The 144,179-nt window shown below is 42.2% G+C and overlaps 1 protein-coding gene and 2 pseudogenes across 1 annotated transcript; 1 reads left to right on the top strand and 2 right to left on the bottom strand.

Annotated features, from left to right (window-relative positions):
• Positions 1 to 10,349: 10,349 nt before the first annotated feature.
• LOC132538549 (small nucleolar RNA U109) lies at positions 10,350 to 10,456 on the bottom strand (annotated as a pseudogene).
• Positions 10,457 to 77,112: 66,656 nt separating this feature from the next.
• Positions 77,113 to 99,256, top strand: LOC103113867 (small ribosomal subunit protein eS10-like; annotated as a pseudogene).
• A 15,416-nt stretch (positions 99,257 to 114,672) lies between these two features.
• On the bottom strand, positions 114,673 to 137,081 carry RBX1 (ring-box 1). Its single transcript, XM_007523411.3, has 5 exons — positions 136,895 to 137,081; positions 134,685 to 134,763; positions 119,026 to 119,096; positions 117,107 to 117,192; positions 114,673 to 114,865 (listed from the first exon to the last, which is right to left on the bottom strand). Exons 1-5 carry the CDS (start codon positions 136,970 to 136,972, stop codon positions 114,853 to 114,855), a joined length of 327 nt encoding a protein of 108 aa, XP_007523473.1. The 5' UTR covers positions 136,973 to 137,081; the 3' UTR covers positions 114,673 to 114,852.
• Between the last annotated feature and the right edge of the window lie 7,098 nt (positions 137,082 to 144,179).

The following is a 144,179-nucleotide window of genomic DNA, read 5'->3' as shown; positions in this document are numbered from 1 at the left end:
TTTGATGATGTTAATTCTTCCAACCCATGAACATGGAATATCTTTCCACTTCTTTGTGTCTTTTTCAATTTCTTTGAGTAGTGACTCATAATTTTCAGTATACAAGTCTTTCACTTCCTTGGTTAGGTTTACTCCTAGATATTTTATTGTTTTTGTTGCTATAGTAAAAGGAATTGATTTCTGGATTTCAATTTCTTCTAACTTAGTGTTTGCATAGAGGAATGCCACTGACTTTTGAATGTTAATTTTATAGCCTGACACCTTACTATTGCCTGATGACTTCCAAAAGCTTCTTGCTGGAATCGTTAGGTTTTTCTATGTATACTATCATGTCATCTGCAAATAGGGAGAGTTTGACTTCTTCTCTTCCAATCTGTATCCCTTTAATTCCTTGATCTTGCCTGATTGCTATGGCAAGAACTTCCAACACTGTGTTGAATAGTAATGGTGATAGTGGGCATCCCTGTCTAGTACCTGATCTGAGTGGAAATGCTTCCAGTTTTTCACCATTGAGTATGATGTTGGCTGTAGGTTTGCTATATATAGACTCCACTATCTTCAGGAATTTTCCATCTATTCCCATTTTTTGTAGTGTTTTGATCATAAAGGGATGTTGTATTTTGTCAAAGGCTTTCTCTGCATCTATTGATATGACCATGTGGTTTTTGGTCTTGCTTTTGTTGATGTGGTGGATCACATTGATTGATTTACGTATATCAAACCAACCTTGCATGCCTGGGATAAACCCCACTTGGTCATGATGAACAATCTTTTTGATAGACTGCTGTATCCGGTTGGCTAGAATTTTGTTCAATATTTTCGCATCTATGTTCATCAGAGATATTGGTCTGTAGTTTTCTTTTTTGGTTGTGTCCCTGTCTGCTTTTGGTATCAGGGTGATGTTGGCTTCATAGAAGCTGGCAGGGAGTATTCCAGTTTCTTCAATCTTCTGGAAGACTTTTAAAAGAAGAGGTATTAGTTCTTCTTTGAAGGTTTTGTAGAATTCATTTGTAAAACCATCTGGTCCAGGACTTTTATTTTTGGGGAGATTTTTGATAACTGTTTCAATTTCATTAGCTGTGATGGGCCTGTTCATGTTATCCACTTCCTCTTTACTTAGTTTTGGAAGTTGGTAGGTATCTAGGAAATGGTGCATTTCTTCCAGGTTCTCTAGTTTGGTGACATATAGTTGTTCATAGAAGCCTTGCATGATATGTTGAATTTCTGCAGTGTCTGTTGTGATATCTCCTCTTTCATTTACTATCCGATTTATTTGGGTCTTCTCCCTTTTTTGTTTTGTGAGTCTGGCTAAAGCTTTGTCGATTTTGTTTACTCTTTCGAAGAACCAACATTTACTTTCGTTGATCTTTTGTATGGTTTTCCTATTCTCAATGTTATTTATTTCTGCCCTAACTTTAGTGATTTCTGACCTTCTCGTTGCTTTAGGGTTCCTTTGTTGTTCACAATAAGTGATTTCACTGCTCCTAGGTCAACTTTCTCTCTCTCTTTCTTTGTTCCTTCCTTCCTTCCTTCCTTCCTTTCTTTCTCTCTCTCTTTATTTCTTTTAAAAACATTTTTTAAATTTTATTTATAAAATGGAAATATTGACAAGATCATAGGGTAAGAGGAGTACATTTCTACACAATTCCCACCACCAGAACTCCATATCCCATCTCCTCCCTTGGAAGCTCTCCTATTCTTTATACCTCTGAGAGTATGGACCCAGGATCATTATGGGGTGCAGAATTTGGGAGGTCTGGCTTCTGTAATTGCTTCTCTGCTAAACGTGAGCATTGACAGGTCGATCCATACTCCTAGCCTGTCTCTCTCTTTCCCTAGTGGGGCGGGGCTCTGGGGAAGCGGGGCTGCAGGACACATTGGTGTGGTTGTCGGTCCAGGGAAGTCTGGTTGGCATCATGGTAGCATCTGGAACCTGGTGGTTGAAAAAGAGTTAAGATATAAAGCCAAACAAATTGTTGACTAATCATGAACCTAAAGACAAGAATATTGCAGATGAAGATTTGGGGTCTCCGTTTTGGGAAAAAGCTAGTAGGTCTATTTTAGGTATATTCCAGGAGGCCCATGACCCTACTAATTTTTGCCTGAGCCTGAAATTAATATGCAGGTGACCTAAGTTATTATCTGGGGAGATGGTGTCATAGTTGGAAAAAGGACTAGAAAACTGGATCAGGGAAGAGAATAGCTCCCAAATGTGGGAAAAGTATATAAATATTGTTAACTGTAAACCACATTGGTTTGGTCTGTAGCTCATAGTCAGCACAGGAGCCTATGTAACCTCTGCATCCTCTGCATGTAGGTCTGAGCTTGCTTTCTGTGGTCACAGGTAGGAACATTCCAGGCTGCACTAATTTCAGGACCCATCATCCTTGGGTGATAGATAGAGTATGTTGTCCAACCTCCCTTGGGAGAATGGAACATTCCCTACCATTGTTGATCCATATTGAGAGCAAGATCCTATAGGGTCCCACAAAGGGGTCCATTATGACCAGTAACAGTGGAGAGAGGGGTCTTTTAGAGGTCTAGGCCCATGATGTCTGTGTGGGAATCTCAGGACTTCCTGACCAGGGCCCCAGGTGATGGGGTGGCCTGGTATTGACTAAAGAGTCATCATTAAAATATGCCAGTCTTTTGCCCTTGTTTAGCTTTGTAGTCCTTACTTTATCTGACAAGGTTAGCTTTGGAGTGATTTAGGGACATACAATAGGAGGCAGGTGAGGAGGGTATCTAGGTCTAGGTAGAAACTATTTGATTAGATACTTTATGGTGTCTTTTTAGGTCTTTCTGCTTGCTTGCTACAATTATTGACTCACTGTAAACTACTGTGAACTTTTGCTTTAAGGTATATGTTTTTCCCTAACTTCTGGATACATGTACATATGCCCTATCTCATGGGCCTTGGTCTATATCTAGGTTTTGCTGTTTGTTAAGAAATGTACCACCTTGAATGGACTTAAGGAGTCCTATGAGAAAGGAAAGGTCTCACCAGAGTAATGAAGCTGAATAGTTGACATTCCACACCTGACATCTCTGGACACAGTCCAAAGTGAAACCTGCTGAGGTGGTACTGTTTGCATTGATTGGGTAATAATGTTTTTTAAAAAAAATATTTATTTATTTACTCTTTTTTTGTTGCCCTTTTTGTTTTATTATTGTAGTTACTATAGTTATTGATGATGTTGTCATTGTTGGATAGAACATAGAGAAATGGAGAGAGGAGGGGAAGAGAGGGGGAGAGAAAGATAGACACCTGCAGACCTGCTTCACCGCTTGTGAAGTGACTCACCTGCAGGTGGGGAGATGGGGCTCGAACCAGGATCCTTATGCCGGTTCTTGCGCTTTGCGTCACATGAGCTTAACCCGCTGCGCTACCACCCAACTCCCAATAATGCTTTTTTTTTTTTTTTAAAGAAATAAAGGCATTCTAGTCTGGATGGTAAATCAAAACTATTGCACACACACACACACACACACACACAGAGACGATTTTTTAGGGTTTCATACATGTAGACTCCACCACTCCTGGTGGACTCCTTTTTCCTTTCTTTCTTTCTCTCTTTCTTTCTTTCTTTCTTTCTTTCTTTCTTTCTTTCTTTCTTTCTTTCGTTCTTTCTCTCTTTCCCTCTTTCTTTCTTTCTTTCTTTTTTCAGTCATAGAAACAGATGAAGGAAAGAAGGACAGGGAGAAAGAGAGAAGAGACCCCACATCACTGGTTGTGAAACTTCTCCATGGGCTCAAACCTGGGCTTCTCATGCATGGCAGAGTGTGTGTTCTAGTGGGTGTGCTATCTCCTGAACACTGGTTAAAATTATTTTTGGGGGGTGTGGAGGGTAGATAGCATAATAGTTATGCAAAGAGACTCTCATGCCTAAAGCTCCAAAGTCCCAGGTTCAATCCCCCACACCACCATAAGCCAGAGCTGAACAGTGCTCTGGTTAAAAAATAAGTAAATAGGGAGTCGGGCTTTAGCGCAGCGGGTTAAGCGCAGGTGGCGCAAAGCACAAGGACCGGCATAAGGATCCTGGTTTGAACCCCGGCTCCCCACCTGCAGGGGAGTCGCTTCATAGGCGGTGAAGCAGGTCTGCAGGTGTCTATCTTTCTCTCCTCCTCTCTGTCTTCCCCTCCTCTCTCCATTTCTCTCTGTCCTATCCAAAAGCAACAACAACAATAATAACTACAACAATAAAACAACAAGGGCAACAAAAGGGAATAAATAAATAAAATAAATATTTCAAAAAAAAGTAAATAAATAAAAAATAAAATAAAATATCTTTTTATTACTGACTTTTCAGATAGAAAGACATAGACTCTATATTCCCAGAGAAGAATAAAGAATTAGGGAAGCTTCCAGTGGAGGAAAGGGACACAGAACTCTGGTGGTGGGGACTGTGTGGAAACGTACCCCTGTTACGTTACAACCTTGTTAGCCATTATTAAGTTACTAATAAAGAGAAAAGAAAAAGGAAGAGGCAGACACAGAGGGAGACAGGAGAAAACACCACAGCACTAAAGCTTCTGGTGCTGGTGGTGGCCAGGTTGGAACCTGGGTTGGCCATGGCATAGGGGGCACTCTCTCAGACTGCTATCTTGCCACCCCAAATTCTTTTTTTGTTATTGTTATTTTTCTTTACGACTTATTTATTTATTTTGGGTAGAGGCAAAGATCACTTGAGAGGGAAGGGGAAGATAAAGGAGGAGAGAAAGGGAGACACCTGCAGACATGCTTTACCTCTTGTGGTGAGTGGAGGTTCAAACCTGGATCCTCTCACACGACAGTCTATGTATTTAACTGAGTGCACCACTGCCCGTCCTACCCTCCCCCTATTCTTTTAAACAGTAAGTATTTTTCCAGATTATCGTCTTCATGTGCAAATGACCACAGCCAAAGAACTTATATGGATAACAATTTCTAGACCTGGGTACTTTGGTCTTCCACAACAGAGTCTGTGCTGAGCCTAATGATATCCCACCTTCAGAACCTCTGAAATGAGAGGAGGAAAGCAATATTCTTTTCTTTCTTTTTTTTTTCTTTTTGTAATTTCTTTATTGGGGGATTAATGTTTTACATTCAACAGTAAATACAATAGTTCATACATGCATAACATTTCCCAGTTTTCCACATAACAATACAATCCCCACTAGGTCCTCTGTCATCCTTTTTGGACCTGTACTCTCCCCCCCAAAGCAATATTCTTTTTCTCCCCCTTCCAGGCTCATCATCTCTGGGGGAATATTAGTCTTATCTCTTTTTAGTGCTCTAAAGTCAACCCTTATAATTGCTTAAGTTTGAAATACCTAAGCAGATGGCTTCTTTTGGCATGAAAGTATCCATGTTATGAAACTGTGGACAACTAGCAGAATGTATTCTTTTCTCCTCCTCCCCCAGATCCCTCCTTTGCTTGTGGCTGCTCATCCTCCACCATCACCTCTCCCTCCTCCTTTTGCTCCTTCTTCTTTTAATTGAGAGGTGCACAGGAGCACTGTTCTGCCAGTTTACTGGTCCTAGAGACAGAACTCAATGCCTCATTGGCTGGATATTTGTCTTTCTGTGTATGCAACCTAGGTTTAAACTCTACACCACATAAGATAGGCTGTGGCACCAGAGCAAACTTTGACTGCTGTGGTGCCTCTCTCTCCTTCACTCTCTCTCTTTCTATCTGAATGAGAGTAAGTGGCTTGAAATGGTGAGATTGGTATAAAAAAAAACTCAGTTTGTTTAATAATTTATTTCAATGAGAGCAATCTAAACTATCATTCTGACTTATGCAGTGAAAGAGATCAAACTTACAATCCCAGACTTGCAAGTCCTGTGCTCTACCACTGTGTCACCAAACCCTGAACCACCTTCTGGGCTCTGTGACTTTTAAAAAGTTAAAATAAAATTTATACTATGGTTCCAGAAATCAAATTTATGGTCTCCTGTGTGTGCTTTACTGCTGAAAGACCTTACCAGCCCAATTTCTTAGATGAGAGAGTGCTGCGATTGAGAGAAACAGGAAGTAAAGCACTACACCCCCATCAATGGAGTTCTAACTTGTTTTGTGTTTATTGCTCTCCTGCTTGAGATGGAACCCAGGGCCTCAGACATGCAAGGTAAGTCTTTTGTCACTGAGCAGCATCCTTGGTTTTATACTGTGTGATTTTGACTAACAACTTATTTTTATTAATTTAATATTTATTTTTGCCACCAGGTTTATCATTGGGTCTTGGTGCCTGCACTATGAGTCCACTGTTCCTAGTGACCACTTACCACTTAAATTTTTTTTATATTATTTATTTATTTATTCCCTTTTGTTGCCCTTGTTTTACTGTTGTAGTTATTATTGTTGTTGTCACTGATATTGTCGTTGCTGGATAGGACAGAGAGAAATGGAGAGAGGAAGGGAAGATAGAGAGAGGGAGAGAAAGACAGACACTTGCAGACCTACTTCACCGCCTGTGAAGCAATTCCCCTCAGGTGGGGAGCCCGGGGCTCAAACTGGGATCCTTGGGATCCTTATGCCGGTCCTTGTGCTTTGCACCACGTGCGCTATAGCCTGACTACCAATGAATCTTTTTTTTCTCTCTCTTTTTTTTTTTTTTTTGCCTCCAGGGTTATTGCTGGGGCTCAGTGCCTGCACCATGAATCCACTGCTCCTGGAGGCCATTTTTTCTTCCCCTTTTGTTGCCCTTGTTAGTAGCTTTGTTGTGATTATTATTGTTGTTGTTGATGGTGATATCGTTAGTTGTTGGATAGGACAGAGAGAAATGGAGAGAGGAGGGGAAGACAGAGAGGGGGAGACAAAGATAGACACCTGCGGACCTGCTTTACCGCCTGTTTAGTGACTCCCCTGCAGGTAGGGAGCCGGGGCTCGAACCGGGATCCTTACGCCGGTCCTTGCACTTTGCACCACGTGCACTTAACCCGCTGTGCTACTACCCGACTCCCTCCACTTTTTTTTCTTTTCTTTTCTTTCCTCTTCTATTCTTTCCTTCTCTTTTCTTTTTTCTTTTCATCCTACTTGACAGGACAAAGAGAACTTGAGAGAGATGGGGGGATAGGAAGGGAGAGGAAGAGACACCTATAGTCCTGCTTCACTGCTTGTGAAACTTCCCCTCTGCGGGTGGGAGTGGCAACTTAATTTAATTTCTTTAACTATAAAATGGATACCAAAAGTGCCTACAGAATAATATTTTTTATAAGAATGAAAAAAATATACTTACATGTAAGGAAGTAGAGTATGACACATAGGAAAAGCTCTTTATGGGGAGGTAGAGAGTCCTTTACTTAGGTATAATACACCAAAGTTAATTTATATTTTAAGATTTATTTCCTTTTACCCCCAAAACACAGAGGGATGGAGAGAAAGAGTATCATTTTGACATACATGATGCTGGGGCTTGAACTTGGGACTTCATGCTTGAGAATACAACACTTAGGCTGCTTTTTCTTTTTTAAGTTTTTTAAAAAATATTTATTCCATTTTGTTGCCCTTGTTTTATTGTTGTAGTTATTATTGTTGTTATTGATGTTGTAGTTGTTGAATAGGGTAGAGAGAAATGGAGAGAGGAGGGTAAGACAGAGAGGGGGAGAGAAAGACATCTGCATACCTGCTTCACCGCCTGTGAAGCGAATCCCCTGCAGGTGGGAAGCTGGGGGCTCGAAGTGGGATCCTTACCCTGGACCTTGCGCTTTGCACCACCTGTGCTTAACCCACTGTGCTACCGCCCGACTCCCTAGGCTGCTTATTTTTTTAATAACACTGTTTTCTAATCAAATAACAGAGAATTTGGAGGTGGCACAGTAGTGGAGTATAGGACTTGCATGCCTGAGGTCCCAAGTCTGATCTCTGTCAATGTGAGAGTGATACTCTGACTCTCTTCCTCTTTCCTTAAATAGGTAAAATTTAAAAAATAAAAAATAATTGAGGTTGGGGAGATAATATAGTAGTTATGCAAAAGACTCACATGCTTGGGACTGGGCAGTGGTGCACCTGTTTGAGTACACATATACCATGTACAAGGACCAGGGTTCAAGCCATAGGTCCCCACCTGCTGGGAAGAAGCCTCACGGGTAGAAGAGTAGTGCTGTAGGTGTGTCTTTTACTCTCTTCCCTCCTCTCTCAATTTCTGTTTGTTCTATTAAATTAAAAATAAATAAATAGGGGGCTGGGTGGTAGTGCATGAGGCTAAGGGCACATAGTCTAAATCACAAGGACGGCACAAGGATCCAGGTTCGAGCCACTGGCTCCCTACTTGTGGGGATGGGTCGCTTCACAGCCCATGAAGCAGGTCTGCAGATGTCTGTCTTTCTCTCCCCCTCTCTGTCTTCCCCTCCTCTCTCAATTTCTCTTTGTCCTATCCAACAACAATAACAGCAGTAACAATAACAATAATGGAAAAAAGATAGCCACCAGGAGTAGTGGATTTATAGTGCAGGCACTGAGCCCCAGTGATAACCCTGGAGGTAAAATAAATAAATAAATGAGTAAATAAATAAAGCAGGGGAGACGACATAATGGTTATGCAAAAGACTTTAATGCCTGAGGTTCTGAGGTCCCAGGTTCAATGCCCTGCATCACCATAAACCACAGATGAACAGTGTTCTGTTTTCTCTCTGTCTCTCTCCCTCTATCATTAAAATAAATAAATATTTAAAAATAAATTTTAAAAAGTTTAAAGTAATTGGTGGCTGGGGAGACTGCACAATGGTAGTGCACCAGATTATCATGCATGAGTTCCTTGGGACAATCCTTGCTGCCAGAGCTGAGCAATGCTCTGGTCTCTCTCTCTTTCTAGCATAAAAGTAAATAAACTTTTAAAAGAAAAAGCAATATAGGTCAAAAAGATAGCTTACCCAGTAGAGCACATAATTTACCATTAAATAGGAACTAGTTTCAACATCTTGTTTATAGCATGGGATGACCATGCAATAGGGAAACTTCTTGAGTTGTGGAGCAGTGCGATGGACCGGCGTAAGGATTCCAGTTTGAGCCCCTGGCTCCCCACCTGCAGGAGAGTCGATTCACAAGCAGTGAAGCAGGTCTGCAGGTGTCTATCCCCCCGCCCCGTCTTCCCCTCCTCTCTCCATTTCTCTCTATCCTATCCAACAACAACAACATCAATAACTATAACAATAAAAAAACAACAAGGGCAACAAAAGGGAATACATAAAATAAATATTTAAAAAACTTAAAAAACAAATCAACCCCCCCATGAACACACAAAAATGATTCTGGTACAATGGCATTGTTTATGCTAATAACAAATTGGAAAATAATCATCAATAAGGGACATTTCAAATTTATGGGAATAAATAAGACAAATCTGGAAAAAAAAAAGAAAATCCAAAGTGAGTACAAGGGGTGGGGGTATGGGGTGGCGCACCTGGCTGAGAACACATGTTACAATGTGCAAGGACCAGGTTCAAGCCCTTGTCTCCACTTGCAGGGAGGGGGAAAGCTTTGCAAGTGATTAAGCAGTGCTGCAGGTATCGCTCTGTTTCTGTCCCTCTCTATCTCCCCTTCCCTCTCAATTTCTGGCTGTCTCTATCCAATAAATAAATAAATATGAGAAAATTAAAAAATGAGTACAAGGGGCTAAAATCAGGGTGTAACTTAGGGATGTAGTTGAGTGGTAAAGCACATGCTTTGCATTACACGAGGCTCTGGGTTTGATTCCTGGAACATAGAAAAGGTATCAAAGTGTGGCAGGCTGGTTCCTTTTGGAGATTCAAGAGAATATATTATTTACTTCTTCCAACTCCTAGTGGCTATTTTTGGCTCTTTCCTTCATTCTCAAAGTGAAGTAACTTCTGACTCTTCTTCTTTCATTATTTATTTATTTGTTTATTATTTTTTTTACCAGAGCACTGCTCAGCTCTGGCTTATGGTAGTGTAGGGATTGAACCTGGGACTTGACGGAGCCTCAGGCATGAGAGTCTGTTTGCATAACCATTGTGCTATGTACCTCCACCCTGACTTTTCCTCTTTCAAATGGCATTCTAACTCTAACTTGTCCCTCATTCCTCTTATAAGGACCTTAGTAATTATCAATACATCAGGTTCACTCAGATAATCCAGGATGATCTCTCCATCTGGAGATTCTTAACTTAATCAGATCTGAAAAATCCCCTTTGCCATATAAATTAACATTCATAAACTGTATGGATTATGACTTGGATATCTTTGTAGAACCATTATAGAGCTTACTATAATTGATATTAACTCTTCACTGCATATTTGGGAGAATTCACTAGTGAATCTATCTGGGATTGAACTTTTCTTTGTGGAGAGCTTTCTGTTATTAATTTGATATCTCTATATGCTACATACCTATTCATTTGTTTTCTCTTATGTAGGAGAAATACATTACTATTCAAACTCACTGTAAGCTTGATAGCCCTGGAAACTCATTTGTTGCTATGGATATACACACTTATTCATATTTTCAGTATCTGCTTGAGTCTGTTTTAGCATTTGTGTTTTTCTAGAATTTGTCTATATCATCTAACATATCTAGCTTGTTTAAGTGTAACTATTCATAGTAGCCTCACTCTCCTTATCACCTTTATTGAGGTATTAATGACAAAACTGTTAATATTTAAAGTGTGTAATGTGAAGATTTGACATACTTACACTTTGCTAAGTGACCATAATCAAGCTAATTAACACATTCATCACCTCACATAATTACTGTGAGTATGTGGAGTGAGAAAGTCCTTATTTTAAATAAACCTTTTAAAAATCAGATTACCAAAGTTCAAGTATATAGCACAGCTTTATCAGCTGTAATCATGATGTTGTGTACTAGATCCCCAGAACTCATTCTTCTGATATGTGACAGAAAGCTTGTATTCTGACCAGCATCTACCCATAATATCCCTTTATAAACTTTTTCATTTCCTTAAGATTGGTAATTATTACCAGCCCACCCCATCATTTGGGGCCTTAGACAGGGAATCCTGGGATTCCCACATAGACATGATGGGCCTAGACCTTTAACAGATCCCTCTCTCCACTGTCACTGGCCGTCTCCATCAGGATCAACATAGTGGACCCTCTTGTAGGCCTCTACAGGACCTTGCCCTCAATGTGAAACAACAATTGTAGGGACTGCCCCATTCTTTGAAGGAAGGTTGGTTCAACACACTCTGACACTCGAGGAAGACGGGTCTGCAATGAATTCAGCCTAGAATGTTCCTAGCTAAAACCATAGATTGTGAGCTCAGACCTATAGAGATGCAGAGGTTACACAGGCTCCTGTGCTGAATATAGGCACCAAATCAAATCAGTGAGATTTACAGTTAACAATATTTATAAGCTTTTCCCATATTTGGGAGCTATTCTCTGTCATGATCCAGCTTTCTAGACCTGTTCCCAATTCTAACACCATCTCTCCAGACAATACTTTTAGTCCATCTGCATGTTAGTGGTTGGGCTCAGGCAAAAATTAATAAAATCACAGGCCCCTGGTTTATACCTAAAATAGACCCTACTAGTTTTTTCCAAAATAGAGACCCCCAAATTTTATTTGCCATATTCTTACCTTTAGGTTCCTGATTTTTAAACAGTTTGTTCTGCATTATACATACATATATTATTATTATTATTTTGTCTCCAGGGTTATTGCTGGGGCTTGGCACCTGCACTATGAATCCACTGCTCCTGGATGCCATTTTTTCCATTTTGTTGCCATTGTGGTGGTTGGTATTGTTGCTGTTCTTGGATGGGACAGATAGAAATTGAGAGAGGAGGGAGTTGGGTGGTAGCGCAGTGTGTTAAGCACAGGTGGTGCAAAGCACAAGGACCCGCGTAAGGATCCCAATTTGAGCCCCCGGCTCCCCACCTGCAGGGGAGTCACTTCACAGGCGGTGAAGCAGGTCTGCAGGTGTCTATCTTTCTCTCCCCCTCTCTGTCTTCCCCTCCTCTCTCCATTTTTCTCTGTCTTATCTAACAACAACAACATCAATTACAACAACAACAATAACTACAACAATAAAATAACTAGGGCAACAAAAGGGAATAAATAAATAATTTTTAAAAATTAAAAAAAATAAATTGAGAGAGGAGGGGAAGACAGAAAGGAGGAGAGAAAGATAGACACCTGAAGACCTGCTTCACCACTTGTGTAGCAATACCCCTGCAGCTGGGGAATCAGGGGCTTGAACCAGTATTGTTATGCTGGTCCTTGCACTTTGTGCCATGTACACTTAACCTGCTGGGCTACCACCTGGCCTCCTCTGCTTTAAATCTTAATGCTTTTTCAGCCACCAAGTTGCACCAAGATGCTACCATGATGACAACCTGACTTCCTTGGACAGAAAACCTCACCAATGTACCCTGGAACCCAACCTCTCCAGAGCCCTGCCCAACTAGGGAAAGATAGAAACAGGCAGGGAGTATGGATCGACCTGTCAATGCCCATGACCAGTGGAGAAGCAGTTACAGAAGCTAGATCTTCCACTTTCTGTACCCAATAATGATCGTGGGACTGTGCTCCCAGAGGGACAAAGAATAGGAAAGCTTCCAATGAAGGGGATGGGATGCGGAACTCTGGTGGTGGGAATTGTGTGGAATTATACTCCTCTTGTCCTATATCTTGTTGATCATTATTAAGTCAATTAAAAAAAGATTGGTAGTTATGTCCATTGTCCTATATTTTATTTATTTATTTATTTATTTATTTATTTAATCAAAAGGAAACACTGACAAAACCATAGGATAAGAGGAGTACAACTCCACACAATTCCCACCATCAGAAATCTGCATCTCATCCCCTCCCCTGATAGCTTTCTTATTCTTTATCCCTCTGGGAGTATGGACCATTAGGGGGTGCAGAAGGTGGAAGGTCTGGCTTCTGTAATTGCTACCCCACTAAACATGGGTATTGACAGGTCGATCCATACTCCCAGCCTGTCTCTCTCTTTCCCTAGTGGGGCAGGACTCGGGAAGCAGGGCTGCAGGACACATTTATGTGGTTGTCTGTCCAGGGAAGTCTGGTTGGCATCATGGTAGCATCTGGAACCTGGTGGCTGAAAAGAGAGTTAACATATAAAGCCAAACAAATTGTTGACTAATCATGAACCTAAAGGCTGGAATAGTTCATAAGAAGAGTTGGGGGGGGGGGTGGGTCTCTGTTTTGTAGATAGTCAGTAGTCCTATTTTAGTTATATTCCAAAAAGCCCATGACTATACTGGTTTTTTTTTTTTTTCTTTTTTCCCCTGAACCTGAAATCTGATATGCAGGTGGATCCAAGTTATTGTCTGGGAAGGTGGTGTCATGGCTGGGAAAAGGACCAGAAAGCTGGATCAGGGAAAAGAATAGCTCCCAAATATGGGGAAGGTGTATAAATATTGTTGACTGTAAACCTCATTGATTTGATCTGATATTCAGCATGCTTCACTTCAGGCTGTGTCCAGAGACGTCAGGCAAGGAATGTCAACCCTTCACCCTCATTACTCAGGTGAGACCTTTCCTTTCAGAAGATTCTCTAATTCCATTTCAGGTGGTTCACTTCCTAACAAAGTCCCAAAACCTAGATATAGACCAGGTCCCATGAGATAGAGCATATGCTCACATGTATCCATAAATTAGTGCAAAATATATACCTGAAAGAAAAAGTGCACAATAGTCTGCAGTTAGTCAGTATAAAGTTCATAATGAAATAGGGTCTACTTAGACTTAAATACTCTCCTCACCTACTTCCTATCACACTTCCCTTACTCACTCCAAAGCTAACCTTATCAAAGCAAGGACTGCAAAAGCTGAATAAGGGCAAGAGACTGGCATACTTTAATGATGACTCTTTAGTCACTATCAGGCCACTCCATCAGCTTGGGCCTGAGTGGGGGAGTCCTGAGATTCCCAAACAGACATGATGGGACTAGACCTTGAATAGATCCCTCTCCCTAATATTACCAGTCATCTCTATCAGGAACAACAGAATAGACCCCTTTGTGGGACCCCATAGGACCTTGCCCTCAACTTGCATCCACAATGGTAGAGAATGTTCCGTCCTCTGAAGGGAGGCTGGACAACATACTCTATGCTCCACCTGAGAAAGATGGGTCCTGAAATTGGGGTAGCTGGGAATGTTCCTACTCATGACCACAGAATGTGAGCAGAGGTCACATAGGCTCTTAAGCTGCATATGGGCCTATATTTTATTTTAATAATTCATGTGTTCTTGCCTTTCACTGTTCAGTCAACTAAAAAGTTACCATTTTTAAAAATCTGTATTGGGGGATTAGTGGTTTTACAGTAAAGAGTAAATACAGTTGTTGGTACACGTGTAAAATTTCTCAGTTTTCTGCAAAACACTGTGATCCCTGCCTAGGTCCATCATCGGCACCAGGACCTAAAAGCCCCCACCCCCAGAGTCCATTACTTTGGTGAAAGCCCCCACCCCCAGAGTCCATTACTTTGGTGAAAGCCCCCACCCCCAGAGTCCATTACTTTGGTGAAAGCCCCTACCCCCAGAGTCCATTACTTTGGTGAAAGCCCCTACCCCCAGAGTCCATTACTTTGGTGCAACACACCAAGTCCATGTTCTGCTTTGTGTTTTCCTTTCTTTTTTTTTTAATTTATTTTTTATTTAAGAAAGGAAAAATTAACAAAACCATAGGGTAGAAGGGGTACAACTCCACACAATTCCCACCACCCAATCTCCATATCCCATCCCCTCCCCTGATAAGCTTTCCCACTCTCTATCCCTCTAGGAGCATGGACCCAGGGTCATTGTGGGTTGCAGAAGGTGGAAGGTCTGGCTTCTGTAATTGCTTCCCCGCTGAACATGGGCGTTGACTGGTCGGTCCATACTCCCAGTCTGCCTCTCTCTTTCCCTAGTAGGGTGGGTCTCTGGGGAAGTGGAGCTCCAGGACACATTGGTGGGGTCTTCAGTCCAGGGAAGCCTAGCTGGCATCCTGGTGGCATCTGGAACCTGGTGGCTGAAAAGAGAGTTAACATACAAAGTCAAACAAATTGTTGAGCAATCATGGACCCAAAGGTTGGAATAGTGGAGAGGAAAAGTTGGGGGGTACTCACTGCAAACTCTAGTGTACTGCTTTCAGGTATATATTTTGCACTAGTTTATGGATACGTGTGAACATATGTTCTCTCTCACAGAACCTGGTCTATATCTAGCTTTTGGGACTTTGTTAGAAAGTGATCCACCTGAAATGGAATTAGAGAATGCTATGAAAGGAAAGGTCTCACCCGAGTAATGAAGCTGAAGGATTGTCACTCCACACCTGAAGTCTCTGGACACAGTCTGAGCTAAAGCATGTTGAGGAGGCAATCATTGCGTTGATTAGGTTGTGATCGGCAGATGCAATATTATTTGATATGGATTGGGAGAGGCATGCGGGAAAGTGGGCCCCACCCTAAGGTTCCAGGACTGGGGGAAATGTAGGCTCTATAGCGGAGATGTGAGGTTACTGTCTTAGGGTTCATGTGTTTTCCTTTCTGTTCTTATTTTTCAACTTCTGTCTGTGAGTGAGATCATCCTATATTCATCCTTCTCTTTCTGACTTCTCTCACTTAACATGATTCCTTTAAGCTCCATCCAAGATGAGGTGAAGAAGGTGAATTCATCATCAACTTTCTCAGCCACTCATCTGTTTTTGGAAACTTAGGTTGCTTCCAGGTTTTGGCTATTACAAATTGTGCTGCTAAGGCCAGGCAGTGGCATAACCAGTTAAGTGCATGTACTACTAAACCCAAGGACCTGTGCAAGGATATGGGTTTGAGCCCTGCTTCTCACCTGGAGGGGGAAACTTCACAAACAGTGAAGCAGATTTACAGGAGTCTACCTTTCTCTCTCCCTCTCTATTTCTCCCTCCTCTCTCAGAGAATTTTCTCTTTCTTTGTCCTGTCCAAAAAAAAAAAGGTCTACAGGAGCAGTAGATTCATAGTGCAGACCCAGTGTGAACCCCAGTGATAACTCTGGAGGTAAAAAAAAAAAAAAGTTGGGCTGCTATGAACATAAGTATACACAAATATTTTTGGTTGGATGTGTTTGGTTCCTTACAGAAGAGGAATTGCATAGTCATAAGGTAGGTCCATTTCTAGCCTTCTGAGATTTCTTCAGACTGCTCTCCATAGGGATTGGACAATTTATATCTCACCAGTAGTGTAGGAGGGTTCCTTTGCCCCCTACAACTGTTCCAGCATTTGTTGTTGCTATCCTTTCTGATGTATGACATTCTCAAAAGAGTGAAGTGGTATCTCATTGTTGTCTTTATTTACATTTCTCTGACAATCTATGACTGGGAGCATCTTTTCATATGTGTGTTGGCCTTTTGGCTATCTTTTTCGGTGAATATCCTGTTCATATCCTCTCCCCACTTTTGGATGGGTCTTTTTTTTTTTGTATATTTTTATTAATAGTCTTTTGTCTGATGTATGGCATGTAAAGCTCTCTTATTCTAAAAGTTACTATTTTAGTTGATCTTTTCAAATAACAAATAGTTGCTTTTGTTGATTTTCTGTATTGTTTCTGTATTCTTTGGTTAACTTATTTCTATTTTAGTCTTTGTTATTTCCTTCTTTTTCTGGGTATAGTTTTTCTTTTTCTGATTTCTCTTTTTTTTGCTTCCAGGGTTATTACTGGAGCTTCGTGCCTGCACTATGAATCCACTGCTCCTGGAAGCTATTTTTTTTTCCTTTTGTTGCCATTGTTGTTTATCTTTTTTTTTTTTAGTATTTTAGCATATTTTAATTAATTTTTTAAATTTCCTTTATTGGGGGATTAATGCTTTACGTTCCACAGTGAATACAATAGTTTGTACATAACATCTATCAGTTTTTCACATAACAATACAACTCCCACTAGGTCCTCTGTCATCCTTTTCCAGGAACTGTACTCTCCCCCTACCCACCCCATAGTCTTTTACTTTGGTGCAATACACCAACTACAGTTTGTTGTTTATCATTGTTGTTATTGTTGTTGTTATTGCTATCATTGTTGTTGGATAGGAGAGAGAGAAATGGAAAGAGGAGGGGAAGACAGAGAGGGGGAGAGAAAGATAGACACCTGCTGACCTGCTTCACTGCTTGTGAAGCTACCCCCTTGCAGGTAGGGGCCAGGCAGCTCGAATCAGGATCCCTGCGCCGGTCCTTGTGCTTCGGGCCATGTGCACTTAACTCACTGAGCTACCACTCGACCCCCTTTTTCTAGTTTCTTAAGTTTAAGTTATTGATTTGAGAGCTTTATTCTACTTTTTAAAAACAATATTTGCAGCTATAAAATTTGCACCATCTTACTTTTATAGATGTTTTGATCCTTATCATTTAAGAGGCAATGTTGTGTAGAGTGTAAAATTATAGGCTTTGGAACTCACACTCCTTAGACTGAAATTCATCTCTATTATTTAGCTTTGATCTTCAGCAAATACCTGTATCCCATATATACAATTGTATGATAATAATCATAAAAACCTCATGTAATTATTATACAGGTTATATATATGTATATAAATAAGTATAAAGGATGTAGCATCTTTGGAGGTGGTTCAGCAGATAAAGCACAGAACTTGAACGTGTGACACCCTGGGTGCATCACTGGTACCACATATGCTAGAGTATTGCTCTGTTCTCTTTCTTTCTCTCATGAAATAAACAAATCATTACGCATAAAGGATATAGAACAACAACCAGCAAATAGAAAGCACTCAATCAGTTTAGCTAATTATTATTCATTTAACGATATTTATGTAACTCCCACAATGCATCAGGCTTAGGTTTTAACAGTGGGGACAAACTCACAATTACTTTTTTTTTTCTTCAGAGCACTGCTCAGGTCTGGTGTATGGTGGTGCAGGGGACTGAACCTAGGATTTTAGAGCCTCAGGCATGAGAATCTCTTTGCATAACCGTTATGCTCTCTACCCCCACTATTGGTGGGGACAAAATAATAACGACTACAATCCTGGGACTGGGCAGTAGCATCAGGTTGAGCGCATATGTTGAGAAGCAAGGACCTGACCAAGTATCCTGGTTAGAGCCTCTGGCTCCCCACTTGCAGGGAGGTCACTTTGCAAGCGGTAAAGCAGGTCTGTAGATATCTTTCTTTCCCCCTCTCTGTCTTCCCTTTCTCTCTCAATTTCTCTCTGTCCTATCTAACAGCAACAGTAGCAGCAACAACAGCAACTATAGGGAAAAGATGGCCTCCGGGAGCAGTGGATTCATAGTGCAGGCACTGAGCCCCAGCGATAACCCTGGAGGCAATAAACAAACAAACAAACAAACAAACAAACAAACACTATAGTCCTATTCTGCTGGCACCTATGCTACAGTTGGGAGACAGAGACTGATAAAAACATACTACACGGGAGTCGGGAGGTAGCACAACTGGTTAAGCGCACACGGCGCCAAGCGCAAGCACCGGCTTAAGGATCCTGGTTCAAGCCCCGGATTCCCACCTGCAAGGGAGTCGCTTCACAAGCGGTGAAGCAGGTCAGCAGGTGTCTATCTTTCTCTCCCTCTCTCTGTCTTCCCTGCCTCTCTCCATTTCTCTCTGTCCTATCCAACAACAATGACATCAACAACAACATTAACTACAACAATAAAACAACAAGGGCAACAAAAGGAAATAAATAAATATTTAAAAAAATACTACACTTGGGGGCCAAGCAAAGGCACACTGAGTTAAGTGCATATAGTACAAAGTGCAAGGAGCAGCACAAGGATCCTGGTTCAAGCCCCTGGCTTCCCACCTGCAGGGGGTTGCTTCACAAGCAGTCTGTAGGTATCACTCTGTCTCTGCCTTTTTTTTTTAAATAAAATTTTTATAAAATTTTATTTATTTATTTTCCCTTTTGTTGCTCTTGTTGTCTTTTTATTGTTGTTGTAGTTATTATTAATGTCATAATTGTTAGATAGGACAGAGAGAAATGGAGAGAGGAGGGGAAGAGAAAGAGGGGGAGAGAAAGACACCTGCAGACCTGCTTCACTGCCTGTGAAGCGACTCCCCTGCAGGTGGGGAGCCCGGAGCTTGAACCTGAATCCTTAGGCTGGTCTTTGCGCTTTGCGCCACCTGCACTTAACCCACTGCGCTACCGCCTGCCTCCCTATCTCTCCTTTTCTATCTCCTCCTCTCTCAATTTCTCTCTGTCCTATCCAATAAAGAGAAAAAGGAAAAAAAAAAAAAAAGGTCTCCAAGAGCAGTGGAATCATAGTGCAGGCACTGAGCAATAACCCTGGAGGCAAAAGCCAAAACAACAACAACAACAAAAATCATACTACACTTGATCTTACCCAAAAGGTTGAGGATGATCATTTTTTATTTTCAATCTTCAGAACTACAAAAGTAGAAATTGGAGCTTTTTTTCATGGTTTTGATTTGTTTTGAGTGTCAGGGGTTGAAACCAAGTGTGTGCATATGTGTGCACATATGTGGGGGGAGTGTTGGGTGAGATACCAGAGTCACCTTCCCAGTTCAATTTTTATTTATGATTTATCACTTTATTGGAGGATTGATGGTTTATGGTACGGTGGCTGACACATAGGTACAATTTGTCATCTCCCTATGATCAGTGTCTGCAGAAAAGTTCTACTCCCAACATAAGTCCATTTCCATCATGCACCCAATGCCCTAATCTACTCACTATCTGTTTTATATTATTAAGAATGAAAAGAGAGGGAGTCGGGCGGTAGCGCAGCGGGTTAAGCGCAGGTGGCACAAAGCACAAGGACCGGCGTAAGGATCCCGGTTCGAGCCCCGGCTCCCCACCTGCAGGGGAGTCGCTTCACAGGCGGTGAAGCAGGTCTGCAGGTGTCTATCTTTCTCTCCTCCTCTCTGTCTTCCCCTCCTCTCTCCATTTCTCTCTGTCCTATCCAACAACGACAACAACAATGATAACTATAACAATAAAACAACAAGGGCAACAAGAGGGAATAAATAAATTAAATAAATATTAAAAAAAAAAGAATGAAAAGAGTGAAAGGGGATGAAGAGACATCAAAGCACATGCTACCATGCCAAGCTTTTTCTTGGTACTCCCATTTGATGCCAGAAATCAGTCCCAGGGTCTCAAGAATGGAAGATATGTGTATTGCTCTGTCACCTTTCAGTTCCATACTAGTATTATGGTAAGTCACTAATTCTTTAGTAAATTGTTTCAGCAGCAGTAGTAAACTAATATATCAATCTTGCACAAACCCAAAAACAGAAGAGGAGAGGACACTTGGACAGAACATGGAGATAAGGCAGATGTAGAAAGATGAATACTATATAACCTCACTAACAGGTGGAAATTGAGAAAGAAAGGAAAAACACTGAGTGAAACTTAGACTATTTGTGGTGGACTACAGAAAAGCCAAGGACTCTAAAGTGGAGAGGCACGGGGAAGGTGAGAAGATGGGGAGACCCAGTGTACAATAGTAGAGGAAACTGCAGTTGGTGGACATCTATCATGGAGAGATAAGCAATTTATATTCATGCGACAGCAACTGCCTTATAAATCAGTATTTCCACCAATAAAATGACTTGTAAAGGAAAGAAAAGAAATGGGGGTCAGGCTGTAGTGCAGCGGGTTAAGTGCACATGGTGCAAAGTACATGGACCGGCGCAAGGAAAGAAAAGAAATAAAATAAATAAAACATTAAGTAAAAAATTAAAATAAGGGAGTCGGGCGGTAACGCAGTGGGTTAGGCACAGGTGGCCAAGGACCGGTGTAAGGATCCGGGTTCAAGCCCCTGGCTCCCCACCTGCAGGGGAGTTGCTTCACAGGCGGTGAAGCAGGTTTATAGGTGTCTCTCTCTGTCTTCCCCTCCTCTCTCCATTTCTCTCTGTCCTATTCAACAACAATGACATCAATAATAACTACAACAATAAACCAACAAGGGCAACAAAAGGGAATAAATAAATAAATATTTTCTTAAAAAAAGAGTAAAATAAATGATAGTTGATAATATCTTGAAAAAAAAGACAAAGAATAGTACAGACCAATTTAGACACAAGAATCCTGAACAAAATATTAGGAAATTGAATTCAACAATATATAAAAAGGATTATACACCATGATCAAATGGGATTTAAACCAGGAATTCAAGGTTGGTTTTACACTTTGTGCACAAAAGAGTTAAGTATTGATCTTCAAGTTGTTATCTTTAGAATCACCTGCTTGAATCACCTGCTAGTTTGCTGGCCTGATAGAATGCACATGTGATCATATACAAGGACTTGGGTTTGAGACCCAGACCACCACATGGGAGCCTCTCTAGAGGACAAGCTTTACAGGAGGTGGAACAGTGCTTGATATGTGTCTCTCTTTTTCTCTCTGATTCTCGATTCCCATTTATCTCTCAGTCTCTCGCCCTCTATCTAGAGGAAAGAGATTTGGAAAAAAAAAAAAAAAAAAGCTTCTAAGAGCAGTGGAGTCATACAGGCACAGGGTCCCAGTGAGAACCTTGGTGGAAAAAAAGGTGGGAGACTGCTTGAGCAGCTGGAAAAGTTGTGCAGCAGTAGTATTTAAAAAAAAAATTTAGGGAGTCAGGCGGTGGCACAGCCGGTTAAGCGATTGAGAAGGGCCCAATCATAACGTGCTAGGTCAAAGCCGGGTTGACGCTTGCAGGGGTCTGTGATGAGGTGTTTGTTCTTTACCTCGGCTGACTGCCAACTCTGTCAATCGCTATCTAACAGGCCATGGCCGGTGCGCTGCTATGTTCCATCGCTGGGGAGCCAGAGACGACCCTGCGGCTACAGACAGACTATGACCCACATAGTCAACGACTGCCACCTCTCCAGATTCAAAGGAGGTCTCGAAACTTTACATCAGGCTCAACCTGACGCTGTTGACTGGCTATGGAAGAAGGGCAAACGCTAGAAGAAGAAGAACAGCCGGTTAAGCACACATGGTGCAAAGTGCAAGGACTGGCTTAAAGATCCCGGTTCCAGCCCCCGGCTCCCCACCTGCAGGGGAGTCTTCACAGGCGGTGGAGCAGGTCTGCAGGTGTCTGTCTTTCTCTCCCACTCTCTGCCTTCCCCTCCTCTTTCCATTTCTCTCTGTCCTATCCAACAACGACATCAATAACCACAACAATGTTAAACAACAAGGGCAACAAAAGGGAAAATAAATAAATAAATAAATAAATATTTAAAAAAAGAAAAAAATTAAAAATGTTAAAGGGGCTGGGGAGATGGCAGAGCAGTTAAACAACAGAATTTTAAGCCTGAGGTCCCAGGTCCAATCCCCAACACCAGTGCAAATCAGAACTGAGCAGTACTCTGGTAAAAATAAATAAGTCTTGGGTCGGGTGGTGGCGCACCTGGTTATGCGCGTGTATTACAATGCGCAAGGACCCGAGTTCGAGCCCCTGGTCCCCACCTGCAGGAGGAAAGCTTTATGAGTGGTGAAGCAGGGCTGCAGGTGTCTCTCTGTCTCTCTCCCTATCACCCCCTTCCCTCTTGATTTCTGGCTGTCTCTATCCAATAAATAAATATAATTTAAAAAAACTAAAAAATAATAATAAATAAATAAGTCTTTTAAAAAAGAAATACCAACTTGCAAGGTTGGCGCTTGACTAGATCTAGGAACATGAATTTCAGGGCCATTAAAGGTGGCTTATTATGCCTACTTTGTAAAGACAATTGATTTATGTTAAATACCTGCTGGAAATCTGGAATTTGAGTACATGTTTGCAACATTAGCCCATACTAAAACCTTGAGCACTGAGTTTCAATAGAAATTCCTTGGTAGAAATTTTACATATGTTGTCATGAATACCTGGAGGAATTAGGTGTGTCCTATGTTTACTCCACTGGGAGAGCACATTGGAAGCTAGTGCTTGTTTTCCTCTGGACTTTGCCCCATAAACTGTTTCCCTTTGCTGATTTTGCACTGTCTCCTTTCACTATAATAAAACATAGCTGCGGATATGATTATTATCTGGGTTCTGTGTCTTTACTGAAAGGAATGAATCATCATTTCTAAAGGTAGTGTTGGGACATCCAACAAACACTGAAAAGAATCAATTAATTAATTTCATATCATATATTATGCAATTAGAATAAAGTACAAAGTCATATGATTATTTATTTTTTTAAATTTATTTTCCCTTTTGTAGCCCTTGTTGTTTTTTATTGTTGTTGTTTATGTCATTGTTCTTAGACAGGACAAAGAGAAATAGAGAGAGGAGGGGAAGACAGAGAGGGGTGAGAAAGACAGACACCTGCAGACCTGCTTCACCGCTTGTGAAGCGACTCCCCTGCAGTTGGGGAGCCGGGGGCTCAAACCGGGATCCTTATGTGGGTCCTTGCGCTTTGCACCACGTGAGCTTAACCCACTGTACTACCGCCAGACTCACCATATGATTATCTTAACAGGTACAGAAAAAACATCTTACAAGAATCATGATCATGACAAACATCCAGAAAATATTACATATTTTTATCATGATAAAAATTCTCAAAAAACTAAGAATTAAAAGGAACTTCTACAATCTGATAAAAGTGATCTATGAAAAATCCAGTTAATATTTAGTGATGAAAGACTGAATGATGGGGGTATGGAATTGCCTTCCAATGTCCGTGTCCAGTAGAGAAGTAATTACAGAAGCCAGACCTTCCACCTTCTGCACCTCACAAAGAATTTTGGCCCATGCTCACAAAAGGATAAAGAACAGGAAAGATTCCAATGGAGTGGATGGGACACACAACGCTGGTAGTGAGAACTGTGTGAAATTGTACCCTTGTTATCTTACGTTTGTTAGTCCTTATTAAATAATGAATAAAAAATTTAAAAAGAATAAAAAGCTGATCCCCCCCAAAGAATAAAATAAAATAAAACAAAAAGATTGAATGATGATGCCCTAAATTATTGAACAACATCAAGTATCTGTTGTTACATTTATGTTTAACATTGTTTTAATGTTTCTACTAAACATAATCAGACAAAAAAAGAGATAAAAGACATCCAAATTGGAATGGAATAAGTGAAACTGTACCTATTTATAAATGACATGTAATTTACCACCTATGGAAAATCCTAAGAAAGCTACTAAAAACCTCTTAGAGCTAGTAAACAAAGTCACAGGATGCAAGGCCAATATACAAAACCAATATGATCAACAGCTATTCCAAAAGTGAAATTAAGAAAACCATCCAAGTTTATAAAGACAAAAAGAATAAAGCATGATTAACAACTTGATGAAAGATGTGTAGGACTTGTACAACAGAAACTATAAAACACTTAAAAGAAATTGAAGGGACTGGGTAGTGGAACACCCAGTTAAGCACACACAGTGCAACTTGCAAAGACTGGCCCAAGGACTCGGGTTCGAGCCCCTGCTCCCCTGTAGCAGGGACACTTCATAAACAATGAAGCAGGTCTGCAGGTGTCCTTCTCTTCCTCTCTATACCCTCCATTCCCTTTCAATTTCTGTCTGTCCTATTGAATAAATTGGGGGGTGGTGGCAGGAGTGGCTACCAGGAGCAGTGGTTTATACATAAGACCAAACATAACACATTGGACTTCATAATAGATAATAAAGTGTTTTTTTTTAAAGAATACTATCAGTGAAAATATACTCCACAGAAAGGAGACATTGCAAATGATGTATCCATAATATGTAGAGAACATGCACAGCTCAATAACATAACTCAGGCTGAGAAAGTTGTAGTCTATATACACACTACTCAGCTAAGAAGCCAGGCAGTGGTACACCTGGTTAAGCACACACATTACAGTACACAAGGATCCAGGTTCAAGCCCCTTCTCCGCCCCCCTACGCCCACGCACTGCAAGTGCCTCACTGTCTCTCCCTATCTTCCCCTCCCCTTACAATTTCCCTCTATTTCTAATAATAAATAAATAAATAAATAAATAAACAAACTTAAAAATAAAAAGAATACTACCCAGCTATTAAAAATGATGAGTTCAGGGGAGTCGGGCTGTAGCACAGAGGGTTAAGCACAGGTGGCCAAAGCGCAAGGACCGGTAAGGACTGGCTCCCACCTGCAGGGGAGTCGCTTCACAAGTGGTGAAGCAGGTCTGCAGGTGTCTTTCTCTCCCTGTCTCTGTCTTCCCCTTCCCTCTCCATTTCTCTCTGTCCTACCCAACAACAACAACAACAATGATAACTATAACAATAAAACAGCAAGGGCAATAAAAGGGAATAAATAAATATTAAAAAAAGAAAAGAAAAAGGAAGCAAATCTTTTGTAAAAACAAGTTATACAAGACAACAAATAACCCCATCCAAAAATGGGGGGAGGACATGGACAGAATATTCACCACAGAAAAGATCCAAAAGGCTGAGAAACACATGAAAAAATGCTCCAAGTCTCTGATTGTCAGAGAAATGCAAATCAAGACAACAATGAGATACCACTTCACTCCTGTGAGAATGTCACACATCAGAAAAGGTAACAGCAGCAAATGCTGGAGAGGGTGTGGGGTCAAAGGAACCCTCCTGCACTGCTGGTGGGAATGTCAATTGGTCCAGCCTCTGTGGAGAACAGTCTGGAGAACTCTCAGAAGGCTAGAAATGGACCTACCCTATGATCCTGCAATTCCTCTCCTGGAGATATATCCTAAGGAACCCAACACACCCACCCAAAAAGATCTGTGTACACATATGTTCTTGGCAGCACAATTTGTAATAGCCAAAACCTGGAAGCAACCCAGGTGTCCAACAACAGATGAGTGGATGAGCAAGTTGTGGTATATATATATGGACCTTGAAACATTCATGCTAAGTTAAATAAGTCAGAAACAGAAGGATGAATATGGGATGATCTCACTCTCAGGCAGAAGTTGAAAAACAAGATCAGAAAAGAAAACACAAGTAGAACCTGAACTAGAATTGGCATATTGCACCAAAGTAAAAGACTCTGGGGTGGGTGGGTGGGGAGAATACAGGTCCAAGAAGGATAACAGAGGACCTAGTGGGGCTTGTATTGTTATATGGAAAACTGGGAAATGTTATGCATGTACAAACTACTGTATTTACTGTCGAATGTAAAACATTAATTCCCCAATAAAGAAATTAAAAAAAAAACAAGTTATAGGCATAATCACATAACTGAGGCATTTACACATGTACTAACAACTGTATTTACCGCTGACTATAAACTATTTACCCTCCCAATAAAATTAAAAATTAAAAAAATATAAAACTCAACTTAGAAATGAGTGAAGTGTTTGTACTCAAGTGCTCTAAATGAGCAAAAGATTTGCTCTAAAAAAATTGACAACAGCACATTAAAACATTTCCAGTATCATTAGCCACTAAGTACATACAAATCAAAACCACAGTAATAGACTACTTTACATGTATTCCAGTGACTACAATAAAAGCTAGGGAACAAAAAGTTGAATTTGGAATTCTCGTTTACTGATGATAGTGATGTAAAATGGCATACTGCTGTGGAAACAGTTTGGCATTCATCAAAAAAGTAAACTTGCTCACCAACTCAGCAAAAAGAAAACAAGTGACCCCATCCAAAAATGGGGAGAGGATAGGAACACAGTATTCACCACAGAAGAGATCCAAAAGGCCAACAAACATATGAAAAAATGCTCCAAGTCACTGTCAGAGAAATGCAAATAAAGACAACAATGAGATGCATGCCACTGCACTCCTATCATACATCAGAAAAGGTAGCAGCAGCAAATGCTAGAGAGGTTGTGGGGACAAAAGAACCCTCCTGCACTGCTGGCAGGAGTATAAATTAGTCCAGCCCCTGTGGAGAGCAGTCTGGAGAACTCTCAGAAGACTAGAACCTGCAGGCTATGACCCTGCAATTCCTCTCCTGGGGATATGTCCTAAGGAACCCAACACACCCGTCCAAAAAGATCTGTGTATACCTATGTTCATAGCAGCACAATTTATGATAGCCAAAACCTGGAAGCAACCTAGGTGTTCAATAATAGATGAATGGCTGAAAAAGTTGTGGTATATATACACTATGGAATACTACTCAGCTATTAAAAACGGTGATTTCACTTTCTTCACCTTATCTTGGATGCAGCTTGTAGGAATCATGTTAAGTAAGATAAACAGAAGGATGAATATGGAATGACCTCATTCATAGACAGAAGTTGAAAAATGCTACCATGACACCCACCTGACTTCCCTGGTCAGACAACCTCACTAGTATGTTCTGGAACCCCACCTCTCCAGAGCCCTATCCCACTAGTGAAAGGCAGAGACAGGCTGGGGATATGAATCGACCTATTAACGCCCATGTCTTGCGAAGAAGCAATTTCAGAAGCTAGACCTTCGGCTTTCTATGCCCTATAGAGCTCTTTGGTCCATACTCACCAGAGGGATAAAGAATAGGGAAGCTTTCAATGGAGGGGATGGGATATGGCATTCTGATGGTGGGAATTGTATGAATTGTGCCCCTCTTATTTCACAATCTTGTTTACCATTAGTAAATCACTAATAATAATAATAGTAGTAATAATAAGTTGAAAAATAAGAAAACACAAAGCAGAATTTGGACTGGGTTTGGTATATTGCACCCTCTGGGATGGGGATGGGTGGGTTCAGGTCCTAGAATATGATGGCAGAAGAGGACCTAGAGGGAATTGAATTGGTTATGTGGAAAACTGAGAAGTGTTATACACATACAAACTACTGTATTTTACTGTTGACTGTAAACCATTAATCCCCCCAATAAAGAAAAAAAAAAGTAAACACATTGGGGCCAGGAAGATGGCTCAGTTATAGAGTGTTGTCTTTCGTTCCTTTGGCCTTGGCTTTAACCTCTGTCATGGCATAAAACAGTGGAGTGGTACTTTGGTCCCTTATACACAATTTTAAAAAGCTAGGGTCTGGAAACATAGTTTACACACATGTGGCCCAGTCTTAATCCCTGGCACCACATGGGAGTGCTATGGAGACCAGGTGCTATGATGTCCCTCCCTCTTTCTGTAGCTTTCAATCTAAATGAAAAAGGTTGGCCCAGCCAGCAGGATAGCTCCTGTAAAAGTGCACTTTCTTCATTATGTGTAAGACCCATGTTAAAGACTGGTCCCCACCATACTGAAAGAAGCTTCATAATATGTTACCTTTCTCTCTATTTCTCTATCTTCATATTTGCCTTTTTTTTTTTTTTTTTTTTGGTGGGGGGAAGTCAACTGGATCAGTGAAGCCTCAGTGACAACCAAAAAAAAAAAAAAAAAAAAGAATGAGAACGTAAGAAAAATAAAGTTGATCCAAGAGTGTGTGATATCACACACTCACATACACACAAAGTTAAACATAGAATTGTTATATAATCTAGCAACTTCACTGTTAGATATATTCAAGAGAAATGAACATATTAGACCACATGAAATTCATAGCAGCATTATTCATAATAACTAAAGCATGGTAACAATGTGAAAATCAGTAAGCTGGTCAGTATTAACATGCGCACATTATGGCTTCACCACCACCCAGTCCCTAAATGAGTATTATTAAAAGCAGTAAAATATCAGTACTTATTACAACATGGATAAACCTTGAAAACCTCACACTAAATGAAAGAAAGTAGTCACATAAGATCACACATCATATGATCCTATTTATATGAAAGATCTAGAATAGGCAAACCCATAGACAGATCAAATCAGTGGTTGTTGTGGGGGGGGTAAGTAGAAGAGGCAACTGACTGCTAATGGGCGTGGGATTTCATTTTGGAGTACTGAGAATGTTCTAAACTTGTGGTGATAGTCGTACAGCTCTGTACATGTACTATAAGTCACGGGACTATACTCTCTAAGTGGATGGATTGTACAGTATAGGAATCACACCTCAATTAAGTTGTTAAAAATATCATGAGGGTCGCTTAAAGTGAAGTGCAAGGCTTTACCACTACACGTATTAAATAATGCTTTGGTCTGTTCTTTTTAAATGAATGAATGAATGAATCTTTAAAAAACAAATTCAAGGGAACAGTTAGATGTGCCCCTTTAGAAGAAAGACTGAAGGGCAGGGGTAGATAGCATAATGGTTATGCAAAGAGACTCTTATGTCTGAGGCTCCAAAGTCCCAAGTTCAGTGTCCTGCATCACCATAAACCATAGCTGATCAGTGCTCTGGTAAACAAAAAACAAAAACAAGAGAGAGAAGTGGGGAGAGGCGAAGAAGAAGGAGGAGGAGAAGAAGAGGAAGAAGATGGAGAAAAAAAAAGAATGAAGACTGGAACAGGAGAAATAAATTGGAAGTCACTTGACCATAGATGGGGATGGGTGAACTCTCATTGGAATCACAGGTAGAGATTTTGAGATCAAGTTCTCTGATCCTTCCTTGGTGAAGTGGGAAAAAGATTCAGGCAAAGAGGTTATATAGGAGGATCCAATGAAGTAGAAGAAACCACGTCATATATACTAAGAGAGGTCAAGAAAGAGTGTTCTAGGAAGAGAGTAGGATCAAGTGTGTCAAAGGCAAACGAATGAGCAGGAAGGTACAGAGAGAAAACAGGACCCAACCTAGACCTTTGGTAAGCAGTCTCCAGTGGGAGCTGGGTGGTGGCACATGTGGCTGAGTACATACATTACATACATTACCATGTGGAAGGACCTGGTTGAAACCACCAGCACCCACCTGCAGAGCTGATGCTTAACAAATGGTGAAGCAGTGTTCCAGGTGTTTGTTTTTCTCCCTCTCTATCTCAGTTTTCTCCTCCCCTCTCAATTCTTCTCTGTCCTGTCATACCAAATAAAACAAAAGGGGTTAAAGAGAGAGAGAGAGAGAGAGGAGGGGAACGGTCAGTGGGTTGTTTTGGGTGTTGGGATGGGCCATCATGCAGGCAGGTACTAAGCCCCAGCAGTAACCCTGGTGGCAATAAAATTAAAAAAAAATTTTTTTTAAAGAGTCTACCATGGGCTTCTTTAAAGCCTTCCTAAAACAGCAGGGAATGTAGTTAAGTTGAGGGGATAGGAATAATAATAAAAAAAAAAGTTGAGTGTCCAATATACTAAGGACAATTTCGGCTTTGTCACTCATTGCCTAGATGACCTTTGGTAAGTCTCTGAGCTTGCTTCCTCTACTCCCAAATGAAGTGATTACTCTTAATCCTTTAGGGTTGCCAAAATTGAAGAGTACTGCGGCCTTGGCATATTGTCTGACAAGTGGTAGATACTTTAGTAGTTAAAAGCTCTGACTCCAGAGATGGAGATAGCTGTGTGATCCTGGTAAATTCCCTTAACCTCTCTGAACTTCATTTTTAGGAGCCTTATTTTTAGGAACATTAATAAAACTCAGCTTATTCTTGTTGCAAGGATTCACTGGGAAAAATAAATGCAAGTAAGGGGTATGTCATAACAACTGTACATAAGAAAGAGCTCCCTTCCACCCTAAGCCTATGCTCCGAGGCATTCTCTTGTTGGGTGACAAATCAGGTGCTCTCCTCCTCATGCTCCCCAGTTTTCCTGTGGGGCTGGGCTCTGTTCCCTCAGAACTCCTCAACTACATCTGCCTGGCATCATAGGGCCATCAAGAGGGTTCAGATTTAGAGTGAGGCTTTGGATCTTACCTAGTATGCGTTAAGTATGTATGCATTATGGGGACACTTGCAGGGCATCCTTAGTTTGCGTTGTCTTGCTGACTGGGGACAGGATTCCCCTTCCTTGTCCCCACTCCCAGAGGGAACCAGCACATTGGGGCCACCGCCTGATCCTGGTGCCTCACATAAGGAGCGCTTAACATTGAGCAGCTGCCAACTCCACACCAACAGCTGGGCCCAGCAGGGCTGTAAACCACTGACAACACCAGAGGCAAAGCATTTGAGGCTGTTCCGGCAGGTGGGGGCGGGGCAGGGCAGGAGAGCAGACAGGAGCTCAGAAACAGCTCCTCCAACCCAACTCCACACTTGTTTTTCTAGCCAAGGAGGTAACTTTGTGCTGGACGAACTCTTTTTAAATAGCCAGAGGTCTTTAGACACAACATAACAGAAGCAATGTGGATTTAAGGGGTGGAGAGACTGGTTTAAGCCAAGTGGGAAACCGGAGAGAAAGTTTGAAATATAAGATCCTAGGTTCACACACAGGGGCTGGGAGCAAGGCAGGCAGCAAGCCCAGGTCTCTAGCTAGTGTCTCCAGTATCTATCTTCTCTGTCTCCAGACTATGAAAACTAAAGCGCGTGGTTGGCAAACTTAATCCGACAGATTCTGCTAATGTGCAAAACACATGCATGCCTATAGGCTAAGACAAAGGACCTGCAGAACCCAGAGACCAGACACAAGCCCAGAGCCACAGGACAGCAGAAGACAGCCTGGATTTTCCACTTATCTGATGAGAGTGAATTCCAGGCAGTTCATCCATGTGTTTACTTTGCTCCCATGTGATTTGTCCAGAAATGCCTGTAATGGCTTTTTTTTTTTTTTTCTTTTTCTCCTCCCCCCCTTTGGTACTGGGAATGAGCTGGGCTTCTAGCATGTGCAACTAATGTCACTGAACAGTCTTCGGGGATAACTTTTATTTTCTTTTTTTTGCCTCCAGGGTTATTGCTGGGGCTTGGTGCCTATACTAGAAGACACTAAGACACTGTTCCTGGAGGCTATTTTTTTAAGTTTATTTTTTAAAGACTTTTTAATATTTATTCTCTTTTGTTGCCCTTGTTTTATTGTTGTAGTTATTATTATTGTCATCATTGTTGGATAGGACAGAGAGAAATGGAGGGGGGAGACAGAGAGGGGGAGAGAAAGACACCTGCAGACTGCTTCACTGCTTGTGAAGCGACTCCCTGCAGGTGGGGAGCCGGGGGCTTGAACCGGGATCCTTAACGCCAGTCCTTGCACTTGCGCCACATGCGCTTAACCCGCTGTGCTAACACCCTACTCACTTTTCCCCCATTTTTTATAGGATAGGACAGAGAGAAACTGAAAGTGAAGGAGAAGATAAGAGAGGAGAAGAGAAAGGTAAATTACAGGGAATTGGCACCACCATATGCTAGAGCTGAGTAGTGTTCTGGCTTCTCTTTCTCTCAAACAAATAAAATCTTAACAACAACAAATGATCTAGGGGGGCAGAAGATAACTCATCTTGTAGAGTATACATCTTGATGTGTGTGTGTGTGTGTGTGTGTGTGTGTGTGTGTGTGTGTGTGTGTGTTTACTTACCACATGGGAGCATAAAGAATGACACCAGGGGAGTTCTATAGATAGTGATGAAGTGATGTTGTGGTGTCTCTTTTTTGATTCTCCTTCTCTCCCTTTTCTCTCTCAAAGGAATAAAAAGGTTGGGTGGGGGTAGTTAGCATAATGATTATGCAAAGTGACTCTCATGCCTGAGGCTCCAAAGTCCCAGGTTCAATCCTTCCCTCCACACCTTGGCCTAAAATGCAAGGACTAGCGCAGGGATCCTGATTCTAGCTGCCTGGTCCCTACCTGCAGGGGAGTGGCTTCACAAGCGGTGAAGCAGGTCTACAGGTGTCTCTCTCTCCCCCTCTCTGTCTTCCACTCCCCTCTACATTTCTCTCTGTCCTATCCAACAATGACGACAACAATAACAACAACAATAATAACTACAACAACAATAAAAAAAACAATAAGGGTAACAAAAGGGAAAAATAAATATATATTTTAAAAATTACTAAAAAAAACAAATAAGTTTGATAATTATAATAAATAAAAGGAATAAAAATATTGAAAAATTAGGACCAGAGAGGCCACTTAGTAATGTTATCCCACATGTGCAAAGTCCTGGGGTTCATTCCCCAGTAATACATAAAAAATTTATAATATGGGTGGGGGAAATAGCATAATGGTTATGCAAACAGACTCTCATGCCTGAGGCTCCAAAGTCCCAGGTTCAATCCCCCATACCACCATAAACCAGAGCTGAGCAGTGCTCTGGTATTTCTCTCTGTGTCTCTCTCTGTCTGTATCTCTCTCAAAAATAAAATAAATAAAATATTAAAAAAAAAAATTTATAATATTTCAACTGCTGTGATGATGAAGAAGCAGGTCCCCACCTGAGAGCATAATGGGCTCTCTCCCTCTAAATCTACCCCTCCTCTCTCAATTTCTCTCTATCTTGTCCAGTAAAATGGGGGGGGAGGCCACCAGGGGCAGTGGATTCATATTGCTAGCACTGAGTTCCAGCAATAATTCTGGTGGCAATCAGAGAGGAAGGAAGGGAGGGAGGGAGGGAGGAAGATAGGAAGAAAGAAAGAAAAAAAAAAACTCTTGTGCCTGAGGCTCTGAGGTCCCAGGTTCATCCCCAGCACCAACATCAACCAAACCAGAGCAGTGCTCTGATGAAAAGAAAAGAAAAGAAAAGAAAAGGAAAGGAAAGGAAAGGAAAGGAAAGAAAAGAAAAGAAAAGAAAAATGAAAGAGTTGGGCGGTAATGCTGTGGGTTAAGCGCACCTGACACAAAGTGCAAGGACCGGCATAAGCATCCCAGTTTGAGCCCCCGGCTCCCCACCTGCAGGGGAGTCGCTTCACAGGCAGTGAAGCAGGTCTGCAGGTGTCTGTCTTTCTCTCCCCCTCTCTGTCTTCCCCTCCCCTCTCCATTTCTCTCTGTCCTATCCAAAAAAATGACATGAATAAAAACAACAATAATAACTACAACAATAAAACAATAAGGGCAACAAAAGGGAAAATAAATAATAAATAAGATATATTGAAAAAAGAAAAATGAAAAAAGATCCTGAACTCCCATGTGTTATCTTCCTCTTTCCTCATTACTTCAACCCCTCCCCTCTCTCTCTCTTCTTTCCTTCCTTTCTCTCTAACTGCCAGTAGGGTTATCACTGGGGCTCAGTGACCGAACAATGAATCTGCAGCTCCTGGTAGCCGGTTTTTTTTTTTCAATTCTTTCTTTTCTTTCCTTGATAGGAGAGAGGGAATTTTGATATTGAGGAAAGATAGAGAAGGAGAGAAACAGTGAGACATTTGCAGTATTTGCTTAACCACTTGTGAAACTTTCCCTCTGAAGGTGGGGAATGGGGCCTTGAACCCAGGTCTTTGCAATATTATTTTTTTTACTGGTAAAAATAGGCTTACATTATAGGAATTAAAAATTATATTTATTAATTACATATGAGAGAGTTTTACATGAGGCAGCGAGGAGAGAGAGGAAGAGAAGTCAGAGCACCACTCTGGTCCCAGGAATTGAACCAGAAACCTCAGACATTAAAGTCTGATGTTCTACTAGTTAAGCCATTTCCCTAGCCACATTACAGGAAGTTTTGTGACACATAACTGTAAACATTGTGTGTATTTACTTTCAGTCTTCTCCCTCTTTATAAGCAGGTTTTATTATTAAAATATGACTGCAATCATACTGTATATGTAATTTTAGATTTTTCTTTTTTCACTTGACATCATATAAATGTTTGCTTAGAAAAGCAAAAAGAAAGGAGTCCGGTGATAGCGCAGCAGGTTAAGCACATGTGGAGTGAAGCATAAGGACCGGCATAAGGATCCCAGTTCAAGCCCCTAGCTCTCCACCAGCAGAGGTGTCACTTCACAGGCAGTGAAGCAGGTCTGCAGGTGTCTATTTTTCTCTCCTCCTCTCTGTCTCCCCTCCTCTTTCCATTTCTCTCTGTCCTATCCAACAACAACGACATTAGTAATAACTACAACAACAACAACAAAAAAAAACAACTAGGGCAACAAAAGGTAATAAATAAATAAATATTAAAAAAGAAAAGAAAAAGGAAGCAAATAGTTTGTAAAAACAAGTTATAGGCATAACCACATAGCAATAATAACTGCTTCAACTGTAGTACTGAAGTTTATTTTTATTTTTTAAGATTTTTGTTTTATTGATTTCATGAGATATGAAAGAGAGAACTTAAGGACATTTCTGAAACATGCAGCATCAGGGATCAAACTGGGAGCCTCAGATATGCTAATCCTGTGCTCTACCTGCTGAGCCACCTCCCTGGATATGAGTGTGTTATGTACAGTATGCCCATTATGCTCTCAGGTGGGGAAAACAGTATAATGGTTATGCAAACAGGCTTGGGGGGGTGGCTGGGTGGTGGTACCACCGGTTAAGCATACATAGTACTAAGCTCAAGGATCCAGGACACTTGACAAGCAGTGAAGCAGGTCTGCAGGTGTCTATCTTTCTCTCTCCCCCTCTGTCTTCCTCTCCTCTCTCCATTTCTCTCTGTCCTATCCAACAACAACATCAATAACAACAATAACTACAACAATAAAACAACAAGAGGAATAAATAAATTCAAAAATTTATAGGTGACTACCTAATTCTATGTCATAGAGCATTTTTTTTATTTATTTAAAATATGGGCAGGTGAGAACTGTGGGAGAGATGAAGAGTCCCGGAATGTGCAACAGAGGGGACAAGAATTCTGAGGAAAAACATAGGAAAACAATAACAACAAAAACAAACAAACAAAAAAAACCCCTCAAACATCAAGAGTGGAGACTGTTCTGGTCACTGTGACACAACAAGCCCTCAAGGGCATATGATGGATTTTGTGTGGGAAGGCCCCAGTTCTCACCTACACACTTGGATGGATTCAGCGTAGAACAGACAAACCCTTTAGGTCCCTAACAATAGCCCAGGTTGAGCTGATCTGCCATTCTGAGCACTCATGTAGTCAGTCACGTGGAATTATTTCTTTGCTGCCCTGGTAAATGGATGCTCAGCATCCCCACATACCCATATCAAAGCAAAGCATCTTGTTCCCTTCCAGAGAGCCTTTTCCCAAGCATGCAGGACTCTACTTAACTAATTAAACCTTTGAACAGGTTCTAAGTTGTAGCTATCCCTCTGTTGTGGTTCTGAGGTTTTATCACTAACAAATTTGGTTGCCAAGGGAACCATGTAGTAGTGTAATGTCCTGATACCCATCTAGCTAGACTGCAGTAGTTTTTTTTTTGTTTTTTTTTGTAAACTCGATATTTTTGAAATCCCTCCTCCTCAAAATGGAACATAGAAATGACTGCTTATGGTTCGTACCTTCCTTTTCTTTCCTTTCCTTTTTTTTTTTTTTTCCTCCAGGGTTATTTCTGGGCTCGGTGCCTGCACCATGAATCCACTGCTCCTGGAGTCCATTTTCCCCCCTTTTGTTGCCCTTGTTGTTGTAGCCTCGTTGTGGTTATTATTATTGCCATTGTTGATATTGTTCGTTGTTGGATATGACAGAGAGAAATGGAGAGAGGAGAGAAAGACAGACACCTGCAGACCTGCTTCACTGCCTGTGAAGCGACTCCCCTGCAGTTGGGGAGCCGGGGGCTGGAACCGGGATCCTTACGCTGGTCCTTGCGCTTTGCGCCATATGCGCTTAACCCACTGCGCCACCGCTGGACCCGCGTGCCTTCCTTTTCTAGGTCCACTTATTTCTTCTTTTTCTCCTTGCCCACTAGATAAAATCAGGGAACCTCTTAGAGAGAAGGTTCAGAGTGGGGAGAAAGAAAGGCATGATGTGCTTGCTCATGGAGAGGTTCTGTAACAAGCCCAAAGGTGATCTTTCACTCTGCTGACAGGCTCTTCACAGCTGGCTGTACAAACTTTTCCTTTGCTGATGCTACCAACCCAAAATCACACAACTGGGGTGGCAGAGCTAAACGCAGGACCCAGAGTACTGATGTCTAATCTGTTGCTTTTTTCATTTTACTGAGATGGGACAGTGGAGAATCATAGAGGAGGTGGGCCTTCAGGGAACATGGGAGCACAATTACCTCATGGCCAAGAGTCACCAGCCACCAGGCTTCAGCAAGAAACAACAGGAGGCCAGGCCCACAGAATTCCATGCTAACTACTTGTTATAGAAATAATCTGTCATTTATCTGTCTCCCTATAGTGGATGCCTGCATTCTGCTTCCATAGACCTCTCTTTCTACTTGGGGAACTGACTGTATTCCTTCTAAAATGGCATGGTTACTCATGAGCATTGGCCACCACTCAACTTGACCTAATTGTTCTCAGTATCATAAGCATCTCCTGGCTCACAGCTGGAGCTTATTAAAGTCAAATGAACAGGTCTGGGATGTGGCACAGTGGAAAAAGCATTGGATTCTCAAGCATGAGGTCCTTAGTTCAGAGATCAGTTTCAATCATCCCATGTGCCAGAATGCTATTCTTGTTCTCTCTGCCATTAATAAATGAGTAAATAAAAAGAATTAAATGGAGAAGAAGCAAGTTCAATTTATTTGGGACTGGGTGGTAGCACACACAGTACAGCATACATGTTACAATGAAAAAGGACACTGGTTCAAGCCCTTCATTCCCCACCTGTAGGGGGGAAGCTTCACGAGTGGTGAAGTGTACTACAAGTGTCTCTCTTTCTCTCTGTCTCTCTCTACCCCCTTTCTCCCGTCCTTTCCTCTCAATTTATTTCTTGTCTCTATTAAAAATAAGTTAACAAGTATATATATATATATATATATGTATATATATAAAACATTAAATGAATGGACAAAGTGGTGATATCAGGAAGACTTGGAGACAGAAGATATCAGGAAGAATGGACAGTATTGGACTGGGAAAGACTAAGTCTGAAAATTCCTGGCTCTGTAAAAGTTTTATTTTATTTCAATATTAGAAAATTTGGGTCCTCCCCAAATTTGAGGCCAGACCCCTTAGACCAATTTGGACCAATTTAGACCAGTACAACAAATGTCAAAACTTTACTAGCTAGGAGAAAATTCAAGCTCATCAGATAAAGTAGGGGCCAAAAAATCTGGGAAAGGGCAAAAAAGACTGATTCACTTAGTGGTGGCCTCTTTGGTCACTACCAGACCACTTCATCACCTTGAGCCCAAGTCAGGGAATCTTAGGATTCCCCCCATAGTTACTATGGGCCTAAACCTCTAACACACCCCTCTCTCTGCCATCACTGGTTAGTTCCATCAGAAATGTTACTGTAGTAGGGGTAGATAGCACAATGGTTATGCAAAGAGATTCTCATTCCTAAGGCTCTGAATCCAACCACTTGATCAGTGCTCTGGTAAAATAAATAAATAAATAAATAAATAAATAAAAGCAATATTATCACAAGCCCTTTCAAGAGCCATTTTACAACTTTGCCCTCACTATAAAGGAGCAATGGAAAGGAGTGCCCCACTCCCAAAGGGAGGCTGGGTTACCCTACTGTGCCACTTGAGGAAAACTGGCCCTAAAATGAGTGCAGCCTAGAATGTTCCCAGCTGGGGGTGGGAGTAGATAGCATAATTGTTATACAAAGAGAATCTCATGTCCAAGGCTCCAAAGTCCCAGATTCAGTCCCCCACACCACCATAAATCAGAGTTGAGCAATGCTTTGGTTTAAAAAAAAAAAAAAAGAATATTCCCAGCTGTGGCTACAGACTGTGAGTTCAGACTGACAGCATTATACAGGCTCCTGTGCTAAATATAAATCTACATAGGCCCTGGGTTAGACTGCTGTGGTAAACAGTTAATTGTATTAATACATTTTCTTCAAGTTTGGTAATCCAGCTTTCTAGTTCTATTCACCCTCAGAAACCTGAGCCTTACCCCTGCCACACTGGCAGCACTGGAGTATGCAACTGCTGCCCACGAAGTTTCCCTGATCCTGCAGAAAGACATGAATTCGCTTACTCTCACCACACAACAGCAATCACACCTCCTCTCTAATCACCACTCACTAGGGTTTGTCACCTAGCAACACAGCAGCCATGGGGGTAACTCACCGATTCATTCATTCTTTCAACTGACTTTGACAGAGCTGCTCCCACGCCTGGGACAGGCAAGGACTCAAAAAAGATGTGTTGCACAAATGAATGAAGATACAGGAATGAATGGATGCCCAAAGGAAGCCATATTCTTGGGCAGGAGAAGAACAGATTTTAAAACTAGGGTTTTAATACATATAGAAACACAGAACTGTACACATGTATGAATTCCAGAGAGGAGAGGGCCAGGCAGTGGCCCACTCAGTTGAACAGGTTTAAGTCCCTATTCCCCGCCTTCAGGGAAGAAGCTTCATGAGTAGTGAAGCAGGTCTGCAGGTGTCTTGCTTTCTCTCTCCCTCTCTCCCTCTCCTTTCTCAATCCCTATCTTTTCTATCTAATGAAAAAAATGGGACAGAACAAAAAAGAAAGAAGGGAGAGAGGGAAGGGAAAGAAGGAAGGGAGGGAAGGAAAGGAAGGAAGGAAAGACAGAAGGAAAAAAGGAAAGAAGGAAGGGAGGGACAAAAGGAGGGAGGAAGGAAGGAGAGAAAAAGAAAATGGCCATCAGGAGCAGTGGATTTGTTGTGCAGGCATTGATTTCCAGTGATAACCCTGGTGGCAATAAAAAGTCAGAGAAGATACAAATATCCGAATCAGGGAGTCAGGGGTCAGGAAAAGAAGAGAGAATACTTCAGTTATGTCTTGAGAGAGGAGCAGGAGTTTACTAGGGCAGGAAGAAGGATCAGGAGATACCACGTTTCATGGCAAAAGAATATCACAAGCAAAGACTCTGAAGTTTGGAACCCATGGCTCATATGAGGCCACAGGGAAGCCCAACGTCAACAGAGCAGAGGATGTAACAAGATTCCTAAAGTCTAAACTTATAAAAGTTCAAGACAAACACAAAGTTCAGACAGAAAGATCAGAGTTCTTTTGAGACAGAAAGCAGGCACATATCCTTGGGTGTCCCATTCTGAGCATAGGATTGGCCTAGACAGTAGAATGAATGTTTGCAAAATATAGTTGAAAACGAGATAGGAAGGAGGCAAAACAGGAACCATCGATATGCCAGGCACTGCCAAGAAACTGCTCTGGTGGTTCCCTAATATGTTCATACTTGTTCCCGTTGAGGTTCTTTAGTTCATTTTGGATTCTGTTTGTTTTACAGTTTTGGTGCTGGAGATCAAACCCAGGGCCTCATATATTTGAAGCATGTTCTCTATCACTGAGCTACCTCCCTGCTCCCCTTCAAGGTTCTTACATCACTCCATTAGCCCTCTATCATCTGGCCCTACATGCTTCACCACCCACATTTTGTGTTTTCTGTTTCACTCATGCTGGTCTGTTTCTCCATTCATTAGTTACTTTATTCATCTCCAGATAGGAAAATGAAACCAAATCTACTGTTTTGACAGGGAGAAACTAATGACGAAACAGTGAGAAGACAAGATTAGAGTAACACAGAATTAATAACTGCATGAAGTACCTACCCCTTAAATCCCTGTCTAAGGATTTGCATTTGATGGAATCTAAAATAAGATGTTACCAAAAGTGGTTCCAGCAAGCAAGCACTCACAAGAGGATCTTAAAATTGGATCATTTGCTAACCAAATGGCAACAAAGACCCTGTTGTTGATGTTAATTGGGATGGAGATAATTGCAAGCATGATTGCTGAGACTTCTACCTTTGGTACATTGGGTTGGGGTTTAAATAGATAATGCAGCAATGTCTACAACAACTCTAGCACTTAAAAATATAAAAGTGATGAGATTGGGTTTGATAACTGGCAAAAGAAAAAAGAAAAGGAAAGAAGGATAGAAAGAAAAAGGAAAGGAAAAAAGAAAGAAAGAAAAAGAAAGAGAGAGAGAAAGGAAGGAAGGAAGAAAGAAAAAGAAAGAAAGAAAGAAAGAAAGAAAGAAAGAAAGAAAGAAAGAGAGGGGGGAAGGTGGTGGCACGCCTGGTTGAGCACACATGTTACAATGTGTAACAACCCAGGTTCAGGGAGTCAGGCGGTAGTGCAGAAAGTTAAGCTCACAGTGGCATAAAGCACAAGGACCGACGTCAGCCCCCGGCTCCCCACCTGCAGGGGAGTCACTTCACAGGCGGTGAAGCAGGGCAGCAAGTGTCTATCTTTCTCTCCCCCTCTCTGTCTTCCCCTCCTTTCTCCATTTCTCTCAGTCCTATCCAACAACAACAACAATAATAACTGTTGGGTAGTATGCCACCTCCCCCTGGCTTCTGCTTAACCATATGTCTATATAGGGATTTACTGATCCCATTCAAAGCTTTGGTCTATTTACATAAATCACTTTTACATTTACATAAAGCACTCCCTCCAGGGCATTGGTGGTTCAGTGATAGGATTCTCGCCTGTTCCGCCCCCTCCTTGTCACACTCTGATTTTCACCAGTCACTTTTCTCTCCACCCTCTCTATATCACATCCTGTTTCCACCCTACTTGGAGAGTATAAAAACAGCTGCTCTTCTGATTAAAGACACTTGGAAATTGCTTTCCTGCTCTGAGAGTTCCAGAGTGTATCTCCTGCAAAGTTGGTGCGGCACGAGTTCCTGATCCCTCTCCCACGCAGCAGCCTAGATCGGCTCCAGTTGAGTTCTCTCCAAGCCAGAGAGCACTAGCTCGGGAAGAAGTACCCTCAGGCTATCCCGGCAAATAACTACAATAATAATAATAAAAAGGAACCCAGGTTCGAACCCTTGGTCCCCACCTGCAAGGGGAAAGCTTTGCAAGATGTGAAGCAGTGTGCAGGTGTCTCTCTGTCTTTCTCCCTCCCTCCCTCCTCCTTATCTTTTGATTTCTGGCTTTCTCTATCCAATAAATATAGTAATTTTTTTTAAATATTAAAAAGAGAGAGAGGAAGAGCAGTGGTTATTAAAATGGTTAGAGTAGTGATCATGTAGTTTCAACTGCCAAAGAAACTAAGTAGAGAGAAAATAATGGCCTCAAGTTAGTCAATCAGGTCATCACAGACCCCTGCAAGCGTCAACCCGGCTTTGACCTAGCACGTTATGATTGGGCCCTCCTCAATCGCTATCGAACAGGCCATGGCCGGTGCGCCGCTATGTTCCATTGCTGGGGAGCCAGAGACGACCCGAACTGCCCCTGCGGCTACAGACAGACTATGACCCACATAGTCAACGACTGCCACCTCTCCAGATCCAAAAGAGGTCTCGAAACTTTACATCAGGCTCAACCTGACGCTGTTGACTGGCTACGGAAGAAGGGCAAAAGCTAGAAGAAGAAGAAGTCAATCAGGTGGAACACAAGAGTATGTTGTCCAGCCTCCCTTCAGAGGATGGAACATTCTCTACCACTGTGGATCCAAGTTGAGGGCAAGGTCCTATGGGGTCCCACAAAGGGGACTCTTCTGTTGTTCCTGGTAGAGATGACTGGTAACAATGGAGAGAGGGATCTATTCGAGGTCTAGGCCCATCATGTCTGTTTGGGAAGCTCAGGAGTCCCCCACTTGGGCCCCAGCTGATAGTAAAGTATGCCAATCTCTTGCCCTTATTCAGCTTTTGCAGTCCTTACTTTGATAAGGTTAGCTGACTGAGTGACTGAGGGAAGTAGGTGAGGAGGGCTTCTAAGTCTAAGCAGACACTATTTCATTAGGAACTTTATGGTGTCTTTTTAGGTCTTTCTACTTGCTTGCTGCATATACTGACTCACTGCAGACTATTGCGCACTTTTGCTTTCAGGTATATATTTTGCCCTAATTTATTGCTAGGATACAGTCAATGTGAAAATCAGATCTAATATTTTATTTACAATTTACAAAGGAAACTGATGGCTAAAAACAAAACAAAACAAATAAACAAAAGACCAGTTGTAAATCTGTGCAAGCTCACAGTTGCAATTCTTTTACCAGGAAATGATTTCCTTGATAAGAAGTACCATTGTATAAAATATCATGAAAGTGCTTAAGGCACTACAAAAACCTATGGACAGTGATGCTGTCTGAAGTTCCTAAGATAGAAAAGACAAATTTGGGAGTCAGGCGGTAGCCCAGTGGGTTAAGCGCAAGTGGTGCAAAGCAAGGACTGGCATAAGGATCCCGGTTTAATCCCCAGGCTCCCCACCTGCAGGGGAGTCGCTTCATTGGCGGTGAAACAGGTCTGCAGGTGTCTTTCTCTCCCCCTCTCTGTCTTCCCCTCCTCTCTCCATTTCTCTCTGTCCTATCCAACAATAACAGTATCAATAATAACTATAACAATAAAACAACAAAGGCAACAAAAGGGAATAAATAAATATTTTTTTTAAAAAGACAGATTTTCCTTTCCCCAACCATGACATCATCTCCTCAGACAATAACTTGGATCCACCTGCATATCAGATTTCAGGCTCAAGCAAAAAACAAATGAGAAAAAAAAACAAACAAAAAAACACTAGTATAGCTATAGGCCCTTTGAAATATAACTAAAATATGCCTACTAGCTATCTACAAAATGGAGGGGTCCCTCCGACTCTTCATCTGCACTATTCCAGCCTCTAGGTCCATGATTGTTCAACAATTTGTTTGGCTTTGTATGTTAACTCTCTTTGCAGCCACCAGGTTCTAGATGCTAGCAGGATACCTACCAGATTTCCCTGGACAGACAACCCCACCAATGTGTCCTGGAGCTCTGCTTCCCCAGAGCCCTTCCCCACTAGGGAAAGAGAGAGACAGGCTTGGAGTATGGATCGACCTGTCAACGCCCATGTTCAGCAGGGAAGCAATTACAGAAGCTAGACCTTCCACCTTCTGCATCCCACAATGACCTTGGGTCCATACTCCCAGAGGGTTAAAGAATAGGAAAACTATCAGGGGAAGGGACGGGATACAGAATTCTGGTGGTGGGGATTGTGTGAAGTTGTATCCCTCTTATCCTATGGTTTTGTCAATGTTTCCTTTTTATAAATAAAAAATTTTTTAAAAATTAAAAAACTAAAAAATAAAAGAAAAGAAAAGACAAATTTTGCTAGCCAGGAAGATGATTTAGCAAGTTCATAAGAATGTTTTGCAAATCTGAGACCTCAGGTTTCATTCCTAGCACCATATATGGCCAGAGTTGTGTTCTAGTTTGTCCCTCCTTTGTTAAATAAATAAGGAGAAAGGAAGCTGGATGGTGGTGCACTGGGTTAAGCACACATAGTATGAAGTGGAAGGACCTGCTCAAGGATCCCAGTTTGAGCCCCTGGCTCTTCACCTGCAGGGGAGTCGGTTCACTAGTGGTAAAACAGGTCTGCGGGTATGTCTCTCTCCCTCTCTATCTTTCCCTTCCCTTTTAATTTCTCTCTGTCTTATCCAATAAAAAAAAGTAAAAATGGCTGCCAGGAGCAGTGGATTCATAGTGCTGGCATTGAGCCCTAGCAATAACCCTGGAGGTAAGAAAAAATAAGTAAATAAGGGGAAGATTCTGATCCTTAAAAATAAATGAATAACTGGAGTTTCAGTACCTCGTGATGGAGGAGAATGATGGTTGGAGGGTGAGGTGTGGTGACTCCATCTTGGGGACATATTTACTCTGTTTTTTTATTTCCTTTGTTTTTGAAAGTGCTGCTCTTTCCGTAGTGAAATCAGTTCAGTGTAATCAGTCTACCAACAGTTGGCTGCCTGGTCTTCCTTTCACTCCATCCTCCCAGCCCACCCCCCCTACCCTGGGAACATTTTGGGGTGGGAGGAGACAGTGTTGATCTCTGCTGTTAGAATGCTTTCACTAAGGTTTAAAACACTCAAAGTTGACAGTAGCCTGGACAGCTTGATAAGATAGATGTCTTTCTTGTCTAGTTGATGCATCTTTTCCATCCCTGCCATATAGTTCCACCAAACAAGAACCAGTAAAGGTGGGGAAAGAGGCTGACTGACACCTATAGAAAAATCAGTTTGAAAACCTCTACTGCAGTAGATGCCCTTGGAAGAACATTCACATGAGACGAAGACCTACCCACACTGTTCCTATTTTGAGAGGTCCATTCACACACCTCTATTCCAGGCTTTCTATAATCCAGTTCCCAGTCCTATCCCTTCAAGTCTCAGTTAACCCTTGTCCCTAAACCTAGTTTCTAGCTATGGCTGCATCTAAGTCATGCCAGCAATTAAATAATCTCCAAGTTTGTCTCCTCAGTGAATGTCTCTTTACCACCATTTCTAGGGTTATCACTGGGGCTCAATGCCTACACTATGAGTCCATGTCTCCTGGCAGCCATTTTTTTTTTTCATTTTATTGGACAGGGCAGAAAGAAATTGAGAAGAGGGGGAGAGAAAGAGGGAGAGAGAAAGATAGACACCTGAAGACCTGCTGCACAACTTGTGAAGCATCCTCACTGCAGGTGGGGAATGGGGCCTCAAACCCAGACCCTTGCATGGGTCCTTGAAGTTGCCAAAAGGCACATTTAATTCCTAACTCCACCATAACCCAGAGTGTTCTAGGGGAGAAAAAAAACATTCTTGACTACTAAAGATTTGATTATCTGTTAGAGATAAATGCTGACATTTGTGATGAACCAGAATGAATTATGAGATTTGGTTTGATATAAGCAAACAGATTAATCAAAATGGGTTGTTTGTTGATAGTCAATGAAGCTAGGTTATGGGAATGGGGGTTGTTATATTATTTTTTCTCCTTTTCTGTAAGTCTTACACTTTCTACTTTAAAGTGAAGTTTTGTTTTTAATATGCCTTGGCCTCATGTCCTCTTCAGTCTTGTTTCTCTATACATCAAATTTTCTTCACAGATTAATTGATCCATCACTCAAATCTTAATTCTCTCCTCTGCTCAACTCTCTCTGATTTGGTTTTCATCTCTGTTACTCCTCTAAAGTTCCTCTTGCCAAGGTCACCAAGAATGTCCATGTTACTAAATGCAGTGGTTACTTTTTGTCTTCCTCTTCCTTGACCTCTTGTGGTATTTCACACTGCTGACAACTCCCCTTCTTCCCTTGGCTTCTGGGAGACACAGTCCTGGTTTCTCACTATTTTCAAAGTTGGTCTGTAGCCATACCAATTCCAGTGCCAGGACTTTGAGTACACTGCATGCTCTCAACTCCTGTCTTTAGATCTGTAGCCCTGTTCTGTTCTCTGAGAATTCTCTTTAAGTACCTATATTTATGACATCTCCACATGAATATCTAATAGCAGCTCAGATGTAATATGGCTAATCCCATTTTTATTTCCCCAGTTCCTCATAGCTATTCCTTTCCACATTTCCCACCCAGCTAGGAGCACTGCCACCCACTCAGTTTCTCATCCTTGGAGCCTGTCTTTCCCTTACCAAATCTAGTCACTTCTATCTTCCACTGGTGACCTGAATGAACCTCTTCTCATCAGTGGTACACTGCCTCACCTAGAATAACTGATGTCCTAGGAATCCATGTCAGGGCTCTCCTCCATCATTTCATATGTTCCACAACTTTAACAAAACAAAACAAAAACCTGAAATTTTATAATTTTGTAAAATACCACTAAATTGGGAGAAAAAAGGAAAGGAAAGGAAAGGAAAGGAGACTAAAGCAGAAATCAGTGAGATTGGGAACTGGTCAGTGTCGAGCAACATATTACCATGCTCAAGGACCAGGGGTTCAAGCCTCAGGTCCCCACCTGCAGTGGCAGGGAAACTTCAGGAGTAGTGAAGCAATTTTGCAGGTGTCTCTCTTTTTCTCCCCTTATCGCCGCCTTCACTCTCAATTTCTCTGTCTCTATCAAAAAGAAAGGAAGACAGAAAGAAAGGGCTGTTAGGAGCAGTGGAATTTTCTTGAAGGCATTGAGCCTCAGTGATAATCCTGGTAGCAAGTAAAAAGAAAAAAAAAAGCAGTGAAGTTGAATACAGAAAATCAATAAAACAACAAAAAATTCCTTCCTCTTTATAACATCTTTTCTAAATATTTATTTATTTTATTCCCTTTTGTTGCCCTTGTTGTTTTATTGTTGTAGTTATTATTGTTGTCATCATTGTTGGATAGGACAGAGAGAAATGGAGAGAGGAGGGGAAGACAGAGAGGGGGAGAGAAAGAGAGACACCTGCAGACCTGCTTCACAGCTTGTGAAGTGATTCCCCTGCAGGTGGAGAGCCGGGCTCGAACTGGCCAGTCCTTGTGCTTTTCGCCACATGCACTTAACCCGCTGCGCTATTGCCCGACTCCCATTTATAACATCTTTATCTCCACTCCCTATTAACATTTTAATCTACTCAACGTTTTACATTAAAAAATAAATTTATTAGCATCACTTTGGCATATGCTCTGGATTTTGAATACAGGCCCACTTGCTTGTGTCCTTTGCTCTACTGTTGTGTCACCTGAAGGACAACTCTACTCAGCTTTAAAAATGGTCTTGTTGGCGAGTCTGGCAGTAGAGCAGTGGGCTAAGCACAGGTGGCGCAAAGGACCAGATAAGGATCCCGGTTCGAGCAGTTGCCCACCTTGCAGGGGAGTCGCTTCACAAACGGTGGGTGAAGCAGGTCTGCAGGTGTCTATCTTTCTCTCCTCTTCTCTGTCTCCCCCTCTCTCTCCATTTCTCTCTGTCCTATTCAACAACAACAATAACTACAACAATAAAACAACAAGGGAAACAAAAGAGAATAAATAAATAAATAAATATTTTTAAAAAATATAAAAAAATGGTTTTGTTGGTGGCCAGGTGGTAGCACAGTGGGTTAAGTGCACATAGCTCAAAGAGCAAGGACCAGTGTAAGGATCCCAGTAGGAGCCCCCAGCTCCCCATCTGCAGGGAGGTCACTTCACAAGTGATGAAGCAGGTCTGTAGGTGTGTCTACCTTTCTCTTCCCCTCTCTGTCTTCCCCATTTCTCTTGATTTCTCTCTGTCCTATCCAACAACAATAACAGCAAGGGCAACAAAAATGGAGAAAATGGCCTCCAGGAGCAGTGGATTCATAATGCAGGTATCAAGCCCCAGCAATAAAATGGAGGCAAAAAAAAAAAAAGTGGTCTTGTTAAACAAAGGAACTTTCATCAAAACTCAATGACTAATGATTGCAGGTATCTTGCAAGTGTGAGGTTCTGAGTTTGATCCTCAGCGCTGAGTGAGAGCAACAAAAGGAATACCATGGATGACACAACACTGCTTTCTTTACCTGAGGTGTTCTCTCTCATGTAATAACAAAAACCAGTGATTTAAGTTTCAGGGGACACAACTAAACATAGACAAAGCCAAAGATTTGCTTCACATAACAGAACAGAGACTGGGGAAGAGAAGTGCAGTTAATTTTATTTCTTTTCTTTTCTTTCTTTCTTTTTTTTTTTGGATTTTTAAAAATATTTATTTATTTATTCCCTTTTTGTTGCCCTCCTTGTTTTATTGTAGTTATTGTTGTTGTTATTGCTGTCGTTGTTGTTGGATAGAACAGAGAGAAATGGAGAGAGGAGGGGAAGACAGAGAGGGGGAGAGAAAGATAGACACCTGCAGACCTGCTTCACCGCCTGTGAAGCGTGGCCCCTGCAGGTGAGGATCCCGGGGCTCGAACTGGTATCCTTACGCTGGTCCTTGCGCTTTGTGCCACTTGCGCTTAACCCGCTGCCCAACTCCTGTTTTTTCTTTTCTTTTCTCTTCACTTTTCTCTTCTCTTCTCTACTTTTTCTCTTTCTTTCTTTCTTTCTTTTTGATGGGAGTGGTTAATGTTGATCCTACTGGGGTACTCTCACTGGGAGGCTTGACCTTCTTTTAATTTCAAGTCACGAATAGTAAAATTAACAGAGAACTAAAAAGATTACTCATGTCTCTGTTAGTGATAGACTTTTACTGGTCCCCTAAAGTCACTATGATCCTCTACACCAGTGAGGCTCACTATTCCTGAGACCCAGGGTTTTTCTAGTTAGGCTCACCACCCAGTGAATTCACAGCTCCCCAGCCCAAACTCCACAGGTAACCCAGAACCTGTCTCCTTTCTGCTTTCTTCTGGCAGACAGAACCTTCACTCTATGACAGTTTCTGGACTGACCTAAAGGTACAGGGGATCAGCCTGAAAAACCTTGTTCACTTTAATAAGTAGATGTGCTCTGAGACATTTTTTTTTGTTTAGTTTTTAAATATTTATTTAGTTTTATGAGGGAAGAGGGAAGGGAGGAGGGAAAGCACTGTCTATCTCTGACTTAAAGTAGTTCTAGGGGTTGAATTCTAGGCCTCTGGAGCTTCAAGTGTACAAATCCTGTGCCTAACACATTGAACTATCTCCTAAACTTGTGTGTGTGTGTCTAGCTATTTATTATTTATCTTGCAAATTGTTTTATGAGCACATCGATGATTTCAGACTTTTTAAAATAACAATGTTCAAGTAGGACTAATGAGAAGAAAGGTCTGTCATGAACCACCCCCACTTCCAGCTTGGCCTCCCCCCCTGCAGTGAGTCTCCTGACTTGGTGTCTTTCCTGCTCTCTTTTTTCTGTCTAAAAAAGTCAGCCCCAAGCGATAAAATGAGAGAGAGGGAGAAGGCCTTTGCTGGTTTACAACTTCAACGAGGGGTCTGGAATGCTTCGGTGGCCTGCGGGTGGAAACCCTCCAAGAAGATTTCTAGACAGTCCACCTTTTTTTTATTTTATTTTATTTTGCATGCTTGGCAGTGCCATTCTAGTCTTTGAACTTGGGAACAGCAGGCTCAGAGTCGCCATCCAGGCTTAACCCCGGGGTCTGGATGAGCTGGCCTCCGGTTCGTAACAAAGATTACAAACAGCGCAGCGGAAAGGCCACGGCTTCCGCAGCACCAGGTCGGCTCCCAGGACGCGAGCGCGGCCAGGCGGGCTGCGGGCGCCTGGGCCAGGTGTCTGGGCGTGTCGGGCGGCACCGCCCGCGGTCTCCTCCCGGGCGGAAGTTCCCTGCGCGCCGGCGCGGGCTGCCGGGCCACCGGGGCTCTGGGCGCTGAGATCCTGAGCGCGCTAACCCGCACTGCTGCGCCCCGGTGCGGCCGCTTCTGCGTCTCCCGGGCGCGAGGAATGAAACCCACTTCGGTTTTGTTTTCCGGTTCGAGTTCCCTTTTCAAGTTCACCCCCTCCCCCTTCTCACTCCAGTGCTAGCAAGACCGAGGCCCTCGGAGTCTAGAAAATATACGATGCCCCCCGCCACCCCGGCTCCACTCCACACTTAAAAATAAGCTGCGGAAGGGGTTCCTTTAGGCATGGCGCCGTGTCCCGAGTCGAGGCAGGTCACAGGTGTGACAGTCGGGTCCATGCAAAGGGAGGTGTGAGCGCCGGCGGCTGGCGGAGACCTGCTGCCCCGTGTGTCCAGCACTTCCGAGCTGAGAGCTGGGGGAGGGCGGCGGGGTCACAGAGGTGGCATTGGCAAGGGAAATCGCCCCCAAAAGACATGTGCTTCATTCCACAAAGGAATAATAGGGGCACACACACTCCAGCAGCCCTATTCATCACCACGTCCTCTTATCTATCTATCATCTATGTATCTATGTATCTATCTCGGCCCTACCCCTCCTCCCCTTATCCTAATGCTGGAGAGAAGCAGGCAGGGTTCCAGGCACAGCAGAATAAACAGAAGGCTGCATTTGGGGGCTGCAGGGCTTGCTTACAGGATTTATGTGTGACATTAGCTTCAGTTTCCTGGTCTGTATAATGGGAATAACAATTTAAAGTAGAGCCTCAGTACTTAGCAGACCTGGCTAAACTTCCCCTAGCCTTTTTTGCCCCCCCCCACCCCCTTCCCTGGGAGAAATGCAGGTACAGGTGTAGCAAACACACCCCAAGATGCTTCAAAAGAGGACTGACCTAGTCACACAGGTTTTCATTCCTGCTTCCTATTAATTAATCTGAGACTTCTGGCAGCAGGCCTCTGCTGGGCGAGGCCGCCCACAGTGATGCAGACAGCAGGCTGGGCTTAAAGAAGCCAATAAAAAACAAGACTCTTTTCTTGGATCAGGAAGAGGACTCTGGAAGATTCCCAAAGAACAACCTACCCAGGGGCCTTTACCTGGTCTTTGTGTGTCAGGGCCCATGATCTCTACGTATTGCCTTGCATTTGTAGTATTTGTCCTCTGGCATTTTGTTTATTTATCTAGCTGTGGTTAACAATCATTTACTATTGTGTGGGAATGGCTATCCAAAAGACTTCCTCTTTTCCCTGTCATAAACAAATATTTCTTTTCTTTTCTTTCTTTCTTTCTTTCTTTCTTTCTTTCTTTCTTTTCTTTCTTTCTTTCTTTCTTTCTTTTTTTGCCTCCAGGGTTATTGCTGGGGCTCAGTGCCTGCACCACGAATCCACAGCTCCTGGAGGCCATCCCCCCCCCCCCCCCCCGCCGCCTTTTGTTGCCCTTGTTGTTGTAGCCTTGTTGTGGTTATTATTGTTGTTGATGTCGTTCGTTGTTGGATAGGACAGAGAGAAATGGAGAGAGGAGGGGAAGACAAGAGAGGGGAAGAGAGATAGATACCTGCAGACCTGCTTCACCGCCTGCGAAGCGACTCCCCTGCAGGTGGAGAGCTGGGGCTCGAATGGGATCTTTAAGCCAGTCCTTGCGCTTTGAGCTACCTGCGCTTAACCCACTGCGCTACCGCCCGACTCCCGGTAATTTGAACATTTTACTTGTTGTACCACTGCCCAACCCCAAATAAATATCTATTAAGAATCATTACTCTGTGGTTATCCAGAGAGGGAAAACTCTCTCTGAGGAGTGGTGGTATAAAAACAGAGAACCAGGGCTTGGGAGACATCATAATAGTTATACAAAAAGAATTTCATGTTTACTGCATCAGAAGTCCCAATATTTCAGAGCTGAACAGTGCCTTTTGGCTAAAAAATGCTTAACGTTTTAATTGTGTAATGAACAATTTGCATATACAGGAAAAATAAGTTCTATGGATATAACAGGATACCAGAGGCAGAGAAGCAGTCAAAAAAGAAAGAGAGAAAGAAAGAAAGAAAGAAAGAAAGAAAGAAAGAAAGAAAGAATTAGGGGGGAGGGAATGGAGCTGCACTCTGACTGAGTCTACATAAACTTAGAAGAAATATACAGAATCATGGGGTGTGGGGGAAATCACATAATGGTTATGCAAACAAACTCTCATGCCTGAGGCTCCCAGGTACCAGTTTCAAAACTTACCCCCCACCCCCCCATAAGCTAGAGCTGAGCAAAGCTCCGGTAAAAAAAAAAAGACTTCAGAATCACAATTAATATAGAAAATAAACTTAGGCCAAACTGTCTTAACAACAGAAACTTCTTATAGTCTAGATTTTGGGCACTAGGGCAAGCCTGTTTCACAAATCACCTGAGACATTTCTTCACAAGGCCGTGAAGCAGGTCTGCAGGTGTCTATCTTTCTCTCCCCCTCTGTTTTCCCCTCCTTTCTCAATTTCTCTCTGTCCTATCCAACAGTAACAACAACAACAAAACAATAACAAGGGCAACAAAATGGTGAAAATGCCCTCCAGGAGCAGTCGATTCGTAGTGTAGATACTGAGCCCCAGCGATAACCCCAGAGGCAGAAAAAAAAAATTTAGAAAGAAAGGGGAAAAAGGGAGTCCGGTGGTGGCTCAGCGGGTTAAGCGCACCTGGCACAAAGCGCAAGGACTGGCCTAAGGATCCCTGTTGGAGCCCCCAGCTCCCCCCCTGCAAGGGAGTCCCTTCACAAGCGGTGAAGCAGGTCTACAGGTGTCTGTCTTTCTCTCCCCCTCTCTGTCTTCCCCTCCTCTCTCTATTTCTCTCTATCCTATCAATAACCCCAACAATGTTAAACAAGGGCAACAAAAGAGTAAATAAATAAATATTTTTTAAAAAATTAGAAAAAAAAGAAAGGGGAAAAAAAGGGAGGGGGAGTGGCCACTGGGACAGGTAAATTCATAATTCTGGCACCAAGCCCCAGAGATAAGCCTGGTGGCAATAACAATAAAAAATAAAAAAGTAGGGAGTTGGGCGGTAGCGCAGAGGGTTTAGAGCAGGTGGCGCAAAGTGCAACCACCACCAACACCCCCCCCTCACCTGCAGGGGAGTCACTTCACAGGTGGTGAAGCAGGTCTGCAGGTGTCTTTCTCTCCCCCTCTCTATCTTCCCCTCCTCTCTCCATTTATCTTTGTCCTATCTAACAACCAGTAACAACAACAACTACAACAATGAAAAGGGCAACAAAAGGGAAAATAAATAAATAAATATAAAAAAATTTTAAATGTATTTTAAAATAAATATATACATATATATGTGTATGTATATATAGATATATATGTATCTATTTATAGAAATAATAGTCAACTCTTATCTCTGATCTTGGGAGAATTACAGCAGTTTCCGGTGGAGGGAATGGGGACACAGAACTCTGGTGATGGAATAGGTGTGGAATTATGCCCCTGTTATCTTATAATTTTGTAAATTAATATTAAATCACTAATAAAAATTAAAAAATAACAATGTACCTGGAATAAGTTGATCACTGACACTGTGCACATGCTGATCTTATTATTTATTTATTTTGCCTCCAGGGTTATCGCTGGGGCTCAGTGCCTGCACGACAAATCCACTGCTCCTGAAGGCCATTTTTTCCACTGTTGTTGCTGTTGTGCCACTACCCAGCCCCCTTGATCTAATTTTTTTAACATTAGGTTCTTTACTAGTCAAGGAATGGAGAGACACAGGGGCTGGAATCTGGGTCCTTGTGTTTGATGGTACGACGCTTAACCGGGTGCACAACCATGCACCCTCCCTCCTACTTTTTTTTTCGCTATCCAATAATAAAAATAAATTAATTAAAATATAAAGAAAATACTGGAAAGTAAGGAGGGACTGTTTCAACTCCGACCCTTTTTTCTTGTTACCTCTGCACTATGAAGAGCTCTGAAAAGGGCCCCTTTTTCTTCCCAGGTTTTCTAAATCTTGCCATGATTATGCCTGATACCTTCATCCTTCATCCTTCATTTTAACCCTATAGTTGGGTAGTCTTGTCCAGGGTTTGTCCCCAAACTGTGAGGAGGGCCAGGTCAAGATTGAGTGAATAGGGAGTCGGGCGATAGTGCAGAGGGTTAAGTGCACATGGCACAAAGCGCAAGGACCAGCATAAGGATCCCGGTTCCAGCCCCCAGCTCCTCACCTGCAGGGGGGTCGCACCACAAGAGGTGAAGCACCTCCCTGTCTTCCCCTCTTCTCTCCATTTCTCTCTTTCCTATCCAACAACAACGACAATAATAACTACAACATAAAACAAGGGCAACAAAAGGGAATAAATAAATAAATAATAATAAAAACTTGAGTGAATAGAGAACATATTCTTTTTTTTTTTTTTTTGCCTCCAGGGTGATTGCTGGGGCTCAGTGCCTGCACTAGGAATCCACTCTCCTGGGGGCCATTTTTTTTTCATTTTATTGTTATTGCTGCTGTTGTTGTTGGATAGGACAGAAAGAAACTGAGAGAGGGGAGGAAGACAGAGAGGGGAGAGAAAGACACCTGCAGACCTGCTTAGCTGCTTGTGAAGTGACCCTCCTGCAGGTGGGGAGCCCTGGGCTGGAACCAGGATCCTTGTGCGGGCCATTGCACTTTGCACCATGTGTGCTACCATCTGGCCCCAGAGAAAATATTCTTTTGACTTCCCTAAATGCTCTCCAAAAAAATACAACATATTAATAATCCCAGCTACCTTTTACTTAGTGTCTACTTTGTGCCAAGTTCTATGTAAAGGGTTATGTTTGTGATCTGATGTAAGAGGGTTGTAGATAGGTCAATCAGATGACTCAGGTGAGTTCAGACTAGACCCTGATGTTTTTGAACTCCAGAGGCAATTGATTTCCCACCCATCCCTGCCAAACTTGCACAGCTGGGTGGCCTGATATCCCAGTCTAGGAACTGGAGTCATGACAGGAGCCTGGGCTGGTGTTCTGGAGCTTTAGGACCATTAGCTCGTTATGATTGGGCCCTCCTCAATCGCTATTGAACAGGCCATGGCCGGTGCGCTGCTATGTTCCATCGCTGGGGAGCCAGAGACGACCCGAACTGCCCCTGCGGCTACAGACAGACTATGACCCACATAGTCAACGACTGCCACCTCTCCAGATTCAAAAGAGGTCTCGAAACTTTACATCAGGCTCAACCTGACGCTGTTGACTGGCTACAGAAGAGGGGCAAACGCTAGAAGAAGAAGGACCATTAGTTCAGCAGAACCCGTATCCTGATTCTGTCTCTAACTTCATTACATTGTCATCATTTGTCCTAGATCATCACACAGCACATATATACCCAATGATACTTATGCCTCATTGACAAAGTCTTACTTATTTGGGTTTACTTATTTATGAACATAACAGAGCCAGGCATCACTATAGCACATGTGATGTTGGGGATAAAACCTCGAAGTTCACTCCAAAGTCCCAGGTTCAATTACCAGCACCACCATAAACCAGAACACTACAACACCAAAGCTTCCGCCAGTGCATTGGTAAACAGACTCAAAAGTAGGTTATGCTCATGATGAAAATAGGTACACTATCCATGTGAGCTATTTTGTTGGTTCTGTTACTATTATTATTATAATTACTATTAATTTTAACCAGAGCTCAGCTCTAGATTATGGTGGTGCAAGGAATGAACTGGAACTTTGGAACATCAGGCATGAAAGATTTTTTTTTTTTTTGCCTAATCATTATGCTATCTTCCTGGAACAACCAGCCCCTCCTTGCTCTCCAGTAGTTTTGTATTTTAATATTTTTATTTATTTATTTTTATTATTGGATAGAGACAGAGAGAAATTGAGAGGGGAGGGGGAGATAGAGAGGGAGAGAGACAGAAAGACACCTATAGCCCTGCTTCACCACTCATTAAGCTTTCACCCTGCAAGTGGAGACCAGAGGCTTGAACTTGGGTCCTTGAACACTGTAATGTGTGTGCTTAACCAGGTGTAACACCACCAGGCTCTGCTCTCCAGTAGTCTTGAGAATGGAATTTGCTTCTTTTTTAGAAAATATAATGTGGTTATAGATTTTAAAAAGGGAGAGCAGCAAGTAGAGTGCTGAACTCTGAGGTTTTTTTGGGGGGAGGGGGTTGTTATTTGCTTGTTTTTTAAAAAATTTATTTATTTCTTGCCTTTGTTTTTTATTGTTGTTGTAGTTATTATTGTTGTTGATGTCATCATTGTTGTTGGATAGGACAGAGAGAAATGGAGAGAGGAGGGGAAGACAGAGAGGGGGAGAGAAAGATAGACACCTGCAAACCTGCTTCACCACTTGTGAAACAATTCCCCTGCAGGTGGAGAGCCGGGCGCTCGAACTGGGATTCTTACTCCAGTCCTTGCGCTCCACGCCACTTGTGCTTAACCCGCTACACTACCGTCCAACTCCCATTGTTTTCTGTTTGTTTCTTTGTTTTTAACCAGAGCACTGCTCAGCTCTAGCTAATGGTGGTTGATTGAACCTGGGACTTTAGTGCCTTTTTTTTTTTTTTCATAACCATTGTTCTCTCCCTAGCCTGCCTATCTGTCTTCCCCAGCAGGCTTACACTAAGGCTTGGTGCCTGCACTATGAATACCGCTCCAGGTGGCTACCCCCCCTTTTTTTTTCTATTTTATTTTATAGGACAGAGAGAAATTGAGAGAAGAGGAGGAGAGAGAGAGGAAGAGAAAAAGATAGACATCTACAAACCTGCTTTGCTGCTTATGAAGTGTTCCCCCTGCGGTGTGAGTGGGGGCTCAGCCCTGCTTCTTGAGCATGGTAATACGTGCACTCAACCAGGTGCACCATCACCTGGCCCCCATCTTTTTATCTGAAAAAAGTCAGCCGAGGTAGCTGGAAAATGGCTCAAATGACAGTATTGGACTTGTATATCTAAGGCTCCTAGTTCCCCAACATCACAGGTGCCAGAGTGGTGCTCTGGTTTCTCTACCACATGTGAAACTCTTATGTAATAAATACATAAGTAAACAGTTTTAAAAGTTGTCCCAGTGCAAAGCTTTCCCCTTGCAGTGGGGACCTGGGGCTTGAACCAGGGTCCTTGCACTTTGTAACATGTGCGCTCAGCCAGGTGCATCACCACCCAAGCCCAATAATGGTATCTTTATATCACTAATTTTAATGTCAGAGTCTCAAACTCTCAATTTTCCCGATCAGGCTAACTTACATTATTACATATTGTTTAAAAATGGACACATAAATTATGTCCATAATTTCCAATATTGCCTATTGATATAGAAAATAGAAAGCATATGTCTCAACATGCTTCTCATTAAAAATAAAAAGTGGTCTCAGTGAAGCACAGGCAATATATAACGATAACAACAACAATAATAACAACAACCATCACCCCTACAGACTAAAATGGGAAGTGGCTTAGAAGGTTGGGCATAGGAATTGCCTACATGAAGCTCTGGGTTTCATTCCTGGCACCACCTATGCCAAAACTGAATGGTATTCTAGTCTGTCTGTCTGCCAGTCTCTCTAGGGAAACAAACAAGTAAATTTTAAAAGAAACTTCTGGGGAGTGGTGCCTTTTGCCTCTGAGTAAATTCCATACTCCTTCATGCTGCTTACAGACTTTTGGGTGGCATTTTTAGTCAGCTACCCCACGACAGGCATTCAGATGCAGCAAAACCTAATAGTGCTCATATCCTTGCCTTATAGTATTTGTCTACACCTGCTTCCTCAGGCAGAGTCACTTCCCAGAAGCTGTTGGACTGTAGTTGCCTATTAGCTCTTCTGTTCCTCTGCAAAGAGCTCCTAGAGAGAAGGCCCGGGCCCAGCAGTAGCCTACCAGGTTAAGCGCAGTGTATGAACCCACAAGGACCAGCACAAAGATCACCATTTGAGCCCCCCCCCCCCCCCCCGGCTCCCCACCTGCGGGGTGGGGGTGGAGTCACTTTACAAGTGGTGAAGCAGGTCTTCAGGTGTCTATCTCTCCTTCCCCCTTTCTATTTTACCCTCTCCTCTCAATTTTTCCCTGTCCTATCCAATTAAAAAAAATGGAAAAATGGTCTCCAGGAGCTGTGGATTCGTAGTGCTGGCACTGAGCACCAGCAATAACCCTGGGAGAGAGAGAGAAACAGAGAGAGGAAGAGAGAGGGAAAGAGAGAGAGAGAGAGATTACCTTACTTCTAGACTCCTTGAGGTCCAGCATAGCATATGTTAAGTGAATGTAGTTGAGTTAAGGAGTAAGTAAAAGAAGGGGTATGGAATGGACTAGCATGTCCCTGTAGGCTCTAGTGAGTTTCTAGGTAGACTTCAAGTAAATGAGAATCTCATTGCATACACACGCAACATCAGCAGAGAAAATCAGGGCCAGATGTGGATGGGAGCTATTCCAGGATGCCCCTAGCCTTGCCAAACAGAGGTGTAAAAAGCCCATGGAGGAACACTCACCTTCTCCTCCCTTATCCCAAGGTGACTTTTCTGACTGTCCCAGAAAGCTGTCCTGTCCCTCACTGCTGCCTATGCTGTATATGGACACTTCTTGGTTTCCATACACAGAGGACTGAGGGGAAGAACTGAGGTCTTCCCATGGTTTATCTCATTTAGGCTTCACAGTCACATTTTCTAGTTAAGAAAATGAAACACAGAGAAATTCAGTAACTTGTGAGGACAATGTCAGGACTGGGATTGGATTATGGGTTGTCTTGCTCCACTATGACTTGAATTTAGAATAAGCTGAAAGGCCTTTTCTCAGCTCACTGGCTTGCAGGGGCCATGAGCTACCTGATGATAAGCCAGTCCTTCCTTTCTTCCCAGAGATGTTTAGAAGAGTCTGATTGAACCTGCCAAAAAAAAAAAACACTACCTTGTTACCATGACAACAGTCCAGGCACTGCAACTGTGGTTTCATAGGCAGAATTAGCTGCCATGCCTGCGCATGTGTGCCCTGAGAAGTCAGGCATTGCCTAAGAGGCTGCATCTGCTGGGGTTCCAGGGAAGTGAGTGGAGCCAGCCAAAGGGGCTAAGCCTGGTGTGCAGGGCCTTCAGCACAGAGCCTGTCACCATCAGACTAAAGGAACATCCACAACACAAAATGTGCAGAATGTCCATCACAGAGGATTGGAGTTCCTGTCAAATAGCACAACACTGAATGCAAAGGTAGGGAGCTCAGGGGTCCCTGGATATTCAGAAAGACAACTGGAGAAAGGGAGAAGAGAAAAGAGGCTTGAGTGCTCAACAGGGCAGGAGTCAAGGGGGCATCTGATTCCAGTTGTGCCATATTAGCCTGTAAACAGTGAATGCAGGATCTGCAGAGGACTCCAGAGACAAAGAGTCTAATCTGGCTACTTCATTATGGGGCTCACCAGGAGAGCCCTGTGACCTGATAGCACACTCCAGTCCTGCTTTCTTTTGTAGGGAACAAGAAAAAAATGGAGGACTAGGTTAAACAGTCTTTTAAGCCTTAATTTAAAACCCTAGAGAAAGATGAGATTTGCAACACAGATAGATATTCTCTGGCTGGGAAAATGCTGTCCCAGGCCTCCTTCAATTATTCTTCTAATCACATCCCAGGGTAGCTGAACTTAAAATAAAGACCTTCTCCATTCCTTTCATATTATCTAGGAAAGTTGGACTTTTTATATTTCAAAGTAAATTGAAATCTTAACATGCAATGGAACATAGATTTAAAATGTCAAGTCACTAAAACACTATTTAATAACAAGTAGAGAGCTTGGGAAAATGGTTCTACATTGAAATATTATAGTCATAAGGCAAATGGTGGGGCTGGGAAGGTGGTTTAGTAGTAGAGAACATGCTTTGCGTGCATGGTGTCCTGGATTACATCCCTGGCACTGCTTAAGAATAAGAAAGATGGGGCGAGGCAATGGCTCACCTGGTTGAGTGCACATGTTACCATGTATAAGAACGCAAGTTCAAGCCCCTGATCCCCACCTGCAGGGGGAGAAGCTTCGCAGGTGGTGAAGTAATGCTGCAGGTCTCTCTCTTTCTCTTTCTCTATCTCCCCTTTCCCTCTCAATTTCTCTCTGTCTCTAACCAATAAACACACATACACACACATGCAGATTCAAGCCCCTGATTCCCACCATCCATCTTAGATGGAGCTTGAAGAAATCATGTTAAGTGAAATAAGTCAGAAACATAAGGATGAATATGGGATGATCTCACTCTCAGGCAGAAGTTGAAAAACAAGATCAGAAGAGAAAACACAAGTAGAACCTGAACTGGAGTTGGTGTATTGCACCAAAATAAAAGACTCTGGGTGGGTTGGGGGGAGAGTACAGGTCCAAAAAGGATGACAGAGGACCTAGTGGGGGTTGTATTGTTATGTGGAAAACTGAGAAATGTTATGCATGTACAAACTATTGTATTTACTGTCGAATGTAAAACATCAATTAAACATTAATTAAAGAAAAAATTTTTAAAATAGCATAAGAAAAAAAAAACAAAACTGGGAGACATATAGCTGGGAGACAGAGTGACCTTCTATGGCACTGTTGTTCTCTCCAATGGGAATAAGTAGCAAACAGCTGCAGAGAGCGGTTCCTCTTCAGGCAGACTCTCTGGATACAGGAAATCTGACTTCACGTTGTATCAGTGGCACTCAAAGCATAAAAATCTTTCCGTATCCGAGAATGTAAAGTCCCAGCCTGGGGTCTATGTATCAAAAAATTCAATCTATTTCCCCCCTCTCATATTGACTAGATAGTGATTTGTAAGACTATATGTTAATAGGAGTGTATATACTTTTCTCAACTAGTTCCTATTTCACTTCCCTTAATCACTTATAGGCTAACCTTGTCAGACAAAGTAAGGACTACAAAAGCTGGATAAGGGCAAGAGACCAGCAGACTTTAATGATGAATCTCTTGTTCACTACCAGGCCACCCCATCATCTGGGGCCTTAGTCAGGGAATCCTGAGTTTTCCACATAGACATGATGGGCCTAGACCTCTAACAGATCCCTCTCTCCACCATCACTGGTTATTTCCATCAGAAACAACATAGTGGACCCTCTTGTGGGCCTCTACAGGACCTTACCCTTAATGTGTGTCAACAGTGGTAGGGACTGCCCCACTCTCCAAAGGGAAGCCGAGTCAACATACTCTGCCACTCGAGGAAGACTGGTCCTGAAATGATGCAGCCTAGAATGTTCCTAGCTATGACCATGGAATTCAAGCTCAGACCTACAGAGATGCAGAGGTCACACAGGATCCTATGTTGAATATGGGCCCCATATCAGATCGATGGAATTTACAGTTAATGGTATTTGTATACTTTCCCCATATTTGGGAGTTACTCTCTTCCCTGATCCAGCTTTCTAGTTCTATTCCCAACTATGACACCATCTCCCTACACAATACCTTTAGCCCACCTGCATGTTATCTGTTGGGCTCAGGCAAAAATGAGTAAAGTTATGGAATATACATAAAGTATACTTCCTAGATTTTTCCAAAATGGAGACCTCAAAATCTCAGCTGCTATACTCTTACCTTTACGTTCCTGATTATTAAACATTTTATTCTGCTTTCATTCTTCTTCTTCTTCTTCTTCTTCTTCTTCTTCTTTTGCCTCCAGGGTTATCACTGGGACTTGGGGCCTGCACTACGAATCCACTAGTCCTGGAGGCTATTTTCCCCCCATTTTTGTTATAGTTGTTGTTGTTGTTGGATAGGACAGAGAGAAATGGAGAGAGGAGGGGAAGACAGAGAAGGGGAGAGAAAGATAGACACCTGCAGACTTACTTCATTGCCTGTGAAGCGACTCCCCTGCAGGTGTGGAGCCGGGCTCGAACCAGAACCCTTACACTGGTCCTTGTGTTTCGAGCCATGCGCACTTAACCCGCTGCACTACCACCTTGCTCCCCTCTGCTTTATAATGCTATTCAGCCATCAAGTTGCAGATTCTACTATGATGTCAACCTGACTTCCCTGGGCAGATGACCTCACCGATGTGTCCTGGAACCCCACCTCCCCAGAGCCCTGCCCCACTCGGGGAAGATAGAAACAGGCTGGGAGTATGGATCAACCTGCCAACACCCATGTCCAGTGGAGAAGCAATTACAGAAGCCAGACCTTCCACTTTCTGCACCCCATGGTGATCCTGGGTCCATACTCCCAGAGGGTTAAAAAATAGGAAAGCTTCCAATGGAAGGGATGGGATATGGAATTTTGGTGGTAGGAATTGTGAGGAATTGTACTCCTTTTATCTTCTGGTCTTGTCGATCACTATTAAATCAGTTTTCAAAAGGGGGAAAATGGTTTATCATACCAAGGGAAAAGACACTGGGGTGAGGGGGAAGGATTCAGGTCCTGGAACATGATAGTAGAGGAGGACATGGTGGGGGTTGAATTGTTATGTGGAAAACTGGGAAATGTTATGCATGTACAAACTATTTTGTTTTGTTGTCAACTGTAAACCATTAACCTCCCCATAAAGAAATTAAAAAAAAAAAGAAATGAAAAAGAAAAAAATGGAAAAAATTAATTAAATTAACTCTTCCTTTGGAAAAAAGTAAATAAATCTTTAAAAAAATGAAATTGAGAAGAGAGGGGATAGGGAAGGGAAAGAGAGAAAGACACCTGCAGCCCCACTCCACCACTTATGAAACTTTCCCCCTGCAGGTGGGACCAGAGGCTTGTACCTGGAGCCTTGTACACTGTAATGTGTGTGCTTAATTAGATGTCCGCTGCCTGGTCCCAGGTGTAGGTCTTAATGTAGGTGATATAAGCCAACTCATAAGAATTCCCCTTCCTCAATTTCTATTTGTCTCTATCCAGTAAATAAGTAAATAAAATATTTTAATTATAAAAAACTAAAATTAAGGAGGTGGCCCAAGGTGACTTGCTTACATGGAGCCCTGGATACAGTTTCTTCATTCTCTCTCTTTTAAAAATATATTTTTTATTTACTTACTTAAATTTTTAAAAAATATTTATTTATTTTTCCCCTTTTGTTGCCCTTGTTTTTTTATTGTTGTTGTAGTTATTATTGTTGTTCTTACTGATGTCGTCATTGTTAGATGGGACAGAGAGAAATGGAGAGAGGAGGGGAAGACAGAGTGGGGAAGAGAAAGAGAGACACCTGCAGACCTGCTTCACCACCTGTGAAGTGACTCCCCTGCAGGTGGGGAGCTAGGTCTCGAACTGGGATCCTTACACCCGTCCTCGTGCTTCGCACCACTTGCGCTTAACCTGCCGTGCTACTGCCCGACTCCCATATTTTATTTCTTAGATAGTGACAGAGAGGAATTGAGAGGTGAGGGAGAGGTAGGGAGAGAGAGAGACACCTGCAACACTTTTTCACCAGTTATGAAGTTTTCCCTAAAAGTTGGGAACAAGGACTTGAACTTGGGTACTTGTGCTCTGTTACAACAGGTATGCCATCAACAAGGTCAACAAGGTATGCCATCACCCAGCCCTCAGTTTCTCATTCTCAATCTCTTGTGAAAAAAAAATTCAAAACAAAATAAAATGTAGAATAACTTGTAAACCAATATAAATTTTATATATTAAAAACAGACACACAATATAGTTTTTTTGTATTTATTTTTCTTTTTATTGCCCTTGTTGTTTTTCATTGTTGTTGTAGTTATTGTTGTTATTGATGTTATTGTTGTTAGATAGGACAGAGAGAAATGGAGAGAGGAGGAGAAGACAGAGAGGGGGAGAGAAAGAGAGACACCAGACCTGCTTCACCGCCTGTGAAATGACCCCCCTGCAGGTGGGGACCGGGGGCTCGAACTGGGACCCTTACGCGGTCCTTGCGCTCTGCGCCACGTGCACTTAACCCACTGAGCTACCACCCGACTCCCCACAATATAGGTGTTTTTTTTTTTTTTTTTTTTAATCAGAGCACTGTTCAGCTCTGGCTTAGAGTGGTGTGGGGGATTGAACCTGAGACTTTGGAGCCCCAGGCATGAGAGTCTGTTTGCATAATCATTATGCTCTCTACCCTCCACCCCACAATATAGTTTTTAAGAGATCGATGTTGGCAGATAAAAATATTGATTGTTAGAGCTGCGTGGTGGCGCACCTGGTTGAGTGCACTTGTTACAATGCTCAAGGACCCACGTTCAAGTCCCTGGTCCTCACCTGCAGGGGAAAAACTTCAGCTTAGATCTTGAGCCTTTTGGACACAGCCCTATGAATCTAGATAACTTCTTTGCCAGCTGACGTTTCCAGATGTTCCAGTTTTCTTCTGTTCTGCCCTGGAGATTCATCCATTCTGTAAGGTTGCTCTTGAAAAATATGACACTTAGAGATTGCAAACTGGGTACTAAGACACTAGAAGCTTCTTACAATTTCTTTTCTCCTTCTTCTTCCTTTACTTCTTCTTCTTCTTCCTCTTCTTCTTCTCCTCCTGCTCCTCCTCCTCCTGCTCCTCCTCCTCCTCCTTCCTGTTTTCTTTTTAAAAAACTCTTAGACTTACAGAAAAGTTGAAAAATCACACGGGTAGTTCCAGTATGCTCTCTTACAATTTCCTCACTGGTTAACCTCTTACATAACCATAGTATAAGGATCAAAACCAAGAAAGATACGTGGGCAAATGTGATTTACTACAGACTTTATTCTCAGTCCACCAACTGGTCCATGAATACTTTTATTTGTTTATTTACTTATTTATTTTAAAAATCCATTGTTCCCAGTTTTCTTTTTTTTTTTCTAAAGATTTTATTTATTTATTAATGAGAAAGATAGGAAGAGAGAGAAAGAACCAGACATCACTCCGGCACATGTGTTGCAGGGGATCGAACTCAGGACCTCTTGCTTGAGAGTCCAAAGCTTTATCACTCAGGATTCCACACTGGACTTCCTTGTGTCCTTACTCTCTAATCTGTGGCAGACCTTATCTTTCTTTATTTTTCATTACCTTGACATTTTTGGGCGAGCAATTCTGGATAGACTTTTTTTTTTTTTTTTTTTTTGCCTCCAAAGTTATTGCCTGGGCTCAGTGCCCATACCATGAATCCACTGCTCCTGGTGGCCATTTTTTCCCCTTTTGTTGTCCTTGTTGTTTTATCATTGTTGTGGTTATTATTATTATTGTTGTTGATGCTGTCATTGGATAGGACAGAGAAATGGAGAGAGGAGGGGAAGACAGAGAGGGGGAGAGAAAGACACCTGCAGACCTGCTTCACTGCCTGTGAAGCGACTCCCCTGCAGGTGGGGGACCTGGGGCTTGAACTCGGATCCTTACACTGTCCTTGTGCTTCGCATCAAGTGTGTTTAACCCGCTGCGCTACCACTCGACTCTCTGGATAGACATTTTTAAAGATATCCTTCACTTTGAGTTTGTCTCATTTCTCCTGATTAGATCAAGATTATATCTCATGGGGAAGAAAAACATAGAAAGTGGCAATCCTCCTTTGGTGGTACATAATATTGACAAGTTTCTTTCTGAGATAAATTTAATCTCTGATTATAAAGATGCCTGCTAGGAGTCTTCATTGCTCCATTATTATTTATTCTTTTGTAGTTGATAAACATGTTGGGGAAATTTTTCAGATGTTGCAAATATTCTTTCTTTTTAATTTTTTTACCAGAACACTGCGAAATTCTGGCTTACAGTGCTACCAGGGATTGAATTTGGAACTTCTTTTTTATTTATTTATTTTTATTTTTTATTTATTTTTATTTATTTTATTTATTTATTCCCTTTTGTTGCCCTTGTTGTTTTATTGTTGTAGTTATTATTGTTGTTGTCGTTGTTGGATAGGACAGAGAGAAATGGAGAGAGGAGGGGAAGACAGAGAGGAGGAGAGAAAGATAGACACCTGCAGACCTGCTTCACCGCCTGTGAAGCGACTCCCCTACAGGTGGGGAGCCGGGGTTCGAACCGGGATCCTTATGCCGGTCTTTGTGCTTTGTGCCACCTGCGCTTAACCCGCTGCGCTACAGCCCGACTCCCTGAATTTGGAACTTCTGCTGCCTCAGGCATGAATGTCTTTTGCATAAACCATTATGCTATTTCTCCAACTCTTTCCTCAAACTTTTTCTCACTAGTTTTCCCATCCATTTGTGGATCTTGTCTGCAATAACTATTATTGTGGTGTTTTAATTTTTCTTATCCTTACTTCATTTCTTAATTAGACTCCTTCTATAAGAAATCACTTTTATTTATTTAGAAAGCATTCTTTTGTATGGCTGGGGAAGTGGCTCAGCTCTACAGCCCTGCATGCCTGAGGCCATGAAATTGACACTTCATGAAACAGTGGAGTAGGGATTTGGTCTTCTCTCACACATAATAAGAATGTTGTCTAAAAAATAACTTTAAGAAAACACATATGTTCATTTATTCAATAATTTGTTTATATCAGTACAAATTAATGGATTTCCCCCCTATGGATCTTAACTCAATACTGTTACTTGACTAATAGACTTTGAATACGTCTTAGAAGAAAGTAAACAGGGAAGGGAGTCGGGCGGTAATGCAGCGGGTTTAGCGCAGGTGGTGCCAAGCGCAAGGACCGGTGTAAAGATCCCGGTTCGAGCCTGTGGCTCCCCACCTGCAGAGGAGTCACTTCACAGGCAGTGAAGCAGGTCTGCAGGTGTCTTTTTCTCCCGTCTCTGTCTTCCCCTCCTCCATTTCTCTCTGTCCTATCCAACAACTACGACATCAGTAGTAACAACAATAATAACTACAACAATTAAAAAAATACAAGGGCAACAAAAGGGAATAAATAAATAAAAAGAAAGTAAACAGGGAAGAAGAAAGCAGAGGAAAATTGATTAGAAAAACTTGTCTTATCCACTTACATTTAATAAATCTTTACAGTTCACACAAAATGTCCAGTTCACCCATGTGCTGGTGAGTTCTTTCTTTTTTTTTTTTTTTCTTTCTTTCTCCTTCTTCTTCTGCTTCTTCTTTTTTTTCTTTTTACCAGAGCACTGCTCATCTCTGGCTTATGGTGGTGGAGGGGACTGAACCTGGGATTTTGGAGTCTCAGACATGGGAGTCTTTTTGCATAACCATTATGCTGTCTACTCCTGCCTGTGAGAATGAGTTTTCTACTATGCAAATCTGATTCCACTGGACACTTCTCACTGGCCTAGGAGCTCTGGGGAGCATATTTCAGAGACTGATACGTTTTTCTCTGACCTTAGAACTCAGCCTGGCCAGGGCAGACACAGTAAATTGTCCCCTCCTAGTGTGACACTGTAGTTCCTTTACATCAAATAAAAGCCTAACACCTTAAAAATAGTTTTAAGATCAATATACTCTGATGCTCCCTTCCTCCCTTTCCTTCACTTTGCCCCTCACTCACTCAGCTCTAATCAATTTGATATTATTCTTTCAGGCAGAGTCTTTGTACTGCCCCAGACTGCTCTTCATCTAGATATCTGAATGACTCCCAGACCCTTTGTTCCTTTCCCAGGAAAACCTCCTCAACCTACCCAAACCACACCTCTGCTTACATGCTGACCATTATGATCCATTTTGATCTGAGGGGAAATGCTTCCAGTTTTTCACCATTTGAGTATGATATTGGCTGTAGGTTTGCTATACAGAGACTCCACTATCTTGAGGAATTTTCCATCTATTACCATTTTTTGTAGCATTTTGATCATAAAGGGATGTTATATTTTGTCAAAGGCTTTCTCTGCATATATTGATATGACCATGTGGTTTTTGATCTTGTTTTTATTGATGTAGTGGATCACATTGATTTACATATATTAAACCAACCTTGCATCCCTGGGATAAACCCCACTTGGTCATGATGAACAATCTTTTTAATATATTGCTATATCTGGTTGGCTAGAATTTTGTTCAATATTTTAGCATCTATGTTCATCAGACATATTGGTCTGTAGTTTTATTTTTTTGTTGAGTCCCTGTCTGCTTTTGGTATCAGAGTGATGTTGGCTTCATAAAAGCTGGAAGGGAGTATTCCTGTGTCTCAGTCTTCTGGAAGACTTTTTAAAGTAGAGGTATTAGTTCTTCTTTGAAGGTTTTGTAGAATTAATTTGTAAAACCATCTGGTCCATAACTTTTATTCCTGGGAAGGTTTTTGATAACTGTTTCAATTTTGTTGGCTGTGATGGGCCTGTTCATATTATCTAGTTCCTCTTTATTTAACTTTGGAAGTTTGTAGGTATCTAGGAAATTGTCTATTTCTTCCAGGCTGTCTAGCATGGTGGCCTATAGTTGTTCATAGAAGCCTCTCATGATATGTTGAATTTCTGCAGTGTCTGTTGTGATAGCTCCTCTTTCATTTATGATCCGATTTATTTGGGTCTTCTCCCTTTTTTTGTTTTGTGAGTCTGGCTAAAGGTTTGTCAATGTTGTTCACTCTTTCTAAGAACCAACATTTACTTTCATTGATCTTTTGTATGGTTTTCTTATCTTTTATGTTATTTACTTCTGCCCCAACTTTAGTGATTTCTGTCCTTCTGGTTGTTTTCGGGTTCCTTTTTCATTATTCTAGGGCTTTAAGGTGTGCAATCAGGCTGTTTATTTGTGCTTTTTCTTGTTTCCTAATGTGTGCTTAGATAGCTATGAACTTCCCTCTCAGAACTGCAGACCTGCTTCACCATCTGTGAAACGAGTCCCCTGCAGGTGGGGAGCTGGGGCTCGAACCAGGATTCTTATGCAGGTCCCTGAGCTTGATGCCATGTATGCTTAACCTGCTGTGCTGCTGCCCGACCTCCCCAGTTGTTTCAATATTATTTCAGTCCCTGAGTTGGAGCACAATGGCTGTTAAAGCCTCTTTTGTTTTTTGTTTTCTTCTCTGTAGGCTATGGGAGCCTCAGGGCTTTTAAACTATAAGTAAGCTTCTTAGTCACTCACTCCTGGCCAAGAGATAAAGCAGGTATGAAAGAGATAGCACAGTGGTTATGCAGAGACTCTCACACCCCAAGGTTCCAAAGCTCTGGGCTCAATTCAGCTTCTCTGCCAAGCCAGGCAGCACTGCTGGGCCCTGTGAGTTTCTAAACAGGTCCCATTTATAGTCTGTAGGTTCTGAGGGAATTATTCACCATGTTCTCATCAGGAGAACAATGTGGAAAGGCTCCCACTATACAACCCCACTGCTAGGCCATCAAGAAGTATCTCTTCTCTTGAGTTTCCTGGTCAGTTCCAAATGTCAGCATAAGGCCTCCTCTCTGCTTCTCCAGCCTCTGAGGGCAGTAGCAATGGAGACTCACAATTGAATTTGGTGAGTCTTAGGGGAGTCCTCTCCTCCCTTCAGCAGTCTTTTTGTTGCTAAAACAGACTGGAGGTAGTGCCTCAGCTGGTAAACTGCTGGACTGTTACCAGCTGCTCAATCTCTCATTAGGCTCCTGTCTGTCCATAAGCCACATATGTTTGAACTCATCAGTGATTTGATGGGTTCCTGAAGTCATTCTAGTCCTGCCTTGTTGCAGTCCCAGGGGATCTCCCAGCAGAATATTCACTTGTGTACTTCACTGGTAGAGGTAATACTTCTTATGTATGAGGTCCATGGCATACCATAACCATATGCTAACAGCAGCAGCAGCAGCAGCAGGATTCACTTTGCTGTTCCCAACCTCTCTTTCAAGGGACGCCTAGACTGGACTCTAGGTTGGAATCTCCATGCATCTGAAGTGTTCCACACAGAGCAGACACTTAGTACATCATATTAATGAGGTCTGCTGTAGATCTGGGAGCTTCTTGATTGATTTATTTACCAGAGAACTGTCCAGCTCTGGCTTATATGGTGGTGCTGGGGATTGAACCTGGGGCCTTTGGTGCCTCAGACATGAAAGTCTTTCTGTATAACCTCTATGCTAGCTCTCAGTCCTGAATTTCATTATGTGATTGTCATTCACATCTTTCTCTGCACTTTCTAGTGTCTCCAGCAGATCTGATCCCTATTCGACCTCCCCCCGTCCCCCATCTTTCACTGCATAGTTGAGGATCTGGTACAGCAAAAGCTCTGATAAATATGACTAAATGAAACACACGCACGCACATACAAACACACACAGAGGGAGAGAGAGGGAGGAAGGAAGAGAAAGATAATCACCCACTGTGCATGGCCAAGATTATGTGCATTTAATACAACCCCAAATCTAAATACCAACTCCTTAGTGATTTTTTTTCTTTTATGACACACCAAGGCAAATCAGAGTTGTTTTCCCCTTTCCTGGGGATGCATAGGAGAAAGAGACAGCAAGGCAACAGGGAGACATGTGAGCTAGGCTCTGGGCTGTGGAGAAGAGAGAGCTGATTGGGACCACTCAGCTGTGCTCTGTGGGTATCTGGAACTGAAAGAGAGAGAGAGAAAGAGAGAGAGAGCGAGAGCTCTCCAGCAGGGTGTCTGGGTCTGGCTGTCTTCCCAGTTTAGCAAGTATGATTGCCCCAGACATAGCACACCCCCTCACCCACACTTCCTCCTAAACTTCCCGCCTCTTTGCCTGTGCTCAGGTCTGGTTGCCACAGGGCCTGCACCCACACCCACAGCCCTTCTCCTGGGCTTGTTTACCTGGATAGGTGCAGGGTGCATGGGTGTGTTCCTTCAGTCTCGCTCTGAGGAAGAGGGGGCAGGGACTATAGCTTGGGAGCTGTTTTGTTTATGCTATAATTGAGGTACATCAGTCCCAATGGACTTGGGTTTAATGAAGATAATGAAGAATGTCTGGGAGAGGCCCTTTTCCTAGCCCACTAGGACACTTGTCCAGGCTGTGGAAGCTTAGCTGCTCTGATCAGGATCCATGTCCCATCTATGTGTGGGTTCCCAGTGATATTGTGTTGAGGTGGGAGTGACAGGAAGTAGTCACAGAACAATTGAGTGACTGAACCATGTCAAATGCAGTTGCAGTGACCCCAGGGCAGGATAGAAAAGAATAAGAATTCCAAACTCAACTCTCCTTTCTCTGCCAGGACTAACTGAGTTGGGTCAAGGTGACTAAAATATTTTGAGCTTTGGCTTCCTGAACTGTCAAATGGAAACAAACAAGTCTAGTCAGTTTATGAGGTGTATGTGGGATGCTTGCTGAACCAGTGGTACATAATGGGCTTAGTAAATGATCAGTATTGTTACTGGCATTGTCTCCTTTAAAATTTTGTTTATTTTGGGAGTCGGATGGTAGTGCATCTGGTTAAGCATAGGTGGTGGTGAGCGCAAAGACTAAGGATCTAGGTTCAAGCCCCCAGCTCCCCACCTGCAGGGGAATCGCTTCACAGGCGGTGAAATAGGTCTGCAGGTGTTTGTCTTTCTCTCCCCCTCTTTGTCTTACCCTCCTCTCTCCATTTCTCTGTCCTATCCAACAACGATGACATCAATTACAACAATAATAAAAAACAGCAAAGGCAACAAAAGGGAAAATAAATTAATACAAAAATATTTTTAATTATTTATTAAAACAAGGGAAATAAAAGGGAACAAATAAATTAATATTAAAAATTTTAATTGTTTATTCATGTATTTAATAGGACAGAGAAATTGAGAGGGGAAGGGGAGCTATAAAGGGAAAGAGAGAGGCACCTGCCGCATTGTATCACATCTTGTTAAGTGTCCCCCCCACAGGTGGAGACTAGGGGCTTAAACCTGGGTCCTTGCTCATTATAACATGTGTGCTAAGTCAAGTATGTCACCACCCTGGCCCCAATTTTGTTTTGTAATTCAACAAATAAGGACCAAGTGCTATACTATGTACCAGGCACTTTGTAGATGCTCAGGTCAGATCAATGAAATGAAACACACTAGAAGCCCACCCTGCATGGGGTTTATATTCAGACACAAGAAAGCAATGATAAACAATACATGAATAAATAAAGGAGTTTGGGGAAAAGTCATTAAAATCTTGGGGGACAAGAAATGAGATAGAGAGAATGTGTCTATGTGTGTATGGGTGTTTGTTTGTGACTTTAAATGGAATGATGGAGTAGGCTTCACTAAGAAGGAGGCATCTGAGCACATCCTGGAAAGTAATCACTCAGAAGGAGCAGGTCTGTGCAACACTCCCCAGGGGAATGCTACCTGCAGTGACTACAGGGAGGGAGCCGGAGAGGTGAAGTCAGAAGGTAAATGACCAGATCACAGCCTTGCGGGTTATATGAACATGACTTTTAACAAATCATTTTGGAAGGTTAATGGTTTACAGTGAGATAAGCCATAAAGAAAAAGATGAATACTGGTGAACTTCTACTCCAAATCAAGTGGGTTTTGGACAGGAAATCTACACGATCAGACTTAAACTTTACTTAAATTTATTTTCCTTTATTTACATAACTGGGGGCTCATACATGTGGAATTGCAATGCTGAGGCTGCTTTTTCTTTTATTTTGTTTTAACCAGAGCACTGCTCATCTCTGTCTTATGGTAGTGTCAGGAACTGAACTTGGGACTTTAGAGTCTCAAGCACGAAAGTGCTTTACATAACCAGTATGCTACCTACCAGTTCTGGGCTGCTGTTTCATTCAGATAGAAAAAGAGGGAGCCAGGTAGTGGTGCATTGGATTAAGTACACATAGTATGAAGAGCAAGGGCAGCGAAAAGATCCGGTTCGAGCCCCTGATTCCCTACCTGCAGGAGTGTCGCTTCGCAAATAGTGAAACAGGTCTGCAGGTGTCTATCTTTTTCTCACCCTCTCTGTCTTCCCCTCTCCTCTCACTTTCTCTCTGTCTTATCAAAAAAAAAAAACTGGAAAAGATGTCTGTCAGGAGCAGTGGGTTCGTGGTATAGGCACCAAGCCCCAGAAATAACCTGGGAGGCAAAAAGAAAAAGGGGGGGGGGAGAGGGAGAGAGAGAGAGAGGAACCACAGCACTGGAGCTTCCTCTGATGCCACAGTACTTCCTATGTAGTGCTGGAGTTTGAATCCGGACCATGTTCATGGAAAGTCACATACCCTACTAGATGAGCTATCTCTCATGCCCCAACCCACATTTTAAAAGTGTGCCCTTGGATTCCCAAAAGAACACAGATCATAAGGGTGAGAAAAGAGAGAGGTGTGGAGAAGATTTCCAGAAAACCCAATGCAGAGGGGCAACAAGGACAGGTGTAAGGAACAGTAGACTTCTGGCTTTTTTTCCCTTCTTCTTCAGTGTACTGGGGATTGAACCCAGGTTCTTACACTTCCAAAGCATGTGGTAGAGACCAGTACACTGAACTACATTTCCAGCCTCTGGATCTGATTTTTCCAAATGTAAACTTTACTTATATTGTTTCACCTCTACATACAAGAAAAGAAGGATCTCTTACTAACTATAGGCAATTTAGAGAATTATTAGCGGCTGAGGAAACAAAAAGCCAAACTATGGAAATGAATCATAAGACAGAATGGGTTTAGCTGCTGTGGTAGGTTACCATACAGCTTCCTGTACTCCCAGTATTCACAGCTCTCAGTAGGAATGGGGTAGACCATGAGCTTCCACTTTAGCAGCCCTGTCATGCTCTGTAGCAAGTTTTTGCGTGTGGAAGTCAAATGGATCTATCTTAAAGACAGAGCCATCTTAGTTTCCCAAGGATCTGGAATGTGAGGAAGAGAGTGAGGATGATTGTTGGGGTTTTGAGCATGAACAAATGAAAGGAAGTAGTTACCACCAACTGATAGAGAGTCAAGACTGCAAGAAAAATAGGTTTGGGGAGGGAATCAAGTGTTCAGTTTGGGTTGTATTAGAATATGGCTGTCGGGTATTGACATGAAGCTATCCAACAGGCTGCTAGTGTAGACAAGGTTGGGACGTGTTAGTGCTGCCACAGCAACTGCACCTGCAGCTCAGAGGTGATACTTACACAATGGTCCAGTGAGGAAGGCAGGACAAGAACTGTTCTCTCAGCATGACAGAAGTTCTGCACAGACTGTATTCCACAGAGAATCGAAAACATGTATTCAAACACAGACTTATACATGAATGTTCACAGCTGTATTTTTTTTTTTTTTTTGTCTTGTCATCACATCACCAGGCACTCTGGTTTAACTTTTTCAGACAAAAAGAGGCAGAAAGAAAGGGAAGGAGATCTCAGCAGCAAAGTTTACTCTGGGGGCGGAACCAAGATGGCGACTTGAAGTCAATGTCTGGTGCGAGCTCCAAGATGAAGCAGCTTTAAACCTGGTATTCTCTGGAGAGGCCACCAGGTTCCAGATGCTAACATGATGCCAACCAGCCTTATCTGGGCAGACAACCCCACCAATGTGTCCTGGAGCCCCGCTTCCCCAGAGCCCCACCCCACTAGGGAAAGAGAGAGACAGACTGGGAGTATGGATCGACCTGTCAACGCCCATGTTCAGCGGGGAAGCAATTACAGAAGCCAGACCCTCCACCTTCTGCATCCCATAATGAACCTGGGTCCATACTCCCAGAGGGATAAAGAATAGGAAACCTATCAGGGGGAGGGGATGGGATATGGAGTTCTGGTGGTGGGAACTGTGTGGAGTTGTACCCCTATTATTCTATGGTTTTTGTCAGTGTTTCCTTTTTATAAATAAAAATTTAAAAAATTTTAAAGAAAAAAAATTACTCTGGTGCAGTGTGGACCAGATGTGAACATGGGTTGGGGACATGGCAAAGCAGGCACTCTACCCATGTGAGCTATTTTGCTGACCCTCATAGCAGCATTATCAATATTCATCAAAACAATTCAAATGTCTGTTAGCTGACAAATGGATATATAAAATGTGGTATACTCATAGAATGAATTATTTTCATTTGTAAAAGGGAACCTTGAAAATATGAGACCGAGTGAAAGAAGTCAATCACAAAAGGCCACATAGTGTCTGATTCCACTCATACAAAATATCCAAATAGGTTTTTCTTCTAGCGTTTGCCCTTCTTCCGTAGCCAGTCAACAGCGTCAGGTTGAGCCTGATGTAAAGTTTCGAGACCTCCTTTGAATCTGGAGAGGTGGCAGTCATTGACTATGTGGGTAATAGTCTGTCTGTAGCCGCAGGAGCAGTTCGGGTCGTCTCTGGCTCCCCAGCGATGGAGCATAGCGGCGCACCGGCCATGGCCTGTTCGATAGCGATTGAGGAGGGCCCAATCATAACGTGCTAGGTCAAAGCCGGGTTGATGCTTGCAGGGGTCTGCGATGAGGTGTTTGTTCTTTACCTCAGCTGACTGCCAACTCTGTTTCCAAATAGGTAAATCTATAAAGACTTTAGAAAGCAGACTAATGGTTGTCAGAACTGGGTAAATTAAAAAAGGAATAATGGCCAAGATACTTCATCTCCCTTAAAGAAGGAATTAGGAATATTGTTTGCACAATGTACTAATGTTATTGGCATATAGATCTTATTTACTTATTAAATTATTATTATTATCTCTTTATTGCTACCAAAGTTATCTCTAGGGCACAATGAATCCACTACTCCCAGTGGCCATTATTCCTTTTTTAATTTACTTTTATATTTTCTAGGACAGAGAGAAAAAATGAAAGGAGAGGTGGAGCTAGAGGGAGAGAGAGAGGGAGACTTTGGAAGACAGGCTTTATCACTCGTGAAGCTTCCTCCCTACAAGTGGGGAGCAGGGACTTGAATCTTAAACATGCTAATGTACCTTATTTATTAAGGGGAAAAAACATATTCCGCATAGGGAATCGAACCTTCATGCATCCTGTGCTCTACTGCTACCTCTTCAGGCTGAAGGATACACTTTAAAATGACTAATTAGGAAGCCTAGTAGTACACACAGATCTAGGTTCAAGTCCCCGGTCCCCACCTACAGGGAAGTCCGACAAGTGGTGTAGCAGTGCTACAGGTCTCTCTCCCCCAGCCCCTCCTTCTCTATGTCTGTCTCCAAAAATAAATTAATTAAATTAAATATTGAAAAAGGCATCACTCAAAGTGGCAATCATTTAAAAATAAATAAAATGTTAACTCTAGGGTGCTGGGGAGATAGTTCAGCAGGTAGAGTGCGTACTCTGCATGATGCGAGCAGGGGTTCAGTCCCTGGCAGCACACAGGAGCATGCTTTGGTGCTTTGGGGTCTCTCCCTGCCCCTCCCCCAGCCCCCCCTCTCTTTTATAAAAATATAAAATAAAAATTTGGTCCAGGGAGATGGCTCAGTAGTAATACATGTGCATGAGGTCCTGGGTTCAATTGCCAGCATCACATTTTAAAAAATGGTTAACTATGTTAGGTTAATTTAATCTCTATTTTTAAAATTACATTAAAAAAAAGACCTCTACAAAGAACCACGTGCACAGTGCAGTGATACCCACTGCTATCCCCCAGCAGCCAGTGACCCTTAGCTCTCCAGCCTCCTAAGAGAGGAGTAGTGCAGTGCAGAGAAACAAAGGGATGTGTCCCCTATAAGGTTAATTTAGGACAACTGCATTTCCCCAACTCCAAACCAGGAAATCTGGTCTGACAAGCATGGGATTCACATATGAAATATCAGCCCTACCCTGGAAAGTTTGTGACTAGGGGTTGCTGTTGTCAAGTGGGAACTTGTGCTTCCGGGTTTGTTTGGATTGGGAAGGAAGGAACCCTTCAGGGTTCAATATCCTTAGTAGGGATATTACAGACCATCTATGGAAGCCCCTTTGCAGATAACTGTCTTCTCCCAAGTCACATAGTAACTTGAATGGCTAAATTGGGAGTAGGAGAAAGGGAACTAACATTTATTTTATTTTATTTTAAAATATTTATTTATTCCCTTTTGTTGCCCCTGTTGTTTTATTGATGTAGTTATTATTGTTGCTTTATTGATATCAATGTTGTTGGATAGGACAGAGAGAAATGGAGAGAGGAGGGGATGACAGAGAGGGGGAGAGAAAGATAGACACCTGCAGACCTGCCTCACCACCTGTGAAGCGAATCCCCCGCAGGTGAGGAGCTGGGGGCTTGAACCGGGATCCTTACGCTGGTCTTTGTGCTTTGCGCCACCTTTGCGTAACCCGCTGTGCTACCATCCCTGAACCCCACCCCTCACCCCCCATCCAACTCCCAGGGAACTAACATTTACACAGTATTTACTTTATGTTGGAAAGCCTTACGACATTATCTTGACCACTCTGCAAACTATATGTTTGTAGTTCCATTCTGCAGATGAGGTTCAAAGAGTCTTACTGACCAGGCTGACAACATACCACTATTAAAAAGCAGTGTCAGCAGCTAAAAATATATATATTATTGTGCTTCATTAAAACAGAATCAGCTGTAAAACATTAATCCCCCAGTAAAGGAAAAAAAATAAACAAAACCTTTTAAAAATAATAATAATAATAAAAACCAAGCCCAGAATCAGACTCTTTGCAAACACTGTGGGGTATTTGTCTAACAATAAAGATCTGTGATCACTCTGTGTAGAGCAACTCTATTGGTTCTGCTTTTCCAATAGTGTGTGCCGTCTAAGTGTTTGCATGTCACATCTTGGTAGTTCTTGCAATACTTCAAACTTTTTCATGATCATGTCTACTACAGTGATCTCCTGCTAGAGATCTTTAGTGATTTACTTATTTATTTTGTGAGAGAGCAAGAGAACAGATTCAATCTAGGCCTCATGCATGCAAGGCACGCACTTTATCTGATGAGCCACCCAGCCTGCTGGGTGACCTTTGATCTTACTAGTGTGACTGTTTAGGGACACCACAAGCCAGAACTGGGACTGTATAAGTCAGTAAACTTAATCGATAAACATCGTGTTTGTTCTGTGATTGTCCCACTAGTCAGTTATTCCCCTGTCTTTCCCTCTCTCCTCAGCTATCCCTATTTCCTGAGACACAACACTATTGAATTTAGGCCAATTAATAGTTTTATAGTGGCCTGTAAGTGTTCAAATGAAAAGTCTTAGGTCTCTCACTTTAGATTAGAAACTAGAAATGATTAAGATTAGTGAGGAAAGACAAAATAGGCTGAAAGCTAAATGGAGTACACCAGCTAGCCAAGTTGTGGATACAAAGGAAAAAGTTCTTGAAGGTAATAAAAAGTGCTACTCCAGTGAACACAAGAGTGATAAGTAAAACAGACCTATTACTGATGAAGAGAAATTTCCAGTGGTCTGGATGTAAGATCAAACAAGTAACAACATTCCCTTAAGCCAAAGCCTAACCCAGAGCAAGGCCTGAAGTGTCTCTGATTCTTTATTGGTTGTGTGTGTGTGTGTGTGTGTGTGTAGACTAAGAGCGGTGTGGCAAAGCTGCAGAAAAAAAGACTGAAGGCAGACTGGAGAGACAGTATAATGGTTATGCAAAAAAGACTTTCATGCCTGATGCACCAAAGATCCCGGGTTCAATCCCCTGTACCACCATAAGCCAGAGATGAGCAGTGCCCTGGTTTAAAAAAAAAAAAAAAAAAGTCTGAAGCTAGCAGAGACTGGTTCATGAGGTGTAAGGAAAGGATTGTCTTTATAACAAAAATGCACAGTAACAGCACGTGTTGATATAGGAGCTGTAGTGGCAGGTGATCTAGAAAGCGACTAACATCACTGAAGAAGGTGACCCGACTCAACTCCAGAGTCTCGGTGCAGATAAAAGGTGCCATCTAGGATTTTCTTTTCTTTGTCTCTTAGAGACAAAGAAAAACTGAGGGAGAGAGGAAAGCTAGAAGGAGGGAGATTCACCTGTAGCCCTGCTTCACCACCTATGAAGCTTCCTCCCCTGCAGGGAGATAACAGGGGCTTGAACTTGGGTCCTTGCACACTGTAATATGTGCGCTGAGCAGGGCACCATCAGCCAGCCCCTTCTTTTCTTTCTCTCCCCCCACCCCCTCCTTTTAAAAAAAGTATTCCTTTTTAGAAAATATTTATTTATTCCCTTTTGTTGCCCTTGTTGTTTTACTGTTGTTGTTACTGATGTCGTTGTTGTTGGATAGGACATAGAGACATGGAGAGAGGAGGGGAAGACAGAGGGGGAGAAAAAGACAGACACCAGGGGTCCAGCAGTAGCACAGCGGATTAAGCACACGTGGCGCAAGGCACAAGGACCGGTGTGAGGATCCCCGTCCGAGCCCCCGGCTCCACACCTGCAGGGGATTCGCTTCACAGGTGGTGAAGCAGGTCTGCAGGTGTCTATCTTTCTCTCCTCCTCTCTGTCTTCCCCTCCTCTCTCCATTTCTCTCTGTCCTATCCAACAATGAACAACATCATCAACAACAATAATAACGACAACAAGGTTACAATAACAAGGGCAACAAAAGGGGGGAAAAAAGGCCCCTAGGAGCAGTGGATTCATGGTGCAGACACTGAGCCCCAGTAATAACCCTGGAGGAAAAAAAAAAAAAGACAGACACCTGCAGACCTGCTTCACAGCTTCTGAAGCGACTCCCCTGCAGGTGGGGAGCTGGGGGCTGGACCGGGATCCTTATGTGGGTCCTTGCACTTTGTGCTATACCGCATGATTCTCCACAACCCCCCCCCCCTTCTTTCAACCAGAGCACTGTTCAGCTCTGGCTTATTCTGATGCTGGGGACTGAACCAGGGACCTTTGGTGCCTCAGGCATGGAAACCTTTTTGCATAACCATTATGCTGTTTCCTCACCCCACAATCTAGGATTTTCATATTTACAAAGAAGTCTATGCTTGACTTCAAAACTTCAAAGGACAGGCTGACTCTCTTGATAAGGGCTGATGCAGCTGGTGACTTTAAATTGAGGCCAGTGCTCACTTAAGATTCCAAAAATTGTAGGGTCTTTAAGAATTATGCTAAATCTCCTCTGCCTCTGTTCTATAAATAGAACAACAAAGCCTGGCTGACAGCATCTGCTTACAATGTGGTTGTGGTTTACTGATATCTTAAGCCCACTGTGGAGACCTCATGCTTAGGGGAAAAATATGTATATATTTCTTTCAAAATATTATTGCTCACTGACAATGTACCTAGTCACCCGAGTTCTGATGAAGATGTATGAAGAGATGAATGTCACTTCACACCAGTTAACACAGAATTTATTGTGTAGCCCACAGACTAAGGAGTAATTTCAAATTTCAAGACTTATTAGTTAAAGGTTTGTTTATATGATAGAAAGACTAGAAAGAACCGGTGCATCACTCTAGTCCATGCAATACTAGGGATTAAATTCAGCACTTTATGCTTGTTAGTTCAGTGCTCTAGCCACCATACCACCTCCCAAATCACAAGTCTTATTATTTAAGAAATATATTTATGCGTGGGTGGCGCAAAGCGCAAGGACCAGTGTAAGGATGCCGGTTCAAGCCCCCAGCTCCCCACCTGCAGGGGAGTCACTTCACAGGCGGTGAAGCAGGTCTGCAGGTGTCTTTCTCCCCTCCCTCTGTCATCCCCTCCTCTCTCCATTTCTCTCTGTCCTATCCAACAACAAGGACAACAATAACAACAACAATAATAATTACAACAATAAAAAAACAAAGACAACAAAAGGGAAAATGAATAAATAGATATTTTTTAAAGTTTTTAAAAAATTTAAAATAGAAAAAAAAAAGAAATATATTTCAGTGGTCTGGGAGGTGGTGCAGTGGATAAAGCATTGAACTCTCAAGCATGAGGCCCTGAGTTCAATCCCCGGCAGTACATGTACCAGAGTGATGCCTGCTTCTTTTTCTCTCTCCCCTATTTTTCTAATAAATTTTTTAAAAGGGGGGCTCGGGTGGTAGCTCAACGGGTTAAGCGCACGTGGTGTGAAGTGCAGGGACCGGGGTAAGGATCCGGTTCTAGTCCCCAGCTCCTCACCTGCAGGGGAGTCACTTCACAAGCAGTGAACCAGGTCTGCAGGTGTCTCTCTTTCTCTCCCCCCTCTCTGTCTTCCCCTCCTCTCTCCATTTCTCTCTGTCCTATCCAATAACGACATCATCATCATCAACAACAATAATAATAACATTTACAACAACAATAAAACAACAAGGGCAACAAAAGGGAAAATAAATAATAAAATAATAATTAAGAAATATATTTTGAGTGGTCCGGGAGGTGGTGCAGTGGACAAAGCATTGGACTCCCAAGCATGAGGTCCTGAGTTCAATCCCCGGCAGTACATGTACCAGAGTGATGTCTTGTTCTTTCTCTCTCTCTTCCTATCCCTCTCAATAATAAATAAATAAAATATTTAAAAAATAATAATATATGTTTTTTGAGAGTTGGGCGGTAGCGCAGCGGGTTAAGCGTATGTGGTGCAAAGCGCAAGGACCAACATAAGGATCCCGGTTCCAGCCCCTGGCTCCCCACCTACAGGGGAGTCACTTCAGGTCTACCTCTCTCTCTTCCCCTCCTCTCTCCATTTTTCTCTGTCCTATCCAACAACAACGACATCAATAACAACAGCAACAATAATAAATACAATAAAAAACAAGGGTAACAAAAGGGGAAATAAATAAATATTTTAAAAATTATATATATATATATTTCATGTTGGGGATATAGTACAGTGGACTTGCATGCAGAAATACACTTTATGGGGCTGAGGGATAACTCAGTCAGTAGGTTATATGCCTTGTCACATGAAAGTGACAAAGCATGGAGGTAATCTCTTTCTCTCTCTCTTTTAGCAATTCAATATTCATTTACAAAATTACATGTCAACAGGGGTATAATTCCACGTCATTCCCACCACCAGAGTTCTGAATTCCAAGTCCCTCCACTGCAAACCATCACGGTTCTCCCAAGGTTGCAGACATGGGTCAACCATCCCCTTTACAACTATTTGCCTACATTTTTACATAACTGCCCCCTTTGTCTTTCTTTTTTTTAAAAAATATATTTATTATTAGATAGAGACAGAGAGAAGTTGAGAGGATAAGGGGGAGGGAGAGAGGCAGAGAGACACCTGCAGCCCTGTTTCACCACTCCTGAAGCATTCCCCCTGCAGGTGGGGACCAGGGGCTTGAACCCAGGTCCTTGCACACTGTAATGTGAGAGTTTATCCAGGTGTGCCACTGCCTGGCTCCCAGCTGCCCCCTTTTTCTTTCAGGTCCCATCCTCTCTTCCCCTCCAAGCCACACATAACCCTATTACTATATCCAAATATCTCTCCCCTTTTTGTTCTCTCTCTCTGGGACCTGATGAAGCTGGGGTTCAGAGCCCTCTTATCCTCTTCCTCCTATCACTTCTCCCCCACTGGGAGTATGGATCAAAGTTGTTTTGGGGGTGTAGAAGGTAGGATTCTGGCTCCTGTAATTGCTTCTCCGATGGATTTGGGTGTTGGCAGGTAGATCCATACCATGGAGGTAATCTCTAGGACTGTGATGTCATTCACTCTGTGTCTTTCTATTTGAGTAAAATGAATGAGAAGAGCCAACTAGTCTAGGAGCAGTGAGTTGTGCATGCTGATGCCCCAACAGTATAAGATAAGGAAAGAAAGAAAGAAAGAAAGAAAGAAAGAAAGAAAGAAAGAAAGAAAGAAAGAAAGAAATGGAAAGGAAGACAACAAGGGCAACAAAAGGGAATAAATAAATAAATATAAAAATGAAAGGAAGGAGGGAAGAAAAGAAAGGGTCCAGATGGTGGCACATCTGGTTGAGAGCACATATTACTATGTGCAAAGATCCAGGTTCAAGTCCCTGCTCCCCACCTACAGGGGGAAAATTTGCGAGCGGTGAAGCAGTGCTGCAGGTGTCTCTGCTTCCCTCCCTTTCTGTCTCCCCTTTCCTCTCATTTTTTTTCTGTCTCTATCTAATAAATAAAAATAATTTGAAAATGTAATAAAGAAAAAAGAAAGAGAGCTAGAGAAAGGAAGAGGGGCAAGGATAGACAGCATAACGGTTATGCAAAGAGACTCTCATGCCTGAGGCTCTGAAGTCCTAAATTCAATCCTCAACACCAGCTGAGCAGCACTCTGGTAAAAAAGAAAGAGAAAGAGAGGGAGGGAAGGAGGGAGAAAAGAAGGAACCGGATAGGGAGAGGTGAGGAGAGGAGAGGCGAGGAGAGGAGAGGAGGGGAGGGGAGGGGAGGGGAGGGGAGGGGAGGGGAGGGGAGGGGAGGAGAGGAGAGGAGAGGAGAGGGGAGGGGAGGGGAGAGGAGAGGAGAGGAGAGGAGAGGAGAGGAGAGGAGAGGAGAGGAGAGGAGAGGAGAGGAGAGGAGAGGAGAGGAGAGGAGAGGAGAGGAGAGGAGAGGAGAGGAGAGGAGAGGAGAGATGGGAAGAAGAGGAGGTTGGTACACTTGGCAGAATGCACACACATCATGCCCAAGGACCTGGATTCAAACCCTAAGTTGCAACCTGCAGAGGGGATGTTTTACAAGTGATGGAACAGTGCTATAGGTGTCTCTCCTCCTATCTCTATCTCTTTTTCACCTTTTATCAAAAAAAAGATTTTTAAAAATGGCCTTTTCCCCTCCCTTCTCAGTCTCTCACACCACCTATCTTAAAAAGGTTAAACAAGAGGAGTCGTGCAGGCATGGAGTCCCAGTGATAATCCTGGTGCCAAAAAACTAGACTGAAACGGTGAAGTTGCAATGTATGAGATTAAAAAAAAAAGGGGGGGGAGATTATTTGTGACTCATGAGAGATGGTAAAAATATCAACCTTAGCAGAAGTTTGAAAGAAATTGAATCATACTAAGAGTTACATGTAGAACCAGAAGATGTGACTGAATTGCTAAAATTTCATGTTAAAGCCTGAATAAAGAGGAATTGCTCCTTAAAAAACAAACAAAAACCAAACTGGACTGGGAGGTGGTACACCACTTAAACACACATGTTACTGTGTCTAAAGACCCGAGTTCAAGCTCCTGGTCCCCACCTGCAGTGCTGAAACAGGGCTATATGTGTCTCTTTTTCTCTCCCTTTCTATGTCCCTTTTCCCTTTCAATTTCTCTGGGCTGGGGATACAGCATAATGGTTATAGCAAAAACTCATGCCTGAGGCTGTGAGGTCCCAGGTTCAATCCCTAGCCCCAGCATAAGTTGAGCAGTGCTTTGGTCTCTGTTAGTCTCGATCTTTCTCTAATTAAAATAAAATATTTAAAAAATAAAATTTATATCAAGTGGCTGGGCAGTGGTGCCATGCTACTATGTACAAGGATCCAGGTTCAGACACCTGGTCCCCACTTGCATGGGGGAAGCTTCACAAAAGTTGAAACAATGTTGCAGCTCTTTCTCTTTTTTTCTCTGTCTCATTTTCTCTCTGTACTATCAAATAAAAGGAAATAAAAAAGAGAAAGAGCAGGAAGAAGAGAGGGAGGGAGGAAGGAAGGAAAGAAGGAAGGGGAAAAGCAGTAATCACTACTAACAGTGGTAGATTCATCATGCAGTTACTGAGCTCCCAGTGATACCCCTGTTGGCAATAAAATTTTATTATTATTATTATTATTATTATTATTATTATTATTTGCCTCTAGGGTTATCACTGGGGCTTGGAGCCAGCACTACAAATCCACTGCTTCTGGAGGCCATTTTTTCTTATTTTATTGTATAGGATAGAGAGAAATTAAGAGGGGGAGGGGGAGATAGAGAGGGAAAGAGACAGAAAGACACCAGCAGATCTGCTTCACCACTTGTGAAGCAACCCCCTTGCAGGGCGGGAGCCAGGGGCTCGAACCAGGATCCTTGTGTTTCATACAATGTGCACTTAACCTGTTGTGCCACTGCTGTGCTCCAAAATTATTATTTTTTTTCCCCAGAATTGCCACCAGGGTTATTGCTGGGGCTTGATGCCTGCAACGACAAATGCACCACTCCTGGCAGTCTTTTTTTTTTTTTTTTTTTTTAAGAGGCAAAGAGAAACTGAAAGGGAAGGTGGGGACTGGGAACTTGAACCCTGGTTCTCACACATGGTAATGTGTGTTCTATCAGGTGTGTCACCGTCCAGCCCCATGAGGAGCTGCTTATTATGGATGAGCGAAGACAGTAGTTTCTTGAGATGGGATTCACTGGTGAAGATCCTGTGAATGTTGTTGAAATGAGAGCAAAGTATTTAGAATACTGCCTAAGTCTAGCTGGTAAAATAGTAGTTTTGAGAGGACTGATTCCAATTGTTTTCTCAAAGATTTCTTACTTAGTTTATGAGGCATAGAAAGATGAAAGAGAGACCAGAGAGTCATCCTGGGGTATGTGGTGTCAGGGATCAAATCAGGGATTTCATGTTTGTAAGTCCAGGACTCCAGTACTGAGCCCTCCACCTCCCTAGTCATTTGACTCCACATTTTATTTTGCCAGAGCATTGCTTGCTTCTGGTGCTGGGGATTGAAACTTGGAGTCTCAGAAATTGAAAGTCTTCTTTTTTTTTAATATTTATTTTATTTATTTATTCCCTTTTGTTGCCCTTGTTGTAGTTATTATTGTTGTTGTTGGATAGGACAGAGAGAAATAGAGAGAGGAGGGGAAGACAGACAGGAGGAGAGAAAGATAGACACCTGCAGACCTGCTTCACCGCCTGTGAAGCGACTCCCCTGCAGGTGGGGAGCCGGGGTTCGAACCGGGATCCTTATGCCGGTCCTGTGCTTTGCGCCACCTGCGCTTAACCCGCTGCACTACAGCCCGACTCCCGAAAGTCTTCTGTATAACCATTATGTTATCTACTCAGCCCTTGACTCCAATTTTGGAGCTAGTCTTTTTATTTTTTAATTAATTTTTACCAGAGCACTGCTTATGGTGGTATGGGAGACTGAATCTGGGACCTCAGGGGCTTAGGCATGAAATTCTTTTGCATAATGACTATACTATCTTCCTGGCCTGATTCCAGATTTGATAGAAGTTCTGGTATGTGTAAAATGCCATCAAACAGTGTGTTTTTTTTTTTAATTTTATTTACTTTATTTTAATAAGAACGATACAGAGAGAAAGACCAGGACACTGCTGTTTAGCTCTGGTTTCTGATTGTGCTGGAGACTGAACTTGGGAACTTGGAGCCTCAGGCATAAAAGTATTTTTTTAAATTATGAAATAAGTTATTTTAAAATGTTTTATTAATTATTTAATATTGATTTACAAAATTATAAGAGGGGCTGGGTGGTGGTGCACCTAGTTGAGCGCACATGTTACAGAGTGCAAGGACCAGGGTTCAAGCCTCCAATCTTCACCTGCAAGAGGAAAGCTTTGTGAGTGATGAAGCAGGGCTGCAGGTGTTTCCCTATCTCCCCCTTTCCCTATTGATTTCTGTTTGCCTCTATCCAATAAATAAATAAAGACAAGAAAAAGTAAAAAAAAAAAAAAAAAAAGTTGTGCAGTGGGTTAAGCGCAGGCGGCGCAAAGCACAAGGATCCCGGTTCGAGCCCCTGGCTCCCCACCTGCAGGGGAGTCACTTCACAAGCGGTGAAGCAGGTCTGCAGGTGTCTATCTTTCTCTTCCCCTCTCTGTCTTCCCCTCCTCTCTCCATTTCTCTCTGTCCTATTCAACAGCAATGACATCAACAACAACAATAATAACTACAACAACAAGGGCAAGAAAAGGGAATAAATAAGTAAATATTTTTTAAAAAGTAAAAAATATATTATTAAAAATTATATAAGGTAACAGGAGGTATATAATTCCACACCTTTCCCACCACCAGAGTTCTATGTCCTGATTCCCCCCATTGGAAACTACAGTAGTTTTCCCAAGATCACGGGCATGGGTTGACTATTATTTCTATAACTATGTATCTATATTTATATACATTTGCCCATTTTTCCTATGGTCTTTCCTTCTCTCTTCCTTTCTAAGTCACACAGCTACTACTACTTCTGAGTGTCTCTCACCCCCAACCCCTTCTCTCTCTGAGTTCTGATGGAATTAGAGTTCAGAGCCCTTTGGTCATCTTCCCTTAACACTTACCCCTCTGGGAGTATGGATCAAAATTCTTGGCGATATGTGTGCATAACTGGGTGCACTACCACCTGGCTCCCCATGGACCAACATTCTTTATGGGGTGCAGAAGGTGGAAGGTCTGGCTTCTGTAAAAGCTCCTCTGCTAGAAATGGTTACTGGCAGGTTGATTCATACCCTCAACCTATTTCTATCTTTGGGTAGGGATAGTGGGGTAGTGCTCTGGAAAGGTGAGGTTCTGGAATACATTGATGAGGTCATCTGCCCAGGGAGTTCAGGATGGAATCATAGTCGTGTCTGTCACTTGGTGGTTGAAAGTCATGAGATATAAAGCAGGACAAAATCTTTAAAACAGGAATCAAGAAGTAGTAGTAGAACAAATGAGAATAGGGATTTTGGGAGTCGGGCGTAGCTCAGCGGGTTAAGCGCAGGTGGCGCAAAGCACAAAGATCGGCATGAGGATCCTGGTTCGAGCCCCTGGCTCCCCACCTGCAGGGGAGTTGCTTCACAGGTGGTGAAGCAGGTCTGCAGGTGTCTCTCTTTCTCTCCCCCTCTCTGTCTTCCCCTCCTCTCTCCATTTCTCTCTGTCCTATCCAACAACAATGACAGCAATAACAACAACAACTATAAACAACAAGGGCAACAAAAGGGAAAATAAGTAAATAAATAAATGTAAAAAAATTTTTAAAAAAAGAATAGGGATTTTAAGGTGGAAAAAAGCTGTGAATTCTATTTTAGATAGGTCTTAGGGGCGCATGACTTTGGTAGTTTTTGCTGGAGCTTGATAGCTAACATGCAAATGGACTAAAAATATTGTATCAGAATTGAAAATAGGAACTAGAAAGCTGGATCAGGCGTAAGGATCCTGGTTCAAGCTCCTGGCTCCCCACCTGCAGGGGAGTCGCTTCACAGGCAGTGAAGCAGGTCTGCAGGTGTCTGTATCTCTCCCTCTCTGTCTTCCCCTCCTCTCTCCATTTCTCTCTGTCCTATCCAACAATGACGACATCAATAACAACAATAATAACCACAACAATAAAACAAGGGCAACAAAATGGAATATATATATAAAAGAAAGTTGGATCAGGGCAGAGAGTAGCTTCCAAACTTGAAGAAAATATATAAATAAATTTACTGTTTACTTCATCAATCTGACCTTGGGCCTATGTATATTCATATTAGCACAGGAGCCTATGTAACCTGTGAGAGCTTGTAAGTCTATGCTCGAAGTCCATGGTCACAGCTGGCAGCATTCTAGGCTGCACTCATTTCAGGACCAGTCTTCCTCAAGTGATAGAGTAGGGTGGCCCAGCCTCCCTCCAGAGAGTGGGGCAGCCCTTACCATTGAAGAAGCCCACAGGAGGGCTTATACTGACATTTCTGGTGAAAGTGACCAGTTATGCTGATGTGAGTGGTCTATTAGAGGTCTAGACTCATTGAATCTATGGAGGAACCCAAGGATTCCCTGACTATGGTCCTCGGCATGGGGTGGCCTGGCAGTGACCAAGAAGGCCATCATTAAGTGAGGCAGTTTCTTGTCCTCCCATTCAGCTCTCCAGCTTTTTTAAAAATTTATTTCCTTATTGGGGAATTAATGTTTTACATTCAACAGTAAATATAATAGTTTGTACATGCATAACATTTCCCAGTTTTCCATATAACAGTACAACCCCCATTAGGTCCTCTGTCATCCTTCTTGGACCTGTATTCTCCCTACCCACCCACCCCAGAGTCTTTTACTTTGGTGTACTACGCCAATTCCAGTTCAGGTTCTACTTGTGTTTTCTTTTCTGATCTTGTTTTTCAACTTCTGCCTGAGAATGAGATCATCCCATATTCATCCTTCTGTTTCTGACTTATTTCACTTAACATGAATTTTTCAAGGTCCATCCAAGATCGGCTGAAAACGGTGAAGTCACCATTTTTTATAGCTGAGTAGTATTCCATTATTTATATATATGTATATATATATATATATATATATACCACAACTTGCACAGCCACTCATCTGTTGTTGGACACCTGGGTTGTTTCCAGGTTTTGGCTATTACAAATTGTGCTGCCAAGAACATATGTGTAAACAGATCTTTTTGGATGGATGTGTTGGGTTCCTTAAGATATATCCCCAGGAGAGGAATTGCAGGGTCATAGGGTAGGCCCATTTCTAGCCTTCTGAGAGTTCTCCAGACTATTCTCCACAGAGGCTGGACCAATTGACATTCCCACCAGCAGTGCAGGAGGGTTCCTTTGACCCCACACCCTCTCCAGCATTTGCTGCTGTTACCTTTTCTGATGCATGACATTCTCACAGGAGTGAAGTGGTATCTCATTGTTGTCTTTATTTGCATTTCTTTGACAATCAGAGACTTGGAGCATTTTTTCATGTGTTTCTCGGCCTTTTGGATCTCTTCTGTGGTGAATATTCTTTCAATGTCCTCCCCTCATTTTTGGATGGCGTTATTTGTTGTCTTGCTGTTGAGATTTGCAAGTTCTTTATATATTCTGGTTATTAGCCTCTTGTCTGATGTATGGCATGTAAAGATCTTTTCCCATTCTGTGAGGGGTTTCTTGGTTTGGGTAGTAGTTTCTTTAGCTGTGCAGAAGCTAAAAAGCTTAAAAAATTAAAAAAAAAAAAAACAGCTTAAAAATTTTGATGTAGTCCCATAGGTTTATGCTTGCCTCAGTCTTCTTTGTAATTGGATTCGTTTCATTGAAGATGTCTTTAAAATTGATTCGGAAAGGAGTTTTGCCAATATTTTCCTCTAAGTATCTGATAGTTTGTGGTCTAACATCCAAGTCCTTGATCCACTTGGAATTTACTTTTGTATTTGGTGAAATATAGTGGTTCAGTTTCATTCTTCTGCATGTTTCAACCCATTTTTTCCCAACACCATTTGTTGAAGAGACTCTGCTTTCCCCATTTAATATCTGGGCCCCTTTGTCAAAGATTAGATGTCCATAGGTGCAGCTCTCCAACTTTTGTAGTCCATTCTCTACCTGATGAGCTTGGGCTTTCTCCCAGCTGTTAAAATGCTGTGTGTCATTTGTTGTATCCAAACTAGTGTTAAGTTTATGGGGTCTGGCCTCAAGTTAGGGAAGAAATATACCTAGGATTTTAGTGGGGTCTAAGTTCACCTTGAGTTTTACTGCATTTACTTGTTTGGTTATTGTAGTAAAGGTTGCCATAGAGACAATAATTGCCCTTTAGTTGATATATATATATATTTTTTCCAGTATATATCTTGGCTAATTGTACAGTATTTCTTCTAAAAATTATCAAGGGGTGACAAGAATGCTGATGTTGTCAGAAGAGACTAAGAAATGTATCGTACTTTCTTTTGTGTTATTAATTGAGCAAATAGAGTGATTGAAGGAAGTGAAGTAGGGGGTGGGAAAGGAGGGTGCCTAAGCTTAAATATAAATATTGATTAGAGGGGAGTCAGGCGGTAGGGCAGTGGGTTAAGCGCATGTGGTGCAAAGCACAAGGACCTGCATAAGGATCCCAGTTCAACTCCATGGCTCCCCACCTTTAGGGGAGTTGCTTCACAGGCAGTGAAGCAGGTCTGCAGGTGTCTATCTTTCTCTCCCCCTCTTTGTCTTTCCCTCCTTTCTCCATTTCTCTCTGTCCTATGCAACAACAACGACATCAATAACAACAATAATAACTACAACAATAAAACAACAAAGGCAACAAAAGGGGATAAATTAAATAAATATAAAAATATTGATTAGAATACTTATGGTGCCTTCTTTAGGCCTTTCTACTAGATCACGGAGCTACATAGTCCTAAATCTAATTACAGAGGACTATTAAGCACTGTTACATTGAAGTATATAGTTGCCCCTAACTTATGGATATGTGTATACATGTATCCAGTCCCCTAGGCCCCAGCTTGTATCTGGAATCTGTAACTTTGTTTAAAAAAATCACCATCTGAAGTGGGACTAGGTAGTCCCATGTTAGGAAAGGTCACACTAGATTATTGGGGTTGGAAGGTTGACATATCACTGGCTTGGTGTCTCTGGATACAAAAGGATGAAAGTTTTTTTGCATAACCATTATGCTGTCTTCCCAACCCCAAACGGTGTTGTATATACATACTACAGAGAAATCTTTTGTAAAAGGAAGTATTGATTGATATGGAGTATCTCTTCATTGCCTTGTGTTTTATTTTAAGAAATATGGATTGAGGTTGGAAAATTATTCACCTAGTAGAGCACACAGATCTGTGTGTGGAGTTCTCTGGCACTACATGGGAGCACCATGGATGGCACTGGAAGAGCTCCATTAATTGTGGAATTGTGCTGTGGTGTCTTCCCCACACCCCATCTATTCTTTTCTGTCTCCTTCTCTTTTAATATAATAAAGAATTTTTTGAAAATCTGGAAAGATAGCTAGCTTTCCTGCTTAGAGAATGAGAGAAATTGAGAGGGGAAAGTTAGATAGACAGAAAGAGAGACAGAGAGGCATCTGCAACAGTGCTTCCCCACTTGTGAAGCTTTCCCCCTGCAGGTGGAGGCTGGGAGTTTGAACTGGATCCTTGTGCACTGGAATGTGTGCGCTCAACCAGGAAAGCCATCATCTGGCCCCTTTGCCATGTTCCTGACCTGGCAGTGCATGAAGCTCTAGTGCTGTGATGTCCACTCATTCTCTCTCTTTCTTTCTCAACATCTGAAAATGTTGACCCAGAGTCATGAAGTTCTACTGACAACAACAACAATAACAACAGCAACAACAGAATGAAAAATGTTAGCCCACGGGAGGCTGCTTCACAGTAGTATCAGCATGAAATGAGGCCCTGGGTTCATTCTTTCCAACCCCATTTAACAAAAGGAACTGTTACATTGTGACTGGGTAGATTGTTCATTGGTGAGGCAGTGAGGCCACTGGTTTGATCCCTGATACTACAAGTGCTAGAGTAGTGCATTGGCCTCTCTCTTTCTCTGTCTCTTTCATATGAAATAAATCTTCTCCTCCTCCTCCACTTCCTCTTCCTTTCTTTATAGAAACAGAGAGAGATTAAAGAGACCACAGCACCAAAGTTTCTTTCAATATGGTGGGCTTGAATCTCTGTTGCACACATGGCAAAGAAGCACACAGTCGGGAGTCCAGCAGTAGTGAGTTAAGTGCACATGGCACAAGGACCGGTGCAAGGACAGGTGTAAGGATCCCAGTTCAAAAAAAAAAAAAAAGATCCCAGTTCAAGCCCCCAGCTCCCCATCTACAGGGGAGTCACTTCACAGGCGGTGAAGCAGGTCTGCAGGTGTCTGTCTTTCTCTCCCCCTCTCTGTCTTCCCCTCCTCTCTCCAGTTCTCTGTCTTATCTAACAACAACGACATTTATAACAACAATAATAAGTACAACAACAATAAAATACAAGGGCAACAAAAGGGAAAATAAATAAATAAATAAGAAGAAGCACATAGTCCAAGTGAGCTATTTTTCCAGTTCATAAAATAAACCTCTAATACTATGCAGCTACTAAGAACAATGAACTCAACTTCTTTGACCCATCTTGGTCAGAGCTAGAAGGAATTATGTTAAGTGAGCTAAGTCAGAAAGATAAAGACGAGTATGGGATGATCCCACTCATCAACAAAAGTTGAGAAAGAAAATCAGAAAGGGAAACTAAAGGCAGGATCTGACTAAATTGAAAGTAGGGCACCAAAGTAAAAATCCTGTGGTGAGGGGTAGACATGCGGCTTCCTGGGCCGGTGGGGCCTGGGGGTAGATGGGTGGGATGGGACACAGTCTTTTGGTGGTGGGAATGGTGTTTATGTACACTCCTAGTAAAGTGTAGTCATATAAATCACTAGTTAATTAATATGAGAGGGGAAAAATTAATTGTATGTCTCGAAGTTTTTAAAACACAGACTGAGTCTTCTTAAGATATAGGCTGTGAATCTGATAAGCGGACTCTCTCAAAAGCCCAGACCAAGTAGATCAGAGGCAACCAGTGGCACAGCTATTTACAAGATACTGGGTACTATACAGCAAACCCTAACAAAAGAACTTTTCTTTTCTTTTATTTATTTCCTTCTTGTTGCCCTTGTTTTTTTATTGTTGTTGTAGCTATTGTTGTTGTTGATGTCGTCGTTGTTGGATAGAACAGAGAGAAATGGAGAGAGGAGGGGAAGACAGAGAGGGGGAGAGAAAGACACCTGCAGACCTGCTTCACCACCTGTGAAGCGACTCCCCTGCAGGTGGGGAGCCGGGGGCTCAAACCGGGATCCTTATGCCAGTCCTTGCGATTTGAGCCACCTGTGCTTAACCTGCTGCGCTACCACCCGACTCCCACAAAAGGACTTTTCAAAGTTAACCCGATTACCAAATATTGTGATGATAACATTAACTATCCATTGTCTTTTTGAACCCTAAGACATCAGGAACCTCACATCTCCACTATAGAGCCTATATTTCTCCTAGTCCAGGAACCTTAGGATAGGGCCCACTTTCCCGCATTCCTCTCCCAATCCATATCAAATAATATTGCATCAGCCGGTCGCAACCTAATCAACGCAACGATTGCCACCTCAACATGCTTCCGCTCAGACTGTGTCCAGAGACTTCAGGTGTGGAATGACAACCCTTCAGCTTCATTACTCGGGTGAGACCTTTCCTTTCATAGCATTCTCTAATTCCATTTCAGGTGGATCACTTTCTAACAAAGTCCCAAAACCTAAATATACACCAGGTTCTGTGAGAGAGAGCATATGTTCACACGTATCCATAAGCAAGTGCAAAATATATACCTGAAAGCAGAAGTACACTAGAGTTTGCAGTGAGTACCCCCCCAACACTTCCTCTCCACTATTCCAACCTTTGGGTCCATGATTGCTCAACAATTTGTTTGGCTTTGTATGTTAACTCTCTTTTCAGCCACCAGGTTCCAGATGCCATCAGGATGCCAGCCAGGCTTCCCTGGACTGAAGACCCCACCAATGTGTCCTGGAGCTCCGCTTCCCCAGAGACCCACCCTACTAGAGAAAGAGAGAGGCAGACTGGGAGTATGGACCAACCAGTCAATGTCCATGTAATTGCGGGGAAGCAATTACAGAAGCCAGACCTTCCACCTTCTGCAACCCATGACCCTGGGTCCATGCTCCCAGAGGGATAGAGAATGGGAATGATACCAGGGGAGGGGGTGGGATATGGAGATTGGGTGGTGGGAATTGTGTGGAGTTGTACCCCTTCTACCCTATGGTTTTGTTAATTTTTCCTTTCTTAAATAAAAAATAAATTAAAAAAAAAAAAATAAACCTCTAAAAATAAGTAAAAGAAATTGCTTCAGTGACCAGGTGATGGTACATCTGGTTAAGTGCACACATTACAGTGCACAAGGACCTGGGTTCAAGCCCCTGGTCCCCACCTGCAGGGAGAAAGCTTCATGAGTAGTGAAGCAAGGCTGAAGGTGTCTCTCTCCCTCTCTGTCTCCCCTTCTCTCGATTACTCTCTGTCTTATCAAATTAAAGTTTAAAAAAAAAAAGAAATTCCTTCAGTCACTCACCATTCTATGACACCACCCTGATGACCCAGCAGTCACCAACATGGGGCAAGATGAACATGGTGGCAACAAAGATCTGAGCTCTATAAAGGCTCAGATGACACTAATCAATTTTTAGCAGCAAATGAAGTATTTTTTAAAAATTTTTTAAAAGATTTTATTTATTTATGAGAAAGATAGGAAGAGAAAGAAAGAACCAGACATCACTCTGGCACATGTGCTGCCAGGGATCAAACTCAGGACCTCATGTTTGAGAATCCAAAGCTTTTTCACTATGCCACCTCCCGGACCACGTGAAGTTATTATTATTTTTTTAAAGTTAGATACAGTTATTGTCAGTAAACACAAGTTAGAACAGGCTCAATGGGAAGGCCAACTTCGGGTTTTTGTTTGTTTGTTTGTTTTTAGATTGTATTTATTCATGAAGAAGATAGGAGAGAGAGAGAAAGAACAAGACATACTCTGGTATATGTGCAGCCAGGGACTGAACTCAGAACTTCACACTTGAGAGGCCAATACTTTAGCCACTGTGACATCTCCCAGACCACCAAACTAAGCTATGAACATTGTTTTATTTCATTTTATTCTATTTTATTTTACCCAGTGCATTGCTCAACTCTGGTTTATAGTGGTTCTGGGGACTGAATCTGTGAGGACTGATTTTTTTTGTTTTGTTTGTTTGGTTTTTTTTTTAATTTTTTAAATTTCTTTATTGGGGAATTAATGTTTTACATTCAACAGTAAATACAGTAAATACAATAGTTTGTACATGCATAACATTTCTCAGTTTCCCATATAACAATACAACCCCCACTAGGTCCTCTGTCATCCTTCTTGGACCTGTATTCTCCCCACCCTCCCACCCCAGAGTCTTTTACTTTGGTGCAATACGCCAATTCCAGTTCAGGTTCTATTTGTTTTTGTTTTTGTTTTCTATTTTTTTCCTTTTTTTTTTTTCTTCTTCACTGCTTTCAGCCGATCTTGGATGGACCTTGAAAAATTCATGTTAAGTGAAATAAGTCAGAAACAGAAGGTTGAATATGGGATGATCGCACTCTCAGGCAGAAGTTGAAAAACAAGATCAGAAAAAAAAAAAAGACACAGGTTGGTTGGTTTTTAATGTTATTGCACACATGACATAGAAAAATTGTGATTGAGTTTATTTCAACTTTCAATTTATTGCTGAGATATGGAACTGAACTTGCAGTATGTTTGAGGTATATCTGCTCTTACAATTTATAACTCCTGCTAGACCCTAGTCCATCTTTCTCACATATGTATTTACAATGTGTTCAACACCAACTTCTTTCCACTCGACCACATCTTCAATCAGATTCAATTCTAAACAAAGTTAATAGACACAAAGGGACTCTCCCATAACTGCTATGGTAGCTGATTGTTTGGAACTTTTAGAAACAATAGCTGCTGTGGTCTGGGAGGTAATGTTGTGGATAAAGCACTGAATTCTTAAGCATGAGGTTCTGAGTTTGATCCCTGGCAACACATGTACCAGAGTGATAATCTGGTTCTCTCTCTCTCTTTTTTTTTTTATATATATACTCCCCCCCCTTTTGTTGACCTTATTGTTTTTGGTTCCCTCTTTTTTTCTCTGTAGTTACTAAATAAATAAATATTGTTTAAGGGAGTTGGGTGGTAGTGCAGTGGGTTAAGTGCAAGATCCTGGTTCGAGCCCCAGCTCCCCACCTGCAGGGGCGTCACTTCACAGGTGGTGGAGCAGGTCTCCAGGTGTCTTTCTCTCCCCCTCTCTATCGCCCCTCCTCTCTCCATTTCTCTCTGTCCTATCCAACGGCAACAACAACAACAACAATAACTACAACAATAAAACAAGGGCAACAAAAGGGAATAAAAACATAAATAAATAAATATTGTTTAAAAGGTGGAGGCAGCATATAATTATTTATAAATATAAATACATTCATGTCTATGGCTCTAATATCCCAGGTTCAATATCCCCACACTACCATAAGCCAGAGCTGAGCAGTACTCTGGTAAAAACAAACAAAAAACAATAAGTCAAATGCAGTGCAGGACAAATAGTGACTCATACACTTGATAGACAAGTTAAAGTTGTTTTTTATTTTTTTACACAGGCTAACAAGAGTTAATGTAAAGCAACAAAGAAGTAGGAAAAATTTCCTAGCATACTTCTGTTGATATTGACCAAGGATGCTTTGTTTGCCTCACTGCCACCAACTTCATCCTTGTGCACTGTAACATGTGTGCTCAACTGGGTGCACCACCACCCGGTCCCCAACTTTATTATAGATGCACAGGTCCACGTGGTTGTTGTTTTGTTTTTATTGGGGGGGTTAATGTTTTACAATTGATGACACACAGGCACAACACCTCTCTCCATGATAGATATCTAGATGTCTGGGAGATACTCCCTTAACCTAGGGTACCCTCCCCCCATCATGTCCCAGAAACCTAATGTCCCTTTGTTCCATTCCTTTCTCTCCTTCCACAGAGTCATTCGCTTCAGTGCAATACACCAAGATTCCATAGTTTTAAAAATGCCTACTGTTGGGGCTGGTAAGACCAAGCTTGGCCCCCACTGCACTGAAGGAAACCTTTGTGCTATGATGCCTGTTTGATTCTCTATCTCTTTGTATCTTGGGGGGGGGGTCAGTCTTGAGCAGTAAAGCCCCTGTGATGACAAAAAAAAGTCTTTTGGTGGTCTGGAAGGTTGTGCAGTAGGTAAAGCATTGGGGTTTCAAGCATGAGGTTCTAAGTTTTATCTGGCCTTTCTCCCTCTCACTCCATGTCTCTTCCTCACTTGTGAAATATATAAAACTTTAAAAAATAGAAGACTGAAGAAAACTGAAGACATCTACTTTTAATTGGTAACTACCTTGAAGTCTTCTTTTAAAGGTTTATTTATTTATTTATTTTTATTATTGGATAGAGACATAGAGAAAATGAGAGGGGAGGGAAAGATAGAGAGGGAAAGAGATGGCAGGGGTAGATAGCATAATGGTTATGCAAAAAGACTCTCATGCCTGAGGCTCCCAATTCCCAGATTCAATTCTCCATACCACCATAAACCAGAGCTGACCAGTGCTCTGGTAAATAAAAAATAAGAGAGAGAGAGAAACAGAGAGAAACAGAAACAGATAGAGACAGCCCACTCTTGAAGCCTCCCCCCTGCTGGTGGGGACTGAATCTGGGTCCTTGCACTTACCACCTGCCCCCTAAAGATTCATTTATTTTTTTAATGATAGAATATATATATATATATATATATATATATATACATATATATATATAGAGAGAGAGAGAGAGAGAATATCAGAGCATCACTCTGGCATAAGCAGTGTGGGGGACTGAACTCAGGATCTCATGCCTAGGAGTTCAATGCTTTACCCTCCACTTATTAACCCTTATACATCAACAAATACAGAATTACCACTGGAGCCTCAGATTAGCAAAAGATGAGTAGTACAATCCTATAAAATTAAGATTTCTTGGAAGGCTGAAATTATATATATATATATATATATATATATATATATATATATATACACATTTTTTTTAAACCAGAGTGCTATGCTCTGGCGTTGCTGGATAAAAAACCTGACACCACTCAAAAGTAAGTCTTGTGCACTTCTACTGTGCTATCTCTCCACTTCTGAAAATAATCCCTTAAGATCATCCCAAACAAAGAAATGAGAATCAGGTGATAGTTACAACTGCAAAGACTTTTAAAAGAATTGTAATTATTTTGCCAATAAATGAAAAAAAATGAACAAAAACATATGGATGGTTAAAATAAGCAAACAAATAAATGGAAGAATTTTTGTTTGTTTGTTTGTTTTGTCACCAGCATTATTGCTGAGGCTGGCGCCTTCGTGATGAATCCACTGCTCTCAACATCCATTAATTCTTTTTTTTTTTTTCCTCCAGGGTTATTGCTGGGGCTTAGTGCCTGCACTACAATTCCACTGCTCCTGGAGGACATTTTTTCCCATTTTGTTGCCATTGTTGTTACCCTTATTGTTGTCATTATTCTTGTTGTCATTGCTGTTGTTGTTGGATAGGACAGAAAGAAATGAAGAGAGGAGGGGAAGACAGAGAATGGGAGAGAAAAATAGACACCTGCAGACCTGCTTCACCACCAGTGAAGCGACTCCCCTGCAGGTGGGGACCTAATGTTCCAACTGGGATCCTTATGCTGGTCTTTGCGCTTTGTGCCATGTGTGATTAACCCGCTGGCCACTCATTAATTCTTTTATTTATTTACTTATTTAACAGAAAGCAGCAGAGGGAAAGGTGAGAGAGAAGGAGAGACACCTGTAGCACTGCTCCTCCACCCATAAATTTCTCCCCTGCCCAAGTGGAATTCATGATACTACCAAGAGACCTTACTAGTCTAATTTTTCCATTCTATATATGAAGGAGAGGAGAGAGGGGGCATAACAAAGTACCACTCTACCATCCATGGTTTTCCTTTCAGTGCCGGTCGTGTTACTACCACATGGTGCCAGGATTGAACCCAGAGTCTCATGTAAGGTAAGGTATGTACTTTACTTACTGAGCTATCTCCCAGCCACAGAGATGAAAAAACTCAGATGGGTTTTTGGGCTTGACTCCAGTATATAGTGACCTGGCTAAGGCACCAAAAAAGGTCAGAATTCTCAGTAAACTTAGTACCTGTGGTGGGTGTTCACCTTGGGAAAATGGTGAAATGAAGAAAATTGAAGTCAGCCAACATGCCAAGAAACTTTCTTTTTTTTTTTTTCTTATCAGACCATTGCTCAACTCTGGCTTATGGTGGTGTGGGGGATATTGGAACTTTAGGCACTAAAGTCTTTTTGCATAACATCTATGCTATCTCCTTAGCCCCCACCTTACTTCTTTGGCAACAGCAAAGTGCAGAGACAAGCTGTGGGGATTTGACACTGTGCTTTGGGCATGGGGATGGTAGCCAGTGGTGCCTAGACCTACCTTTCATCTCAGTAGTCACAGTAAAATCTGCCCTTACAAGGCTGAAGGAATCGAAAGGCCAGTAGAAGCTCCACCATTTGAAACACTGGTAGTCTGTAATAAATGAGTTAGTTTCCTTTTTTTTTTTTTTTTAATGAAAGAAAAAACTCAAGTAAAAGGCACTAATTTGCCCAGTGTTATACATCAAAAAGTAGCAGATCATCTTTTCCAGCTTTGGTTCCAGACTCAGTGGCCACCAAGATATTGATGCCCAAGAACCGGATTGCCATTTACAAACTCCTTTTTGAGGAGGAGTGATGGTGGCTAAGAAGGATGTCCACATGCCCAATCACCCAGAGCTCATAGAATATCCCTAACCTTCACATCATGACAGGCATGCAGTCTCTCAAGTTAAGAGACTACATGAAGGAAGAGTTTGCCTGGAGGCATTTTTACTGGTATCTTACCAACAAGGGTATCCAGCACCTCCATGATTACCTCCACCTGCCCTGAAATTGTGCCTGACTTCCTGTGTCGCAGCCGACCTGAGACTGGAGGGTGAACCCAAAGGTCTGGAGGGTGAACGACCTGCAAGATCCACATGAAGCGAAGCTGGCAGATACTTACAGAAGAAGTGCTGTGCCCCTGGTTCCAACAAGAAAGCTGAGGCTGGGGCTGGGTCAGCAACCGAATTCCAGTTTAGACGCGGATTTGGTTGTGGATGTGATCAGCCACCTCAATAAAGTTGGAGGGTTTTTTGTTTGTTTGTTTTTTGGGTTTTTTTTTTTTTTTTTTTGTGTGTGTGTCTATATATTGAATAAACTTGTATCCAGAAAGAAAAAGAAAAGAAGTAGCAGATCAAAATTTGAACCTACTGTGTTTAGTTCCAGTATTCACAGTAAACCACTATGCCAAATCAATTTTTCCAAATCCTTTTTATGGATATTATGTCAATACTAAAATCTATCACCGATAGTACAAGAGAAAAACACCATAGGCAAGTTTCATTTCTGAATATAATAGCAAACATTGTAAACTAAATATTAGCAAAAAAAAACCATAAACCCTTAACTCATTATATATAGATATATTATTTGCTAATAATATAATGTATTTGCAGGTTTATTCAACATTGGGAGCATTATTAATATTATCATATTGACAAGTCACTGAAGGAAATTTTTCATGATTACCACATGGAAACTGAAAAGGTATTCGATAACATTCAAAAATTGATGTCTGATTTAAAAAAGAGAAGTGCTTTTTTAGTTTTTTAAACTATTCTTTGTTTTATTTTTTTATTATCTCTACTTAATTATTGAATAGAGACAGCCAGAAATTGAGAGGAAGGGTGATGATAGAGAGGGAGAGAGAGAGAGAGAGAGAGACACCTGCAGCACTGTTTCATCACTCACAAAGCTTTCTTCCTGCAGGTGGGAACTAGAGGATTAAACCTGGATCCTTGCACACTGTAACATGTGTGCTCAACCAGGTGCACCATCAGCTGACCCTTAAAAAATTTCTGGGAGCCAGGCGGTAGCACACCGGGTTAAGTTCACATGGTGCCAATTACAATGACCTGGTTAAAGATCCCGGTTCAAGCCCCAGCTACCCACCTGCAGTGGGGTCGCTTCACAAGCAATGAAGCAGGTATACAAGTGTCTTTCTCTCCCCCTCCCTGTATTCTCTTTCTCTCTCAATTTCTCTCTGCCCTATCCAGTAAAAACAACAACTAGGGCAGAAAATGGGAAAAATGGCCTCTAGGAGCAGTGGATTTGTAATGCAGGCACTAAGCCCCAGCGATAACCCTGGAGGCAAAAAGAAAAGAAAAGAAAAGAAAATTTTTTAACAGTCAGAATGGAAGATTATATCTTTTTTAAAATTTATATTATTATCTTTATTTATTTATTAAATAGAGACAGCCAGAAATCAAGAGGGAAGGGGAGATAGAGAGGGTAAAAGATAGATACCTGCAGCACTGCTTCACCACTTGTGAAGCTTTCCTCATGCAGGTGGGGACCAGGGGCTTGAACCCCAGTCCTTGCACATTGTAATGTTTGCGCTCAACCAGGTGTGCCACCACCCGGCCCCAAGGAAGATTATATCTTTAAAGAATAATTATAGGGGTTGGGTATTGGTACATCTGTCTGAGCACATGCATTACAGTGCCTAAAGACTCGGGTTCAAGCCCCCAGTCTCCACCTACAGGGGAAAAACTTCATGAGTAGTGAAACCATGCTGCAGATGGCTCTCTCTCTCTCTCTCTCTCTCCCTGCCCTTTCCTCTCAACTTCTCTCTTTATATATCCTAACTAAATAATAGTAAATAAAATTCTAAAAAATAAAAATTAAAACCAACTCTATATCACATACACACCTACCTCAAGGTGATCACAAGGTCAATAACCAAAGCTACAAACTGTTTTTCACTCTCAGTGCAGTATTCAATAAATTATAGGAGATACTCAACAGTTATTGTAAAACTAGGCTTTGTGTGCGATGATTTTGCTTCTACTGTTGGCTAATATAACTGTTCTGAGCAATTCTAAGGAAGGCTAGGCAAAGCCATGACACTTGGTAAGATTTCTACACGCATTTTCAATTTACAACAATCTGAATTTACAATAAATTTATCAGGACATAACACCATTGAAAATCAAAGAATATCTGTAATAGATTATGTAGTAAATTGTTCTGGGAACATGGAGCAGTCATCTGGAAACAAAAGTATTTGTATCCTTTCTGCATTGCTTACCCGAATGACTCAAAGATATAAATCTAAAATATGAAACCATCAAAGTACAAAATTAAAAAAAATTACAGTCTTGCAGTGCAATGGGATTACTTAAAAATGACTCAAACTCTGAAGTTCTCGACTTTGACCACAATATTTCTTATATTTTCCATGAAATAAACCAACAAAACCAAGAAAACAAAGCACATCTGACAAATTACCGTTGCGTGAAAATAATTCCAATGTGCAAAAGATTGAAAAATCTAGAGAACCAGTCATGGGGTGCAAACAAGAAAAGGAAGTGACCATGACTCTTAGTAATAGTAAAAGATGCTTCATCTCAGTTACATTGAAGCAAGGAGGGACTGGAAGATAGTTCACCAGGTAGGGCACATGTCTTGCTATATACTTATCTGAGGTTAGAGCCTTGACACCACAACAGTGTCACAGCACCAGAGTAAGCTCACTACTGGGTGTTATCTCTCCTATACGGTATCCCTTCATCTGAAAGGAAAAGAATGGAAAAGTCAACCTTGGTGTAGTGAAATAATTCAAAGCCAGGTCTGGTGGGGGGAGGGGAATCAGGAATCAAAATGTAAGTTTGTTTGTTTTAGGTAAAGACAGATGGGGGAGAGAGAAAGAGACCATACAACTGAAGCTTCCTTCAGTGCTATCGGAGCCAGACTCAAACTTGGGTTGAGCACATGGCAAAGCAGCACACTATGCAAGTGAGCTATTTCACAGGTCCTCAACACTACTTATTCCATCAGTGACTGCAAAGATAAGCATAATTGGATGATATATATTGTCCATACTCTGTTTTTGTTAGACAGTGCTGATCTAAATTGAGACAGATTTCTCCTTGAGTTGATAAGTCACTGAGCTACAGGACTCCCAGAAGTCTGATCCTTCCACAGTTACTAAAAACACATCCAGAAGGATACTCACCCCTCGCCCCACAGTGTACCTGATGCCTCTGTTATCTTCAGTCACTCCATAATACATAAGCTCCCTGGTCATTCCTCTTCTCCTTTGAGCATTCTCTACAATGCTCTTTAGTTTCTCTCTCACCTTAACAACCTTCTAATTTAATTTTTAAAAATAAAAAAACATTTCCTAGTCTTCTTTTTTTTTTTTTTTTGGCTACCCATTAGTGAGCCAAACCTCTTGTCTCCCCGGTGATAGATGGGGATACTCACCACTATACATTCTTCAGTTCGCTCTTAGTTGTTTCTTGGAGGCTGGGTGGTGGCACATCTGGATGTGTGCACATGTAACAGTGCACAAGGACCTGGCTTTGGGACCTTGGTACCCACCTGCAGGAGGAAAGCTTTGCAAGTGGTGAAGCAGTGCTGCAGGTGTCTCTCTGTCTCCTCCTATTCTCACAATTTCCAGCTGTCTCTATTCAATAAATAAATAAAGATAATAAAGAAAAAAATTTTAAGTTGGTTCTTGGAATTTATTCATCCCCCCTTCCCTGGCCTGCAGTCTAGGGTTCACTCTGGGGTCCACAGGTGAGGAAAATGCATGCAGTATGAAAAATTGGTGGCCGAGATTGAGTGCCTGTGCTTGCTCACACTGTCTGGTGAGAGAACCTGACAAGCTCAGTGCCCCTGTTCCCCAGCCAAGCCCCATGTGGGGTGAGCATAGCCAGACCTTCAGATGCTTCAAGATAGGCAAGAAATCCTCAGACACTGCTGGCTGGAGTGTAAACTGGAGGACCTGTCATGGAAAGTAATTAGGCAGCTGCTCAGAAATCTAATATTTACTGCAGAGCAGGAGGTAACAAAGTTGATAAAGCATTGGGTTCTATCTAAATCATAAGGTCTTGAGTTTAAGTGCCAGCATCGAATATGCTAGAGTGATGCTCTGGTTCAATCTCTCTCTCCTTTCATATTTTTACATATATAAATACGTATGTATATTTAAATACACACATATATATTTCATTCCTGGTTATATACCTGAGAAAACTGAAAATAATGCATAGAAAAATTTGTTCAGGAAGGTGGGGATATATCATGGTGACTTTCATGCCTGAAGCGCCAAGCTCCCAGGGTCAATGTCTGCCAAGCATACCAAGCCAGAGCTGAGCAGTGCTCTGGTAAAAAAAAAAAAAAAAAAAAAAAGGAACAGCTTGAATGTCTATGCAGAGATAAATGTGTGAACATTTTTTTTCATTTTTGTTGACTTTGTTGTTATTAAAGTTATTATTGTTGGATAGGATAGAGATGGAGAGAGGAGGGGAAGACAGAGAGGGGGAGAGAAAGATAGGCACCTGCAGGCCTGCTTCACCGCCTGTGAAGCGACTCCCCTGCAGGTGGGGAGCTGGGGACTTGAACCAGGATCCTTACACTGGTCCTTGCACTTTGTGCCATATGCATTTAACTCTCTGCACTACCGCCTGGCCCTAACGATTTAATTTCTTTTGTAATTGAGAGATAGAGATATATAGATAGATAGATAGATAGATAGATAGATAGACAGATAGATATGGACCAAGACAAGAATACTGCTCAGCTCCAGCTTATGGTTGTGCCAGGGACTAAGTGGGGACCTCTGAGCCTCAGACTTGGAAATCTTTAATATAATCATATGCTGTCTCTTGGGTCCAAGTGACCAGCTTAATTTTTGGTTGTTGTCATTGGGGCTTCACTTCTCATGATGGCATTTTCAGATACAGAGAGACAGAGGCAGAAACTGAAAGAGATAGGAGAGAGAATGACAGCACAGCACTGAAAGTTGCCGAGTGCAAAAGGCTTGGGGATGGAGTGGCATGGAGTTTCAGGGGGTGGTGGTGGCACTGCTTTCTTTCTGGGTAATGACAATATTATAGATTTAGATAGTGAAGATCAGCTTTCCGCCTGAAATAAGAAGCACTGAATTGAACAAGTATGTTCTGCCATGCTCAATGCCCAGGTTCCAGCCAGCACCATATGGTAGGGCTGTGGCATCTCTGTCTCTCACTCTCAGTATGAAAGAAAACTTTTACTCTGAAGTCTTGAAATCACACATTTGTAAGTGGTGAAGTTGTCTCTGTAGGTGTTTCTCTCTCTCACTCCCTCTCTATCTCCCCTCCTCTCCCAATTTCTCTGTTTCTATAATAAAATTAAAAAGAAAACGAAATCATACATTTGTAAGACCTAGCTCTACCAAAAAAAAAAAGTAGAGAGAGACTTTTTCAGAAAAAAACTTAAAGAGAATAGCAATCTTGGACTGGGGATAGTATAGTGGTTATGAATAATAAAACAACAACAACCAAAAAAAAAAAACACTTTAGTACCTGAGGCTCTGATATGCCAAGTTCAATCCCCAGCACCACCAAGCACCACCATAAACCATAGCTAAGCTGAATAATGCTCTGGTATTAAAAAATTTAAAAATGGAGTCGGGGGGGGGGGTCCAGGTGGTGGTGTACCTAGTTAAGTGCACACCCTACAGTGCACAAGGACCAGGGTTCAAGCCCCTGGTTCCCACCTGCAGGGGGGAAGCTTCACAAGTGATGAAGCAGAACTGCAGGTTTCTCTCTGTCCTCTCAATTTCTCTCTGTCTCTATCCAATAATAAATAAATAAATAAAGTTTTAAAAAATGTTTAAAAATAAAGGGAGTCGGGCAGTAGGACAGCGGGTTAAACTCACGTGGCACGAAGCACAAGGACCAGAGTAAGAATCTGGGTTCGAGCTCCTGGCTCCCCACCTGCAGGGGAATCGCTTCACAGGCTTCACAGGCGGTGCCTATCTTTCTCTTCCCCTTTCTGTCTTCCCCTCCTCTCTCCATTTCTCTCTGTCCTATCTAACAACAATGACATCAGTAACAACAACAACAATAACTACAACAACAATAAAATACAAGGGCAACAAAAGAGAAAATAAATAAATAAAAACATAATTTTAAAAAGGAGACAAAGATCTGAGAAACCTCTTGATATTTTCCTTATCAACTGAATTTTGAGCTAAGTAAAGCAAACTAGGGTTTTAGGGTTCAGTAGCACTGAAGAGGAATCACTCGGGACTCTGAGATCATCACTCCCAGCCCCTCTCCCGCCTTCCCCCTCATTCCTTATCCCTCCTGTTCAAGTGCTTCTTCCAGACCATTATCCTTTACCGTCTGGCAAAGACCCTGTCTCCTTTGAAGTCAGTGCTCTGAGCTACACTCACTCACTGACAACTGCAGCCCCAGACTTTCTATTTGCCTCTCCTCTTCAGTGCTCCTTTGTTCTCCTCTTTGATGTCCCCATATGTAGCCCATACCACAGACAACAAGGCTTCTGGGCTCCTTGCCTTCCTTCTCCCCTCAGCAGGGCCAGAACTTTGACTCTGTTATCTGGCCTCTGAGTTATTAATGTCTCCCAGCCCTGCCTCGCACTGTGGCCTCTCCAGATGTCAATACATAGCTCACATTTCTCATCGTTTTTCCTCAAGAAGGTCTTTAGCTCCACTTTCTTTTCCCCCTGCACTTCCTTCCTTCCCTTCCTTGGATGCTACAATTTCCCCTAGTCCTTCTCTTGACAACATCCAGACTTCTCAATATATGTCCCACAGTGGCACCTCTCTATTCAGGGTCAGTTTGGTTGTGCCTCTCCTCCTCGAGTACACATTGGTCCTGGGCAGAAAGGAAAATGGGAGTGAGTAGGAGGTGACCTCATGCTTGTCAACTGTGCCACTCCTGGTGAACTCTTCCAGATAGAGGACTAGAGGCTGAAGGCTGAAGGACAAGAAAGACATCACAGCACTGCTCCACAGCTCGTGAAGATTGCCTCCTGCATGATATTCCCATGTGATAAGCAGGAACATAGAACCAAGGTCTTTGTGCATGGTAAAGTGAGCTATCTCCTGGCCCCTAGTTTTCATTATTTTAAAAAGTCAAGGGAGAAGGAATGGGGGTGGGTGAGGTGGTGGTGCACCTGCTTAAGCGCTCACATTATGCACCCAGGTAAAGGGACCCAGGTTCAAGCCATTGGTCCCTACCTGCAGGTGAAGCAGGCCTGCAGTTGTCTGTCTTTTGCTCTCCCTATCACCCCTCCCCTCTCAACTGGCAGAGCACTGTCAACCAATCTACTTCAGTCTGTCATCCTCAGGTCACCTCTTCTCCTAGGGTCATGTAAGATCAAGCTGTCCTTTGGAGACTAATGGTCTTAACACTTTTGAATTCTATTTCCTAGGTAAGAGGTAAAATGTTTGAGTGGAAAGAGCTTGAGTTTGGGAGTCAAGAGACAGCATTCAGGTCCAAAGTTGTATATTGGACTTGCCTATGTACCCTTAGGCAAGTCTCTTAAGAGCTCTAAACCTCTATATTCTCCTTTGAACTTTAATTTGAAATTTATTTTTATATTAAAACATGTTTATTGGGATGGTTTCCCACTGATCTTGACTCAGGGTGCTTTCAGCGCTGCTTCAATCTGAAGAAAGCCTTGCTTTCTGTAAGCCTTTTTCTCCTGTAGGCTGGCAGAGGACAGTGAGCAGCCAGTGTACAAAACTACCATTTGTGCATGGATAAAGATGGTGGTGACTTTATAGCATCCTGGGCACCTGACATCCACGAAATAAGAGTTGGGGTTCTGCACCAGGCGATTCTTCTGGTGCTTCCACTTCTCTTCCCGCTGCAGGTGGGGAGCTGGGGGCTCGAACCGGGATCCTTACACTGGTCCTTGTGCTTTGCGCCATGTGTGCTTAACCCGCTGTGTAGCTGCCCGACCCCAAAATATTTCTTTATTAAAGAGAGGGAGAGGGAATGAGAGAGAGAGTGGTCCAGGAGGATAAAGTGGATAAAGCATTGGACTCTCAAGCATGAGGTCCTGAGTTCAATCCCCGGCAGTACAAGTACTAGAGTGATGTCTGGTTCTTTCTCTCTCCTATCTTATGAATAAATAAATAAAATCTTAAAGAGAGGGGAAAGAAAGAGAGAGACAGAGATACCAAGGCACTATTCTGGTATATGCAGTGCTGGTATTGAACTTGAGGCTTCATGCTCTTAGGTCCAATGCTATAGCATCAGCGCTACCTCCCTGGCAACCTCGTCTGGATTTTAAAATTTGAGGCCTGCTAGATAGTTCACCTGGTTTGGGTCCCCTGTTACACCACACTGTACGATCACTGCTCTGAGGGGTGCTTTGGTGCTGTAGTATCTCACTGTCTCTCTCTGAAAAGTTGGCACAGAGCCATGAAGCCCCAGCAACAAATAACAATATAAAAAATAATAATGTGTGTTTATTTATATACTAAGAGAGAGAAAGAGGCCAGAATTGCTCTAGTCACTAGACATTTCCAGACAGAACACCCTCATTTGTAAAGGGAGGTGACTGCTAGTAAGAAATGTATAGTCCTGGTCCTGCCACACTAGTGTCAGCGTGGCAACAATTTGTTTGGTTTTGTATGTTAACTCTTTTCAGCCACCAGGTTCCAGATACTACCATGATGCTGACCTGACTTCCCTGGACAGACAACCCCACCAATGTGTCCTGGAGCTCCGATTCCCCAGAGCCCCACCTTACTAGGGAATATAGAAGCAGGCTGGGAGTATGGATCGACCAGTCAACGCCCATGTTCAGTGGGGAAGCAATTAAGAGAAGCCGGACCTTCCACCTTCTGCATCCCACAATGACCTTGGGTCCATACTCCCAGAGGGTTAAAGACTAGGAAAGCTATCAGGGGAGGGGATGGGATACGGAGATCTGGTGGTGGGAATTGTGTGGAGTTGTACCCCTCTTATCCTATGGTTTTGTTAATGCCTCCTTTTTTAAATAAATAGTCAGTGGTGGTTCTTATAAACAAGTTATTGTGTCTTACTTATTTCTTGGACATCAGAAAGTATATCTAGGCCCTGAGGCATGGGCAGCCAGCTCTGGACCAGTAGCAGCTAAGCTGGTCTAGTGTCAAAAGCCCTACCCAGGGGGCTGGGTGGTTGTGCACATATTAACATGCATAAGGACACGGTTTGAGCCCCTGCTCCCCACTTACAGGGGGGGACACTTCTGCAGGTGTTTCTCTGTCTCTTTCCTCTAGCTCCCCTTACCCCTCAATTTTTCTCTGTCTTATCAAATAAACAGAAAGAAAAAGCAAGGCCACCCAGAGTGGTGGATTTGTAGTGCAGGCACTGAGCCCCATTGACAATCCTGGCAGCAAAAAACCACGAAACAAACAGCGGCCCAATTAAGGCTGTGGCCCTACCAACCCTCATGGATATATCAAGATTCAAGACCAAAACAATGGTCGGTTACAGTACAAACTTGGGGTGGAATGCAGGAACTAGGAAGCAGGACAGATGATGGATGCAGAACCTGTTGGTGCAGGATGTACCCCCCCCCACACACACACACACACAGCGACCTCATTCCTTTGCTTCTCAGCTTGACTGTTCTTTCAGGAGTCCATGGTTCAAGGAAGCCTAGATGGGCCAGAAATTTCAAACCTCCAGAGTCCTGGGAGTCTGTGAATAACTGTCCTGGGAGGCCATTGCTGTGTGCTTGGTGAGGTCCTTCAACTGACCCCTAGTGGGACTGAACCCTAGTTGCCCGCAGAAGCAAGGGGAGATCCTGCTGCTTTCCATCATTTTTGTCTCACTTGCCTTTACTCTGTTGTGCTGAAATCTTCTCCCAAATAACTAACCTGACTTCTTGTCTCAGGGTCTTTCTATGAGAAATCTGAATTTAAATAGCACTAACAGAGAGAAAGAAGCAAAGAGGGAATAATAAATATATATTTACTTAATTATAATACTATATATATATATTTACTTATTTATTTATTGAATAAAGACAGCCAGAAATGGAGAGGGTAGGTGGTGATAAAGAGGGAGAGAGGGTGAGACATCCGGAAACCACCATCCTGAAAGCTTTCCCCTTTCAAGTGGGAGCTGGGGACTCGAACCTGTGTGCTCAACCAGGTGCTCTATCACTCGGCCTCAAGAGGGAAACTCTTATTTCTGGCCTTAAGAAGCAGGGGACAACCTTGTTTGGGGAGTCAGATGAGGCCTTTTTTGCCTACTGAGTGACATTCCAGTTTCAGTAGGTGGGGAAGATTTCCAGCCAGCCAGTCCAGCTTCTCAGTGTGTTGAGGGAACTTGAGAGTCCCTGACCCTACTCAATCTTTTCCTGAAGATAGCTGCCATTTGCTAAGTACCTACTATGTGCCAAGTTCTGTGTCAGGTACTTCATATGCAAACTTGTGAGGGAGACAATATCCTCCTCTAAGGGCAAAACAGTGTGGTTCAGGCTTCAAGACATGTGGGACAGGGAGTCTAGCATAATGGCTATGCAAGACTTTCACACCTTAGGCTCTGAAGTTCCAGGTTCAATCCCTAGCTCAAGCCATAGCTGAGCTGAGCTCTGATCTTTCTCTCTGTATCTCTCTGATTAAAATAGCAGACTAATGAGAATGAAGAGAAATCAGAGTGATAGTGGGAATGCATGAGGCCCCCCCGGGTTCAAGCCCTAGCACCACACAAAAGTGTCATGGCACCAGAGAAGCCTGAAGGTGGTAGAGTAGGGTTATAGTGTTTGGTAGCCTTTCCTCTTGTTCTATCTGAAATGGAAGGAATAAATTAAAGTCAGCCTGGAGCAGTGTATTCAAACATGTGTGAGGACACTGAAAAAACAAATAATAAAGGTGAAATGATTTTAATAATAATGTTATTATTATATTTACCAGAGCACTGCTCAGCTCTGGCTTATGGTGGTGTAGGGTATTGAACCTGGGACTTTGGAGGCTCAGACATAAGAGTTTCTTTGCATAATCATTATACTATTCCCCCTGTCCAATGGTTGTAAATATTTTTTTTTCTCCAGGGTTATCACTGGGGCTCGGTGTCACTGCTTCTGGAGGCCATTTTCTCCATTTTGTCACCCTTGTTCAAACCATTGCTATTGTTACAAAGGACAGAGAGAAATCGAGAGAGGAAGGGAAGACGGGGGGAAGAGAAAGGTAAGACACGTACAGACCTGCTTCACAGCTTGTGAAGTGACCCCCTGCAGGTGGGGAGCCGGGGGCTGAAACCGGGAACCTGACCCTGGTCCTTGCATTTCGTGTCATGTGTGCTTAACCCACTGCACTACTGCCCAACCCCATAATGTTTTTTTTTTTTTTTGCCTCCAGGGTTATTGCTGGGGCTCAGTGACTATACCACAAATCCACTGCTCCTGAAGGCTATTTTTCCCCCTTTGTTGCCCTTGTTGTCTTATCGTTGTTGTGGTTATCATTCTTGTCGTTGTTGGACAGGACAGAGAGAAATGGAGAGAAGAGAGGAACATCCCTGCAGACCTGCTTTCACTGCCTGTGAAGCAACTCCTCTGCAGGTGGGGACCCAGGGGCTCGAACTGGGATCCTTAGGACAGTCTTTGCACTTCATGCCATGTGCGCTTAACCCGCTGCACCACCACCCGGCCCCTACCCCACCCCCCAGGTTTTAATTTTTGAAGATATGCAGTTTTAGGGCCAGGAAGATAGCTCAACACGTTAAAGTACAGGATTTATTTGCTTGAGGTCTCAGAAGTTCCAGGTTCAAGCCCTGGCACTACCATAAACTGGAACAGGAATGCTCCAGTCTCTCTCCCTCTGGGTCCTGTCATATAAGTAGAGATAAACTTCAACCATGTAGGTGGTGCACTGGATTCTCAGGCCTAAGGCCCTGAGTTCAATCCCTGCAGTATATGTGCCAAGGTGATGCTCTGGTTCTCTCTCATACTAGGTAATAAATAAATAGAGAGCAAGAGAGAGGTTTTTTTCAGAAGATGAAATTTCTCTGTATTCTGTGATGGTGATCATAATGTTAAAATTAATGGAATCATTCACCCAAAAAAAAAATTTAAAGCCAAGTTTGTTGTATGGCAATTTAAAATTAAAAACTGATGAAGGCAGATGGAATGACCTGCCCATAGTAACACTTGTCATGGGGGCTGGAATGTGGGCCCAGATTTAGCTCCTTCCAGCACTGCTTCCTCCCACTGACCCAAGCTGCCCCAGGAGGCTGGAGAGGAAGGGGGCTTTGATAATGGAATGAAAGCCTTTATTAGGAGTCAGGTGGTAGCTCAGTGGGTTAAGCGCAGAAGGTGAAAAGCACAAGGGCTGGCCTTAAGGATCCTGGTTCAAGCTCCCGTTCCCCACCTGCAGGGGAGTCACTTCACAGGTGGTGAAGCAGGTCTGCAGGTGTCTGTCTTTCTCTTCCCCTCTGTCGTCCCATCCTCTCTCCATTTCTCTCTGTCCTATCTAATGAAAACAACGGCGACAAAAGGGAAAATAAATATTAAAAAAAAAGCCTTTATTAATAGTTGAGGGCTATACAAATGCCAGGACTTATTAATCAGGTAACCTGGTTGTTCCTTCAAGCACCAATTTAATGAAGAGTATTATTATTATTGATTTGTACACTCAACTATGATCTTTAATTTATTAAGAACTGGGTTTCTGAAAATCAAGCCAACAAAACAGTAAGTGGGTATTTTCATTATCTTCACCCTTACCTAAAGGCCATGCCTTTCAGAGTTAAAAGAAAAAAAAAAAAAAAAAAGACATTACGGGGGCTTGGCCGGGTGGTGGCGCACCTGGTTGAGCGCACGTATTACAATGTGCAAGGACCCAGGTTCGAGCCCCCGGTCCCCACCTGCAGGGGGAAAGATTCATGAGTGGTGAAGCAGGGCTGCAGGTGTCTCTCTCCCTCTCTATCACCCCCTTCCCTCTTGATCTCTGGCTGTCTCTATTCAATAAATAAAGATAATAAAAAAAAATTATGGGGGCTTAAGTAGTGGTGTACCCAGTAGGGTGCACCTGTTATTTATGCATAAGAACTTGGGTTCCATGTGTGTGTGGTGGGGCGGAATGGGATACATTGCACAAACTGAAGTAGTGTTGCAAGTATCTAGGTATCTTTCTAACCCTTCCTACCCCCCCCCCCCCCATTTCTATCTTTCAGGGAAAGAAAAAGCAGCACACCAGGAGCAGTGCAGTTCTCATTCAGGCATGAAGCCTCAGCAATAAGCCTGGTAGCAAAAAAGCAAAAGCAAAATACATGTCTACAGTTAAGAATAATGACTGACTACTCAGTCTTGTACCCTAGCACCCCAGCTTTAAAGTGAGGTTGACTCCAATTTAAATTCTACTTCTATTTCTTATTAAAAGGACTTACACTTCAGCTTCCTGATTTGTAATACAAGAGAAGGAACAGTACCCCATTTCTTAAATTAAGCAGATAGTAGGGTTCTTATCCATGGCTGGTGCATCACTGAGTCACCAAATAGAAAATGGTAACAGAGCTGGGGAGACAACACATTGGTTATACAAAGAGACTTTCGTGCCTGAGGCTCTAGGTTCCAGGTTCAATCCCCAGCACCATCATAAGCCAGAGCTGAGCAGTGCTCTGGTCTCTCCCTCTCTTATCTCTCATTAAAATAAATATTAAAAAAAAAAAAAAAGAAAATGATAACAAGGAGCTGGGTGGTGGCTCACCTTTTTGATTGCATGTTACAGTGCACAAGGACCCAGGTTCAAGCCCCTTGTCCCCACCTGCAGGGGGAAAGCTTCACAAGTGCTGAAGCAGTGCTGCAGATGTCTCTCTTGTCTTTCTCCCTCTCTACAACCCCCTCCTCTCAATTTCTGGCTGTCTCTACCCAATAAATAAAGATAATAAAAATATTTTTAACGAGTTGGGCAGTAGCGCAGTGGGTTAAGTGTAGGTGGCGCAAAGCACAGGGACTGGCATTAGGATTCTGGTTCAAGCCCCCAGCTCCCCACCTGCAGAGGAGTCGCTTCACAGGCAAGGACACAGGTCTGCAGGTGTCAGTCTTTTTCTCCCTCTCTGTCTTCCCCTCCTCTTTCCATTTCTCTGTCCTAGCCAACGACATCAATAACAACAATTAACTACAACAGTAAAACAACAAGGGAAACAAAAGGGAATGAATGACTAAATATTAAAAAATAATTGAAATATTTTTTAAAATAACAGCATTTATGACATCTACCAAGCTCTTAGACTCATATCTAAGGATAACACAAAAGTGATTTCTTTCTTTTTTTCTGTCTCCAGGGTTATCACGGGGGTTCAGTGTCATCACTACGAGTCTACTGCTCCTGGAGGCTGTTTTTTCCATTTCTGTTGCCCTTGTTATGGTTGTTATTGTTGTTACAGCTATTGTTGGATAGGACAGAGAGAAATGGAGAGAGGAGGGAAGACAGAGAGGAGGAAGGAGAGAAAGAAAGACACCTGAAGACCTGCTTCACCGCTTGTGAAGAGACCCCCCTGCAGGTGGGGAGCTGGGGGCTCGAACTGGGATCCTTGAGCCGGTCTTGCGCTTTGTGCCACCTGCGCTTAACCCGTTGCGCTACTGCCCAGCCCCCAACACAAAAGTAATTTCAAAACAAACCATAACTGTTAACAGAGATCAGAAAAAGCACTTGCATCTATACCACATTCTTTCCATGGCTCACCAAGCCCTGGCTTGACCCAAGTTTGTTAACATTCTAACTAGTTAATTACAAAGACAGAACATTTTAGTGTCAGGACCCCTTTATGATCTCAAAAATTAAGATCTCAGGTTTTGCTTTTGTGGGTGATATCAACAGTTATTTACCATAATGGAAATCAAAACTGAGAAATTTAAATTTTTAAAAATAATAGAAATCCATCACATGTTAATAAATATTTTTATTAAAAGTAAATTTTTTCCAAACAAAAACTAGAAGAGTTGGCATTGTTTTACATTTTTGTAAATCTCTTTTATATCTGACTTAGTAGATGACAGCTGGATTCTCATGATTGCTTCTTTACTTCATATGTTGTTTTGGTTAACGTCTATATGGAAAACTAATTTCACATAGACATGCATGGGGTGGGGGGGACTTCCTAAAAGGGTTTCAGGTATTGCCAGGAATTTTTAGGTCCTAGTTTGAGAACTACTGCAGTATATTATACTGCTGTTGAGTTAAAGACTATATATATATATATATATATATATATATATATATATATATATATATGTAGTGTGTGTGTGGGGGGGGGTAGATAACATAATGGTTATGAAAAGAGAGGCTCCAAAAGTTCCAGGTTCAAACCCCTGCACCACCATAAACCAGAGCTGAGCTAAAAAAGCAATGTATAGTCATTGAATCAGTGCTATAACTGGTAATCCCTTCCAAGGTCATGTTACTAACCAATGGCAAAGGTTGTGAAGGAAATTTGTATTCTCTTGTTAGTTCATAAATACTTCTTTAGCCAGCCAAGATTATATATTAATTTCAAGTTCAGTTTTCTAAATGAATAGCAATATGTTATAAGCTGTCAAAGTTAACATTGGTATAGTGGTTTTACAGTTTACAAAGCCTCTTTCCATGCCTACAAGATGCCATTTAGTTCTTAGAAGCCTCTTTAAAGTATAGCTCAGAGCAAAAAGGCAACTTGTCCAAAACTGCCATTAACGAGCAGGTTGTAGACCAAGTGATGGACTCACAGGACAACTCTGCTATGAGGCTAATAATAAACAAACATATCTCTCTCTTTTAAAAAGTTGGCTTTCCAACCCAGAAAGGGATGATTTACATTCATATTTATCACATACACAAGAGACGGCATCTGCTCTGGAATCCAACTGGACTTTATTTGACACAGAATACAATATGGGCTGCAGGAGGAGCAAACTGAAAACACAAAGTGGAAAAGACACTGTTCTTGCCAATTTATGATTAAGTAACAGGAGGGTAAGTTGTTAAATGAATAACAAAATAGTTAACCTTGATGGCAGAGTTCTGTTATTCTAGTGCCCGTACCTGAAAGACAAAGTTACTTTATTAATTCCTTCATAATGCCCTGTTTGAGACTATACAATTTGCTTACATGTATGAGCAAATTTGGCTAAAAGTATGAAAAGATGCAAGTAGCCATAAGTGTGCTCCAAAGCTGTTTTTTGGTACTGGTCTCTGCCCTTCTCATCCTACTGTCTTACCTACTCTTATCCTTTGTGATGCTCTCTCATTAGGACTCAGCCAACCTCACCTGCCTCTCCTTCCAGTCCCCAAACAGAAGCCATGCTGGATGATAGAGACAGTGAAAGGAAACTTACTGTGGTTACAATCAGTTTGTACTCTGGGTTTCCCATACCAACAACAACCAGTAGTGAGGCAAGTTTAGTATGGCAAATATAGTAAATGAACAGACTTCAATTTTGAACTCTATCTCCAGTCCCAATTATAGCCTGGATTATATTCATGGTTTTGAAAGAGCAATGTGAAGAAACTGTACAGATTTCAGGTAGTTTCTAATTTCTCCAGAAGGCAAAGTTTGTAATTAATTAATAATTTTTACATATTAATATGTAAAAATAAACAAGGATAGGACATTTTGTTCACATATAAATGAATCTCTTGAACACAAAATCATTCATTATCTTAATAATTTGTTACAGAGCAGGAGAAACAGCATAATGGTTATGCAAAAGACTTGTATGCCCAAAGCTCTAAAGCTCTGGGTTCACTCCCTCTCATCACCATAACCAGAGCTGAGCAGTGGTGGTGGTGGTGGTGGGGAAACCACTTGAAAACTCTCTTTGAAGAGTTTAGCACAAGTAGAACCTGAACTGGAGCTGGTGTATTGCACCAAAGTGAAAGACTCTGGGGTGGGTGGGGGGGGGAGAGTCCAGGTCCTGGAAAAGTATAACAGAGGACCTAGTGGGGGCTGTATTGTTATGTGGAAAACAGAAGTGTTATGCATGTAAAAACTATTGTATTTACTGTCGACTGTAAAACATTAATCCCCCAATAAAGAAATTTTTTTTAAAAAGTTTAAACTGTGGGTGCGGTGGGTGGCACACCCAGCCAAGCACCTTCATTGCCATGCTCAAGGATCAGGGATTGAGCCCCCGCTCCTCATTTTTGGGGTGGAACACGAGCACACACTTCATGAGCAGTGAAGCAGGTCTTCAGGTGTCTCTCCCCCTCAATCCCCACCCCCAAATCTCTATCTGTCCTATAAAACAGGAATTTAAAAAAAAGGCTGCTGGAAGTAGTGAACTTGTAGTGCTGGCATCGAACCCTAGCAATAACCCTGGTGGCAGTAAAAATAAATAAATAGACATTTTAAAAGTTTAACCAGGGAGTCGGGCTGTAGCACAGCGGGTTAAGCGCAGGTGGCGCAAAGCACAAGGACCGGCATAAGGATCCCGGTTCGAGCCCCGACTCCCCACCTGCAGGGGAGTCGCTTCACAGGCGGTGAAGCAGGTCTGCAGGTGTCTATCTTTCTCTCCTCCTCTCTGTCTTCCCCTCCTCTCTCCACTTCTCTCTATCCTATCCAACAATGACAACAACAGTAATAACTACAACAATAAAAAAACAACAAGGGCAACAAAAGGAATAAATAAATAAAATAAATATAAAAAAAAAAGTTTAACCAGGGAGGTGGCACTGAACTTGTAAGCATGAAGTCCCAAGTTCAATCTCCAGCATCCCATGTACCAGAGGGATGTTCTCTCTCTCTCTCGCCCTATCTAGTGTTGATAAATAAATTTTATATATATTTTAGTTTAGTTAGGAGCTGGAAAGATGACATAACTGGTTATGCAAAACTTTCATGGCTAAGGCCTAGACACCACCATAAGTCATAGAGCTGAGCAGTGCATCAGTAGGGGAAAAAAAACAAAAACTAAACTAAACCTACATATTTAAACAAAACTCCTTTTCCTACAAAACATTTTATAGAGAAAAAGAACAATTCAACAAATAAGATATAAAAGCAGTGGCTCATGAGGGAGGTGGCTGCAGTGGATGAAGTGTCAGACTCTCACAATGAGGCACCACATTCTATCCCTGCATCACGTGTGCCATAGTGACGGTCTGATTCTCTCTCTCCCCTCCCGTTTCTCTCTCCTTAATACATGAATAAGTTTTTTAACTAAAGACAGAGAGAGAGAGAGAGAGAGAGAGAGAGGTAAAAGCCCTTCGAGTTTGAGGTAAGTCAAAGTATGGTACTGACCACAAAACTCCAAACTATAATGTTAAAGCAGCAAAGATACCTACTTTTGGAATTCCCACTCTCTGTTGTCCAGTGGACACACTTGTCGTGTTTTGAGCCAGCGAGAAATGCAGTGGAAGTGAAAAGCATGCTGAAATAGAAGAAATATTGCATTAAAAATAATTTTGTGCAACCTCAGTCTAACAATGTCTCAAGGGCAATGAATGGGTTACATCTGAGTTGAGAAGAAATAATTGAAGTCAACATATAGTAAGGGCAAAAAGTGCAACTGATTACATTTGATTAAGTACAAGATCTTTCTTAGAGGCACAGAAATTGAGAAGGAGGTGGAGGGAGAGGGAGAAAAAAAGAGATTTCTGTAGCACTGCTCTATTGCTGAAGCTTTCTCTCTATAGGTGGGGACCAAGGGATTGAATCCAGATTCTTAAGCATAATAACGGGTGAACTCTGCTAGATGCACACCAATTAGTCCCAGTACAAGATATTTTGAGTGAAACACTTGTTAGAAGTGTCGTTACTAGGGGTCAGGTGGTGGAGCACTTGGTTCAAAGCACACATCACCATGCACAAGGATCCGTGTTCAAGCTCCTGCTCCCCACCTGGAGGGGGGATGTTTTACAAGCGGTGAAGCAAATACTGCAGGTGTCTCTTACTTAGGCTTGGATCATGAAGGAGCTGTGGATCCTCAGACTCTTGATATGGGAGGAGGTCCAGACAGGTAATTTTAGCTCATGTGAGATGTAATGACATAGTTTTAAGGATGAAATTCTAAGGGGCCAGGTGGTGCACATATTACCGTGCACAAGGACCTAGGTTCAAGCCCCTGGTCCCCAACTGCAAGGAGAAAGCTTCAGGAGTGGTGAAGCAGGGCTGCAGGCGTCTGTCTCTCTCCCTTTCTATCTCCTCCCCCCTCCTCAATTTCTGTCTTTATCCAATAATAAATAGAAATTTTTAAAAAAGGATGAAATTTTAACAACATGCTAGAAATAACACATCTGATGCTTATTATCCTACCAGCTATCCCATCCTGGAAAGCTGAACACTCAATGTAATGATGGTGCACAAAAGATTCCTGGCATGAGATATGACAAAAATCTCCTTACTACATTCACCACACAATGCACAGCTTAGGAGATGGCTCACTTTTATCTAAAAGTGTTAGAATCAAGCACAAGGTCCCAAGCTTGATCCCCAGCAGTGCATATGCCAGAATGATGCTCTGGTTACCTCGTCTGCTTCCCTTCATCTAATAAATAAATAAATAAATACACACATACACAAAATCTTATTCACATAACTTAAATTTCTCAAGATATCTAGCTTAAAAAAAAAAGATTTGTTGTGGGTTGGGCAGTAGCGCAGCGGGTTAAGCACACATGGCGCAAAGCGCAAGGATTGGAATAAGGATCCCGGTTTGAGCTCCCAGCTCTCCAAATGCAAGGAGGTCACTTCACAGTAGGTGAAGCAGGTCTGCAGGTATCTATCTTTCTCTCCCCCTCTCTATCTCCCCTCTTCTCTCCATTTCTCTCTGCCCTATCAAACAACAGCAGCAGCAATGACAACAACAACAATAATGACAACAAGGGCAACAAAGTGGGCAAAACGGCCACCAGGAGCAGTGGATCCATAGTGCAGGCACTGAGCCCCAGCACTAACCCGGGAGGCAAAAAAAAGATTTGTTAAGAAGGTAAAAAAATTCCACCAACGGGAGAATATTCCAAAGACACTGCCATAGGCTTTCAAAGAAATTCCCAAAGATAGATCTCCAAAATGCTGCTAACAAAAGAAATAATTAACATAAAGTATTTCTGCAGTAATGAATATTCTATACCCGATGAATAGCATAAAGCTTTTAATTAATTACTATTTATATACCTTTAGGAGGAAGGTGGGCTAGTCATTGTTTTCAAGATTGGAAAAGTAGTACTATGTTTATAAGCAATAAGGAGATATGTTTCCTTACATTACAGACTCCCCAAGCAACAGTACACTCTTCAGAAGTAGCAGACGCCTGGTTAGCTTGACATTCTATACCTGTGGGAATAAAAGCGACAAGATCACTGGACTTCAGAAGGAACAACTTTTTAATCTAGAAGAGCCCTACCTGCACAATTAATTACACAAGAAATAATGGGGCTTAGGAGTAGTGAAGGGAGTTGATGCTGGTGCAAACCTAAGTGGATTCTCAAGTAGTTAGTCAAAATGTTTATAAAGATTCATTAATGAGAGAATGTGGTACCAGCAGATAGCTCACCTAATAGTGCATGTACCTTATCCTACATGAGGTGTGAGGTTCAAGCCCCAGCACCACAGATGATACAGAGGAAGCACTATGCATGTGGAGCAGAGTTGTGACCTCTCTCTCCCACTGTCTCTCTATGAAATAAACAGAATGAAGAAGTTGGCCAGGTGGGAAGTGTGTAGCCCCAGAGTGTGTGTGTGTGTCCCTCTTCTTCTTCTTCTTTCTCTCTCTCTCTCTCTCTCTCTCTCTCTCTCACACACACACACACACACACACACACACACACACACACACACGCACCATCATCATGGTATAAGTGGGTCCAAGGATTGATCTCAGTACCTCAGGCCCCCGTGCAAGTCCTGTGATACAAGACTCAGTCACCTCTTCAGAAATAGCCATAATTGTTATTAATGAGTATGTAAAAAAATGAACAGAGAAGGCTGATATGTGACTCAACAGTATGTCTGCAATGATTTCATATCTTCACTCAAAAGCAGAGTAACAAACAGAAAAGTTACTTTTAAGTTTTAAACATAACTGGAGTTGGGCAGTAGCGCAGTGGGTTAAGCACATGTGGCGTGAAGTGAAAGGACCAGGGTAAAGATCCCGGTTTGAGCCCCCGGCTCCCCACCATCAGGGGAGTCGCTTCACAGGTAGTGAAGCAGGTCTCCAGGTGTCTATCTTTCTCTCCCTCTGTTCTCCCCTCCTCTCTCCATTTCTCTCTGTCCTAACAACAACGACATCAAAAACAACAGTAATAACTACAACAATAAAAAACAAGGGCAACAAAAGGGAAAATAAACATAAGAAAAAAAGCTTTAAACATAACTTGACTTACCCAAATGGAAATGATTCCTTCTACACTGGTATGTTCTTAAAGTCAACTCATAATCCTGACTGTCCTAAGAAGTACTCTTTCCCCCTATTCTTGATGAAGGCTACCTTAGGTCCTTGCAACACCCAGGATTGTCTGTATGAAGGCCCCACTGTGCTATAAGCTCAAACCCAAAATGGGTCAGGCTCAAGCCCCTGCAGGGGGGATGCTTCACAAGCTTCAAAAAGTCTGTAGGTGTCTCTTTCCCTACCTCCCCTTCCTCTCTCAATTTCTCTCTGTCCTGTCAAATAATATGGAAAAAATGGCCACCAGGAGCACTAGATTCATAATGCAGGCACTGAGCCCCAATGATAACCTTGCAGGAAAAAAAAAAAAAAGAGAGAAATTATTGGGATTATAAATGTACTGTCACATTTAAAGAGATGGAGAGGGGACTGGGTGGTGGCACACCTAGTTGAGTGTACAATGCACAAGGACCCAGGTTCAAGTCCCCCCCCATCCCTGCCTGCAAGGGTAGAGCTTTCTGAGTGGTGAAGCAGGGCTGCAGGTGTCTGTCTCTCATCACCCCCTTCCCTCTCTGTTTCTGTCTCTATACAATAAATAAATAGATGAGGGCTCTTATGAAATTATCCAAATGAGAAGCACAATAATTATTATTTAATAATAAAACTATTTCAAAACACGTCTTGTTTAAAATTTTCTAGCACTAAATGTTTTAAAGGGACTCTTTTAAAAAATATTTATTATTATTTTAATTTGATATGACAGAAAATTTTAGAGGGAAGATAGGAAGATAAAAAGAGGGATAAGGGGGAGGCGGAGCTACGAGCAGCAGATCGCTTTCTCTCCTCTCCTCTCCTCTCCCGGATCAACTAGGAATACCAAAGGAGACCACCCGGACCGAAACAAGACAGGACTAGAATGACCACAGAAACCCACTAAATCACCCGTGAGTACAAACACGCGTGGCTGGTGACAGAGAGGAGAGAGGGGCCTAAGGAGAGACTAAGTGACTGCTAACAGTTCAACAGTTTGTCAGTGGAGACACCACCTCCAGTCTGCTCCACCAACAAGGGGACAGCTGAAGGGAGGAAAGGACTCCCTAGAGACTCACCAAGTTCAACTCTGAGTCTCCATTGCTACTACCCTCAGAATCTGGAGCAGCAACAGGGAGGGACACCAGGGTACACCAGGGTACAGAGATCTAACCGGGAAACTCAGGAGAAGACCTATACCTCGGTGGCATAGCTGAGGGGCTGTGAAAGTCTCTTTGCATAACCACTGGATTATCTCTGCCACACCCTGCTTTATCTCTTGGTCAGGAGTCAGTGATTAAGCTAAGAAGCCTATTGATAGTTTAAAAGCCCTCAGGCTCCCATAGCCTACAGGGGAAAAAAAAAGGCTTTTACACCACTGAACTCCAACTCAGGGATTGAAAAAACTGTTAACTTATATAAAATGGTTAAAACAACAAGAAAAAATATTGGAGACTCGAACCAGGACAAGAGTCCAGCTAAAAGTCCTCCAGAGGGCGAAGCACAAAACAACGAGTTCAACATCCAAACATTAGCTAAGGAAATAATAACAGGAGTAAAGAATTTGAAAAAATTGTAATCAGAAATGCAGGAACAACAAATGAGAATATGGAAGAAAATTCTAATTATCTCATGGTTATTAGAGAGCTGAAAGCTGAAATCGCTGAGCTAAGAAGGCAACTAGCTGAACAAGCTAAAACAGTATCAGAGCAGGGCAACAAAATAGATGAACTCCAGAAAGCAGTAGAGGGCAGAGAGAATAGAATCAATGAGGCTGAAGACAGAATTAGCAAGATTGAGGATGAATTAGAGACAACTAAAAAAGAAGTAAGAGATCTCAAAAAGAGATTAAGAGATTCTGAAAACAACAACAGAGTCCTATGGGATGACTTCAAAAGAAACAATATACGCATTATTGGCTTACCAGAGGAAGAAAGAGAAGGGGAGGAAGAAAGCATTCTCCAGGCCATAATAGCTGAAAATTTCTCTAGTCTAGACAACACCAAAGACATAAAGATTCAAGAAGCCCAGAGGGTCCCAAACAGAATTAACCCAGACCTAAAGACACCAAGACATGTCATACTTAGATTGGAAAGGAATAAGGATAAAGAAAGGATCCTCAAGGCTGCAAGAGAAAAACAAAGAGTCACCTACAAAGGAAAACCCATAAGATTAGCAGCAGACTTCTCCAGACAAACACTGCAGGCCAGAAGAGAATGGCAAGATATCTATCGAGTGCTCAATGAGAAAGGCTTTCAGCCAAGAATACTATATCCTGCTAGATTGTCATTCAGACTAGATGGAAGCATCAAAACCTTCTCAGACAAGCAACAGTTGAAGGAAGCAACCATCACCAAGCCTGCCCTGAAAGAAGTTCTGAAAGGTCTCCTATAAACAACCAGACCACCACAAATAGGACATATATCAAAACACTCTAAAACTCTACAAGAATGGCGTTAAAATATCTTCAATCTTTGATATCAATAAATGTCAATGGCCTGAATTCACCTATTAAAAGACACAGAGTAGGAAGATGGATCAGAAAACACAACCCAACAATATGTTGTCTACAGGAAACTCACCTAACTCAACAAGACAAACACAGACTTAAAGTGAAAGGATGGAAAACTATCATTCAAGCCAATGGCCCACAAAAAAGGGCAGGAACAGCTATTCTCATATCTGACATGATAGACTTTAAAATAGATAAGATTAAAAAAGATAGGAATGGACACTACTTAATGCTCAGAGGATCAGTCAATCAAGAGGACTTAACAATTATTAACATCTATGCACCCAATGAGAAGCCATCTAAATACATCAAACTTCTACTGAAAGAGCTACAGCAATATATTAACAGTAACACAATCATAGTAGGGGACTTCAACACCCCACTATCTCAACTTGACAGATCATCCAGGCAGAAAATCAGTAAAGACATAAGGGAGCTAAATGAAGAGATAGATAAACTAGAACTATTGGACATTTTCAGAGTCATTCATCCCAAGAAACTGGAATACACATTTTACTCAAATCCGCATGGATCATTCTCAAGGATAGACCATATGTTAGGCCACAAAGACAGCATCAGCCTATTCAAGAGCACTGAAATCATCCCAAGCATCTTCTCAGACCACAGTGGAATTAAACTAACACTTAACAATCAACAAAAGATTAGTAACAGTGCCAAAATGTGGAAGCTCAACAGTACACTTCTTAACAACTTCTGGGTCAAAGAGGAAATCAAGGAAGAAATCAAAATGTTTCGAGAGTTCAATGAAAATGAAGACACAAGCTATCAAAATATTTGGGACACAGCTAAGGCAGTCCTAAGAGGGAAGTTCATAGCTATACAAGCACACATTAGGAAACAAGAAAAGGCACAAATAAACAGCCTGATTGCACATCTTAAAGACCTAGAAGAAGAACAACAAAGGAATCCTAAAGCAACCAGAAGGACAGAAATTACTAAAGTTAGGGCAGAAATAAATAACATTGAGAATAGGAAAACCATACAAAAGATGAACGAAAGTAAATGTTGGTTCTTCGAAAGAGTAAACAAAATCGACAAATCTTTAGCCAGACTCACAAAACAAAAAAGGGAGAAGACCCAAATAAATCGGATAGTAAATGAAAGAGGAGATATCACAACAGACACTGCAGAAATTCAACATATCATGCGAGGCTTCTATGAACAAGTATATGCCACCAAGCTAGAGAACCTGGAAGAAATGAATGATTTCCTAGATACCTACCAACTTCCAAAACTAAGTAAAGAGGAAGCGGATAACATGAACAGGCCCATCACAGCTAATGAAATTGAAACAGTTATCAAAAATCTTCCCAAAAATAAAAGTCCTGGACCAGACGGTTTTACAAATGAATTCTACAAAACTTTCAAAGAAGAACTAATACCTCTACTTTTAAAAGTCTTCCAGAAGATTGAAGACACTGGAATACTCCCTGCCAGCTTCTATGAAGCCAACATCACCCTGATACCAAAAGCAGACAGGGACACAACCAAAAAAGAAAACTACAGACCAATATCTCTGATGAACATAGATGCGAAAATATTGAACAAAATTCTAGCCAACCGGATATAGCAGTATATCAAAAAGATTGTTCATCATGACCAAGTGGGGTTTATCCCAGACATGCAAGGTTGGTTTAATATACGTAAATCAATCAATGTGATCCACCACATCAACAAAAGCAAGACCAAAAACCACATGGTCATATCAATAGATGCAGAGAAAGCCTTCGACAAAATACAACATCCCTTTATGATCAAAACACTACAAAAAATAGGAATAGATGGAAAATTCCTGAAGATAGTGGAGTCTATATATAGCAAACCTACAGCCAACATCATACTCAATGGTGAAAAACTGGAAGCATTTCCCCTCAGATCAGGTACTAGACAGGGCTGCCCACTATCACCATTACTATTCAACATAGTGTTGGAAGTTCTTGCCATAGCAATCAGGCAGGAGCAAGGAATTAAAGGCATACAGATTGGAAGAGAAGAAGTCAAACTCTCCTTATTTGCAGATGACATGATAGTATACATGGAAAAACCTAAGGAAATCAGCAAGAAGCTTTTGGAAATCATCAGGCAATACAGTAATGTGTCAGGCTATAAAATTAACATTCAAAAGTCAGTGGCATTCCTCTATGCAAACACTAAGTTAGAAGAAATTGAAATCCAGAAATCAGTTCCTTTTTCTATAGCAACAAAAACAATAAAATATCTAGGAATAAACCTAACCAAAGAAGTGAAAGACTTGTATACTGAAAATTATGAGTCACTACTCAAAGAAATTGAAAAAGACACAAAGAAGTGGAAAGATATTCCATGTTCATGGGTTGGAAGAATTAACATCATCAAAATGAATATATTACCCAGAGCCATCTACAAATTTAATACTATACCCATCAAGATCCCAAGCACATTTTTTAGGAGAATAGAAAAAATGCTACAAATGTTTATCTGGAACCAGAAAAGACCTAGAATTGCCAAAACAATCTTGAGAAAAAAGAACAGAACCGGAGGCATCACACTGCCAGATCTCAAACTGTATTATAGGGCCATTGTCATCAAAACTGCTTGGTACTGGAACATGAACAGACACACTGACCAGTGGAATAGAATTGAGAGCCCAGAAATGAGGCCCCACACCTATGGACATCTAATCTTTGACAAAGGGGCCCAGACTATTATATGGGGGAAGCAGAGTCTCTTCAACAAATGGTGTTGGAAACAATGGGTTGAAACATGCAGAAGAATGAAACTGAATCATTGTATTTCACCAAATACAAAAGTAAATTCCAAGTGGATCAAGGACTTGGATGTTAGACCAGAAACTATCAGATACTTAGAGGAAAATATCGGAAGAACTTTTTTCCGCATAGATTTTAAAGACATTTTCAATGAAACGAATCCAATTACAAGGAAGACTAAGGCAAGTATAAACCTATGGGACTACATCAAATTAAAAAGCTTCTTCACAGCAAAAGAAACCACTACCCAAATCAAGAGACCCCTCACAGAATGGGAGAAGATCTTTACATGCCATACATCAGATAAGAGTTTAATAACCAACATATATAAAGAGCTTGCCAGACTCAACAACAAGACAACAAATAACCCCATCCAAAAATGGGGGGAGGACATGGACAGAATATTCACCACAGAAGAGATCCAAAAGGCCGAGAAACACATGAAAAAATGCTCCAAGTCTCTGATTGTCAGAGAAATGCAAATCAAGACAACAATGAGATATCACTTCACTCCTGTGAGAATGTCACACATCAGAAAAGGTAACAGCAGCAAATGCTGGAGAGGGTGTGGGGTCAAAGGAACCCTCCTGCACTGCTGGTGGGAATGTCAATTGGTCCAACCTCTGTGGAGAACAGTCTGGAGAACTCTCAGAAGGCTAGAAATGGACCTACCCTATGACCCTGCAATTCCCCTCCTGGGGATATATCCTAAGGAACCCAACACATCCATCCAAAAAGATCTGTGTACACATATGTTCTTGGCAGCACAATTTGTAATAGCCAAAACCTGGAAGCAACCCAGGTGTCCAACAACAGATGAGTGGCTGAGCAAGTTGTGGTATATATACACAATGGAATACTACTCAGCTGTAAAAAATGGTGACTTCACCGTTTTCAGCCGATCTTGGATGGACCTTGAAAAAATCATATTGAGTGAAATAAGTCAGGAACAGAAGGATGAATACGGGATGATCTCACTCTCAGGCTGAAGTTGAAAAACAAGATTAGAAAAGAAAACACAAGTCGAACCTGAAATGGAATTGAAGTATTACACCAAAGTAAAAGACTCTGGGGTGGGTGGGTGGGTGGGGAGAATACAGGTCCATGAAAAATGATGAATGAAATAGTGGGGGTTGTATTGTTAAATGGGAATCTGGGGAATGTTATGCATGTAAAAAAAAAAAAAAAAAGGAAGAAGAAGTAGAAACGCAAAGCAGAAATTGACTGAGTTTGGAGTATGGCACCAAAGTAAGAAAGCAGAAGTATACTAGAGTTTGCAGTGAGTACCTCCCTAATACTTCCTCTCCACTTTTCCAAGCTTTGGGTCCATGATTGCTCAACAATTTGTTTGGCTTTGTATGTTAACTCTCTTTTCAGTCACCAGGTTCCAGGTGTCATCAGGATGCCGGCCAGACTTCCATGGATTGAAGACCCCACTGATATGTCCTGGAGCTCAGCTTCCCCAGAGACCCACCCTACTAGGGAAAGAGAGAGGCAGACTGGGAGTATGGACCGACCAGTCAACGCCCATGTTCAGCGGGGAAGCAATTACAGAAGCCAGACCTTCTACCTTCTGCAACCCACAATGACCCTGGGTCCATGCTCCCAGAGGGATAGAGAATGGGAAAGCTATCAGGGGAGGGGGTGGGATATGGAGATTGGGTGGTGGGAATTGTGTGGAGTTGTACCCCTCCTACCCTATGGTTTTGTTAATTAATCCTTTCTTAAATTAAAAAAAAGGGAATAAATAAATTAAATAAATATTTAAAAAAAAAAGAGGGATAAGGGACAAAAAGAGGGATAAGGGACTTTTTCTTTTTTTTAGTATTTATTTATTCCCTTTTTTTTTAAAAAAAAATGTGTTTATTAATGATAAAGATAGGAGGAGAAAGAACCAGATATCAACCTAGTATATGTGCTGCTGGGGCTTGAACTCAGGACCTCATGCTTGAGAGTTCAGTGCTTTATACACTGAGTCATCTCCCAGACCACTATTAATCCCTTTTGTTGCCCTTGTTTTATTGTTATAGTTACTATTGTTGTCAATGTTGTTGGATAGAACCGAGAGAAATGGAGAGAAGAGGGGAAGACAGAGGGGGGAGAGAAAGATAGACACCTGCAGGCTTTCTTTACCGCCTGTGAAGCCCCCTTGCAGGTGGGCTCGAACCCGGATCCTTATGCCAGTCCTTGTGCTTTGCGCCACCTGTGTTTAACCTGCTGAGCTACTGCCCAACTCCCCAAACTTTTCTTGAGTGTCTAAACTTTTTTTCTTAAGGATAAAGACTTAGTCTTTGGGGTGTGGGGGTGGGTGGTGGCACACCCAGTTGAATGCACACTACAATGTGCAAGGACCAAGGTTTGAGCCTCATTCCCACCTGCAGGGAGAAAGCTCTGCAAGTGGAGAAGCAGGGCTGCAGGTGTCTGTCTCCCTCTCTATCTCCTTCCTCTCCATTTCTGGCTGTCTTTATCCAATACATAAAGATAACAAAAACTTAAAAAACAAAACAAAACCACAACCCAGTCTCATTTTATTTAAGGGGCCTACCATAATGCCTGGGATATAAACATTCATAGACTGAACAAAAGACATGATTTGAAAATACCCTCACGAATTTGTGTTATCTGAGTGCTGCATTTTACTTCTTCATTTAGCATTTAAAATACGTAAAACAGTGGAAGGTGGTGGCACAGAGGATAAACCATTGGACTCTCAAACAAGAAGTCCCAACTACAATTGCCAGCACTGCACGTGCCACAAAGATGCTATGATTCTCTCTTGCGCGTGTGTGCGCGCACACACACACACACTAATAATTACATCTTTAGAAAATGAAGGATATCTCTTAAAAATACACACACACATCTATTAAAGCAGGCATCTAACTGAAAGTTTTCACTGAATCCTCAAGCATTCAACTATTTTTAAGAAAAGACAGCACAGGAATAAGAGTATAGGATATAGCTTGGTGGTCATGAAAATACTAGGAGAGGCGGCAGTTGGTGGCACACCCAGTTTAGTGTACCTGTTACCACGTGTGAGGACCCGGACTCAAGGTCCCAGTCCCCAGCTGCAGGACAAAAGCTTCAAGAGCAGAGCAGTGCTGCAGGTCTCTTTCTCTGTCCCCCTTTCTACCTCCCTTTCCCTTCTCAATTTCTGTCTCTGTTCAATAAATAATAAAGAGTTTTGATTAAAAAAAAAATTAGGGGCTGGGTGGTGGCACACCTGGTTGAGTGCACATGTTACAATGCGCAAGGACCCAGATTTGAGTCCCTGGTCCCCACATGCAAGGGGAAAGCTTCACGAGTGCTGAAGCAGTGCTGCAGGTGTCTCTTTTCCCTCTTGATTTCTGGCTGTCTCTATCCACTAAATAAAGATAATAAAAAAATTACAAAAAAATTATTTAAAGAGAGAGTGGCCCAGGAGTTAGCACAGTGGGAAAAGTGCTATATTGTTAGAAATGAAGTTCTGAGTTCAATCACAAGAAACTCATATGCCAGAGTGATACCTGGTTCTTTCAATAACTAAATGTTAAAAAAAGGGCAAAATATCAATATCATAGTTTTCCCAAGAAAAGCATTCACATATATCCAGAGATACACAATGACTTAAATGTAGAAGTTTTTTTTTAAAAAACAGATCAGGTTATATTCATCGTAATTAATTTAATTTTTATTAATGAGAGGATCAGAACATTATTTTGGCACATGCAATGCTAGGGATCGAACCAGGGACCTCATGCTTATTAAGTCTAGCACTCCAGTCACTGTGAAACCTCTCAGGCCATTAAATAATTGTTTACAGAAGAGAATTTCAAGAAAGCAGTTTTTCTCTGGGCCCAACATTTTGTGAAAATGTACAGCTTAGGGGTCGGGGAGGTGGAGCAGTGGATAAAGCACTGGGTTCTCAACCATGAGGTCCCAAGTTCAATCCTTGGCAGCACATGTACCAGAGTGATATCTGGTTCTTCTCTCTCTCTGCCTATCTTTCTCATGTAAAAATAAATTTAAAAAAATAATAAAATAAAGGAAGAAAGAAAAAGAAAAGAAAATGCACAGCTTGTGCTGGGGACATAGCACAGTGATTATGTAAAAGGCTTTTCATGCCTGAGACTCTGAGTTCCCAGGTTCAATCCCCAGCACCACCATAAGCCAGATCTGAGCAGGACTCTGGTCTCTCTTTAAATTAATAATATTTGTTATACAAAAGACTTTGATGTCTGAGACTCTGAAGTCCTAGGTACCACCTTAAGCCAGAACTGAGTAGTGTTCTGGTAGGGGGGAACAAAAAAGGAGAAGAAAATAATTCACAGCAAAGAAATGGGCAAACATGTAATCAAAGATATTTACAACCATCCATGTGCTTTTCTGTGATGGATTCTATCTATATTAAACAGGATGGAAGCTAATGTGCTTTATAGTATGAAAAGGTACGCATGGTCAAACTTCATGTGCCATGGTCGCTTCCCAAACATAGTATCTGATTTGTGTTCTCTTTTTTTTTTTTTAATTACCTCCAGGGTTATCACTGGGGTCTGTGTAGCCACTATGAATCCAAGGCTCCTGGCAGCCCTCCCTCCCTCCCTATGTAACAGGGCAGAAAGAAATTAAAAGAGGGGAAATAAAAAACTTGCAAACCTGCTTCACAGCTCATGAAATGGCTTCCCTACAGGTGGGGAGCGGGGGCTCGAACCTAGATCTTTGCACATTGTGCTATATGTGCTCTACCAAGTACATCACTGCCTGGCCCCCTCTGATTGTGTTTTCCAAGTTGCAGTGATTACAGGCTATTCCGTTACTTTGTATCTTTACTTATTAAGCAAATATTTAGTGAGTCTACTATGTACACAGAACCGACTAAATTAAATGATTGCTACCAAAGGAAACTATAGGATGCCTTGGGAACATACAACACAACTGTCATAACCTACATGTGTTATGCTTGTCTGCAGCAGTTAAGACCATGGTGATGACAAAACATGATGTTAATAACCAAAGTATTGCACCAAAGCAAAGGACTCTGGGGGAAAGCAGGGAAGGGAGAAGTTGAGTGGATGTGGGGATCCTAGTGCATGATGGGATGCTTTGGGAACTACTTAAATTGTGGGTGAGAGTGTTCTGTAGACATCTATCATGGGAAATGAAAACTGTGTGTCAATAACTACTGTAAACTACTACCTACGCTCCCAATGAAATGATAAAAAAACCAAAAACAAAAGCCAATCACGTTGGCAGCCAGGGAAATAGCTGAGTTGGCAGAATGCAGAACTTGCATGCACAAGGCTCCTGTTTCAATCCATGATGTTCCATGTATTAGAGTAGTACTCTGGTTTCTCTATTTCATGTGAAATGATCTTTTTCTCCTTCTTCACTAGGGCTTCCCTGGAGTTATGTGTCTGCACAATCCCACTGCTTCTCATTGACTTTTTTTTTTCTCCCAGAGGAGAAAGAGAGGGGGAATGAGACTCAGAGAGAAGGAGAGAAACACCATGGGAATCTTCTCCTTTGAGTAGTGCTCCCATGTGGTAGCCAGGGACTTCAACCCAGGTTGACGCACGTGGCAAAGCAGTACATTATCTATGTGAGTCCTTTACATTATTGTTTTTTTTTTTAATTAAGTTAAGCAAGGATCTGGTGCAAAATACATAAAAATTAAAAATAAATACAGCATATTCTGAAAACAAAGATTTTTTTCTTTTTAAACCAAAGCACTATTTATTTATGACTTATGGTAGTGTTGGGGATTGAACCTAAAAGTTGAAAGGCTCAGGCATTAAAATCTCCTTGTATAGCCACTATGCTGTCTCCTTGGTACCCTAAAAGACTTAAAAAAAAATGAGGTTTTTTTTTTGAAGGGCATAAGAATCCCAGTTTGAGCCCCCGGCTCCCCACCTGTAGGGGAGTCCCTTCACAGACGGTGAGGTGAAGCAGGTCTGCAGGTGTCTTATCTTTCTCTCCCCTCTGTCTTCCCCTCCTCTCTGGATTTCTCTCCACCCTATCCAGCAACAACAACAGTAATGACAACACTAATAATAATGACAATAAAGGCAACAAAATGGGAAAAATGGCCTCCAGTAGTGCAGGCACCGAACCCCAGCAATAACCCTGGAGGGGGAAAAAAAAGAATTTAAATTATGTACACGACTGAATTTTAAGCTCACATTTAGATGAACAGTGTCGGGATAGACAAGAAGAGAAGAGATAAGAGGCAACAAATGTTCCAGGCAGAGTAAAGGAGCTGTATAACAGCTCTAGAAATCAGGTATGAAAATAACATCAGGCAGGGATAGGTAATGGTTATGCAAGGAGACTCGCATGCCTGAGGCTCCAAAGTCCCAGGTTCAATCCCTCTTATCACCATAAGCCAGAGTTAAGCAATGCTCTGGAAACAAAATAAAATAAAGACAGAGAAACTATTAGATTAAGCAAGAATGCGACTCAAGATAAAGCTGAACAGTTAAGTGAATAATTTAAAAACAAGTGTCTATAATTTCCACTCTACAAAGTTTAAAAACGTTTTGTGGGAGTCGGGCTATAGTGCAGTGGGTTAAGTGCAAGGACCAGTGTAAGGATCCTGGTTTGAGCCCCCGCCTCCCAAGGGGGGGGGAGGGTTAGCTTCACAGGCAGTGAAGCAGATCTGCAGGTGTCTTATCTTTCTCCCCACCCCCACCCCACCCCACCCCACCCCCGTCTTGCCTCTTCTCTCCATTTCTGTCCTATCCAACAACGACACCACCAACAACAATAATTATAAGAATAAGAAACAACAGGGGCAACAAAAGGGAATAAATAAAAAGAAAAAAAAAATTGTTAAATTTGGACCTCAATTAACACACCACTTTAGTACATGGATGCAAAAGGAATTTAGGGAGTCGGGCTGCGCAGCGGGTTAAGCGCAGGTGGCGCAAAGCACAAGGACCGGCATAAGGATCCCGGTTCGAGCCCCGGCTCCCCACCTGCAGGGGAGTCTTCACAGGCGGTGAAGCAGGTCTGCAGGTGTCTATCTTTCTCTCCTCCTCTCTGTCTTCCCCTCCTCTCTCCATTTCTCTCTGTCCTATCCAACAACGACAACAACAATAATAACTACAACAATAAAAAACAACAACAAGGGCAACAAAGGGAATAAATAAATAAAATTAAAAAAAAAAAGGAATTTAAACTATTCCTGGTGTTATCACTATTGCCCTTATACTGCAAGGGTATCAGAGACAGCTAAAATTAAATTCACTGTGTGTCGCTGACCACTTTGCACAGCAAAATATGTGATTTAATGAAATTTCTTCAGCAAAACTAACTACTTATTTAGATGTTGATGATGTCCTCTTAACTATGCTTGCAGCTAAAAGTGAAAACCCAAAGCTGGTTGAGAGTTCAACTAGGAGTACTTCTGCCTGACGACCTAGGTTCGAGTCCCTAGTACACAACACAGAATGATGGCGCTGATAGAAGATTTGGTGTCATGGAGGTAGTGCAGTGATAAAGCATTGGGTTATCAACCATGAAATTCTGGGTTTGATCCCTGGCAGCACATGTGCCAGAATGATGTCTGGTTCTTTCTCATCTTTCTCATGAATAAATAAATTCTTTTAAAAAAATAGTTCCCACTTGCAGAATGCTTTGCAAGTGGTGAAGCAGTGCTGCAGGTATCTCTCTGTCTCTCCCCTCTAAATTTTGGCAGTCCCTATCCAATAAATAAAATAAAGATTAAAAAAAAGAAAAAAAATTGTGGCCCGGGAGGTGGCACAGTGGCTAAAGCTTTGGATTCTTAAGCATGAAGTCCTGGAGGTCCTGAATTCAATCACCAACAGCACATGTACCAGAGTAATGTCTGGTTCTCTCTCTCCTCTTAGCTTTCTCATAAATAAGTAAATTCTTAAAAAAAAAAAAAAAAGAAGAAGAAGAAGAAGAAGGGAGTCGGGCGGTAGCACAGCGGGTTAAGCGCATGTGGTGCCAAGCACAAGCACCAGCGTAAGATTCCGGTTCAAGTCCCCGGCTCCCCACCTGCAGGCAAGTGAGTCACTTCACAAGTGATGAAGCAGGTCTGCAGGTGTCTTTCTCTCCCCCTGTCTTCCCCTCCTCTCTCCATTTCTCTCTGTCCTATCCAACAACAAGGACATCAATAACAATAACTACAACAATAAAACAACAAGGGCAACAAAAAGGGAATAAATAAATATTAAAAAAAAACAAGAGCAGAGGGTAGATAGCATAATGGTTATGCAAACAGGCTCTCATGCCTGAGGCTCCAAAGTCCCAGGTTCAATCCCCCACACCACTATAAGCCAGAACTGAGCAGTGCTCTGGTTAAAAAAAAAAAAAGAAAAAGAAAAGAAATTTAGTGTCTTGGCATTTCTCCTCTTCACATATCTATTTATCTATCTGAAACAGCTCTAGCAACAACAAAATAATAAATTTTGAAAACCTATAGTCTTTAGGTTTCTTTTTACTTTGTCCAACAAAAATCGATTCTCACAGAACATTTCAGCTCAGCAACCTGGTAAAATAGATAAAGAACTGACTCTGGGGGCCGGGTGGTGGTGCACCTGGTTAAGTGCTCACAATACAGTGCGCAAGGACAGGGTTCAAGCCCCTGGTCCCCACTTGCAGGGGGAAAACTTGACAAGTGGTGAAGCAGGGCTGCAGGTCTCTATCTCTGTCCCTCTCTATATCCCCTTCCCCTCTCAATTTCTGTCTCTATCCAAACACACACACACACACACACACACACACACACACACACACACAGAGAACTGACTCTCAAGCATGAGGTCCCCAAGTCAACCCGACATTGCATATGCCACAGTGACGCTCTGGTTCTCTCTCTCTCTATCTCTCTCCCTCTCCTTCCTCCTCCCTCCCCTCCCCCGGTTTCTCTTATAAATAAATCTTAAAGAAGAAGAAACAAAGAACTTATTTCCTTCCATTTGTATCTTGGTACTAGATGGGAAATATAGCAGAATCTTCAACAGGGCCAATGCCCAACAATTCCTTCTAAATGCAACCAACCATACCATATTTAGAGTGAATAGAGTTATTTTGAGAACTAGGTATACCCCTAAAACATTATTAAAAAGCTAATCTATTTCAAACATACCAACAGACTAGATAAAACCAAGTACTCTGCCTATGTATCTCCTTGTGAAAATTAAAAAGAAAAAAAAAGTCACGTAAGGATAGCTACACGCTCTGTAAACTTCTGAGTTTCCTCCCATCCTCCACCAATTACTTACAAAGATCCATAATGTGATTCCTGCAAATGGCACAGTTATCAACCACAATATCCCAGGCCCAGAGGGCTACTGCATTCCACTGCAAAGAGAAAAAAGGGAAACAATGCACTCTGGTTGTAACATGAACACACACACACACACACACACACACACACACACACTCACACAGATTTCATGCTGCAGTTATCATATTTGGTCAGAAGGACCACCAAACAAAAGAGGTTTTGGATATTACATTATTATTTACTATACCAGAGAGTAGTACATCAGCAGGCTAGACATAAAGTTTCCCATTCTCCAAACAGTTGAATAAATGAACACAGAATTAATGAGTTCTATTTTTTCCTACTGTTTAAAATAATTTTTATTGTCACCAGGCTTGTTGCTGAGGCTTGTTGCCTGTATGACAAATCCACTGCTCCTGGCAGCCATTTTTTTTTCTTTTTCCCCCTTTTCTGTATTAGATATGACAGAGAGAAATTGGGGGGGGGCGGGGATAGACACATTAAGACTTCCTTCACTGCTTGTAAAGCTTCCCCCTGCAAAGACTCAAACCCAGGTCCTTGCATACGGTAATATATGAGCTTAAGCAGGTGTGCCACTGCCTAGTCCCCTAAATTAATTTTTAAGTCAATCAGTCAGTCACAGTCACAAAAGCAAATCAGAAGTAATGAATTTTAAGTACCTGTTTTAGGTTTAGTTGGAAAAAAAAAAACATTCGAATAATGTGCAGTCTTCCCTAACCTTTAAGGAAAAGCCCACAACCTGAGTAAATAAATACATGTTCTTCAAGCTATCTTCAAAGGTTATGCTCAGAGAGGTGAAAGTCAGGAACTGGACTAAGATGATGATTGGATCATAGAGTGGGTCACCATGGGATAAGCTGGATAACCAGTGTCAATACACAGAACAAGGTCATCACTTAAATCTTGTAAGATTTAACAAACTCTAGAAGTCACTCATTTGTGTGTGTGTTGAATATCCAGTAAACGGATGTTGCTAACTCTTACAAGTTCAGATATTTATAATTAACACTATGCTATAAGTGGTACTAAGTATTTCAACCTTCTATTTTAAAATTTTACTCTCATTTCATCAGCTTGGGTATCTTCATCCCAAACCATCTCTTTCAAATCCATTTTTTTTAGTGTCTAGTAACTCCAGCATTTTTTACCCAACAGCTTCGACTTGAAGGGGGAACAATCATCCCACTCCTGTTATTCTTCAATATGGCTGCTGGTTGCAACTGAGCATGCAGAGTTCACAATGAAACGCCAAGTAGCACTAGAAAGTGTAATACTGCCAGCATTTAGCCAGGCTATTCTAAGAATAACATCTTCCCTATTTCAGAATCTTCACTTTGGCCAGATTTATTTTGTCCAGTGGGAGGGTAAGTGGCCTCTCAACCTGTTAGCAAGCCTTAGTAAAGCATTTCGTGCAAATAAGTCACGTTCCACATTTTTGCTTTCCCATTTTTTTTTTAAATCAAGTAATCCACAACCATTAGTATTCAACCCTTCCTAAATGACACAATATTTGGGCTTGCGTTTCCTTTTACCAAAATCCACTTTTTTTTTTTCTCCTTGCTTCTCTCGATAATAGAGAATCGGACCATAGGACTGAGGTGGCTGCCTAACAAGGTAACAGAGCTTGCAAAAGAACCAAGAGTTACTACACTCGAGACATTTTAACCTGGTGGGGGCTGGGGCTAAAAAGAGGCCTCAACTAGGCGAATCTGAATCAGAGGGATCCCACTCTTCCGCGAGAGGAGGAACAGGTTCATCAAGCCGGCTTCCATAATGACCCCCAGTGCGGTAGGATTCCAGGTTCCTGGCTTTCACCTCACTGCCCCATCCTCCACCCACCGCACCGCAACCTCCGAGGCCCCCTCCTTCGCAGCCCGCCTCCTCCAAATCCAGTGACAGTTCTGGCGCTTGGCTCTCGCAACCAAGTCGCAAACCCGCGCATCTCAATAAACACCTCCGTGATTGGCCCCTCAATCTTCCTGCGAAACCAACACTGCCGCTAACAGTGGACCGTAGTCACGCCGATCAACCTTAAGGCCCGCCCCCCAGCTTCCTTTCGTGGTACCCGGTCCCAGGAACGCCCTGAAGTGAGCCCCCTTCCTCCGCGCCCCAATCTTCCCCGAGCCTGCCAGCCAGATCCGAGCCTCAGTAACTTCCCTGAGGAAGGTGCTGGGGAGACCCAACCTTTTTCACTTCAAAGCGTTTCTTTCCCGCGCCGCTGTTGGTGCCGCTCGGGGTATCCACATCCATCGCTGCCGCCATTTTGGAAACACAAGGTCCGTCGTCCTGCAACTGCGCCTGCGCACCCGCGCACGCCCGGCTTTCCTCTCTCTTGGACCCGAATCCCCACCCCTCACTGGCGCGCGAGGGGCAGGTTGGGGCGGAGCGCGTGGCCACGCCTCTTAAAGGCGCTGGTGCCAGTTTCCCCGCTCAACTCCTCTCTCGGCGTAGACTGGGGAGGAGGGCGCTGCTCGAGCGGCTGGGGCGGGGCCGGGCGGGGCCGAGTCCACTTGAGCGCGCCGAGAGGACGAGCTTGCCTGGGCTCGCTCCCGTCGTCCTCCCCCCGCGGTGCCCCGGGTCACACTCCTTCCACTGGGGCGGCGGCTGCTTTCTCCTCCTTGCGGGCGACTTCCCGCCCGGGCCCCGCCCGGCCGCGCCTCTCGCGTGCCGGAGCTCTCGCCGGGCGGCCGGGAAGGGGCGCGGCGCGCACTCGCCTCCGCCGCCTCTGCCCGAAAGCCCTTCTCGACCCGGACCGGCTCCGGATTCCCACTCGGGAAATGTTCTGCTTTCGACGTGGAGACGGAGCTCCCTGACTGTCTTCCCCAGGGCCAGGCTGAGCAGGCGGCCCCCAGCCCGGCCTTCCCTGCCCACCTGAAATACAGTAGACGGAGGCGGCCCCGGAGCCCCGCGGATGCCGCCCCGGCCCGCCTCCCAGGTAGCCAGTTTCCACCTGAGCACAGGTGTCCGCCCTCCGCTGGTCAGCAGACCAGGGGTCCTTGCTCGCGAACACAACTGCAGTCGCTGTACTTCTTGAGTTTTTGTGGGACATTTTTAAAATGGGTTTTTATTTTTTTAGAGGAGGGGGAAAAAAAAGAACCAGCACATTACTTGGACATCTGCGGGATGGAACTCAGGACCTCACGCTTTATCCACTGGGGCATTTCCCAGGCCCCCTGGGCATCTGTCCCCTTAGTACCGGTCGTTCACTCCCGGCAGAAGCATCTGTGCTTTATGTAACTTGTCCTTTTCCAGACCGGACCCTCCCCTGCTCCCGTACACACACACTTTCATATCTCTAACCTTGCAGAGGTATGACTCGGCTCGATCACTCTGGAGTCTTGCATTACCTTATATAAAACCTCACATTTTATCTTAAGAGAAAATTGATGTTGACTTTACTGCTAAGCCAGAACCGTGATTTGTTTCTTTGTCTTGTTCATAAACAGGAACAAATCCATTAAAACACTACCACTGCTTTAAGCAGACATGGAAAGAGAAAATTTGTGTGAGATGTTAAAAAGTACTATAGGAACTCTGAAAAAAAATTTTAAAGATTATTTGTTGTTTTAAAGAGAGAGAAAAAAAGAACCAGAGCACTACTCAGCTGTGGCATGTGGTGATGAAGGGGATTGAACCTCGGACTTTGGAGCTACAGGCATGAAAGTCGTTTTGCATAACCATTATACTTTTACAGCCTATAAACTTAACCCAAGTTTTGCTGATTGTTCCATGTTAAGTTGCCACTTGGGAGTCGGGTGGTAGTGCAGTGGGTTAAGCGCAGGTGGCACAAAGTGCAAGGACCCCTGTAAGTATCCGGTTTGAGCCCCAGGCTCCCCACCTGCAGGGGAGTCGCTTCACAAGCGCAGGTCTGCGGGTGTCTTTCACTCCCCTTCTCTGTCTTCCCCTCCTCTCTCCATTTCTCTCTGTCCTATCCAACAACGACGACATCAACAACTACAACAATAAAACAAGGTCAACAAAAGGAAATAAATACTAAAAACAAAATTTTTTTTTAAAAAGACCTGCCACTTAATGTGTTCCTAAGGGTTCCAACAGGATTACTAAAAATTAAGGTATTGTACCATATTTATCTTTCATTCAACAAACACCAGATATGTATTAGATTCTGTTATAAACCAAAGAGAGACGATGAAGGGATCTAACTCCTAAGAGGGAAATAATTTACAAATTAGCAAACATCAAGGGACAAATAGCAAGACAGCTCACTTGGGAGAGGACCTACCTTGTCATGTGGTGACCCAGATTCTAGCCCTGATGCACCAAAATGGGATTCTTATGGTGCTGAGGGGAGCTTTGGTGCTATGGTGTCTTTACATCTCTCCTCTGTGAAGAAGAAAAAGTACATCAGAAAGTCTCATCAAAAAGTGCTATGGGGAGTCAGGTGGTAGCGCAGCGGGTCAAGCACAGGTGGCCCAAAGCACAAGGATTGGAGTAAAGATCCTGGTTTGAGCCCCAGCTCCCCACCTGCAGGGGAATCACTTCATAGGCAGTGAAGCAGGTCTGCAGGTCTGACTTTCTCTCCCCCTCTCTGTCTTCCTCTCCTCTCTCCATTTCTCTCCTGTCCAACAATGACATCAGTAACAACAATAAAAAAAAAAAACAGGGCAACAAAAGGGAATAAATGAAAATAAAGTGCTATGAACAGGGTTATGAAATTGAGGGGGCCAGGTGGTGGTGCACCTGGCGAAATACATACCTCACAGGTGCATGGATGCAGGTTCAAGCCCCTGCTCCCCACCTGCAGGCATGCTGCAGGTATCTCCCCCTCTTTTTAAAAATTTTTAAATGATCTTTATTAGAGAAAGCAAGAAATGGAGAGTGAAGGAGGAGATAGGGAGATAGACACCAGCAGCCTTGCTTCACCACTCACAAAGCTTTTCCCCTGCATGTGGGGACCAGGAGCTTGGTCCCAGGTCCTACCACATCCACCCAGCCCCTCTCTCTCCATTCTCTGTCTCCCCCTCCTCTCTATCCAATACTTAAAAAAAAAAAAAAGACTTCTATAGGAAGTAACATTTCATCTGGAGTCTTTGTAATGCCGTGTATGATTTGCTACTAATTCATTTTTACTGCACTTTTAAAAAGAAGTATTTACCAGAGCACTACTTTTAATGTCTTTCATTTTATTGGATAAGGAAGAGAAACTGAGAGGAGGGGGATAGGAAGAGAAAAACAAACATCTGCAGACTTGCTTCACCACTTGTGAAGCATCCCTCCTACAGGTGGGGAGTGGGGGGCTTGAACCTATGTCCTTGTGCATGGTAATGGGTGTACTTAACTGGTACACCAACGCCTGGCCCCCAAGATAACTACCTTTATAAACATTTCTCAAAGAGCAGGTGCCTGCATATGATGGGAGTGATGATACTCTGGTTATACCTCAAAACAAAAAAAAGAGGAGATGCTGGATAATTAGCTCACCTGGATAATGCCTCTGCTTTGCCATGTGCACAACCCCAGTTAAAGCCCAGTCCCCATCTTATTGCAGGAAGCTTTGGTGCTGTGCTCTCTCCCTTTCTAAAACTTTCCCCAGCACAGTAGGGGCCTGGCTCTGGTCACATGCATGGCCAAGCAGGCACTCTCCCAAGTGAACTATATTGCAGGTCCACGCTGAAGATACTTTTGTGTCCTACTGTATACTTTTTGTCACTGTATACTCCATCTTACAGAGCACTGCTCAGATCTGGGTGATACTGGGTATTAAACCTGAGACCCCGGAGAGTTTCAGACATGAAAATTTTTTATATAACCATTATGCTATTTCCCCAGAAATTTTATTGGGGGATTAATGGTTTACAGTCAACAGTAATATAAAATCGTTTGTACATGCATAACATTTCCATTTAACAATACAATCCCCACCAAACTCTGCCATCATGTTCCAGGACCTGAACCCTCACCCTCCCATCTACCCGAGTCTTTCACTTTGGTGCAATACACCAACTCTAGTCCAAGTTCTGCTTAGTGTTTTCCCTTCTGATCTTTATTATTATTTTTTTACCAGAGCACTGATCAATTCTGGTTTATGGAGTTGTGGGGGATTGAACCTGGGGCTTTGGGGCCTCAGGTATGAGGGTCTTTTTGCACAGCCATTATGCTATCTGCCCCCACCCAAAATTAACCCTTTGTAAAGTGTTCATAGATATAATTTAGTGCTATGGGGGCTGTCTGAAGACTCATACATCAGCTTTGTGGAGAGTGAACCTTTTCTCCCAGCTTTATTGAGGTATAGTTGATGAAATTCTAATTTGTTGTTTTGGTGCTGGTGACGTATAAAATGAGTAGTCAAGCCCCCTGACAAGAAAAGAAAGTAGAGGCACAAACTTTATGTGCTACATCCCCTGCCTCCATCTAGTCCAACCATATTACACACTAAATGTTTGAGAGTTGATCTTTTAATGGGCAAAATCTACTGATTTTTAAAATCATTTATCTTGGATAAAGACGGAGAAACTGAGGAAAGGTGGAGATATAGGTAGAAAGAGACACCTGCAGCATTATTTCACCATTCGTGAAGCCCTTCCCTTGTAGCTGGGAGCAGGGGCTTGAACCCACATCTTTGTGCTCTACAATATGTGAGCCATTGCCCAACTCCATAATCTATTAATTTCCGCCTCCTCTCTACAGCTAAAAAGAAAAAACAAAAAAAACTCAACTTTGCTCTCAGGACTTATTGACAATAATTAATACTTTGTAAAAAAAAAAAAACTTGCCAAAACAATCCTGAGAAGAAAGAACAGAACTGGAGGCATCACACAGCCCTATAATACAGATCTCAATCTGTATTATAGGGCCATTGTCATCAAAACTGCTTGGTACTGGAACATGAATAGACACACTGACCAGTGGAATAGAATTGAGAGCCCAGAAATGAGGCCCCACACCTATGGACATCTAATCTTTGACAAAGGGACCCAGACTATTACATGGGGAAAGCAGAGTCTCTTCAACAAATGGTGTTGGAAACAATAGCTTGAAACATGCAGAAGAATGAAACTGAATCACTGTATTTCACCAAATACAAAAGTAAATTCCAAGTGGATCAAGGACTTGGATGTTAGACCACAAACTATCAAATACTTAGAGGAAAATATTGGCAGAACTTTTTTCCGCATAAATTTTAAAGACATTTTCAATGAAACGAATCAATTACAAAGAAGACTAAGGCAAGTATAAACCTATGGGACTACATCAAATTAAAAAGCTGCTTCACAGCAAAAGAAACCACTACCCAAACCAAGAGACCCCCTCACAGAATGGGAGAAGATCTTTACATGCCATACATCAGATAAGAGTTTAATAACCAACATATATAAAGAGCTTGCCAGACTCAACAAGACAACAAATAACCCCATCCAAAAATGGGGGGAGGACTTGGACAGAATATTCACCACAGAAGAGATCCAAAAGGCCGAGAAACACATGAAAAAATGCTCCAAGTCTCTGATTGTCAGAGAAATGCAAATCAAGACAACAATGACAACACTTCACTCCTGTGAGAATGTCAGACATCAGAAAAGGGAACAGCAGCAAATGCTGGAGAGGGTGTGGGGTCAAAGGAACCCTCCTGCACTGCTGGTGGGAATGCAAATTGGTCTAACCTCTGTGGAGAACAGTCTGGAGAACTCTCAGAAGGCTAGAAATGGACCTACCCTATGACCCTGCAATTCCTATCCTGGGGATAGATCCTAAGGAACCCAACACACCCATCCAAAAAGATCTGTGTACACATATGTTCTTGGCAGCACAATTTGTAATAGCCAAAACCTGGAAGCAACCCAGGTGTCCAACAACAGATGAGTGGCTGAGCAAGTTGTGGTATATATACACAATGGAATACTACTCAGCTGTAAAAAATGGTGACTTCACCGTTTTCAGCCGATCTTGGATGGACCTTGAAAAAATCATGTTGAGTGAAATAAATCAGAAACAGAAGGATGAATATGGGATGATCTCACTCTCAGGCAAAAGTTGAAAAACAAGATCAGAAAAGAAAACACAAGTAGAACCTGAACTGGAATTGGCGTATTGCACCAAAGTAAAAGACTCTGGGGTGGGAGTGGGTGGGTGGGGAAGTCCATGAAGGATGATAAATGACATAGTGGGGGTTGTATTGTTAAATGGGAAACTGGGGAATGTTATGCATGTACAAACTATTTACTGTTGAATGTAAAAATGTAAAGCATTAATTCCCCAATAAAGAAATAAATTAAAAAAAAACTTGATTCATAAAAATACACACACTATATACTTTTATTGTTGCTTTATTATTTTTAAAATGACAGTAACAAGTATTTTTCAGTGGAAAAGCATTAAAAAGTAACAGCATTTTATCCAAATTGAACTTAGATAATTGCACAAAATTCATACAAAACAGTAAGAAATGCCAATAAAGATTACAGTTCTCTCAGCTCCCTTGAAGCACAGTCCAGGAGACCTTGATTTTAGTGAAGCCCCTGACGACAAGATGAAAATAATAATACTGATGCTCACCTTGAGTTCCTCTGTGACACATGGCAGAAGTACAAAGAGTAGCTCAGAATGTCCACATGCTTTGTAACAATGGAATTCTGCTCTAACAAAGTTTCCTTTTTTTTAACATTTTCTTTTTGAAATATTTAAAAATATTATCTCTCAATAACAGATAATAGAGACAGAGAGACATCAAGAGGGGAAGAGGAGATAGAGATGGAAAGAGAGAGAGATGTACAACAATACTGCTTTACTATTTGTGATGCCTTTCCCTGCAGGTGGGGGCCAGGGGCTTGGACCTAGTCCTTGCTCACTAAAACATGTCTGCTTTACTATGTGTGCCACTGCCTGGTCCCAAGATAGTAACCTTTTCATTGTACTAGGAGCATCAAATATTTGTCCAGATTTAAAGCCCAACCTTATCAGCTTTAATTTTGGGTTGTTACAGGTCTTACCTTGGAAAACTAACATACACTGTTACACAGTAACTGGTGGGATAGTATCACATTTGCTTCCTTTAGATATCAGACATACCCACGAAGAGGGAGAGCAGCACTCAGGCTACATACTTGTAGACTTTCCATTATTAGGAAAACTGAAGAGGGTACCAATTATGTGTATTTGGAAACAATACAACAAAGCCCCAAATTATCTATTATAAGAGTTATGAAGGTTTTAGCTAGAGATATAATGTCTCAATTACCTTTCTAAGCTGGATATTATAGTGATGGGGAGATTTTTTTACTCTAGCCTGTCTACTGCTATTTTAAATAAAAGCACGGTGGCAGTTTCCTCATTATGAGTAAAAAGAACAATTCCTGAAAAAATATACATAAAAGTGCTTACTCCATCTAGATGGTATTGCTAGTAATTCAACCATATCTCTTCAAGGAGAAAAATTCCAATTTAACACCTCATGGAGGAAAATGTGGGGTACATCTATACTATGGCTAAACAATTCAGATTTCTGTACTGT

The sequence above is a fragment of the Erinaceus europaeus genome, chromosome 4, assembly GCF_950295315.1.
Source record: "Erinaceus europaeus chromosome 4, mEriEur2.1, whole genome shotgun sequence".
NCBI classification, from domain to species: Eukaryota; Metazoa; Chordata; class Mammalia; order Eulipotyphla; family Erinaceidae; genus Erinaceus; species Erinaceus europaeus.
Note: the sequence above shows the minus strand (reverse complement) of the source record. Positions and strands in the feature narration are given on the sequence as shown.

What these genes read in the sequence shown, in the direction of transcription:
- RBX1 (XM_007523411.3), bottom strand. Translation starts at nt 136,972, where the DNA reads ATGGCGGCAGCGATGGATGTGGATACCCCGAGCGGCACCAACAGCGGC. An exon ending in AACGCTTTGAAGTGAAAAAG is followed by an intron (nt 134,764 to 136,894) that starts GTTGGGTCTCCC and finishes TTCTCTTTGCAG; the next exon opens with TGGAATGCAGTAGCCCTCTG. An exon ending in TTGCTTGGGGAGTCTGTAAT is followed by an intron (nt 117,193 to 119,025) that starts GTAAGGAAACAT and finishes CTTCTATTTCAG; the next exon opens with CATGCTTTTCACTTCCACTG.